The following is a 144,179-nucleotide window of genomic DNA, read 5'->3' on the forward strand; positions in this document are numbered from 1 at the left end:
GCATTACAAAACCTCAAAATATTTCATCCTATTCCATTCTGCCCTCTCCTCCAGCTTCCAGCCACATTATTATCCTAAAGCACCCAGTGCAATCTCTCCACTTGTGGTTCCCAGCAACTGGAATTGTGAGACGTGCTGCAGAGGTATATTCTTTCCCCGCATAAATGGCTCGCAGCCCAAGCCATAGAGATGCCATGGAGAATCCTCAGTTCATTCCAGAATAGGCATTCTCCAATTATCCAAGCATCCAGATCCGGCTCTGTCCAATGTTTCTCCAGCTTCTCCCCTTTCCTTTCTGAAGGGCATGAGAGGGGTTGGAGAGGGGCATGCGGAGTGGTACACTTGTTTATCTTGGGCCCAGCTGATGCCCGACGCTCATACGCGCAGACAAAAAATGTACGAGTCTAAATCCCCAAGAAGCTGAAACTGTGAGAAAGAAAATCTGGCTGACCTCCTCGGAGAACAAGCAGCAAAGTCCCGCTGAGAAACAGCAGTGGCAAAACAAAGCCCATTGCCACAGAGTTTTTTATTGTTCTGGAGGATGACAAGTCCCTGAAAAATGTTAACGGCCAGGCAGGAATAACCCTGCTCCACCCGCCTGCTTCCATCTGTGCTAAGCACATAACAAATGAGGAATTGAAACCTCTACTGATAATAGTGTCAATGAGGGATCAGGATTATACATGATACTTCCTAAATTTGTTATGCCTCATTAGCGTCATGGCTTATTGCAGAGTTCCCAGGCATTCCCGAATGGCCCGCTCTGATGGATAATGGAAATAAAGAAAGGGACGGCACCGATGACACTGTACTCCCGCCGCATTTATCAAGGGCGTCGTTAGCGGTGTTAGGTGTGCGCCGTGCTTTCCACCGCGGCCACACATCGTTCAGAATGAATAGCTGCACACTTTTCCAGATGTGGAAGGAGGGCTGGCGTTGGGATGAATAATGCGCGTCCTCCGGTCTGCCTGCAGCAGCAAAAGTGATGGTGCAAGGACAGAGAGGGCTCCGGAACTCTGGTTCTTATAGGACTGCCATACAGTTGTACCTCTTGTTACGTCAGTCTCCGGTTGCATTTTTTCAGGATACGAACGCAGCAAACCCGAAAGTGTATACCTCCGAAGCGCTCTGTGTGTCTCGCACGTGTGCAGAAGTGCTCTATCACATCGCGTGTGCGCGCAGAAGCGGTGCTCTAGTTGCGGAATGGATTGAGTCCGTAACTAGACGTACCACTGTATTTCAAAAAGTTTGGCACTGGCAAATTTTTAGGAAACCACCCAAAAAATAGTGATTTTTAAGCTTTTTAGAGCGTTGCCGTACATCCGGGTTTCCCCTGACATTTTGCCGATTCAGCAAAATCCCGTCCCTGACGCCATTTTTACACCCTGAAAACAGGACATGTCAGGAATTCCCCTGACTTATGGAAAGCCTAGGTTCTTGGCGAATGTATTTTAAACTTCATTGCTTGGAAATGGTGGCAGGGCGAAGTCTAAAAGCTGAGAGCACCTGCAACCATAGCTGCCAAGGGATATTCCATTATGCTGAATAGGCTTCCTCGCGAGAAAAGGGAAAACTTGGCAGCTATGCCTGCAACTCCTGGGTCCACTTTTGTTCGGCTGCATATCCCTCTGGGGCCCAGGCCTGGTTCAAAATGGTGTAATTTAAACTCAAAGGAGTCCTCCTTGCTGCCTCCTTCCTTCAAGATGTGAGGGTTGCTCCCATGAAAGCCAGGCTGGATCTAGACACATCAAAGAAGCGATTCAGTTAAACACATTGTAAACTCATACAGGGAAATCCGGTAGGGGAAGATGGGACTCTGCATCGCCATCTGGTGTCACAGTGTTATGCCGCATATACAACACATATAAAATGCTTTTTCTTTACCAATCTAGCTGAGTCCACCCTCCTGAACATGGCTAAAAATGCTTGCCGCATCATCCAGGGGTGCAAGGAGCCATGGTGACTGTAGCACCTATGGGTGCTTTTCCTGTTGTTTCCCCTTGTTTGGGGAAGTGGGCAGAAGGCTCCCAGGAGGCACTGAAGCAAAGCCTGCTGCTCCCGGGTTCTGATGTACAGCGATCATCTGGTTGAGAGTTCAGATTATTTCTTTGGAAGATCAACAAAAATCAGTCTTGCATCTGCCCATCTAGCCCGGCATTTTATTCCCCAGCTTCAACTCTCTGGGCTTGCAGGCATACATCTCTCTCATTTGCTCCTATGATCCTTACAAAGGCAAGAGCAGCAGGAGAGCCCACTGAGTCCAGGATTGTGTTTCCAGCCAGATGCCTACAGGAAGTGCTAAAGCAGGACATGAGAGCAATTGTGTTCTCCCACAGCTGTTCGGCAGCTACTGGTATTTAGGAGTATGAGCACAGAAAGACAGGAAGCTGCCTCCGACTGAGTCAGACCATTGGTCCATCTAGATGATAATTGTCTACACTGACTGGTAGCAACACTCCAGGGTTCAGACAGTGAGTCCTTCCTGGAGACATTGCAGAGAGAACCGGGGACCTTCTGCATTAAAGACTGATGCCCTGCCACTGACCTACAGCCCTTCTGACCCTGAAGGTAGCATTTCAACATCATGGAAGCCATATCCATTGCAGTGATCTTCTGCAAGCAAAGCAGATGTTCTACCACTGAGCTGTGGGGCTTCTGAAAGCCCTACTCACATGTCACATGGGGAGGGCAGCAGAGAGTCACAGAGACAGGCAACATCTGCTTATTTCAAAGGACACAATGGGGTGGGGTGGGGTGCTCCTTTCACATCTTGTAAAGGGGGCCCTGACCATTAGGTCCAGTCATGACCGACTCTGGGGTTGCAGTGCTCATCTCGCGTTATTGGCCGGCGTACAGCTTCCAGGTCATGTGGCCAGCATGGCTAAGCTGCTTCTGGCGAACCAGAGCAGCACATAGAAATGCTGTTTACCTTCCTGATATAGCGGTACCTATTTATCTACTTGCACTTTGACGTGCTTTTCAAACTGCTAGGTTGGCAGGAGCTGGGACCGAGCAATGGGAGCTCACCACCATCACAGGGATTTGAACCGCCGAGCTTCTGATCGGCAAGCCCTAGTGGACGCTAGTAAATCCCAACACGTTAGCCAGTGTGGTGTAGTGGTTAAGGCTTGTAATCTGGGGAACTGGGTTCACATCTCCGCTCCTCCACATGCAGCTGCTGGGCGACCTTGGGCTAGTCACACTTCTTTGAAGTCTTTCAGCCCCACTCACCTCACAGAGTGTTTGTTGTGGGGGAGGAAGGGAAAGGAGAATGTTAGCCGCTTTGAGACTCCTTCGAGTAGTGATAAAGCAGAGTATCAAATCCAAACTCCTCCTCCTCCTCCTCCTCCTCCTCTTCTTCTTCTTCTTCTTCTTCTTCTTCTTCTTCTTCTTCTTCTTCTTCTTCTTCTTCTTCTTCTTCTTCTTCTTCTTCTTCTTCCTTGCAGGATGCGTCTATCCCAGCTGCTCTATCCACAATACATTGCGGATTTTTTTTTACACCAGTGCCGTGCCACTCTGTATGCCATCACTGTGACTTATTTACTTAGGCCTGGGGTGTTGGTTTTGTTCCTTGGCCATGTGGGCTATGAACACATTGAATGGGTGGGGGCAGGGGAGAAGGGAGGGAGAGGTGCTCGCTCAGTGTGTTTGTGTCATTTCCTTCCTAGGTTTCTATGGCGGACCCAGTAAATTTATGAACAAAAATATGAAAGGAAAATTGAAATGCTAGCTAATATGTTTTGTTTTGTGAAGTTATGTGGCTGACTAACTTTTGGGTCATGGTTTTTATTACTAACACCCTGGGGTGATAAATTACCCACTTCTTCCCCTACCTCCACCCCCCAGCATGACTTAATCTGCCATTCATCGCTTTATTTCACTATTTGGTTTGGCCAAATAATGGCTAGTCATTGTGTGTTCAGCTTAGCACAGTAATTAGGCATTTCAGCACACTCTTGTGGTAGAGAAAGTGTACACACACACACACACACACACACACACACACACACACACACAATATGATTCCCACCTAACTCCATCCAAATTACCATTGTCTAAAACAGGCATCCCCAAACTTTGGCCCTCCAGATGTTTTGGACTACAATTCCCATCTTCCCCGACCACTGGTCCTGTTAGCCAGGGATCATGGGAAGCTTGTTTTCTGCTGATGCACAGGGGAGGACCCAAACCAATGGGTTCAAATCACAAGAAAGGAGATTACAACAAAACATCAGGAGGAACTTTCTGACAGTAAGAGCCGTTTGACAGTGGAATGGACTACCTCAAAAGGTTGGGTGGCCATCCACCAGGGATCCCTCCAACTCCACTGGGAATTTGGGTCAAAGCTGGCAAGCCACCATTAAGGAAAACCCCAGGATTCTGTCTTTGTTCACTAAGTACGTATTGACCTGTTCCTAGATCAGGACTTCTGACAAGAAAGAGCAGTAACTGAATGGTAGAGCAATTGCCTTGCATGATCCCAGGTTCAATCCCCAGCATCTCCAGGTAGGGCTGGGAGAAATTCTTGCCTGAAACCCAGAACAGCCACTGCCAGTCAATGTAGACAATACTTACATAGCTAGATGGACCAATGATCTGACTCAGTCGTGCATTTCTTTAATCCTCTTGGCCAGGGATGGGGGAAGTCCTCTGGCTTTTACTCTGCAGCCCTCACAGCTGATCCCACTGGAGCCCCTGCAACCACCACTGGGAATTTGGGTCAAAGCTGGCAAGCCACCAAGAATGGCTTGGTGGGTCAAATCAGGCACGGGCCAGCCGCTCCTGCCTCTACCCTTATGGCAAAGGTAATTAAAAGTCATGTGTAAGGTGCCAGCAGGGATCAAACCAAGGAATTCAGCAGTGGAGCCTGGTATCTTGCTCTCTGAGCCACCAGAACAGCTTACAAGCAGAAAATCTGCTCTCATAGCTGCCAAGTCTCCCGTTTTCCCCGGGAAACCCCCGTTTTTCCAGCTGTCCCCAGCCGGAAAAAACGGATTTTTTTGTTTTTTCCCGGTTTATCCTGGCGCGGTGGCCATTTTGGAACTGGGCGGAGCATGCTCAGAAGCGACTTTTGATGCTGCTCTGCCCAGTTCCAAAATGGCCCCCGCGCTACTTCCGGTATGCTACTTTCGGTCCGGTCCCTTATTTTTCAGAGAGGAACTTGGCAGGTATGTCTGCTCTACGGCGCCCTTTTCCGAACGTGAAAAGAACAGAAACTGCAGCCAGTCAGTCCAGAACATGGTTTCTCAAAATAGGGTCTCCAGCTGTTGCTGAACTACAATTCCCAATATCCCTAGCAACCAGGACCAGTGGTCTGACATGATCCAGTTGTCTCCAGATGCTGCGATCATCTGCAAGGGATTTTCACATGGCAGGGTTAATGTTGCCCACCTTCATGTAATGTTTACAGACATCTTTGTAATGCAGAGTTGGCCTGCTAATAGGCCTGAAGCCAGCTCCCTTGGGGATCCTGCCATCTTCCATTCTGTGGACTCGTGCATACTGTGGGTCATTTAGCCATGTGCAGAACGCACAGTAGGGTTTCTTTGCCACAGAACTTTGTCCCATTACTGATATATCTTCTCCACCTCCACACAGATAATGTGAAGAGCCAGGCTGGTTTTCTCCTGTACATTTGCACCAGATGCTCTCATTGCTTTGCAGCCAATCAGAACTGACTGCATGATGACATCACTGAGTTGAGGACCAAGGAAGGCAAAGCAGTTGCAAAAACTGTCCCGAAAGGGGCAACTGAAAATGCTTGCACACACACACACACAAAAAAAACCACTGAAAATAGTTTGACATAATCTCTTCCTGTCTACTGCAAACTACAAGGGTGCTTGTGGGGAAATAATACAAATATTGCATACATAGCTGGCAATAAATAAATAAATAAATAGAAAGGAAATCTCCATAAGGGAAGCATATCTATGAGCCCTTTGGGTGCCTAGTTTATACCACTTGGAAAGGATCACACAGCAAGGATGCATGAACCAGCAGCATTAATTTCTTTTATTCTGGGAGACAAAGAGGCAGATTTTCAGGGCGTTGCATAAGGCGGAGTTGGTCATACTGCTCCTATTAACTTTAATGAATGACTTGGGTGTAACTTCCCATGCATCACCCAGAAACTGTTTCCCTTAAGTGGTTTGTTCCTGTGTGCTTTTTCAATATTCCAAACATGTTTCTGTGGTCTTTTCTTTTAAAGGAATATGCACCAGGAGATTTAATCATCTGAAGGAAAGCAGAACAAATGCGATTCAAAAGTGGCCTTCGCAGAAAGCTGTGCCAAATTTCATGATGTTCTATTTCTTCCCGGGGGGGGGACGACACCATTGTTTGTTTCTGCAAGGGTTCAAATCACTGGCAAAGCCAGCCTTATTTGGAGCAGCTTCGTACTATTGCCCCGCAATGTATTTTCTTTCTGTTGCTGCCATCAGCTATGAGTTCCTCAGAAAAGTTCGCATGGGACCACACATGCGATAAATTAACCAGGCACCCAAAATAAATAACGGTGTCCAAAGTGCAGGCCTGTGACGCCTAGATATTGTTGTTTGGTGGTAAGAGCTGTTTCTGGTGGTAAGAAACCATGGAACAAACTGCCTCAGCAGGTGGGGTAGACTCTCCTTCACTGGTTTTTAAGCAGAGGTTGGATGGCCGTCTGTCTGGAATTCTTCAGCTGAGATTCCTGCATTGCAGGGGGGTTGGACTGGATAACCTTTGGGGGTGCCTTCCAACTCTACAGTTTTTTGTTTTTTTTACTTCAACTCCCATCACTCTGTTTTCTGCAGTAAATGTTGGCAGTGATGTATCTTCTCTCTCTCTCTCTCTCTCTTTCTCTCTCTCTTTCTCTCTCTCTCTCTCTCTCTCTCTCTCCTTTTACCTACAGAAAAGCATCAGTGGCCGTCTGTCAGCCTCAGCACCATCCAGCAAGCAAAGATGTCCTGGGTAGTATTAAAGTTACTCCCTAGACTAGAACCCGAGGGAATAACTATAGCTCAGTGGATATCTGAATGCGGAAGACCTGGGCTAAGATTTGTGTGTGTGTAGTCCCCCACCAGCAGTGGGAAGAAAATAACCATCTATGCAAAGGAAAATATGTTTTTTTTGCGCATAGATGGCATGTTCTTTATGACACTTGCACCAGCTGCAGATATCAGTCCAATGTCTGTGTCTGAGAACCGCAATGAAGAAAAAGCACACATGGCCCATCTCTGTGCTTTAAAAGGCTACGTTATGTCATCGGGTCTTGGGATTTTTTGCTGATCGTCATTCCCACCAAAATCGTCTCAGGGAAAAAAGGGGAACATTTCACAAGCCATGCCATGTCAAGCTCCCTCAGGAACGGTGCCAGCCTGTCTTGGCACGGCTCATCTGAAAAGACTGGAATTTGCAGAAAGAAACATTTATTAAAACAACACCATCAACTTGGCCTTATGAAAACTGGAGAAGCTAGTCCTACAGAACAGGCCATAGCTCAGTGGGACAGAACCAGCTTTGCATGCAGAAGGTCCCAGGTTCAACACTCAGCTGGGAGTGAAACCCTCTGCCAGTCAGTGCAGACAGTACTCAGCTAGATGGACTGGTGGGTCTGACTCGGTATAAGGCAGCTTCCTGTGTTCCTTCAGCATTTCCCAGCTTGGTGTCCTTCAGATGTTTAGGACTACAACTCCCATCATACTTGATGATTGGCCATCCTGGCAGTGGGTAATGGGATTTGTAGTCCAACATCATCAGGAGGGCACCAGGTTAGAGATGGCAGGTACTGGGTCTTTGGTTTTAAAAGATACTCATTTTCTCACCATGGGAAATACTGTGCCACAAACTGTAACCAAGATACGAGACTTTGCTTAACTGGCTTCGATAATAACCAAATTTAGCGCCAGAGATATTCTGGGTTGTATTGTCTGCTTGACGTTACCCATTAATATGCTCTTTCATTAACATAAGCAATCATCAAGCAATTTAAAGAGGAGAAAACAGTGGCTCAGCAATAATGAAACTAATGACTAATGCCGTCAAATTAATATTTATAATATGCCATAACATTAACGGAAGAATTATCCCACTTTATGTTTCTATCAGTTCTTGGGCTGCTTAGGAAATGAGTAGTAATAGTTTGCATAATGCCAATGCCAAGTCTTATTATTTTCAAAATTATTTTGATCCCTAAGTAAAAGGCTGTTTTTGGAAAACGTTATGAGTAACAACCCCCTGCAAATTATTGGGTAGTCATTTGCTTGGAAGAGTATGGAGAATGCTTTCCATTTGGGACAAAGCATCTGACGCATGAAAGGGTCTAAGACCATCTGTCAGGAATGCTTTGATGGTGTTTCCTGCTTGGCAGGGGGTTGGACTGGATGGCCCTTGTGGTCTCTTCCAACTCTATGATTCTATGATTCTATGACAAGGTGGGGGGTGGGAGCAACTGGTGGGATTCTGGATGACTCAAAGTAGATATAGGGATGTCCTACCATGTTGCTGTTGTTGTTTAGTCGTTTAGTCATGTCCGACTCTTCGTGACCCCATGGACCATAGCACTCCAGGCACTCCTGTCTTCCACTGCCTCCCGCAGTTTGATCAAACTCATGTCCGTAGCTTCGAGAACACTGTCCAACCATCTCGTCCTCTGTCGTCCCCTTCTCCTGGTGCCCTCAATCTTTCCCAACATCAGGGTCTTTTCCAGGGAGTCTTCTCTTCTCACGAGGTGGCCAAAGTATTGGAGCCTCAGCTTCACGATCTGTCCTTCCAGTGAGCACGCAGGGCTGATTTCCTTCGGAATGGATAGGTTTGATCTTCTAGCAGTCCATGGGACTCTCAAGAGTCTCCTCCAGCACCATAATTCAAAAGCATCAATTCTTCGGCGATCAACCTTCTTTACGGTCCAGCTCTCACTTCCATACATCACTACTGGGAAAACCATAGCTTTAACTATACAGACCTTTGTCCGCAAGTGGGAGATTCTGGGATCAAATCATGAAGCGAAATGGCTTCTGCAACCTGGAAAATAGGGACACTTGGGGGGTCTGCAGGTTTATGCTGTCAGTGAGAACTAGACCTTGGAATACAAAGGCTCATAATAAGATAGGGATTCTCAGCTGTTAAAGACACACATCTCGACAAAGGAAGAAGATAGATTCTACGCAGGACCAGCCCAAGACATTCTGGCACCTGAGGGGAGACCACCCAAGAATCAGAGTTTCTTAAGGGATCTATCATCTATCTACCGTATCATCTATCTATCTATCATCTATGCAGATCACCTCCACTCTTTCCTCTTTGGAGCAGATAATTGGGCTCCCATGGAGGGAAGGAGGAGGAGGGGGGGACTTGTCAGTTGGCTCACTCTCCCCAGGGCTCCTAGCCTGTAGCAGCTTCCCCAAGTCATGGCCAGCACCACCAAAGTTGCCTGGGCAAGTAAATGGGGTCCTGACAGCTGCCCTGCATTGTGGGAGCTGTTGTTCTTAGCTCCATAGGCTACTGTTACTTCTCCTTCTGGCTCCTGCCCAAGGAGACTACAATTCCCAGAAGCCATTGTGAAGGGCTTATCAGGACTTCTGGGGGTTCTCTGACTGGTTGCAAACAAGGGGCCAGTCTTTTGTACTGAATGCTTTACTTGGGATGGGATGGAGTGAGGTGACTTGCAACCTGATCGAAATCTGGGCCTTTCCCAGTCCTCCAGAGCCTGCCGCCCTGAAGCAATGGCCTCAACCTGCTTCATTTGGCGGAGGGATCAGCTCAGATTCTACCACTGCTGCTTGATATCCCTGCTCTTGTCATCTGCACCTCCATAAAAACCAGCACAGGATGCGAACAATTGGCCGAAGGCACAATTTTGGAAAACCTTATTTGTCCTCAACTGACTGAGATGAGCGCGAGTCTCAGACCACAGCAGCCGCAGTCTTTCTTGCGAAGTTTCAAGTCATTTCAACACAGTTTGTGAAGATGTCATGTGCTGCCCTTGTTGGCCACACTTTTCACGTTGCAACATAGGGTGCACCTCTGACTTTGCTTGTTTCAGTGGAAGCAACATGTTCTAACTGCATGAAATAGAATCCAAAAATTTGTTTGAGTGCAAATACCCAAAGCTTAATACAGAGTTCTCCAAATATAGTTTCAACGTGGTTCAAAGGGACTGAAGTCTGGTCTCATGAGTAAACAAAGGAAAAAATACCAGAGGGGATGTTTAAATAGTTCTATTTTGTTCCCTTCTTTTTGCGCCCAGCTTAGCGAGATTCTCTGTTTAATTTGTTAAAGCTTAAAGAGGACTCAAACAGCTTGTTGTTCTTTAAAGCGGCATTTTGCTCCCATTAGATTTATTTATCCTTTTTATACAAGCAAACTCTAATTTCCAAGTAGTTGTAAAAGATCGGCCTTCTGGAGAGAGTAAGGTTGCCAACATTAATACCTGCACTGAAGGGATGAGTAAGTCATAGAATCATAGAATCATAGAGTTGGAAGAGACCACAAGGGCCATCCAGTCCAACGCCCTGCCAAGCAGGAAACACCATCAAAGCATTCCTGACAGATGGCTGTCAAGCCTCTGCTTAAAGACCTCCAAAGAAGGAGACTCCACCACACTCCTTGGCAGCAAATTCCACTGCCGAACAGCTCTTACTGTCAGGAAGTTCTTCCTAATGTTTAGGTGGAATTTTCTTTCTTGTAGTTTGAATCCGTTGCTCCGTATCCGCTTCTCTGGAGCAGCAGAAAACAACCTTTCTCCCTCCTCTATATGACATCCTTTTATATATTTGAACATGGTTATCATATCACCCCTTAACCTTCTCTTCTCCAGGCTAAACATACCCAGCTCCCTAAGCCGTTCCTCATAAGGCATCGTTTCCAGGCCTTTGACCATTTTGGTTGCCCTCTTCTGGACACGTTCCAGCTTATCAGTATCCTTCTTGAACTGTGGTCTGTCGATTTCAGTTTCTTGAATCTTACAGTTCAGTTCTCCACATTACCATATCAGCTTGCCATTTTCTTTTGTTTTAAAACCCTCACGAAACGTCATGAACTTCTCCCAACACGCACTTTTCTGTATGCTATTTCTCTTAACGTTCACATTTGTGCAAATGTAATATTTGTGCAAATTGTGATGTTTCCAAAATATCACACATTTTGCACATTATTTTCACCAGTGGGTTTATTTTTAAAGACTTTACCCCAGTACATAAAGGTAAAGGTAAAGGGACCCCTGACCATTAGGTCCAGTCGTGACCGACTCTGGGGTTGCGCGCTCATCTCGCATTATTGGCCGAGGGAGCCGGCGTATAGCTTCCAGGTCATGTGGCCAGTGTGATGGATCCCCCACCTCACTGCTTTAACCTCAGAGGCTCTCCCTGTGCTTCTCCACAAACAGGAGAAAAAAACCTCCAGAGTCCAAATTGGACTTGTCTCCAGAGTACCTCAGGCTCTGCGTTCGAAACCTATGGCCACCAGTGGGGTCTCCCTCCCTGGGTTCCCTACAGCTACAGTATGCCTCTCCCTTAGGCAACTATGTGGCTCCTTCGGCTTCCCTAACCAGCCCTTTGTATGACAGGAGAAACAGCAAACAGTTTCCTCTTCCCCAGGAAAGCTTTGTTCTCCCCTCTTTGTCACACCTCTGAAGGTACTGAGACACTGCCGAGTCAGTGAACGTTTAAGCACATTTAACTTTATTATTTAACTTATAAACATGAGTTTCTTTGGTTCTTAAAAGCACATATCTTCTTTTTATTTAACACAGTTTTCTTCATACAGCTCCTGCATCCCTCTTTAACACTCTACTCTCTACCAACTCCCTAACTCCCAACTGCCAATTGCCTAACCACCTCTCCCTCGCTCCCACAACTCTCTCTCCCAAATTAACTGCCTCCCATTCCTTTTAAACTCCTGGCAGTCCCGCCCCTCAGGAATGGAATGCGTCATTTATCCAGGAGGTTGGGGTTTAACTCTCTGCACCCTGGAGTTCTTTTGCCCACCAGGCCAATCCGTCACAGCCAGCATGACAAAGCTGCTTCTGGCAAACCAGAGCAGCACATGGAAACGCCGTTTACCTTCCCGCTGTAGCGGTTCCTATTTATCTACTTGCATTTTGACGTGCTTTTGAACTGCTAGGTTGGCAGGAGCTGGGACCAAGCAACGGGAGCTCACCCCGTCACAGGGATTCGAACCGCCGACCTTCTGATCAGCAAGCCCTAGGCTCAGTGGTTTAACCACAGTGCCACCTGGGTCCCTTAACCCAGTACATAGCATGGCTTAAATCAGAGCTGAGGACCCTGAGTCCCTCCATGTGTTGTTGGATTGCAACTCCCATCTTCCCAGACCATTAGCTATTCTGGCTGGAACTGCTGAGACCTGAAATTCAACATCTGCAGTGCCACAGGTTCTTTACCTCTATATTCAACCCTTGCTTCCCTAGCGATGGTATTTCCCACCCCTTTGCTCTCCCAGTGAAGTATTTCAGGAGTCACCCTAGTAATCTGATGATGCCTTATTTGAAGGCCAGTCCTACAGTTCTGAAATATGTTGCCTGCCTTTGAAGAGAGTTATTGTGTGAGATAGTCTCTCTCTCTCTCTCTCTCTCTCTCTGTGTGTGTGTGTGTGTGTGTGTGTGTGTGTGTGTGAGAGAGAGAGAGAGAGAGAGAGAGAGAGAGAGAGAGAGAGAGAGAGAGAGAGAGACTATCAAGCTAATGGCACAATACTACAGTATAAAGACACTCCAAGTTTCCCTATTTCCTAGAGACAGTCCTGGATTTACAGAAGTCATCCCGGTTTCTGGTTTGATTCCGGAATGTCCTGCTTTCCCTTAGGACGTCCCTATTTGCAATGGAGAAATGTTGGAGGGTATGGAATTATGTGACCCCTGAGCCAAGGAGATAATGTTTAATGTTCTATTACAGTGGTACCTCTGGTTAAGAACTCAATTCGTTCTGGAGGTCCGTTCTTAACCTAAAACTGTTCTTAACTCGAGGTACCACTTTAGCTAATGGGGCCTCCCGCTGCCGCTGCCCTGCTGCCATACAATTTCTGTTCTCATCCTGAGGTAAAGTTCTTAACCCGAGGTACTACTTCTGGGTTAGCGGAGTCTGTAACCTGAAGTGTTTATAACCCAAAGTGTTTGTAACCCGAGGTACCAGTGTGTGTGTGTGTGTGTGTGTGTGTGTGTGTGATGGAAGCCTCCCTGAGTGGCTGTGGCAACCCAGTCAGATGGGCAGGGTAGTAGTAGTAGTAGTAGTAGTAGTAGAATAGGACACCCCTATTTTCATCAGAGAAATGTTGGAGGGTATGTCATTGGCACCTGGCATTCTTGTGCTAGGCCAGGATAGCTAACACGAGGGGCTCCAGGTGTCATTGACCACACCACCTATCATCCCTGACTATTGACCATGCTGGCTGGGACTCATGGGACTTGCAGTCCAACAACATCTGAGGGGCACCTCGTTGCCTACCCCTGATGCAGACTGATTGAGAGGTCTATTAGCATTAACTTGTCTTGTGGCACTTCGCAGAGGGGTTCAAAAAAACTTGCCAGAGCGAGGCATCGCACAAGCACTGCCAGCCAGCTCTCTGGGTTACAGTCCCGTTTCGACCTGGACCAATTATATTTCACATGTTCAACACCCACAATATTAAACGAAAACACTGGTTTTGTTTGGGAGGCTTTCTATCAAATGTCACAGGCTTCGAAGTATTTATCTTCACCACTGTGATTTCCCGCTGCAGAAACATCTGTTTCTTTTCTCTTCAGTCAATGTGAAACCTGAAAGGGGCCTTAGTTCAAACGTGATTATATTGTACGGCATTGATGTATGCTTAACAACAAGACAAATTTAACTCATAGGAATATTTGATCCTCGGCCCCATTTATGTCGAACCCATTTTAAGATATCCAAGGGGAAGCGAGGAGTGTGAATTGATGAAAGTTGTTGACTGATCTATTGAGAGGCTCAGGCCTTCATCCCTCAGGAGGCCTCGAGCTTTGTTAAACTGACACTCACCAGGTCCTTGTTCGTCCCAAACAGTGTGATGGTGTTTCTCTTCTGTTAAGGAGATTGTCTCTGACAATCTCATAAAATCATTCTTTTGTCCTCACTTTGTAGGAGGTCCTTTTAAAGTATTTAACATCCACCTAGGAGGCATTCTTTTAGAAAGAGAGAGGGAGGGAGGGGGAGAGAGAGGAATAAGAGAACGGGATTTTTTTTTCCCACCTCATGAAAAAATAACTTTTTAATTTGAGATCTGAAATATTTGAATAGAGAAAGGCCTGCAGAGATGTGAGCCTTTCTCCATTGTTTGTACATAATACCTATTTTTTCAACCCGCTGTGTGGCTAACTCTCTTCTCTCAAGCTGGAATGAAGGTACTTTGGGAATAAGGTGCCCTCAGACAACACGGAGGGCCATTTCCTGGGGGGCGGCAAGAAATGAACTTGGCCGTGCCTAAAGATGAATTATTCTATTAGCAGCAAGCTTCAAATACATGTCTCTGATGATGATTCCCCAAGGGAGGCTTCCATTAAGAGCCACACAAAGGAGTTCCCTTCTCTCTGTTCTCGATGTTCTTCCATGTCACCACAAGACAGGGGAGAAGAAGGTGTTTGCAGGAAAGAGGCTAACAGAATTTCAGAAGGAAGGAAGAAGCCCTTTGGTTGAAAACTTGTAGTTCGAGTTCCGTGGACTTGTACCTGGTCGGAAGGCCTTTTCCTTGTCACATGACCACACAAACAGACTGGATCTGATTCAAAGGGGTGGACTGCAACAGTATCAGCTAGCTTGCTTGTTCATTCGTTGGGTTGTATCCCACTAAATTATGCTCAGAGCATACCCACTGAAATCAACGTACTTAAGCTAATCATGGTCAGCAACTTCAATAGGTCTACTCTGAGTAGGACTAGCATTGGACACAACCCATTTATTACGGCTCAGGGTGAATCCTGGGTCCCAATTTGATTTGGGTTTATTCAAGTCGACCTGGAATTTGGCTGGAGTGGGTTGAGACAGCACCTCATGTCAATTCCAACCGGAGAGTTCTGGGGCTCCCATAAGACATACCCTCCAAGTGTCCCGGGACAGCCCCGGAATTATGAAAGCCATCCTGGCTTCTGATTTGATCCCGGAATGTCTCATATTTCCCCTGCTAGTAGTACTGCTGCTGCTGCTGCTGCCAAGCTTGGGGAGGAGGAAGAGCTGGCTCTTGTCCCAAGCAATGATGGTGGTGGCAGTGGCAGGTGCAAGACAGCATCCTGTTGCCTCTCCATGGCTGCAACTGCCAGCCTCCTCCTCCTTTGGGCAGCCCATTGCAGCTGTTGGAGAGTGGGTGAAGAGGAGGGGAGGCAGGCTGCTGCCACCGAGTGTGACACACCAACAGGAGTCTTGATTTTTTATATATATAATAAAAAATGCTTTGTGCATCTGCATCTAATCTTGCCCCTTTGTAAAAAATTATTTATTGGTGTGCGTTTTTCTTTTTGCAAATCTACCCAAGAATAAACTACAATCAGGATTAAGGGGTTTTCTCAGGGCGGCGGAGGGCGTGAGTGCTGTGTCCATTTGGTGCTATGGTGGCGGCACTCATCTTTCTTCTGATACGAAATGCTCGGTGCTGGCAGGGGGGACAAAAACGGTGGGGGGATCGAAGAGGGTCAGTTGTGGGGGAATGAGAAATGTCCCTATTTTCATCTGAGGGAAGTTGGAGGGTATGTCATAAGGGGGTGGTTTCTGAGTGGCAAGGAGAAGGGGAAAAGGAGATGCAGGCAGTCTGTGGCTTGTTGAAAAAGGAAGGTGTTCAGTAGGTGCTGAGAAGACAACAGAGAAAGTGCCTATCTAATAATGAATAGGAGGGATTCCAAAGAGGAGGAGCCATTACATTAAAGCAGGGGATCCCAACCTGCGGCCCATGAGCCGGAAGAGGCCCATGGAGCCCGTTTAACTGGCCAACAAGCCGCCCCCAAACTGAGCTGCCCGTTCAGCAAGTCCCTGCGTGCTGCGTTAAACCAGCGCAGTGCGGTGTGGGGACTCTCTTCCGCGGCTCCGGAAATTGCTTCTGCGAGTGCCCAAATGCCGGAAATCGCTTCTGCGCATACCCAGGCACCAAAGCGATACCCAGGCACTGTGCAGAAGCGATTTCCTGTGCCACGGACATACGCAGACACAATTTCCAGAGTCGTGCTGTGCCGGCCCGACCCATAGAGGCTCTCTCTTGCAGAGTGCAGTGGTCGATTGGGTATATAAAGGGTGATATAACATTTTAGGTTCATAAATATGTAAACATGGCTGCATCCAAGCAAATACTTTCAGTTTCACTTTTTCTGCCACCCATTCATGTATTTTCTAGTAATTCATATCCTTCAACAGATATGATTTAGTAGCACATACAAATATGTCACACCCACACACTTAAAACGAAACAAAATTGAGCCATTTGATTTTGAAACATGAGCATGTTTCATGACTGAGTTTGCTACCGTTAAAATGTGGGGAGGGGATTACACCAGCTCAAGAGCATCTCTAGATGTGCAGGTATAATGGGAACAAAGTCAAGGAGAAGACCCTGATGGTTATGGAGGAGGAACTGAAAAAGAACAAGCAAGATGTGCAGCATGCCTTTCCCATCCGTACAATGCTTCTGCATGAAAGCTAGTGTAGTTGCTTTGAAGCTGGCATTCTTACTCAGAAATGTCCAGATCCCAGGCCAATATTTATCTGGTTCTGTGCCCTAATTTGCACACACAGCCACTGATCTTGACTTACCATACTGGGATCCACCATGTCAAAAGGAAGCTCCATATTCGCCGGTGGGAAGCTGAAACCAGCTTGTGCAACGAAAAGAATCTGTTGTAATGTTGTGTTTCTTTACTGTCTGCCGACCCTATATTTTGAATTCTGGGGGGAAAGAGAGAGAGTGTGTGTCAAGGACCACAATTCTGGCACATAAGGCCACAATTCCATCTGGTGTTGCCCATGTTGAGATTTTCTGTTGCCTGGAGGAAGTAAGGGCAGCTTTTGCCAGATTGCCACATTTGGCATCTCTCCCAGATTTATCTTCTGCTGCCACGATCAGCACCTGTAGTTCACTGGTTAATGGAACTGGCTTAAAACCTCACAACCATCTGATGAATCATTGGTGAATTATTGTTATTTTTTTTTTAATTAATTGCCTCTCAAAGTTCAGTAACTATTGTCTGCATCACAGTTGGCGTCAAAACCAACTGTCATTCTTGATGGTAGTCTCGATCAAAAGAACAACGATGAACGCATATGGAGACTAAACTCCTTCGATTAGAGAATGGCATGCTTCCACATCAGTGGCTAGGAACTTTGGTTGGGCACGGTGGGGAAGCTGGCACTTAACTAAACAAGGAAGGCATGCACATCATCGGTTGGTGCTTTGTGCCAACACTTATACCCAGTCGTTCTTGCTTTGTCTCCATGGGCTGTGATATCAACAGGCAGATTCTACAGAACTAAACCAGCACAATCCCAAGTTTCTTCAGGTTAAGAGAGCTGCAGGCAGGACTGTGATTTGTCGGCCATTTCAGATCTATCATTTTAGGGCAGGCATAGGCAAACTCGGTCCCATCATCCCTAGGTAACAGGACCAGTGTTCAAGGATGATGGGAATTGTAGTTCCAAAACATCTGGAGGGCCGAGTTTGCCTATGCCTGATTTAGGGGTGCATAGACTGGATGGATGTGAAATGGTAGCAATGACCTTCGTGATTTCTCTTCTCTACCATCGTTGTATCTCATTGTGTCGCCCCAGAGATAAATAAATATGAGAATGCATTATCTGACAGGGGTGGCCAACTCCCAAGATACTGCGATCTACCTCATAGAGTTAAAAACTGGCAGTGTTCTACCCCCTTTTTTGAGTTCAGGTCAAAGTTGTTGAGCTTTTTTTTTTTTTTAGGAAGGAAAGCCCTGTTTTTTGGGGGGGTGCAGGCCAACACTGTTGAACTTTTTTTAGGGGAGCCAAAGTTGTTGAGCTTGTTTGGGGGGAGCCAGTGATCTACCAGTGATCTACCACAGACATCAAGTGATCTACTAGTCGATCACGATCTACCTGTTGGATGTGCCTGAATTATCATAATGGTAAGTACGGAGGTTGACTGGGGAAATGCACCAGATTTTGATACCGCGTGGGAAATATTGTATCAGTGGTTCCCAAAGTGAGTGCTAGGGACCCAGGGGGTGGGGTGGGGGCACTAAGAGGCAAGGGGGTGGCAGCAGGGGGGCACTGGAAGTGCAAACGACTACCAGGCTTTGGAAAGTTGGTATCACTGGGTCAAGGCCCTCAATTTTGTTTTTGCCTGTTCAGTGGGATCAATAGCCTATGACTTGAGGCCCTGGCCCTGACAGGGAGCCTTGACCCCATGCTTAAGTCACACATATCTCTAAGTTTTCCTGTGGTGCAGTTTTACTGAAGTCCATAGGGCAGCTCTTTGGTAGACAGGATGTGAATTGGAGTGTGATAAACTCTGTTGTAAAGGATTTGGAATTCAAGAACGTGGAAGGTGGAACTCAGATTTTTTTATTTTTTAAATAATAATAATAATAATATACCGCTTGAACCATATTCACTTTTATGCCTTTTCAACATGGTCATCTGCTTAACTGGGTTTTTAAAATGTTATGATTACAAAAGAAAGAAAGAAAAGGGAATCAGGCATTTGCACGTGATTCTTCACCCTCTGAAATGCAACAGTCGATTTGGTTTCGCTTGCTTCCTTTAGCGTTGCTGGTCCTTCCCTTCCAGAGAGGAGGAGAGATCCTGATTGGCTTGCGTCCGTGCAAGTCCAACACTGGCAGCTCCTTCCTTGTGCTTCATAACAGTTCTTTTCCTCTTGGCTGCAAACTCTCATAACTAGCCCCATGCCAAACGTTCAAAGATTGGATTATGGCCTGTCGTACTTGATTATTTTTGTCAGCATGCTGACCCAGGGTGCCCTTTTCTTGTGTTGTTCCTTCTGTTTCCATTTTTCATGTCGTCCAGCTTTTCATCTTGTCAATCAGCCTTTGACTTCCTGATTAAAGTGTCTGTCACAGGAGCAGCCCGCTCTCCAGTCACTTGTTTAATTTGTTCCTCATGGCATCCAATTGAGTTATTCATCAGGCCCAGCTGTTCCCAAGTGCTTCCAGCGTCACTTCCCCCCCTCCCCTACCCCCTACCCCACCCCCCACCCCCAATGTGTTTGGGTTTAACCTCTGCATCTATATACAACAGTGCAAACTCCTCCATTCATTCCTGTGGCTGCCCTGCCTGAAAGTTGCTCTGTCTGGCTACCAGCACACACCACAGTTCATGAATCAAGGAAGAAGAAGCATTTCAGCTTGGCATTATGGGAACAAGTGCAACTCGACAAGTTAACTTTTAAGCATTGGTAACAAGCAATGGGATCCTAAGACTTGATCTCAGTTTGGGGTGGCTTCTGGCTCCACCATAATGATAGATTATGCTCTGAACATGCGCGGTGTTCTGTTTAGAGTGGGAGACCAGGATTCAAATCCCTACTCAGCCAAGAAGAGTGCTTGGGTGACCTTGGGCCAGTCACAGGCTCTCAACCTAACCTTCCAAACACAGTTGTTACGAGTATGAAATAGGGCTGTGGAGAAATGTCTTTGCCGCCTCGGGCTCCTTGAAGAAAAGGTGGGATATAAATGTAACAATCGGAATGAATATATGTGATGTTCAGAAAAAGCGAAGAGAAAGATGCTTTGCCCAGAATTGGAATAAAAACAAAACAAATGTTCTAGAATCATCACTGAGATCTCTGTTGGTGGTCTGCCATGCTTCAGATACCTGACTCATAGTCCACCAAGATCTTTCCATTCAGTATTCAATATTCACAATATGCTTAGTGAAGGCCTTTCTATCCCAGCAGGCATTTTAATTAAGTTGTATTGTGCCTATTTTATGTTCCACTTGTTGTTGTTTTTCTTAATTTTCCGAAACACCTTATTATTGGACTGATGAATTGTTTTGTTGATTGCTTTGTAAACCGCTGTTCCTCTTCTATGGAGCAATACTGGACGTAACGTAAATAAATGAAATGAGCCGTAAACCAAATGAACAAAGAGGTAAAGGGGATAAGTATGCATAAATGTCATGTAATATATATATATAACCAATTTAACGCCAAACCTACCCAATTCACAATTTCCAAAACAGTTTGCAACAGTTCCTCCAAGTAATTTATACAAAAATGCATACACTGGGGTAAACCGTTCCGTAAACTTGCATACAAACGTCCATGGGTTAGGAGAAATTCACTCTAAACTATGGCTGAATTTCCACAAGGACTTTTCTTATTTAAAAAAATTTCAAATAGATGTGGTAATGTGGAAAAACCGATTGAAAAATGAGATACTGAGAGAAACTAAAGTTGACAGATTTCCCCACCCCGACCCTGACTGGCCCCCCAAATATTACAGCTGCCCCTTAGCATTCCCATTATGGTAGCCTGGGTCACATCAAAGAACCACTGGGGGCTTGCACACCTGTGAAAAATGCTCACTCCATCACTAAACGCTTGAGATTTTGGATGAATTGGACCACATAGGAGAGCCGCTGGGTGTTCAACAAGGCATGCCTTAAGCCATTCCATCTCTCACATATCTTTTTGTGCCTTCGGGAGAAAGATTTTGATATCAATAGTATTGCTGCGGAGAGAAAAGAAGCGGGTGAGGAAACCCTAGGGTGAAGTCAGGTGTTCAAAGGGCAAGAAAGAAGATGAGCTTGGGGGAACAGTAAGATATGCAACACATACGCCCAGCAATTCAGCCAAAAGGAAAATACACGCCTTCTAAGAAGCGCGTTCTTGGTGTGGTGCGAACCTGACTCTGCTTATTCTCCACTAATAACTCCTGCAATTAAACAATGTGGGGAGCTAATTAGCTAGCGCTCCAACTGATGCTGAAGGGGGTAGCTGCAGACTGGTACTTAACCCCTACAACACCCCTGGGCACACAGCTCATTGAAGATCAGAGAAGCTGCCAAAGTAAACTCCTTGGATGTTGTTTGGTTTCTTTTCCCGTATCACACGAGGAGGTTCCAAAATGAAATAATACTACTACTTTGTATGTTGTTTACTAAAAAAAAACACAGAAAAGCTCGAACAGTATAATTGGTTAGCAGGTTACACTGCTGAAGCATTTTTCTGGCTGATATCCTTCTTGCTGCGTCGGGACAGCCTAGAGCTGTAGCCTCTCACCGGTGGCTAATTAACGAAACATAAGGTTTAGGGTTCATTCTTGCCCAGAAGGTATACTTCCAAAGTCACCCCACAACCTGAAATGCCTTGTGCATGCTCTCAGAACCGTAGGCATGGATTCTGATTACTCACAACGAAAGGTTTGTTTCACATGCTCCAGGCTTGAATGCTGACATGCTAAGCAGATTCCAGGGCTGAGTCCTAGCAAAGCTTACAGCAGATGGAATCCTTCTTCACTCTTCCCCTTGATATGTGAGCAGTGTGGTGGGGCAGTGGGGGGTTTACCTGACCTGCAGTGAGGCTGCCAGAGGGCAAGGCAGTCAGCACCTGTAACTCCTCCATTAGATCACTGGTTGCTGGTGTTTTCCAGGCCCGGTCGAAAGTGCTGGTTCTCACCGCTAAAGCCCCAAATAACTATTTATTGGACCACCTGTAGCCATGCTGTCCATGTTAAGGATAATGGTTTAACTTCCTGAAATGTGAATGTTTGCTTATGTTAAATTACTGTGCATTTGGGGGTTTTCCTTTGGCAGTAGCTCTCTCATGTGATTGGCTGACTGTGAGTCACATGAGAGAGGCATTCCATTTGGTTGTGACTGTTATGCCAGTAACTGTCATTTTTAACTGTTCTCTCTCTCTCTCTCTCTCTCTCTCTCTCTCTCTCTCTCTCTGTGTGTGTGTGTGTGTGTGTGTGTGTGTATTCTCAGGATACTGCTGTAGACAGTACGTGTCAGTGTGATCTGTCTGAAGTGAAACAGACAGAAGAAGAAGAGTTTGGATTTGATATCCTGCTTTATCACTACCTGAAGGAGTCTCAAAGCGACTAACATTCTCCTTTCCCTTCCTCCCCCACAAGAAACACTCTGTGAGGTGAGTGGGGCTGAGAGACTTCAGAGAAGTGTGACTAGCCCAAGGTCACCCAGCAGCTGCATGTGGAGGAGCAGTGAAGCGAACCCGGTTCACCAGATTATGAGTCTACCGCTCTTAACCACTACACCATCCCTAATGTTAATAGGCAGAAATCTGTGCAGGAGCAGAGACAATACTGCTGTGGTGAAAGTAAAAATCTTTCAGATGAAACTGTGAAGCCTGAGTGAGATCTACAATTCAAGTGGGAACGTACCCATGTTCGAATCACAAGATTAAAAATATATTCTTCTTGGTTGTATGATTATGAAACTAAAGTTCTTTTGAATATAAAGAGTCTGGACATTGCATAGTCTTTACAAAGAAGTTATCAATCACCTGGGAAAGTTTTTTAGCTTCCTAGCTTGTTTTTTTTCTTTTAAAAAATGTTTAGGGGTACTCTCATTTTCCTACTCATATTGAAATACTGCCCCTCAATAAGGCCAAACTTAGATTCATAAAATGTTTAGGGGTATGCGAATTGAGGATCCGCTCTGGAAGTTCTTCTGATTTGCCCACCCCAAAGTGGTCCTGGTGCCCACTGGGACTGGTGTGACAGAAGGCAATTTGGCATAAAGTAGGTGGAGCCAGAGCAAAAGATAGGCGGAGCCAAAGCCAATAGCAGGTGAAGGCAACTAATTCTACCTTTGTCTCTGTCCTCCTCCCTGCTGAGTTCTACAAGGAGGAGGGAGTTGACCACCAGGGTCACCCCCTAGGTCAGAAGTCAGGCAACTAGGGGTTTCCTGAAACTTACTGCAGTTGGTGGGACAGTTAAGCCACCTCCCACCCCCCTAGATTCATAAGATGGATGGTGTCAAATTTCTACACCCCAGGTTTTTCAGAAGACTTTTCTTTTTCATTTAGCTTTCCACGCACAATGCTTACTAGCTGAGTGATGGTCCGATTGAATTATATCCTTTCCTACTCCGTGGAGTGCTGCTAAACTGTAATTTTAAGTTTTAAAATATTGTATTATTGTTCTTTTGATCTTTGTTGTTTTTAATCGTGAGCTGCTTTTGATGGGCCCACATAGCCTCCAACTGCCCCGAAAATGCCAGGGCCGTCACAAAAACCCTTAAGTCATCACGGTTTCTCACTATGTCATGCAGAGCCCCAAATTCTGCAAGCAGGGAAGGGGGAGAGCATTGGGGGCAGGCCCAGCCCCTCACAGTGGCACCCACAGAGAGTTTAAAGCAATTTGTTTCAACAGGGCACAAAGTTTAAAATATCTAAAAGCCTAATAAAAGAACTTAATTTCTAGGCTCCCATTGTCCTTACAATTCCTGGTTCCTTCAGGTCAGGCTTCCTCAAACTCAGCCCTCCCTCCAGATGTTTTTGGCCTACAACTCCCATGATCCCTAGCTAGCAGGACCAGTATTCAGGGATGATGGGAATTGTAGTCTCAAAACATCCGGACGGCCAAGTCTGAGGAAGTCCTGCTTTAGGTCCTTTTGTTGGTTGGTGCCCATTGGGACTGATAGGGCAGAAAACATGGAGGCCAGCAGTAGATGGAGCCAGAGCCAGTGACAGGCAAGGCCACTAATTCTAGTTTTGCCCTCCTCCTCTTCCTTCCTGCTGATGAAAGCTACAGAGACAGCACTGGGACTGAGGGAGGTGATAGCCAGTGCCGCCACCGGCAGACTTTGGTCTTTAACATTTTGGTGGCACCCTGTGTGGGGCCAAAATTTGCCCCCACCCCGCCTTTCACCTTCCGTTCTGCTCAATTCACTACATTATAGTTGTGAAGCACTGCAGCTCTCTGTAGTGTTGGCACCCAGTTGCCCTCCTTAAAATCCACATCTGATACCACTCCTTCAGCTGGATGCAAGCAAGAAGGCAGGCAGTTGAGGGCCAATGGAAGCTGGTGCGAAAGTAACAAATTGCCCCTAACAGAAAAGCTCAATTGTTTAGTTCCGCTTTTTTCTCCTCTCCTAGAGTAGAAGTGAGATCTGCACACTGGAAACAAAGGAGAAATGCTGGACTTTACCAAAGCGATTTATCTCTAGACAATATGATCCAGTACTCCACACACACACACACACACACACCTTTTATCAATGCACACAATGTTCTTGAAGGTTGACAGGCCCCAGAAGAGCTCACTAGGGCATTTCATTGGCTGCCGAGCCTTTGATTTCAAAAAAGTTCTAAGTCCCCCAGACCTTTTCCACCCAAGGTTCACAGATTAAGTCCTGGCTTACCTGCATCCAAGCAACACATTTCTCAAGTTGCAATATTTCTGGGGAAAGAGCACCTCCTGCAGGTCCAATTCCCTTGGCACCAGGTATTAGAAGAAAAAAAACTCCTTGCTCTCCTCTTGGCCCCTACACAACCAGCCATTATCATAATTGCAAATTTGCTTTATTTTTTCAAGGAGGAGTTTCTCTTATCCTCTGAATGAATGCTTGTATGTTCTGTTTGCTCACTGGAAACCACTCGCCTGTGCTTCTCTTCTCCAATGGCCCCTTAACAAAGCCACGATGGTTATCGCCAAACTGGATGGTCTTTAACATACTCCAGTTCCCATTTAAAATTCATCTAGAGAAGTGAGAAATGCCTGTCCATTTTGTGTGTGTGTGTGTGTGTGTGTGTGTGTGTGTGTGTGTGTGTGTGTGTGTATAGAGTCCATAGAGCTCAGGCTTATATAAATGATGTTTTTTTTGGCTGGGTGTCAAAGGCTTAACAGAACTCATACTATAGTCTTCTCACAGGAGAAAACCAAATAGTTCTACTTTTTTTTCCAGAGGTATTTGGAAACAGGTGTGCTGAACAATTACAGAGCGCTTTTGGCTCCTGGAGGCACCTTTCCAAGAAACCGTGGAGGTTTTTTTAAAAAAAAGAAAGGGATTGCAATATGTCAAAATTATGCAGGATGAAGCAGGGAAACAGCTTTGGTAGCATGGTACCTCAAGGCAGCCATTATTCTCTTAATCTCCTTTATTCCCCTCAAATACCTAAGAACATGGAAACATAGGAAGCCACCTTATACTGAGTCAGACCATTAGGCTCTCCAGCCCAGTGTTGTCTACACTGACTGGTAGCAGCTCTCCGGGACCCCAGGCAAGAGCCTCTTCCAGATCTACCTGGAGATTCCAGGGATGGAGCCTGTGGACCTTCTGCATGCAAAACTGATGCTCTGTCACCGAGCTATGGTTCAACAACAACTTCATTGGACTGGTCATGTTGTTCGGATGCCTGATTATCGTCCTCCAAAGCAACTACTCTACTCCCAACTCAAGAATGGAAAGCGAAATACCAGTGGACAACAAAAGAGGTTTAAAGACGCTCTCAAGGCAAATCTTTAAAAATGTAGTATAAGCACCGGTAACTGGGAAACACTGGCCTGCAAGCACTCCAACGGGAGAATTTTGTCACAAACTCAGGGCAAAAGGAGAACCAAGCTAAGAGGAAGGCATGTTTTACAAACCCTCACTGTGATCAATTCCCACCCGGAAACCAATGTCCCCACTGTGGAAGGACGTGTGGGTCCAGAATTGGCCTCCACAGTCACTTACGGACTCACTGTTAATACCGTGTTCATGGAAGACGAAGATGAAGACGAAGACGAAGAAGAAGAAGAAGATCCTCTGTTTAAATAGAAACATAAGAAGCTTGTTGTTGTTTAGTCGTTTAGTTGTGTCCGACTCTTCGTGACCCCATGGACCATAGCACGCCAGGCACTCCTGTCTTCATAAGAAGCTAGCTGCCTTATAACAGAGTCTTGGTACATCTACCTCACCCTCCTTGCATGCTCTCCAGGGTCTCATGCAGGGTGTTTTCCCTAACCCTTCCAGAAGATGCTGGGATTGAACAGATTACTGGAATACTGCACTGCAAGTGTTTTGAGCCTTTAATGGTGAAATCCAAAAAGCAGGAGGAATAGAGTACCGTAGGTGAACAAACCTGTCTTTCCCAAGACTTTGCTCCAACAGAGAACAACAGAGAGCAGAGTAGCATTTCCCTCACCCATTCTGGGTTTTGTCTTTTCTTTTTTCTTTTTACTATTTCCCTCTCATTGCTTCCAACTGAGGACAATACTCCAGGGTTGACTTAGCTTTCCCTCCAGTTTGGGAAAACTGTCTTCAGCCAGCCAGGTGTGAACAGAATGAAGCATTTTGCACGCAGAAAAAAGTATGGGCATGATCCAGTCCAAGTTGTTGTCATTGTTAGTATCAGTAACAGTAATCTATATGCTGCTTCATGCCAAAATAAGCTTCTGGACAGTATAAAAACCATATATAAACATTAAAATATAAGCACCTGTAATTGAAATGCACAATAGAACAACGCCATTGAGACAACACTGCAGTTCAAACAGGAGTTCACATTCACACCATACATTTAAAGCACAAGGCTCCCCACAAAGAATCCCAGGTACTGTAGTTTGCTCAACTAGTGTAAGGGGTAAACAACAGTTCCTGGCATTATTTGAGGAAAGCCATGTGCTTTAAATGTACAGTGGTACCTTGGTTCTCAAACTTAATCCGTTTTGGAAGTCCGTTCCAAAACCAAAGCATTCCAAAACCAAGGCGTGCTTTCCCATAGAAAGTACAGTGGTACCTCGGGTTAAGAACTTAATTCGTTCCGGAGGTCCGTTCTTAACCTGAAACTGTTCTTAACCTGAAGCACCACTTTAGCTAATGAGGCCTCCTGCTGCCGCCGCGCCGCCATAGCACGATTTCTATTCTCATCCTGAAGCAAAGTTCTTAACCTGAGGTACTATTTCTGGGTTAGCAGAGTTTGTAACCTGAAGCGTTTGTAATCTGAAGCGTTTGTAACCCGAGGTACCACTGTAACGCGAAACGGATTAATCCATTCCAGACTTTTAAATACAACCCCTAAAACAGCAATTTAACATGAATTTTACTATCTATCGAGACCATTGATCCATAAAATAAAAGCAATAATCAATGTACTGTGCTATAAAATAAATAAGACAGTATTGCAGAGGATAAAAAAATATATAATATTTTCTTTTCTTACCTGTACTGGTGATAGTTATTGTTTGGATTGTTGGGGGCTTTTATCCATTTCCGCAGTCACACAATCCATCAATCAATAGCTGAACTGGGTTCCATACAGTCTCTCTCTCTCTCTCTCTCTCTCTCTCTCTCTCACACACACACACACACACACACACACACATTAACCAAAAAAGCCTCAAAAACAAAAACACAAAATAAATAGCAAAAACAAAAGCGCCAAACTTAATCCGTTCCGGAATTCTGTTTGACTTCCAAAACGTTCAAAAACCAAGGCACAGGTTCTGATTGGTGCAGGCGCCCCGGAAACAATACCGTAGCTGTAGCTGACAGTCACATTGAATATTCTGCTTCCAAAAAACATTTGAAAACCAGAACACTTCTGGGTTTTCGGTGTTTGGGAACCAAGGCGTTTGAGTACCAAGGCGTTTGAGAACCAAGGTACCACTGTATGTTAAATGTGCTTTAAATACATGATGTGGATGTGACCTAGGTCAAGAAAGCAATAAAATGCCTACATAAACAGGTGCATTGATTATGTGCCACTGACTCCATTGGGGTGTAAATATGCTTAACTTTGGCCTGATACCCTGAGTTTGCACTACAGTGTGCGCAGTAGACTAAAACAGACCAGTCTATTTCCAGTTTTATCTCAGTTTTGCATGCATTCATTCACAAGTCCATTTCAATCTGAACTTTAAATAAAATCTGCACGGACATTTGTAATTAAATATGCGTTTAAATATTTGAACATATTTTTCTAAAAATAAACCCCAACAACCTGCCTTTATGAATGTATTTTTTTCTCTCAACGTGCAAATTTCTAAATGCATTGTCCCAAAATACACATTTTTACATGGGTTTTTCCATGATTTCTGTACTGCAAAATTTGGAAACATGAAAAAAATCTGTGTTCTGATCAACATGTTAGTCTGGGTGCTGGAGACTAGGCTGGTTCATATCAGAACCCCCAGAAATCAAATTCCTCAAGCATGGAGGTGGTTGTACCTGACTATCATGGGCAGTGTGATCTGTGGCAGAGGAATATATTTCTAACACCCATGACTTTGCTGATGAAGTACTGTAATGACGAAACAGTGAATTATCTGGAAATACTGTTCATCTTGACAACTTATTATACATCATTGGAACATTATACCACTTACCTTCCTATTTGATTTTTGACAATTGACTTTTTGAGTTGTGATTAGCAGAGACTTTCATAGACTATTGAATCCTGCTTATGCATTGAAGAGTATCTTCTATGAGTTGTAATATTGTATACTAATATTTGCTGCCCTATTGACATTATAAAGAGTTCTTTTAGAATTGACATTGCATTCCCATGTATGGTCGCATGTTGCTCTATATTTGATTCTCGTTTGAATTGCAACACAGGGGTTTGTTTTTTGTATTTTCTTGAAGAGGAATTTTGGGCTGCTACAATAATAATAATAATAATTTATTATTTATACCCCGCCCATCTGGCCAGGTTCCTCCAGCCACTCTGGGCGGCTTCCAACAAAATATTAAAATACAGAAATCCATCAAACATTAAAAGCTTCCCTAAACAGGGCTGTCTTGAGATGCCTTCTAAAGGTCTGGTAATTGTTGTTCTCTTTGACCTCTGGTGGGAGGGCATTCCACAGGGTGGGTGCCACTACCAAGAAGGCCCTCTGCCTGGTTCCCTTTAACTTGTTTGTGTGAATGGGTCTTCAGACCCACCCTACCCATCTCTGCCTTACCTGGCTGATCGTGCGAGGCAAAACACTGGTTAATTTGCAGCTCCTTCCTGCGTCTTCTCGGGAGTGCCGTTACTGCTGCTTAACCATCTGTATATCTACAAATGTAATTAATGGTGATTGAATTATTCTTTTTCTTTTGTTAAAGCCCCACTGCAGCATTTGACTCTCTGACCTTTCCTCCGACTTCACTGACCTCCCACGGCAGCAGATCCCTGAGACAATTTGCTCTCTTTTGCCGAGCTGCCAAAAGAATTTTTTAATGCTGCAAGATGAAAATGCATTACCCCTTCTTTGAAGACAGGCGAGAGACCTCGAGGCCTCCTTTTCCTTTTTGCAAATCATATGGTGCAACACATCCATATAACCTTCTGCGGAAGTGCCATGTCTTCTTCAAGGTCACTTCTTCTGGAAGTCTTGCTTCCTCCTGCATTGTTTCTCTCTCTCCAGGTACATGTTTGTACATTGGATGCAGACAATATATCGACATCAGCAGCTGGAATGATGTGCAACTTCCCAGCCTGTGTAGCCAGCTGTGGCTTGCACCCAGAGCAGGAATTGGAAACCTGCAGTCCTCCAGATATTGTTGAACGTCAGCTCCCATAATCCCCCAACCATTGGCTACACCAGCTGGCGCTGATGGAAGTTGAAGGCCAACAACATCTGAACATCTGAAGCATCACAGCTTTTCCATTCCTGATCTAGAAAGAGGTCACTGCTGCTAAGCAGCAATAAATTTATTCCTGTACAGGGTGTTACTGTAAGGGGCTGGCAGAGAATTGACTGGGGCAGCACCGTGCTGGTGTGCATTTCCTCTCTGCTTAGCCATATCCAGTGGTACTGCTGTCTTCAGTGTCCTTCTCCTAGGCGGGGTACACCTGGCTAACCAGCAGCTAGAAATCTGCACACAATGTCAAGCCAGATTCCGCCTTGCAATGTCCACCAAGACAGGTGCAGGGCCTGAAATCAGTTGTGACCACTTCCCATATGCCAGTACATTGCTGTGGCCGTCCACTTGGATATTGGAGATGTTTACCAATCTAGCCTACTCCTGGTGATCACAGTGTCAAGTATTTGGTGGTGGGTGTGCTTGTGCAACTTTCAGGGATCCTCTTTTGCTCCTACTGACCAGGGGCTCCCATATTATTCTCCATAAGTACCAATCCAGGGAATTTTGGGAGGGAATTTTGGGAGGGAATTTTGGGAGGGAATTTTGGGAGGGAGGTGCCAGTCCCCGCCCTTATGGCAACATCCAGGAATGACAAGACATCAGATACATTTGGGGGGGGGGGAATGGCAGCACTGCCTTCAAGAGGTCACCCATCAGAAAGCCCTCCGCTGAAATGTTTGCTAATTTTCTCACTTCTCAGGCATCCATTTTCACCACCATCATAACACATCCATGGACACCCAATGAAGCTGAGTGTTCAAGGATTCAAGAGAGACGGGGGACGGGGATAATATTTCTTCATGCAGCGCATAGCTGAACTATGGAATTTGCTTCCACAAGAGGCAGTGATGGCTCCCAATGTGGATGGCTTTAAAAGAGGATTCGACAAATTCATTAGGGTAAAGTGATCAATGATCACTAGCCATGATGGCTATGGTCTACCTCCATGGCTGGAATTGAGGACCGGGACATTCGCAGGGAAACCAAAATACTTGTTTGCAAAGAAAGCTATTGTACTACCAAATTTACTGTATGCTTGTGAAACATGGACCACTTACAAACACCAAATCCAACTCCTTGAAAGATTCCATCAATGGTATCTCAAACAAAATTTATAATTATACATCACTTGGAAAGTCAGGCGAACTAATGCCAGAATACTGTAAGAAGCAACGATCACCAGTGTTGAAGCAACAAGTCTTCAACATCAACTTCGTTGGACTGGTCATGTTGTGCGGGTGCCTGATTATCATCTTCCAAAGCAACTGCTCTATTCCGAACTTAAAAATGGAAAGCATAATGCTGGTGGTCAACAATAGAGGTTTAAAGACTCTCTCAAGGCAAATTTTTAAAAATGTACTATAAACACCAACGATTTGGAAACACTTGCCTGCAGGCGCTTTGAAGACACTCGAACTCAGGATGCAAGGGAGAAATGTGCTAAGAGGAAGGCACGCTTGGCAAATCCATACCGTGATCAACTTCTGCTCTGAAACCAATGTCCCCACTGTGGAAGGACGTGTGCATCCAGAATTGGCCTCCACAGTCACTTACAGACTCATTGTTAAAACCGTGTTTATGGAAGACAATCTTACTCGGCTATGAGGGATTGCCAAAGAAGAAGGAATCTCTGCCTCCATGGTTGGCGTCAGCAGTGCTTCTTCTGAATTGCAGTTGCTGGAAACCACGGGAGGGGAGAGTTGTTCTTGTGCTCAAGTCCAGCTTGCAGGTTTCCCATAGGCATCTGGTTGGCCACTGTTGAGACAAGGATGCTGGGATAAATAGACCCAGTGGCGGAGCTTTATGCTCCAGCCCCGGGGGCTGGAGAGCAGGTGGGGGCGGGGCTGGCGCGCGTCCCGTAGGCATGGTGCACCACCCTCAGGGGTGTGGTGCACGTCCTGGGGGCGTGGCATGCCGCCTGCAGGGGCGTGACACCCAGCACAGGTGGAGGGGCAGCCACGATGGCACCCCACTGCACTCCTCTTCCTCCGCCAGTGAATGGACTACAGTACTGCCTGATCTAGCAGGACTTTTCTTACATTCCTAACTTTGAGTCAACATTTCAAACATTTCAACATCTAGTCTTTCCATTTGTCCCTACCACTGGAAATGATAAATACTGCCACCCCACTTTGTATGTTTCTTCCTCTTTTGGAGTGAACCCAGTTAACAGTACAATTTAATCACATTCAGAACAGTCTCTTCATGTTTTGAAAAGCTCACCCTCAATTATTCGCTCTTCATATATATATATATATATATATATATATATATATATATATATATATATATGCACATCCCCCCCCCCCATGTCAGAAGGGAAAGGAAGTCTTTCTTTATTGCTTGTTAGGCCCCCTAAGCTTAATTGCATTCGTAATTAACAAGTGTTGGAATCGGCAAATATATTTCAATCAGCAGAAATTAAGAGATCTGACACAACTGAAGTCTCTTCAGTAGACTGAAGAAAAGGGTTTAAAAGAATAAAGATGGCCACAATAGTGACCAAAAGCTATAAGAAGAAATATTACTTTCAAAAAGAATAAAATGGCAATATTGGGGGGGGGGTATTTCCCTTAGCTTAGCCCTACTGTGACAAATTTGCTGAACGAACGACTTGGAAAAGACTTAAGAGAAATGCAAATATAATAGGGCTGCCATACGTCTGGATATCCCTGGACATTACCAGGATTTCAAAGGCGGAATTGACGTATGGGGGAATTTCCAACAGGTGGCGCTTTGTCCTGGATCTTAGGCAAGCCAATCAAAAACTCACTTTCTTTGGCATTTTTTGAGGGGCGGGGTGGAGCTCAAGAACTTTCAAGCCCTGGCTTGAAATATGGCAACCCTAAAATATAACCAATAATAATTTATTAATACCTTAGCTCTTCTCAATATGATTTCATTAGCCATATTGCATTATGTCTAAATCTGTTCTGTTGGTGGTCTTGCTCACGATTCCATAACTTGCATTGTCTGTTTCTGTCCTATGTATTTTTTATTCTTCTTCTTTTTTAATTGAAAATGCTTTGGGGCTTTTGGTTTTTGCTGCTGTTCACATGCTTATTGCAAACTGCCCAGAGAAGTTTATATTATGCGGCAGCACAGAACGGCGGAAAATAGATACAACATTTCTCCAATGAAAATAGGGGCATCCAGTGTTATTTTTCTAGAAAAAGAGGTACCGGAACTCACAATGAATACCTCCCTCGTGCTCTTTGAATGGCAATGGTACCCACCTAAGAGGTGCTGGAATTGAGTTCCAGTGAGTTCCGGCTGAAAGAAAAGCCCTGGGGACGACCTACTCCAGGCACCCCCAAACTCAGCCCTCCAGATGTTTTGGGACTACAACTCCCATCATCCCTAGCCAACAGGACCAGCGGTCAGGGATGATGGGAATTGTAGTCCCAAAACATCTGGAGGGCCGAGTTTGGGGGTGCCTGTCCTACTCCATACCCTCCAACAGTTCTCTGACGAAAATAGGGACGTCCTAAGGCAAAGCGGGACATTCTGGGATCAAATCAGAAACCAGGACCGCTTCCGCAAATCCAGGACCGCCCTTGGAAGACAGGGACACTTGAAAGGTCTGGCTTTGTGATATGGAGAGCTAATTCCACAGTAAGAAGCAAGGAGTGCCACCAAATAACCCCAAGGAAAAGGTACAAAAACCACAAAACACTGGGGAAAACACTGAAGAGGGAAAGGGTAAATAGGCCCAGAGCATGAAACAGGCTACAAAGTTAGCAAACTTCAAAGAGCTTCCAGAACAACAAAGGTGTGTGTGTGTGTGTGTGTGTGTGTGTGTGTGTGTGTGTGTGTGTGTAAAACGGAACAGACAACTGAGCAGATATTACTGAAACAGGAACAGTATTGTTAAACAACACTATTAGCATTTCACAGATCAAAAGAACTGCATCTCAGAAGACACGATGTGAGTCAGTTTAGCCTCAAACTTCTTCTCCTTCTCCTTCACAGCATCGCTTCTCCGGAGCTTTGCCATAGTGACGGTAAGTGGAAACTTTAACGCGCACGCCAAGTTGCTAAAGCAAATTAACCCTGAGTAAACTACAAGGCCTGCGCTAAATATCCAGCAATTACACTGGGGGAGATTAAAGAAAGGCAGATATACAAAGGCTCCATAAAGCCAACAAAGGACAGCAGCTAAGGAGGAAAGGATGGTTTGTGCCTCTCTGTGCACGCACAAAGCGGAATATTTATCATCTCAGCTTTTCTTAAGACCATAACGTAGCCCCTCAAAGAAAGATAAGGCTTCATTTGCATGTGTTTATTAGCATGCCAAGAGGCTCACTGTTAGTGGTCCAGTTTTTTGGAAGGAAGGAAGGAAGGAAGGAAGGAAGGAAGGAAGGAAGGAAGGAAGGAAGGAAGGAATGTAGCTTAGTGGTAGAACATCTGCTTTGCATGCAGAAGGTCCTGGTTCTATCCCCTGTATGTTGCAGTAGGGCTGGGAGAAACTTGAGTCCCTGCCTGGGAAAACAGCAGGAGATCGATATACTAAAAATTAACAAAGTTCACCATGATAACTTAACTAAAGTCCACTGATCTCAATGGGTCTACCATGAGTATGACTTGGTTGGGTAGCACCCTTTAGTTACAAAACCCAAAAGGGCCACACCAAAGAAAAGGAAAGAGCACTGTGCCAGTTCTGCTATGATATACAGTCATACCTTGGTTTAAGTACGCTTTGGTTTGAGTATTTTCAGTTTAAGTACTCCGCGGACCTGTCTGGAACGGATTAATCCACTTTCCATTACTTTCAATGGGAAAGTTCGCTTCAGGTTAAGTACGCTTCAGGTTAAGTACAGACTTCCGGAACCAATTGTGTACTTAAACCAAGGTACCACTGTATATCATCTTTAATCTTTATTTTTTTTAATAAATTAAAAAAAAACCACCCATCTGGCTGTTTCCCAGTAGGGCTGGGTGGGGGAAGCATGAAATTACCAGAAAGCAACTATAAAGACACCGTAAATCAAACAGCATGGAGTTTAGAACTTCAAAAACGCAGAAATTTTCATCTATTATTAATTACGATAAAAAATTCTATCTCAGAATATTTTACACCACAGCTGTTGCTGGGAGAGAGAGAGAGAGAGAGAATTCTAACTGAACTGAGAAACTACAGTATCAGAACCAAATCTAAGACCAGCCAATTGGCACAAATTTAATCAAGTATTTTTATTTTTTATTTTGCTTTTTCTCAGTCTGTGTTTAACTATATGAAAGTAACTGTACCATTCTTAAAGCAGTTTAGCTAAGCATGCAGGGGTTCCAAAAAAACAAACAAACCTACAAACCATTGAACTTCGCAGTTACATAATGAGTGTGCATTTCGCAGCTTTCCATTTTTCATAGTTTCCTTTCTAATGGTATATGATATTACCCAGGAGTTTTGTTGTGCTTGAGATCTGGAAAGGGAATAGTACAAATCAAAATACAGTCATACCTCGAGTTGCGATTGCCGCAGGTTGCACGTTTTTGGGTTACGGACGCACCGAACCCGGAAGTACCGGAATGGGTTACTTCCAGGTTTTGGCGCTCGCGCATGCGCAAAACCACTAAATCACACTTTGTGCGTGTGCAGAAGCACAGAATCGGCGAATTGTGTCATGCACGTGCGCAGACGCGGCGCTAGAGGTTGCGAACTTGCCTCCCACACGGATTATGTTCGCAACCCGAGGTTCTACTGTAGCACAAATACTCCAGAAACATTAGAACTTAAGAAGAGCCTAGTGGATCAGACTAGTAGTCCCTCTAGTCTAGCATCCTGTTCTCAGATGCCTGAGGAACAGATCATGAGCCCTAGAGCAGGGGTGTCAAACTCAAATTCATCGGGGGCCGCATCAGCAGTTTGGTCACCCTCAAAGGGCCGGTTGTATCTGTAGGACTATGTGTCCACTCTTTATTCTCATAAATTATTGTCACTGCATTCAATTATTACTGTTTTTTGTAATAATGTAAGTAATAACTAGCTCTGAAAGCAGAAACATAGTCAGAATAATGGCAAGTAGATATTCAAATGTACAATTATTGTACAATTTATTGAAAAATGATTTTTGGTAACTGCACTGGGTGGTGGAGGCTCGCTAGGGTTTCATGCAGGACCTTTGCAGAGCTACTAGTACCTGGAGATGCTGGGGTCCTTCTGCATGCAGGACAGATGTTCTGCCAGTGTGCCACCACCCTTCACCAAAGGGACTGGCTGAGGTTGACTCTCTGGAGCTGCTCTCCTGGTTCCAGGGTTTAAGGGCCAGAAGTATAAAGCAGCATCCTATGTTTCTGAGGAGAGGGAGAGGGAGAGGGAGAGGGAGAGGGAGAGGGAGAGGGAGAGGGAGGGGAGGAAGGAAGGAAGGAAGGAAGGAAGGAAGGAAGGAAGGAAGGAAGGAAGGAAGGAAGAAAGAAAGGAAGAAAGAAAAGAGGGAGTGGGAGGGAGAGAGGAAGGAAGGAAGGAAAGAGGGGAGAGAAAGAAGAGTAGGAAATAAAGAAGGGAATAAAGAAGGAAAGAAAAAGAAAGAGGGAGAGAAGACGGAAAGGGAGAAAGAAGGAAGGAAGTAGAGGGAAAGAAAGAATAAGAATGAGGGAGAGGAAGAAAGATGGGAAGGACGGACGAACGGAAGGAAGGAAGGAAGGAAGGAAGGAAGGAAGGAAGGAAGGAAGGAAGAAAAGAGGGAGCAGGAGGGAGAGAGGAAGGAAAGAGGTGAGAGAAAGAAGAGTAGGAAAGAAGGAATAAAGAAGGAAAGAAAAAGAAAGAGGGAGAGAAGACAGAGATAAAGAAGGAAGGAAGGAGAGGGAAAGAAAGAATAAGAACAAGAGAGAGGAAGAAAGAAAGGGAAGGGGGGGGCGCCGCCTTGATTCAGCGCCAGAAAAGAGCGCGAAGGGACCCAGGGGCAAAAAGCATTTCCCCGGCCCCAGCTGTTTGTCGGCGCTTTGTTGGCGCGGCGCTTCAGCAGCAAGGTCCCACTGCTGGGTCCCGCTGGCTGGGGCACTCGGCGGGCCACATGACGAGGTCTGGCGGGCCAGATTTGGCCCCCGGGCCTTGTGTTTGACACCCGTGCCCTAGAGCCTTCTCCCCTCCCCTGGTTTCCAGCAACTGGTGTTCAGAAGCATTGTTGCCTCCAACTGTGGAGGTAGAAGATAGCTAGTAGCCATTGATAGCCCTCTCCTTTGTGAATTCGTCTAATCCTCTTTTAAAGCCATCCAAGTTGGTGGCCACCACCGCCTCCTGGAGGAGTGAGTTCCATAGTATGGCTACGCGCCACGTGAAGAAGCATTTTCTTTCACCTGTCCTTAATCTTCCAACATTCAGCTTCCTTGGATGTCTGTTACGAAAGAGGGAGAAAGCGTTTCTCTGTCCACTTCCTCCGTGTCATGTGTAATTTTATAAACTTCAATCATGTCGCCTTTTACTCGCCTTTCCTCTAAACTAAAAAGTTCGAAACGCCAGAACTTTTCTTCATAGCCGAATTGCTGCATCCACTTGATTCTCCCCTTTCCCGAACCTTTCCAACTCTACAATATCCTTTTTGAGGTGAGGCAACCAGAACTGTACTCCAAATGCGGTTGTGCCATAGATTTGTGTAACGGCATTATGATATTGACTGTTTTATTTTCAATTCCTTTCCTAATGATCCCTAGAATGGAATCTGCCGTTTTTTCATGGCAACCTCATTACGTTCTTCTCCAGAAAACACATACAGACCAGATCCAGGCGCTTTTGGAAGAAACTGATAATAAAGTAAATAAATAATAATAATATGCCACCATCCTTTTTTTACATATTTACCACAGACATGCCAAAATGGCTTCTAAGAGGCTACATGTCAACCCAAGGAAGTTTTAACTAAGTTTGTTGTGAGGATTTCAGTATGAGGGATGTGAAAAATGAGCACCAATAACTGAATGCTCACAAACAGGATCAAAGCCATGTTTGATGTTGTTATTCTTCTTTTAATACTGTGTTTCAAGGTTGCCACTTGCGATTCCCTCCCCACCCCAATCTGCAGTTTCTCCCAACCCAGGTAATTTTGGACTCCCAGTAAAAATATAGGATGTTAGTCAACGCTAGTTCTGCTCAGAATAGACCCGTTGAAGTTAATAAACATGACCAACTTAGATTTATTGATTTTAATGGTTCTACGCAACCCTTATTGTCTCAGTCCAGATGTCTCAACAAATAAGGAATCAATCAAATTGTTGCATTAAATAAATCAGATGGCAATATGAGTTTGAAGTAGGTAGAAAAACCAGTGTTTCTTAACTGTTACTACAACGCTAAATGTTTTAGCATTTTGAAAATGCACATAACACACACAGATTTATTATCTCTGCGAAATATTACATAAGAAGGAGGATTAAACTTTAAAAGATGCTGCACCCTCCACTACTTCAGATGTGTTTCAACTTCTGAGGAAACACAACATGCATAATTTAGTTCTTAAACCAGAGCATCTATTGTGAAGCAGGACTTGCATCAAGCCAAGCTGTTTTATTTATTGATACTGAGGGCACAAGCCACACACACACACATACATACACACACAGAGACAGACAGACAGACAGACAGACAGACAGACAGACAGACAGACAGACAGACAGACAGACAGACAGACCCATGCAATGGAATCAAGGTAAGGGATTGATGCAAGACTGAGTGGTTCCATCTTCCATCCTTAGCAGGGCATGCGCCATGGGACAGCAAAGAAGAGTGACTTGTGGTCTGAGACCCTAGGTAAAGGGAAAAGAAGGGAGATCTAGATGGTCCGAAACTGGAACGACTTATGGAACTTGTTGAAGTACCTGGGAGACCCTGAGTCCAGGGGAAGGGGGGCTGAATTAGTTTTAAGTGTTTAAATGTTAGTATATTTATTTAAATTTATGGAAAATTCTTGGTAATAAATTTTAGGCTAAGGGGAGAAATAGAAGATAGAAGGATGGGAAATTAAATTTTGATCTGGATAAATTGATTAATTATTGGTGAAGAATAGATGGTGGTTTTAGAATAGAATATCTGAGTGATAGTGATAAAATGTGTTAGAATGATTTAAGATATAAAATGGAAATTGCTTAATTGGAATTTTAAAATGGACCCAGTGAGGGGGGAATTGAGGAAGTCAACAATGTTAAGTAAAAAATGCAATAATTGATTTTTTAAAAAAATGTTTTATTTTTGTTTTGTTTTGTTTTTGTTTTTGTGATTTTGCAATATTGGAAAATGAATAAAAATTATTGGGGGGGGGAGGGAAGGGAAGCACAGGAACACAGGGAGCAGTTGTACACGATTGTCAGGCCATTGGTTCCATCTGGCTCAGTATTCACTGACTGGCAGTGGCTGTCCAGGATTTCAGGCAGGAGTCTGCTACCGAGCTACAGCCCTTCTCAAGATTTTGTCCTACTGCTGCCCTGCTCCTCCCATAAAGCAACACCATCGGAAAGGAAACAGCACCACAGCTTTTCATGCACTAGGTAGTTCGCCTTTAATGATCATGTCTGGGATGGGGAGAGGGATCACTTCCGCAGAGCCATTCTTCTTTCTCACTGAAGAAACGAGAAATGCTTTAAGGTGCCGAGACGCGGGGATTGTGCTGGAAACTCCATGGCAATTTAAGTTATAGTTGTCAATAGCACACAGTTGACTATATTCACAGGAGGTGGAAGTGATGATATTGTAATAATACTCTCTGGCACCTGTATTGGATTTTCCTTAAGCTAGCAATTACTATTGAGTTTTATCCAACTGCTTCGTTGAATGACACCGAGTTGCTTTCACTAGGTGCCTTGCAGTATTCGTATAAAGCATTTAGCACATGTGCAAAAATGCAGACAGGTAGAATGGCAGTCACAAGATGCCATCTTATGGCCTGATTTCATGAGCCAGCTCACTGAAATTGATCTTAGAGATCGTGAACGTTATTTATGGAGCATGTATATATACAGTTCACAGAAGGGTGGGGACCCTTTTTGAGCCCCAGGGTCACATTCCGAGGGCCACATGCAAAAGCGGGTGGAATGTGACTTTTCCCTTTGTTCAGTAGCCTAGTTTCAAATCCCTCCCCTCCATCCTCCCTCCAAACAGGCAAGAGACATCAGGCTCTGGGGTGGGGGATCCTAAGGTTATATTTAAAAAACAAGGTAGATCCTGCAAGCCTGAATTCTACCCATCCTTGCCTTACATATGACAGCCACCAACATCCTAAAGTAGAAGCACCCATCTCTATACAGTATTATGTATAGTTTGCTGTTTTCGAGAACTGGCGTATTTCCAGCAGTGCATTGTGCGGATGGGGTTATGTACTATGCTTACTCTGTTCCTCTTGCTGCCTTTAGGAGAAAAATTCGGGGGTCACTCTGCTCTGGCTACTACTATTTCATTAATTAATATGCTGCATAATGCCCACGAGGCTCACAAGCAGTTTACAAAATGTAAAAAGCCAATTGCACAACGCAGGGCTTATCCAGTGCAATTTTTCTAGAAAAAGAGGTGCCGAAACTCACTATGAACACCACCCTCATTCTCTTAGAATGGCAGTGGCACCCACCAGAGAGGTGCCAGAACTGAGTTACTGTGAGTTCCCCCTGGAAAAAAGGCCCTGGGCTTATCCACTCTTACTGTACATTTTGCCTCGCTCTTTCAAAGCAGAGGTCTGCATTTAAAAGTTTCATCTCTATGCCTTTTTGCTTGCTTGCTTGCTTGCTTGCTTGCTTGCTTGCTTGTCCTGAGCTTTCCCTGTGAAAAGCTGCTCTTTAAAGCTGAATCGGAGCAAATGTCAACTCAAGTTTTCCGTGGATTGGCATTTGCCCTGACTGAGCTTTAAAGGGTGGGTTTTAAGCATGGATCATGCCTGGAAAGAGCAAAGGAAAGCTACGTGTGGACAAGCTCATAAACACTGAATATTTAAAAATACACCATAGTTTAAATACACAATGAAGCCACCCCATTAAAATATTAAAATATGAACATTTGCGATTTAAATATAAAGGTAAAAAAAGGTAAAGGACCCCTGGACGGTTAAGTCCACTCAAAGGTGACTATGGGGTTGTGGTGCTCATCTCGCTTTCAGACCGAGGGAACCGGCGTTTGTTTACAGACAGCTTTCAGGGTCATGTGGCCAGCATGACTAAACCGCTTCTGGTGCAACAGAACACTGTGACGGAAGCCAGAACGCACAGAAATGGCATTTACCTTCCCGCCACAGTGGTACCTATTTATCTACTTGCACTGGTGTGCTTCGAACTGCTAGGTTGGCAGAAGCTGGGACAGAGCAACGGGAGCTCACCCATTTAAATATACAACACAACAATCCCATCAAAAGAGCGCAGCAGTTAAAACAGGAGACTCTGGTCAAAAGATCAAGGAAATCACCGTGTGAACAAGTATGTCTTCAAAAGCTGGTAGAAGGCCAGCGCAAATGGAGTCTCTTGTATTTCAGAAGGGAGTATATCCCACAACACTGGTGTTCCCAGTGAAAAATCCCACCTCCACATCACCACAAGGCAATAATAAGTCATGATAAGACCAGCCAGATTCTATTTGCTCTACAAGGCAAGACATACTCGATATCCCTGCAACATGCTTCCAAAGTATGGCATCCCATATGCACAAGGATTTATCATTGTACAACAGGAACACACACCACTCGCCAAATATCCCCTAAATCTGTTATTGGGGTTTGCTCAACCCTTCAGAGCAGATTTTGATAGACATGGGGCGTGTTCAGTAGGAGGGCATAAGTCCCATTACACAAGCAGAAATCCTTGCGCTGACGGAACCCATTTGCTGGATACTGCCCATTCCTAATATATCATTGCTTGTGATCTCTCAGGCTACTTCCAGTTTAGTTGGCTCATAATCCCAGGCTGTAGGATGGTATCCTGCGACCATCATTGCAGCTGCATTTTTGTACAGATGCTAAACATTTTTTCATGAGGGCTGCAAATCAACCATTGAAAACCAATCAGTGTCACTTGGTGGTTCCTAGTCTCAGCCTGCGTCTCTCTACTGTTACTACTTAAGGATAACTGTAGTTAGACTGCCAATTTTCACCTCCAGAGTACAATTAATAACTTCATTGGCTGGATGTCCAATGATCAATTTGCACCTTTAAAGATGTGCGAGTTTTGTCACCTACATTGTTCAGCTTCTGGGCATTTCAGTAAAATCCGTGTACATATTTGGCTGTACTCAAATGTGCCATATGAATGGTGTCTTGCCAATGTGGGAATTTTTCTTTTCTTTTCATCCTCCACCCATATGTAACTTCTTCGTTTGAAAAATTGCCCTTTTCTATAAAGTATTTCTGGCAGAAGTAGTGGAAAATTAGAGCTTATAACCATGAGGTAAATTAAAACAACTGTGCCTTTTTTGTTTTCTCTGTTAGTAATGTTAAGAGAGAGAGAAATTACAAATCAGTCATGATTGTATATTACACCAATGTCTCCCACAGGGCCAGCCCTACTGTTACACATTTCATGAAAGGGCAGCAAATTGTGAGTTATTTTAATAAATTTATTATTGCGTTTTCACTCCCAGGGAAATAAGGTTATGGGAAATAAGTTTGTTACAACCCCCTCTGCATAGGATTCTCCATGAAGAACAACTTCTTCCTGAAGTTGCCATGATTTGGATTGTACCCTTAGTTAGTCATTGCATCTGCTATTCTTCATTGTCTGCCTACATAACTTTTTTGCTGCTATCAAAAGTAAGTAGTTCAATAATATTAAGGAGTCAAAGTTCGTCCTGAATCTTGTCATGTAGAGCATCTTCCCAATAGTTTGTTGATCTGTTGATTCTCCCATCAAAGATGATGACTATCTGCATAGTCAGAAGATACCCAAGTTTGTTAAACAATCCTAAGTATGATTATCACATGCACATCCAAAAGACAACACTTTACCAACTATGGAGCAGCAAACAAGACTGAAACGGGTGTAGAATTGCACCCTTCCAGACTTAAGAGCCATGCAAAATTGATACACAGATGCAATGAAATCAGCCAAACTAGGAACTTGCCTCGCCCTTCCTGGCTGGCAGAACACACCCACGCCCCATGAACAAAACAAGGGAAAATTAATTTTACATCTGAACACAGCCTATGAGATTACAATAGCCTAATATTTTTAGCAGCAAGGCATCTAGCAACTGCTGATTCCAATCGCCCAGAGGGAAAGAAGGGATGTTGTTTTTTTAAAAATGTTCTAAGAGCTGGCAGGCTGAAGTCATCAAAAGCCCCACAAATGTCATCCACCCTTTCCCTAAAGAGAGACAAATGTACAGTGGCTTCATCATACCCTCCATGTCTTCTTGGAGTTATACTGATACCCAGTGCCTCTTTCCCCAGTCACATCTTTTCCGTCAGATGATGTAGAGAAGCAGGAAGATAATGGCCAAAGACTTATGCCTTTGCAATGTCAGAATAATTGGCTATAACTCTAGACACACCCAATGGACAAAGCTCCTGGAAGCTGATCTGCCAGTTAAATCTGTCAGTCTGGTATAATGACAGTTCTGACATTGAAACATCTGGTGCCATTGCTAATTTTCTCCACTAATTCCTTACGTTTGCCTTTGGAGGCCTTTCCACACATGCCATGGTAGCAAGCCCAGGTTTGGCACTTGCTACTTGTTTGATAGGGAGTGGCATCCATTCCTGGTTCACTGGTGAGTTGAATCTCTATGATACATATATTTCCAAAAACACATCAGGCAGGGGATTTCCAGCACCACTTGCCAACTGATGTAAATGCAGAAAGGAATGTGTAAGGAAGAAACACCAGGTGAAAGCAGGACGGTGTTGTTGTTTTTATTCAAAGGATGCAATTCCAATGCTGATCGCTCTTTGTCGGCTTCCAGTCTCTTCCAGCCTCTTCCCAAACACAAATCAAAGTGAAGGGTGATCTCCTTTATAACCTTGAATCAGACTAACCTGTGGCCTTCCAGATGTTGTTGAATCCCAGCACCCAGCCAACAGGGCCAATAGTCAGGGTGTTGGGAGTTGAGGTCCAACCCAGTCTTGCAGGACTTAAGGTTAGTTGCCCCCACCTACATTAAATGATTTTGAAGCACGGTATTTGAAGAAAAGCATTATCCCTCATGTGCGTGCCCACTCACTACACTCATCAGCACATACTTTTGCCACATAAAGTTGATTTGGCTATTCTAGTTTCCATTCCAGTGGCACTGTGTATGAGAGAGAGAGAGCACTGTACATCAACTGCTTTTAAAATTGTTGTCGTATTTTGAACAACAGAAATGCAGTAAATTAATAAGCCCCTCCTCCCCAACTGGCATGAATCACATCGCTCCACCCACCCCCTTCTCTCTATTTTGGGGTTCGCTTGCAATTCATCACCAATACTTCCTGCGGGCTGGAATGCCATAGTCCAGTGATGGGCAACCTTTTGAGCTTGGTGTGTCAAAATTCGTCAAAAAAAACGAGAATAACTCGGTTGGCGTGTCACTTCGAGAAAAAAACCATAATTTTGCATTATTTATAGTTTAAATAACAAAAATGTATAATTGTTTCCTCTTTAAAAAAAGAAAAGGGGGAGGGAAAAATATTAAACTTTTTTTAAAAAAAATTAAATATATATATATTAAAAAAAGGAAAAAAAATAAGGCAACCCAGAGGTCTTTCCCAGTGGGACTCTGGGCTCAGGCCTTCCTCCAACGGGTCTGCCGCTGGGGAGGTGGGCTCGGGTTTGGCCTGTGCCTCCTCATGGCCCTCTTCAGCCCACCTCTCCCCTCACTCGGCTATGCTTGCACGGCGGAAGTCCACAAGGTCCCCAGAGATGCGTTGCCTGCAGCATTCTGCCGCCTGTTGGAAGTGAGGTCTCAGCATGTGGCCGCGTGTCACCGAAAATGGCTATGCGTGTCAGTGCTGACACGCATGTCATAGGTTCGCCATCACTGCCATAGTCCCATTGTTAATCCCATAGTTAAGGGACAATTGGAGTCTTTGGGCCTTTTCTCTTACTTCTATTCTTTCCCATAATAACATCCCACTCTTCTATGACAATCACAGAACAGAAGGAAATTATTATGGAACAGACTAAAAAGTACAAAAAAGGCCCAAAGACCGAACTGCCTATTAATCTGCTCAAAATATTTCCCTTTGGGAGAAATGTCGGCAGCTGCAAAGGAAGATCTAAATGCGCTTTATGTAGAGCCCCGCGCCAGCATCCCTTTCAAACACCAGCAAACGCAGCAATCCAGCACCGAGGCCTGTATGCGATCAGTTGACTACATTAGCTTGTTAGACTTCTGCGGTGCCCTTCATGGCGAATGATCACAAGGAACTTCACTGAAACTAAACTCCGGCGTTTACCATATGACAACAGAAAAAGAGAGTCGGAGAATAAAACAAATTAGTTTTTCAAGGCTAAGGCTTAAGAAATGCCCAGGGCTCTATTAACGACAGAAGGCTTTGCAGCTCTTTGCATGCGTGAGCAAATTTGTCGGAGTGCAGAGAGAAGCCTCTGTGTGTTTTCCCCCTCTTTCTTCCTTACAAGTTTGTATGCTGCATATAGATTTCAGCGGGGAGAAAAATAAATAAATTAGCAATTCACGCTGCATCACAGAGATTGTGCCTTCCAACTTCAAGCCTTTGGTGTTGGTGTTGCAAGTGACCTACATAGGAGAATTTCAGCACGGGTTGGGGCTGAGGGATAGATGTGATTAACACAGGTGACTGACTGACTGCAGGAAACAGAGAGACTGAAGTGGGGGGGAGCCAATATCACAATATATTTTTTTACAAACAGGACTTGGGTATCATTAAAATTTAAATATGGCTTTTCAGGCTTGATTTATTTAAGGAAACTGTTCCTTCCTGGCTTTGCTGAGGCAGTGTTTCTCAAACACGGTCCTAGGGTCAGTTTGCACACTGTTACCACTGGGTTATTACTAGAGCCTTGAAAAGAGTAGAGGCCATTTTGTGTGATTAGTCCTCACCTATCTCTACGTAGTCCTCACCTCTTTCCCCCTCACAAAAACAAAGGGTGGTCCTTTTGTTTGGGTTGGCAAAGATACTGGCAGTAAGAGCGAGCGAGCTGGAGAGTCCAGGAAGAAATTCTGTTTCGAGCCAGACTCAAACTGGAAGAGGATTGAGCCCTGTTGTGGACAAGTGTCCCATTGAGCCAGAGTGTGTGTAGCCAATGAACACACCGGGGTGGAAAGTCAAACAATTTATACAGCCATGGCAGAAGGCACAGATTAGGTTAACACGCAAAGAAACTGTGGAACGCAAGACACATATTTATACAGTCCCCATACATCGTTACATGTGAAGAACACGTGATCATAGATATGCTATGCTAAAGTCAAGCAGGTAATACCTAGTTGCTAATTAACACTGAGCATAGACATGGACCTCACAGGAAACACCTTGTACAGTGGTGGAGGAAGTGGGGGCAGGGGGGCGGATCGCCCCGGGTGCCATATTTGAGGGGTGACAAGAAGGCACCCCATGGGGGGCTCGCCGCGCCACCAACCTTCTAGTCAGTCTTCAGGGTTTAAGGGGCTTAGTTCCTCAAAAAGCAAGTTTTAGCAGGTTCGGTGGTAACTCTCTGTCACTACCTACTCCCTCCTGGACAATGCCTTTTCAACAATGCCAGGAACTCTACAACCGTAAAGTCTCTCTACAACCACCAAACTCTACAACCACCAGGAAACTTCTAACCTTCCAACCACAAGGCCTGTCAAAAGTGGACCAGTTGACTTTTCTTCTAAAAGCACCTTGCAGACAGCTAAATGGGTCATGCATCACATAAACTAACTGGGGGAGAAGCCATCATTATGGACACACATAGGGCAAGAAGGTCTCTCTAGCCCCTTCAGCCCAGCTCAAAATGGAGTGCAGTTTTTGAATGGGGTAGAGTGGTACCTCTGGTTAAGAACTTAGTTCGTTCCGGAGGTCTGTTCTTAACCCGAAACTGTTCTTAACCTGAGGTACCACTTTAGCTAATGCGGCCTTCTGCTGCCGCCGTGCCACTGCCACACGATTTCTGTTCTCATCCTGAAGCAAAGTTCTTAACCCAAGGTACTATTTCTGGGCTAGCGGAGTCTGTAACCTGAAGTGTCTGTTACCCGAGGAACCACTGTACCAGATTTTTTTCAATGAATCCGGGAACACTTTTCAACTTCAATGGATTTTGTATGGGGGCTGATTTGTAAATCCGGGGAAACAGGGACGTCTGGTAACCTTAGGGTAGAGTTAACATTTCAACGACACAGGAGAGTATTCAACTAAGTTTTCCTTGGAGCAAACTCACTGAAATTAATGAACGTCACTAAGTTAGGTCTATCATATCAATAGGTCTACTCTGACTAAAACCTAGCTAACTACAAACTGCACCCATACAAAAAGCAGAATTCAAGCTTTCGGTAAGACGGTTGTTCCATCAACACGAAATTTTCTGCTTGCCAGATGCTTGCCAGATGGAACAATCTCCCCTATCCTCTCTCCCTAACCAGAGCAGATTTGGGCAGGACATGCGGGGGGCACAGGAGGAAGAGGGAGGGAAGCCCCACTGCATTAACAGGACTAATTCCTCTGGTTCAACTAGCACAACTTAGTGAATCCAGAGCAGAATAGACCACCAGAGCACCAGGAGCTCTGGAGGCTGTTGATGGGGACACCATTTTAATACTGTACTTCACACAGTCCCATTAAGTCAAGGGCTTCCTCTAACTTCTCAATCAACAAAGTGAAACCTCTCTTGATTCAGTATCCTAAATGGTGTGTGTGTGTGTGTGTGTGTGTGTGTGAGAGAGAGAGAGAGAGAGAGAGAGAGAGAGAGAGAGAGAGAGAGAGAGAGAGAGAGAGAGAGAGAGAATTTCTGGCACCAACCTGCCAAAGGAACAACAATGTTCACTTCCTAATTATTTAACATGAGAAATGTGAAAAATCCCCTCACATCGTAGCTATACACTTGACAATTGTTTTCTCACTTCGGCAGCCAAAGAGGCAGGCGCAAGTGATGTAATCCCTTTAACAGGGTGTCTACGGTTTTCTGTTCAGCAGAAGGAACGTACAGTACTTTTTTACTAGTGCTGAAGCCACAAAAACAAAGCCAGGGAGGTTGTTAAAATAATGAACAGTTGAAGAACAAATTTAATTCCCTCGCAAATGCACTGCCTGCCAAAGTCATAGACATAACTACAGACGTCTTGTGGCTATTACCAGCTGGGCAGAGGAAAGGAACATGGCTTCTCTCCCCCACAGTGAAACTCGGTTAGCGTTACACCCATTACAAAATCTAGCAGTGAACTCAAGCATATAAATAGATCAGGGAACTTCAGCCCTTTTTCTTGCTCCCCGTACGCATGCATATGTGTCCTGTTAACTCAGCATCCCACTACGATTATGACTTCATGAGAAAAATCTGTTTTCTGCTTAAGGATGGAATAGATAGGCAGACACACTGCACAGGAGGTTTCCTTATATAGGGTAGTCTGCATTCACTGAGAGGCTGTGTTGCGCAATGGTTAGAGCATCAGAGTAGGAATATGAAGACCTGGATTCAAAGTCCCGCTTAGCTCAGACCTCCTCACATGTTGAGCTTCTCAATGACACTGGAGGTTGAACAATAGACTTGACAGCCCATTTCCACCCAAGGTAAGGCGAAGTATCCTCGCCTAGCCTGACAGGTCAGCTTACTCTATGGTATTAACCGTTTCATGTGTTCACTGGACTTAAGCATGCTAGTTATACAGTGGTACCTCTACTTACGAATAACTCTACTTACGAATGTTTCTACTTACGAATGGAGCTCCGTCCGCCATCTTGGATGCGGTTTAGATAGGATTTTTTCTACTTACGAATTTTTAGATAGGGTTGCTTCTACTTACGATTTTTTTCTCCCAATGCATTCCTATGGGATTCGACTTACAAATTTTTTCGACTTACAAATGTGTGTTCGGAACACATTAAATTCGTAAGTAGAGGTACCACTGTATAAGGCTGGCTATCCCAGACATTCAACCCCTGAACACAAAGATGGATCATTCAGCTCATTGTGGTTCTATTTTCTATAGAGAGCAGAAAATTTAATTCTTTTTCCTAATATGCACACATGTGTGTCCTGTTAAGTAAGCAGCCTGCTCTGATTATGCCTCCACAGGAAAATCCAGTTCTCTTATTGAGAATGGGGTGGATAACCATATTCCTACTCAGTTTCTGAACGGCAACCAGTGCGAAGCCTGCACTGTCACTTGCAAAGAAAGGTTGACAGGATGTCACAGCTGTAGGCAACTGCAGAAGGGGGAGGAGGCGGGAACGCCTTTTAAAGGCGCAGTGTTGCTCTACTCCCATTGGTCAGGCTGCAGAAGGCCCGGAAGCACTCCTATCCTGACCCTTCCTTGTCCTTCCTTCCAAAGAACAGAACAGAGGTGGAAGAGCAGTGCTCTTCAAATTAATGCCCTTTTCCCGCTCTGCAAGAACGAACAGCAGCAACAAGAACAAAGGAGCAAAAATGTTTCATCTGTGTTTAATTGCTCCTTGGTTTTAGTTCTAATGAGTTGGGGGGGGGGGGTTAAAACAATGAAATGAGCATGTGCCATTAATGGAACTCTGGGTCCTGATTTCAGCTGCCTGCTGACTTGGTTATTGAATTAAGACTGCCGTAAGAATAATAGAAGGGCTCGTCCTTGTCCCGATCATCTACATGTTTATTTAATTATCTGTCCAACTGACTCTCGAATAAATTGGAAACAGATGCCAGTTTTGCCCCCCCTTCATTCAGTAGCTTCATTAGCCGCCCCCTGCTGCCACAAGCATGCAAATCCACAACGTAATTCATATAACGCAAAGGAAAACAAAACTAACAGAAAAGCCCATTCCCACCCCCAAAGGACAAGCCAGCAATGCGTTGTAATGTAGTGAAAGTTCCTCTCCCCATTTTTACCTGTAAGAAGATGGCAGAGAAGTGGAAAATGAAGAAAGGACTTTTTAATTTGTGCTCTCCTTGTGATATAAGGTCTCTTGCAAAAGTCAGGATTTACTGGCAAAAACAGCCAGGACTCCAGTTGGTGAGGTAAGTTTCTGTCTGTCTGCTATTTTTCCAATGTTTTGCTTATATCATTAGTACTAGTAGTATTACCACATTTAAGTTGAATGTTTTGGCACATGTGCTTCCCCACCGCTCCCCACAACAGCCCTGTGAGGTAGGTTAGGCTGAGAGACAGTGACAGGCCCAACTTCAGCTCAGTGTGCTCAGTGATTAAGCAAAAGCGTTGCAGACAACGTAGCCAACACAACGTAAGCAACGACAAGAAGCAGCAGCGGAGCAAGCTGATTGGGTGCCTGGGGTGGCGTGCGGGACCAGCCGCACACAGGGGCAGGACCAGCTGGGGCAGGATGCTCCATGGGGCCTCAGAGGAGTCTGCCTGCCTCCTCAAACTCAGCCACCCTACAGTTGAGGGGAAGGTGGCGGGCAGATCGCTTGGGCAGTAGGCAGTCTGCACGCCCAAGCTACTGTGTCTCGTTTTGCTGCAGGCCCCAAGATGAGTGCCGCCCGGCATTTTGTCACCCCCCTCAGTGGTGACAGCTGGGGAGACCCACCACTACCGCACCCCCTTCCTCTGCCCCTGACAAGAAGAGCTAAGTACCAAAACAACCAGCGCAAACAATTAATGCAAAATGGAGATGAAATAAAGCCTTATCTAATATGCCATGGAGCAAACCCCATCCTAACTCCCACCAGACCATCTACTTCAGGCATCCCCAAACTGCGGCCCTCCAGATGTTTTGGCCTACAACTCCCATGATCCCTAGCTAACAGGACCAGTGGTCAGGGATGATGGGAATTGCAGTCCAAAACATCTGGAGGGCCGAAGTTTGGGGATGCCTGGGCTACTTGATAAGCTAAAGCAAGTCGGAAAAGCTGGAACAAGTTTATTCCAAGTCTGAGAAATGTGTGGGCTACAGAGCTGGACCGAGACCTTTTGGTGCCTTGGGGAAAACATGCCACCAAGTGCCCCCACCCCAGATACAGGCCACCACTCCAGGACAGTGGGAGATGACCAGTGGCCATGCAGCCACTCTCTCCCCACCTTTCTGCTAAGGGTCTTAGCAAAAAAGGGGGCATTCAATGAGGCATTGCTGCTGCTCTCCCTGTCTTCAGCTTCCAGCTGCATCTTCGGTTTACCCAAAGCTAAGCCACAATTTGCCACCAAGGAGGCCAGATTGGGATCTCCCACCTACTGTGGTGCATGCCACCCAAGATAGGTTGCCTCAGATCACTCCATTGATGTGCCAGCCATACTAGGGCAGCAAGCTAGGTTAGGGGTTGCATTGCACACCACACCTTTGTAACCACTTTCCACCCCTCAGAATTTGCCACCTGAGGTAGCTGCCTCAATATGCCTCATGATAGTGCTGGGCCTGCCAAATATTTTCCTCCTCCTCCTTTAATCTCCTCACCCCAAAATACTATGGATTGTATTCAACATAGCACTAAAGCTAACATTGTGTCAGTGCAAGGGTTTTTTCCTGGCGCAGCAGGACTTCCCCCTCTGCTCCCCTCCATGCACCCCTTAACCCTCTGGAGGAGATCTAGGGACAGGGCAAAGTACACACAGTGGGAGGAGAGAGTAGAAAGTCCCACTGTGCTAGAGCCTCTTCTTGTGCTTGTGCAATAATTTAATAGAATGCTGCCCAGAGATAGAAAGGGCAGGAGATGGAATCATTATCAACCTCCTCATTTTATTTGCATGCTGCCTTTCCATAGTTAAAACAAGGTGGCGTACAACATGAAATGATTTGCATAGTTACAAACATAACAAAAGTAGTCATTTGCAATAAATAAAACACATCAAAACACGCCCAAACTGAACAATTTCCACATAAATCATAAATCGTAGTAAGATCTAACTAGAAAGGTACAAAAATTGAATGTCAATAACAGCAACAAACTCCACTAAACAATGCCCCTGCCCAATAGTCTGTTCAACAGCCTCAGCTTTTGTAGCTGGAGTCAGTCCTAGGCCAGGTGGGAAATGGCCTGCAAGGCAAGAAACAGGTCTTCCAAGACTCACAGCCAAGAAATCCAGCACTAACAGAAGGGGAAGGAAAGGGATTCCTGGAGAAAACTGTGGGTATAGACTGCTGGGAGCTGTGGTTTGTTAAGGGTTCTGGCAACTGGATCTCTGCGAGATGTAAACTGCAGCTCCCAGAAATCTTTAGGGGGAAGTAAGAGTGCTTTTAGGGGACGCGGGTGGCGCTGTGGGTGAAACCTCAGAGCCTAGGGCTTGCCGATGAGAAGGTCGGCGGTTCGAATCCCTGCGATGGGGTGAGCTCCTGTTGCTCGGTCCCAGTGCAAGTAGATAAATAGGTACCGCTACAGTGGGAAGGTAAACAGCGTTTCCGTGTGCTGCTCTGGTTTGCCAGAAGTGGCTTCTTCATGCTGGCCACATGACCTGGAAGCTGTACGCCGGCTCCCTCGGCCAATAATGCGAGATGAGCACCACAACCCCAGAGTCGGTCACGACTGGACCTAATGGTCAGGGGTCCCTTTACCCTTTACCTTTAAGAGTGTTTTTAAATGTTCAATGAACATGCTTTAAATGTATGGTGCAGATGTGACCAACATGGTGCCCTCCAGAGATTGCTGAACTCCATCCCTTGCCATTGGCCATGACGGCTTGGGCCAATGAGTTGTAGCCAGTAACATCTGGATTTCACCATGTTCACTACTGCTGGACTAGACAAGAATGTGCTAGATCTGACCTGGTGTGATGCAGCTTCCAGTGCCTTTTCCATCAGCAAACTTTCAGTGGCGAACTCTGTGGGGCAGAGAGCTGCTCTTTGTTTGTGTGGGTGTTATGCTGTACATCAGCTTTTGCCAACCTGGTAACTTCCAGATGTTTGGGACTCCAACTCCCATCAGCCCCAGACAGCGTGTGCCAATGGGAGTTGCGGTCCAAAACATCTGACGGAAACCAGGTTGGTGAAGGCAGCTGTACATTGATAGCCCTATATAAACAAGTGTATCCCACCACGAGAGGCTCCCTTAGGGACACTAATTCAGAAAAAGTGAAAATTGCCTGCGATAAATGCACTCAGATGAGAGGCTACAGATCGAAAGAGGGATTTCCTCAAACATTTGCTAGTGGGTGGTTTTTTTTGTTTGTTTGTGTTTTTTGCAGTTTTCAAATACAATTGGGGTGAGATTTTGCACGGGTTTTTGAATAAGTGCATTCCATTGTTTAATGCAGTAATTAAAGTGATGATACAAGTTAAATTGTCAGCATTGTGCAGCGCTGTTCTGGTATTCAATGTTTGCTGAAAAACCCATCACAAAGAAAGACCCAGCTCATAAGTGTGCCAGGCTAGATGTTTAAAAATGATTATCATAAGGAAGCATTTGCTTTATTCTCTTTCTATCAATAGAATAGATTTGCCATTATTTATACATAATGCGAGTCTATATTTAGGTATGAATGCAAAAGGCAATAGGCAGTAGGTTCAATTTCATAATGGCCTTTTTTCGCATTTAATCGACCTTCCTGTTTGAAAACATGTAATTTGTGCGGGAGATTCCATAATGTCACAAGCCAAGGCTGCAATCCACAAAGAGAAATTATCATTTGGGGTCCCAGCAATCTCCCACTCAGATAACAATATCTCTGCAAAATGGTAGTGCGGGGAATAAAAGTCGCAGGGAACAATCACAGTACTTAGCATTTATTAACTGACAAAAGGGTGCAATCCAGGCCCATTAAAACCAATGGGAGTTTTGTCACTGGCTTCAATGGGAGGTAGATTGCATCTCAAAACCCCATGTTGTAAAGGTGATACAAATCGTGGAGATTATCCAGATTATTTCCCTCTCTCCACCCCTCAACTGAAATCCACAAAAGCAAAGAAATACCAGCTACACTGACAGATAGCATTAGGGAGAAGATCACCATGTGCTTTATCAAAATCACTGTAGTTTACATATTGCACAGTGGATAGAGCGCTAAGTAGTCATGTACAGAGCTCCAGGTAGAAACTTCACTAATGCTTTTCGGTCCCCAGGCACCAGATTTGCATAGAAACTACATCTACCTGTTCAAATTTGGTCTAGTTCGATTGGGACTGCCCTCCCTTCCATGGTGCCAATTGCTCATTTCATTTTGAAAGCTGCTGGTGTTGTTTCACTTGCGGTTTGCATTTTTTTTAAAGGACTCAGAAACAGTGTGGCATCGTCGCAAATGTGTGTACCATTACGCTAATGAACATTATCTGGCATAGAAAAAACTGCAATATTACAGGAACACCAAGTTGGGCTTTCACCCGTCTCTTTCACTTGCTGTTGCACCACAACATGGATTTTGTAGTCTTATAGCTGTATAAATCATTTGCCATTCTTACATGTGCAATTATTGCACATTAATGTGCAAGAATTATATACCAAGGTCTACAAGTTTAAAATGTTTTGAGTGTTCAAAAGGTTGGGCATTCACAAATTTGGTTTCACTCACTGTTGCACTTCGTGATTGATTTTGTACAAATATTTGCAATTCTTTCACACACACGATAATTCGTGATGATACTTGACTCATCAGATGATGAGTATGACAGATCTGGACCCCCCCCCCCGAATTTCTTCATTCAGAAGCAGTAGATTCACACCATTAACCCCGAATACTGCTTCTTTCTTAGATATAACAACATAACTGTTTTACACAGCGTCATAATTGTCAAAGCTCACCACTTCTGCACTTAGTAAAATGTGACCTCTCATTCAAACGCACACATACCTGGTTGCATTTGTCTGAACCTTTACACTAAAGCAATAACTATGTAATTACATATTTCTTCATCTTTTTATCAAAGGTCTTCCTCAAGGACTTGCCAATGGCATTCTAAAAACAACCAATAAAAGCATTTCTTAAACAGAAAAGTGTGTGCATTGTTTCGTGTAGCTGATCTATCTTTGACTCCGCTATACATCTAATCGGCAAAGCATATATACAAATAGCCAGCCAGCCAATGTTCAAATCCGCCTGTTACGAGTGCTTTTGTTTTCTTTATATAAAGAGTCAACATCCCTGTCTCACCGGGGGGGGGGGGGGACCTATAGCAACCTGACTTTTGAAAGCCCGGAGCTGATCATAAAATCCCATTATTTAAGTGGTACGCACCAGCTAGAAACTCGTGCAGTAACTTACCCTGTTTGCAATCCCCCCCCCCCAATTTTGTTAGACTCTGTGGAGCCATGAATCTATCTTGTCTTTAAAAACCTGAAAAGGGGATCGAACAGGCTGTCACGGGGGCAGGTGGGGGCAGGGGAGAGTCTTGAGAAAAAGAAAAAAAGAATATAATGCTAAATTTATGTGCCACAGGAGTAACATATCAGGGCCTCTGGCTGATTAGAGCCAGATGTTGGTAACAATGTTGGCGTTATGGTCCAAGCGCAGGTGAGGGAATAGCCCCCTCCCCAGGACCTTCCGCAATCAGACTGCTGGTTTCTCCTGGCGCTTGGTTCAGACGTCCCTGTTCGCGCCACAATAGCATTGTTGTTCTCCAGCATTAGATCGTGTGTCATGTAAATTAAGTTGAATATATCGTTTAACTTGACAAGGTGATTAAGGCCAAGGATACATATGTTTGGCATTATAACCCAGCCAAGGTTAAACAATAATCATATTAATAGTAGGGGCAGGAAAGGAGGGGGGGGGAAACGGCCCTGATACTTCTTACGATACGAATATGTTCTTGGTTGGTTGCATTGTTATTGTTATTATTAATGGCTTATCGGGAGATTATCGCATTCTTATTTCCATCCAAACAAGACACGGTATTAATCCGGCCTGGGACTAGAACCATAATGAAAGTCAGACCCGGACGAAATGCTTGTACATTCTCAACCGGGCGGCTTTATACATGGAGAACTTGACAACCCAAGTGGTTTACTCCCTTTCGCCCCCGTTTGCGGCTCCCCGGTTTTACATCCGTCTTCCTTACCTTTTCCTCGTTAGTGTAAATGATCGGTGCATTTGCATCCCCTTTCCAATGGAGGAGGAAAGGCAGTCCGCTCCGAGGCAATGAATCTGCCTCATCAGTGCCAAGCAGAGCCTTTCCACCTCCTCTGGGCTTTGGGATATTTAGAACATTGCATTGGCTCACTAAAACATATTAAGGGCCCCATTAACTAAAGGACCTCTTCTTTCTCTCTCCCTCCCCCCCCACCCTCCATCTCTATATGCACACTTCTCATTAGTGTCAGTGAAGGGTTATGATTGGCTATGAACACAACCAGGCTATATCTCTATCTATCTATGCTATATGATCACTTTCGGGGGGGGGGGAGTTTCGTCTGGGTTAGAACTATAGGGATGCATTTAAGTTTCAACGGAGCCTTGCAGAATAAAGCATGAAACAGCTGAAGAAGTTAATGAGGCAGTTGCACACAGAGGTGTGAGTGAAACTTTGCTTATTTCAAAATGGATAGGGAGGCAATTTTCCGTTTAGTTTGGGAAAGTGTCATGTGCTAGGGGGACACTAGTTGTGGGGGATGTTTTTTGTTTGGCCCTCCAGATGCAGAACTGCAACTCTCATCGCCCCCTGGCCATTGGCCGCGCTTGCTGGAGCTGACAGGAGTTTGGAGGTCAGCAACATCTGGGGGGCCAAAAAGGCTCCCCACACCTGTTTGACACAACAGCTAAAAGTTACCTAGCCTTCGTCAGTGCTAATTACCTGCCCCCACAAATGCTCATTCCCAAGGCACAGTACAAGCTGGTCCAGTGGTTCTCAAACTTTTTTAACCACTGAATTCGAGCAAACGGCAATTGGGTTTTCTGCAGATTGCTCCAATGCAGCAGTAAAATCCTGGGCAAAGTGCCAGGACAAAAATAAACCACTCAGGGCTTATCCTGCTTTTGCCCTATTCTTTCTAGGGACAGGTCAGTGCTCTAAAGGGGTCTAAGCACCCTTTTTTCTTTTTGCTCCAGAGCTTTCCCTGCAAAAACTCACCCTTTAAACCTGAATTGGAGCAGATGGATATTGAGGTTTGCCATTTGCTCCGATTCAGGTTTTAAAAGCGGGTTTTTGCAGGGAACGCTCTGGAGCAAAGAAGAAGAAGGTGGCAGTGCACTTGAACGCAGAGCTTTAAAATACAGACCGTGCCTGGAAAGAGGGGAGGAAAGTTAAGTATGGATGATCCCGTACATCAAGAATGTCAACTAGGTGTTTTGGGGACACTTGGTATTTTCCAGCCTTCATCTGCCTTGCAAAGTTCTCATGAGGATAAAGGTAAAGGATCCCTAACAGTTAAGTCCAGTTGCAAACGACTCTGGGGTTGCGGCACTCACCTCGCTCTATAGGCCAAGGAAGCCGACATTTGTCTGCAGACAGTTTTTCCGGGTCATGTGGCCAGCATGACTAAGCCGCTTCTGGCGAAACCTTCCCGCCAGAGTGGTACCTATTTCTCTACTTGCACTTTGACCTGCTTTCGAACTGCTAGGTGGGCAGGAGCTGGGACCGAGCAACGGGAGCTCACCCCGTCGCGGGGATTCGAACCGCCGACCTTCCGATCGGCAAGCCCTAGGCTTTGTGGTTTAGACCACAGTGCCAGGATACAACATGTTTATTTTAAAATGCTTATATCTTGCTCTTCCATTTTAAAAAAATAAAGAAGGAAATGTGGATAGAGGCTCACGAAAATATTAAAATACAGATGAAAATGAATAATAAAATGCCATAAAAACAATCAACTGGCCAGAACCACCCAAAAGCAGAATGAAGTCACGCCCAACAACAGTTGCAATCAAAATAGGAAAACATAAAAGCCGGTTGATAACAAAGCAGTCAGAAAATGCCTGAAACGTCCTTTGAAACAGAAGGGTGTTGACATGACGCCGGAAGGCCAGGAGTTGCTCAGGGAGGGGGGGGAGATGGATCCCCACTAGGAGAAGGAACTCCAAAACCTGGGTGCAATCAATGGGGGAAGGCTCAGCGGCAGAGCATGATTTGCACGCAGGTCCCAGATTGAATCCCCAGCATCGCCAGGTAGGGCTGGGAAGGTCCCTGCCCTGCAACCCTGGCAGTTGGTGTAGACAACACTGAGCAACATGAACCAATGGTCTGAGCTTGCAGAGGCAGCGTCCGGTGCTTTTCTAAATTCTGGAACTGAGAATGCTTAGAGTAGCCTGCAGTGGGTTTTCGCGCAGAAGAACTGTGCATTCCATTCAGTTCTGATAACCAAGAGAAATTATTAGGCTCTGACTCTGCACAAGCCAGGTTCCCCCCCCCTCAAAAAAAAGGTATGTTCCTACATACGTTCCTGAAAAGCTCTGTATTGCTGGCCCGCTTAACTTCTGAGGGCAGATGGACACAGAGCAGGCCCACCCTGAGCTCCAAGGGGGGGAAAGGGCAAGATACAGAGGCAAGACATAATTCAAACATAGGTGTGGCACACTTCCCCACTCCATGCAGCACTGTGGTGGGAGAGCGGGCCATTACTGGGCCTCCCCCCTTGATTTCGGAATCCAATTAGGTTCAGAACGGAGGAAACCTGAAGAAATGGCACTGATAATTATGAACAGGCTGGAGCGTTTGATGTATCGCAGCTGTCTCCAATGCAATAAACTATTGACAATTTCATTTCCCCCAAAGCCAGTTCAGCATACCAAGAGACTACAGAGGGGAAAAGGAAGGACTGCCCAATTTATGCTCTGCTGTAGCAAAAGCCCATTGAGGTAGATGGAGGGCTTTCAAGGATAGCATCCTTTTAAAAATTATTATTATTAAATTTGTTAGTCGCTTCATCTTGCCCGAGGCAACCCAGAGCAACGGTACAACCATCCTTGAGAGCCGAACAGAGCCAATTCGCAGGTTGCTTTAAGGAGACACCTGAAAAATGTAAAATGCATAGACACACTTTGAGAGTTTCTTTTTACAATCAAGCGGTGTGTAGGTATTATGAAATAAATAAGTAAAATGAGCATATTTGCATGGCCAAGAAGTTCCCTGCTGAACAGATGCCACAGATGGCCAGTCAAGGCTTGACACTGTGTAATGAGAGTGAAGTTGCCCCAAGTATTTGGAATTCGATTTATGGAATCGGAGAAAAAGACCAAAGGCTCTGTATGCAGAAGGTCCCGGTTTCAATCCCAGCAGCTCCAGGTAGAACTGAGAAAGACTCCCGTCCAAGACCCTGGAGAGACCTTGCTCTCCCATCTTCCTAAACCAGCCATTTCCAACTTGGTGTCCTCCAGATGTTGTTGCATCCCATCACTCCTGACCATTGGTCCTGCTGGTCCTGTTGCCTTTGGCTGGTGGAAACAGGCATCCAACAACATCTGCGGGCCTCCAGGTTGGAGAAGCCTGTCCTAAAGCGTTCAAATCCACTTGATGTGGGGCAGGATCCTGGGCGTAGCCAGGATTTACGTGGGGGGGGGGCAGGACACCCACCCGTCACCATCCTCTGTCTAGCAGATTCAGAATGAAATGTCTCAACAACCATTGTTTTTAATTTCTTTATTTTGACCCCAAGCGCTCAGAAAAATCTGTCCAAATCTTTCTACAATTTATACTTTTAGCTAAGAAGAGACATCACCTTGCCTACAAAGGGCCATATAGTTAAAGCTATGCTTTTCCCAGTAGTGATGTATGGAAGTGAGAGCTAGACCATAAAGAAGGCTGATCGCCGAATAATTGATGCTTTTGAATTATGGTGCTGGAGGAGACTCTTGAGAGTCCCATGGACTGCAAGAAGATCAAACCTATCCATTCTGAAGGAAATCAGCCCTGAGTGCTCACTGGAAGGACAGGTCCTGAAGCTGAGGCTCCAATACTTTGGCCACCTCATGAGAAGAGAAGAATCCTTGGAAAAGACCCTGATGTTGGGAAAGATTGAGGGCACTAGGAGAAGGGGACGACAGAGGACAAGATGGTTGGACAGTGTTCTCGAAGCTACGAACATGAGTCTGACCAAACTGCGGGAGGCAGTGCAAGACAGGAGTGCCTGGCGTGCTCTGGTCCATGGGGTCACGAAGAGTCGGACACGACTAAACGACTACACAACAACAACAACAAAGCTAAGTATTTTTATGTATTTACGTGATGGGGGGCAGGGCAGCTGCCTCTTGCTCCCCCTAGCTATGCCCATGGGCAGGATATAACTTTAATACAATATAAGTGTGTTTGTGTGTGATATTTTATTGTGCTGAGTTTGTCCCATGTAGGCAGGAGTGGGGTTGGGGGGCGTTTTCAAGGCAGCCCTATAGAAAGCAAAGGGCGTGAAAGGAGAAGGATATCAGCGTTTGCTTTCTGCAAAGTAAGACATCCCGTAAAGCTGGCCGAAAAGAGCAAAGGTCCTTTGTCTTGTTGCAACAAGCACCCCTTACCTGACAGGTGGGACCTAATGAAAAGCATAAGCCTGCCTTTTGCACTGAGGGCCTTTCTTTCAAGTGTAGACAAAATACCTCTCAGAGCACACACAAGAATTCAGACGCAAGCCACCATCTAATGCAGCGAGAACTTACCCGCACCGGTTTGGCTTTAATGAGTCCTATCAAAGGAATCAGGAAGGCCCACCTCAAACAGACCCCTCCACATATAATCACAAAGCATACTGCCTTGGCTGTTTACATTTAAGGGCCATTCGCTAGGCAAGCCCGAGCGGTGAACAATAGGATTATTATGCTGAAAACTTGAGCAAATCTACCCCACCTTTCATCAATACCTTTTTTTATGAACCAAGGATTCCGTGGGGATGAATAGCATTATTCTACAAAGCGTTGCTGGGGGACAAAAAAAGAGGGGCCATTGTTAGCCGCACAATGGCTTTACTGATAACCGAATAGACGAGGTTGGATTGGGGGGGGGGGAGCGTAGAGGCATATTTCATTATTGCCAGCAAAGAAAAAAGCAAAGAGGTCTGCAAACAGGCAGAGAGGAAGGAATATGCTTTTAGCGAGCCTCTCATCTAGTTAAAAAATAACTAGCCTGCATGGAGGTAGCTAAACACAGGCAATGACTGATGTACGATTTCCTCACACTTCCCCCCCCCCAAACCCGCAGAGTTATCGTGTGCTGACAATTTAAAAAAACAACACGCGCAACCTTTGTTTTCTTTCAAGTTAACAGCTCTGTGATTGCATAATAGCATTTGATTCATTGATACTTTCTTTAAAAGGGATATCAGAGAAACATTTTGATTGGCATCAGCACGTTTTGGTGGTGGTGTTTTTCCCCCTGTGAGCTGCAGTTTTATTGCAGCCTCGTCAAGTTGTTGTTGTTGTTGTTGTTGTTGTTAAGATTTATAAAACGCCCTTCATCGTAAGATCTCATGGTGATTCACAGAATAAGAAGCAGGAGAAAATCAGGTAAATAATTAAAACAAAACAGTAAAACAATAAACCCCTTCCCAGAGACACATTTAAAAGGCTGTAGGATATTAACCAACCCAAGGCCTGGTTGAAGAGGAACATTTTCCTTCCTTTGGCTGGGTTTCTACATTTCCCATTCTTCTGACAGGCAGAAATTCAGCAGTTGGGGAGGATATGAGTCACTGAAATTAATGTGCATTGCTAACTTAGATCCATAAATTTCACTGGGTCTACTATGACCAGCATTGGAAACAACCCATTGTACTGGATTGCTTTGAAGTACCCGACTTGTCCCATATTTTGCCTGACCTATCCCTTATTTTGCCAGACTAAAGGTGACGATTCTACCCATTTAAGGCACATGATTTTCCTATGATATGGAAATTGCTAAGGATGATTTATAGTGAAACACAGTAAGGGGGGGGGGGCGAGGAAGTCATCAGAATGTGAAGAAATAAGAATTATAAGTATGATTTTTTTGTATTTCTCTTTTTTTGTTTTTGTTCCTTTTTATTGTTGTATTTTTTGTATTTTGTTGTTTGTTATTGTATTATTTGGAATTGTTTCTATGTGTATGTTGTGTGCTTATATTTAAAACGAATTTAAAAAATTGGGGGAAAAATAAAGCACATGATTTTCCTGAGAACTGCAGCTTTTTAAAGCATGCTAGGCATTAGGGAAAACTACAGCTCCCAAGTTTCTTTGGGGGAAGCCATTTGCTTTTAATGTGGGTATGCCTTAAATGTTTAGTGTGGATCTGCCCATGGTTAAGTTGGGCTTAAAAGTGTTAGTTTTGCCTTGAGAACGTCTGAAATGAAGAAAATGGACCTGCTGTTTGTTGGGGCAGATGTTTCCCTCGGCTTTGTTTTCTTTATGAACCCCCTTTATGAAAGCTTGCAATGCTCCATCACCCAGCCATTAAAGTCTGCTCCCCCGTCTAAACTATTCGGTGCATTAGGAGGTTTTTGGTTTACAGTAGTTTCGCAATACATTTCCAGTGAAATCTCTTCGGCCGTCCTTGTACTGCAAGAGTGTAAAACAATTTAATTGGCTGCGGCATCTTTTAAGGGTTCGCTGTAACTTATAAAAATGTGCCGGGCTCTCCTGGTCCAAGGTGATTATTTTGTGTGCACGGACCCTGTATTTCCTCGGTCAATACTGTACTCAACTGTACTTGAAAAAAGCCACATTCTGCCTTTCAGGTTTTGTTTCCACACTCTCCCCTTTCCACACGTTCCAAGTGCAGCTGCATACGATTGGCTCCCCATGTGAAAAAGAGAGAGCAGAAGATTCATGGCGTGTCTTATGATCAACTATTTATTTTTCAGAGATGCAGGTAGAGTGGGTAGGAAGCAAGCAAGCAATGTGTTCAGGCAGCACTAGCCTCAGACTAACCTTAGTCCAGAACCATTATTTCCTGAATTTCCAATACTTAGGCTGTGCGTGTTGTTGATGATATGGTCAAAACACCATCATCCGTGCACGAGAGACAGGTTTCAGCAGACTGGGGGAACCCAAGGTTTGTAGTGATACAAACATTTTGGGGGGAGGCAGGATCTAAAGTGAAAACCCCCAAAAGCACAATATCAGGAGCTGGAGTCAGGCGTAGGTCAACAACGAATCAATAAAGCACATGTCAGTGAAGTTAACTCTTGATTCAAAGAAACAAAACAACTCAATCCTAGTTGAGTTCCAATAAGGTAAAGGTAAAGGGACCCCTGACCATTAGGTCCAGTCGTGACCGACTCTGGGGTTGCGCGCTCATCTCGCATTATTGGCCGAGGGAGCCGGCGTACAGCTTCCAGGTCATGTGGCCAGCATGACAAAGCCACTTCTGGCGAACCAGAGCAGCACACGGAAACACCGTTTACGTTCCCGCTGTAGCGGTTCCTATTTATCTACTTGCATTTTGACGTGCTTTCGAACTGCTAGGTTGGCAGGAGCTGGGACCGAGGAACGGGAGCTCACCCTGTCGCAGGGATTCGAACTGCTGACCTTCTGATCAGCAAGCCCTAGGCTTTGTGGTTTAACCCACAGTGCCACCTGGGTCCCTAGTTGAGTTCCAATAGGTCTTGCCAATAGGTCTTGCCCCAATAATGCAGTTGTGAGAAGGTCCTTCCTGCCATTCTCCCGGTCCCCTCTGCTGCTCCATCCTTCCCAAGCATCCTAAGGCTCTATCATCTCATCTCTCATCGCTCTGCCCTCTTCATTTCTCTGCATTTCTATGAGACCGGGGGTGGGGGGTACAAGAGCTGCTCACAGCAAGAGGGGAAGGACTCCCTGGATGCTTCAAGCCTGCCTCATCTCTGCCTCTTGGGCTTTAGAAAATCAGATTGGTCTGCCATGATTTGTTTTTGAGAAACCCGTGCTGGGTCTTAGTAATCACAGCACCCATTTCTAAATGCTCACAGACCGACTGTTGAGTTATCTGTTCTAGGACCTTCCCTGGTACTAATGTCAAGTTCACTGGGTGGTAGTTACCTGGATATTCCCTTCCCCCCTTTTTGAAGATGGGGGCAACATTTGTTGGCCTCCAGTCTGTAGGGACTTTCCCTGTTCTCCAAGAATTCTCAAAGTTCATAGACAAAGTCTCTGAAATTACATCCGCAAGCTCCTTTAGTACCCTTAGATGCAGCTCATCAGGCCCTGGAGGTTCAAATTCGTTTAAAGTAGCTAGGTGTTCCCATACTACCTATTTTCCTACCTTGGGCTGCCGTTTCCTCCTTACACCATTTATTCTATTATCATTTATTTATTCTGGCCCACTTCATACATGCAAACTGGAGTGTGATTGTCACTGAAAAACCAACCACAACAAGACAACACAGTCGTACTAGTCAAGGCATGGCCAAACTCGGCCCTCCAGCTGTTTTGGGACTACAATTCCCATCATCCCTGACCACTGGTCTTGTTAGCTAGGGATTATGGGCGTTGTAGTCCCAAACAGCTGGAGGGCCAAGTTTGGCCATGCATGTCAGCACAAAGCCTCTTTTTTTTACCTGGGTATCCTTTTTAAATACCCACACTGCATTTTGCATGCAAAAAATAGGTCTTAGGCCCATGAGAAATGTGCAGTAATTGGATAAATTGTGTTTCAAGCTTCATGCACACAACCCCCCAAGAGGAAAAAAAAACATGAGGAGCGAGCAGGTCCAGGTCCAGGTCAGGCAGCTTCTGGGACCACGTCGTTGATGCCTGCACTGAGCCCTCCAGCTCCAGGCAGCAAGCTGCTACTTTAATTACCCACAGTAGTGTTGCTCTAACAGCTGCTTCCTCCCTGGAGCTGATCAGAGGGCCACCACCAAGTAAGCCTGCCAGAAGCTCTACTGATACAGAGGACACTTTGCAGAAGAATTACTTGACTTTTTATAATAATAATAATAATAATAATAATAATAATAATAATAATAAAGCATTTATACCCTGCCCATCTGGCTGGGTTTCCCCAGCCACTCTGGGCAGCTCCAAACAGAATATTAAAACAGAGTAAAACATCAAACATTTAAAACTTCCCTAAACAGGGCTGCCTTCAGATGTCTTCTAAAACTCAGGCAGATGTTTATTTCCTTGACATCTGATGAGAGGGCATTGCACAGGGCGGGCGCCACCACCGGTAAGGCCCTCTGCTTGGTTCCCGGTAACCTCACTTCTCGCAGGGAGGGAACCACCAGAAGGCCCTCGGAGCTGGACCTCTGTGTCCAGGCTGAACAATGGGGGTGTGTGGAGATGCTCCTTCAGGTATACTGGGCCGAGACTGTTTAGGGGTTTAAATGTCCACACCCACACTTTGAATTGTGCTCAGAAACGTACTGGGAGCCAATGTACGGTAGGTCTTTCAGGACTGGTGTTATATGGTCTCGGCAGCCATTCCCAGTCTAGCTGGCGCTTTCTGGATTAGTTGAAGTTTCCAGGTCACCTTCAAAGGTAGCCCCACATAGAGCGCATTCCTGTAGTCCAAGTGGGAGATAACTAGAGCATGCACCATTCCGGTGAGACAGTCTGCGGGCAGGTAGGGTGTCAGCCAGATGGAGCTGGACGGAACTCTGAGGCACCCCACAAGTGAGACCCCGGGAGTCTGAACACTTATCCCCCAACACCACTTTCTGAACATGGCCCAGGAGGAAGAAGCAGAACCACTTTGTAACAGTGCTCCCAGCTCCCAGCCCCTCTAGCCCATTTGGTAGGCCTTAGGGAAGCCAGAATTCACAAATCTCTGAGTACTGTTGTTGTTTAATTGTTTAGTCGTGTCCGATTCTTCGTGACCCCATGGACCATAGCACGCCAGGCACTCCTGTCTTCCACTGCCTCCCGCAGTTTGGTCAAACTAATGTTGGTAGCTTCAAGAACACTGCCCACCCATCTCGTCCTCTGTCGTCCCCTTTTCCTACTGCCCTCAATCTTTCCCAACATCAGGGGCTTTTCCAGGGAGTCTTCTCTTCTCATCAGGTGGCCAAAGTATTGCAGCCTCAGCTTCACGATCAGGGCTGATTTCCTTCAGAATGGACTCTGAGTACTAGGGCTGGGCAATATCTGGTTTTCAACATTGTGATATATCACCAGCCGAACATCACATGATGTCTGAAATAAGGATGGGGCTAGGTAGTGGCATTGGCCAGCTTTGCGGTTTTTCCTCGATTGTGATTTTTGCCAGTGCCTGCTTTTGTGTTTTTATGCCCCCTGCAAGAGATAGAAGACTGCTGAGACAGCAGAGTTAACAGAGGCTGCAGGAATCAAGAGGACCACTGCCTGGCTTCATGGTTTTCCCCACATTGTGTTTTTTTGCAAAGCACACACACATCATGATTCATGACATATTGGCAGGTCAAAAATTATGAAACCAATATCACAACTGTGATATTCATGATTATGAAACTAATATCAAACCAGTTTGGGGTGATATATCACCCAGCCCTTACATGCATCCTGATTCACAATGTATCGCTGGATCAAAAGTTATGAAACCAGTATCATGATTTGGACTTCAAACCAGTTTTGGATGATGTATTGATATATTGCTAGGCCCTACTGAGTACATATGCCTCAGCTTGGCCTGCAAACCAATTTGTTTCTGGTGGAGTTGGGGAGATGGTTTGCCACATCTTTAAATAGTGAATATGGCTCCATAAACCTCCCGTCTGAACAGTCATGGTCTGATAACCTTACAGGGCTCCTACTACATATGGGGTCACATCCATAGCTGCCAAGTCTCCCGTATTCCCCGGGAAACCCCCGTTTTTCCAGCCGTTCCCAGCTGGGAAAATGGATTTTTTTGTTTTTCCCCGGTTTACTTACCGGCCGGGGGAGGCTCCTTCTGCGCATGTCTGGAGTCTCCGGACATGCGCAGAAGCGATTTCTGGCACGGTGGCCATTTTGGAACTGGGTGGAGCATGCTCAGAAGCAACTTCCGGTGCTGCTCTACCCAGTTCCAAAATGGCGGCAGCGCTACTTCCGGTCTGCCGATCCCTTATTTTTCCGGCAGGAACTTGGCAGGTATGGCTCACATCGTCAGGACACATGGACACATAAAACTGTTTCATGAACACCGCAGCACCAACAGGAGAAGTAAAAGCCCTCTAATTAGCTACCGAGGTAACTTGCCCGGGTAACATTTTCATCTCCGATTCAACACCATTAAGCAAAATCACTTGTTGTTTCCTTGCTAATGTAGCTGAAGAACCATTCTCCCATGGATAAACCTCACCAAACAGAAAGAAACACAGGTAGTATGCAGTGTGATTTGTTGGATCAAAGGCCAGAGTCAAATCAATATGAACACTTCCTGAAATTAGGAAAAAAGCATTGTAGTGAATGGATATGACATTATCACCAAGGTTACCTCGAAAAAAACGCAGACAAGACCCCTGTAAACAGTGCATTATTTGTGAAGGGAAAGCTTGTTATGTTCTTGAGCGATTTGGACGGACAAAAAGCCCTGCAACAGCTTACAAATAGGCAATGTGTGGGTCTGGTAGTATTATATATTTAGTTGAATATTTCTTATATATGCTTCAATCCGTTTATGGATTCCTACTTTTCTAATTCATTTGCAGTGCTCTCAGATGCTCACAGGGGTTACTGCAGCCTGTGGCCCATGTGCTTGATGCAAACAGAAGTTCATGACATGCCCCCAAGGAGGGATTGTTCTGAAATGTGCCAGGCCTGAAGTAAATCTTCTTTAAAGCACCTGGACTTACTTTCTCTCTCCCCGCACCTTGCAACCATCAAAATAACACAAGTAATAGTGAACAACAATTCAAAGGCAAGCAATATAAATGGACTCTGCTAATAAAATAAAATAAATGCTCAGCAGATGAAAAGGATTTATTATTATTATTATTATTATTATTATTATTATTATTATTATTATTTCAATTTATTACCCATCCTTCACAATCAGGTCCTAGGGCGGGTTGCAATCAGTTAAGATTTGATATTAAAAACAGGTTATAACAAATTACAATCACAGGAATAGGGTGAGTCCGGAAAATATCTCTCTCACATGTCAAAGGCCAGGGTAAAAGGGGGCATCGTCAGCGTACGACAGAAATGATGCACTTCTGTGGGCAGAAGATTCTACAAACCTAAACAGGGTCCAATTTACAAAACCACAGCAGCCTGGCTTGGCAAAGAAGGGAGTCCATAGCTCAGTAGCAGATCATCTGATTTGAATGGCAGAAGGTGCAGGTTCAGGACCTTAAACATCTCAGGACCGCCTTTCTTCATACGAACCTACCTGGACCCTGAGATCATCCTCTGAGGCCCTTCTTCGTGTGCCTCCTCCATGAGAGGTCTGGATGGTGGCTACATGAGAACGGGGCCTTTTCTGCAGTGGCTCCCCGTTTGTGGAATGCTCTCCCCAAGGAGGGTCACCTGTCGCCTCCATTACATATCTTTAGGCTCCAGGCAAAAACATTCCTCTTCAACCAGGCCTATGGCTGATTGAAATCCTATGCCCTTTTAAATGTGTTTTTAAAAGACTGTGATATTATCAAATCATGAATCAAATGATTAAATAATTAAGATCAATGTACTGTCAAGAATTTACCTGTTACTAATCTCAACTGTTAACTATTTAAAATAAAATGCCACATTAATAAAAGTCTCATATGTACAATATTTGTAAATACACTGTAATGAAGTAGGACGGCAGATTTCGGGGATTATACATATTCAACGTCTCATTTATAACTAATAGCACTTTGCATAGTTTTAAAATTTCCTAACTTGAAAGCTACTGAGATAATGTGCGTGAAATGCAATGCACACTCCAAATTTGTGGTTAATAATATGATATTTTCAAAGTGTAAATATTTTAAGAGCATGTGAACAATGAAAAGGTATGATTTGAAAACAAAAGAAAGTATTTCAGTTAAATGGTATAATATCTCTCCTGGGTGTCTCTTTCTCTTTTATTTCTTCAAGTCAAAACCTGTAAAAACAGCATCCCCAAACTTTAACTGCAAAAGTCGCTAATCTCAACAAACCAATCTTATTTCTTTTTCTTCCCCCCACTCTTCCCTTTTAAATGTGCTTTCTCTTTCTTTCTTTTTCGGGTTTTTTTGGATGAAAGATTTTGCTTGGAGAACACACACATTTGCCCTCCCCCGTCTCCCAACTAACTTCTTTGCCATTTCAACAACCTTGCCAAAAGTATCCAAAAATATGGAAAATATCAAAATTTCGATTTTCCTCCCTTGCAACGTTTGACGTTTTGTTTCAGCGCCGTTGACGCGGAAGTGATGGCCGTGTCAAAACAAAGTCTCAAAATTGTCATAAAAATGGCATTGCTCTTTTCCAACCAGCTCTGCTGCCAAGCCGACATTTTTAGTCTCTGAACTAAACTTTGTTCCCTCAACACATAACCACTGAGCTCAGGGAAAAGAAAAGAAAGAACTAGAAAACAGCATGAACAAATCCTGTTTGGAAACTCTGATGTAATTGCTGTTGCAACTAGATATTAATTCATAGCGTGGTTTTGTAGGGTTTGTCTAAACATTACTATGCATTTTTTGACACTTACTGTGAGAAAAATGGGGCAAAACTATTCCGGTGTAGCATAGTGGCTAAAAATAAGAACTGGGGCGTCTCTGTTTCTAATCTCTCTTTATTGCTGAACTTACTTGGGAAGCATTTGCCAAGCCATTATACTTCTTGGCCTCAGTTTCACCTACCTACACCTGCAAAATGGGCATAATGATATTAACCTAACAGAGGGCTGTTTAGAGAATTGTTGAAGTAAGGTACATCAAGTGTTTTTAGCATTCTCTAAATGGCGAGTATTCTTTTCGTTCACAAACGGAGAATCTTTGGGGCAAGATTTGGGCAAGGTCATGGAATCGTAGACTCATAGAATTGTAAAGTTGGAAGGGACCCCCAAGGGCCACCCAATCCAACCCACTCTTATTCCTCTGACCTCTCCTCAGTGTCCCACCACCAATCCCCAGCCTCTGAGCCTAATAATAATAATAATAATAATAATAATAATAATAATAATAATAAATATATTATTTATACCCCACCCATCTGGCTGGGTTTCCCCAGTTACTCTGGCCAGCTTCCAGCAAAATATTAATCATCAAATATTAAAAGCTTCCCTAAACAGGACTGCCTTCAGATGTCTTCTAAAAGTCAGATAGTTGTTTATTTCATTGACATCTGATGAGAGGGCGTTCCACAGGGTGGGCGCCACTAGCAAGAAGTCCCTCTGCCTGGTTCCCTGTAACTTCACTTCTCGCAGTGAGGGAACCACCAGAAGGCCCTTGGAGCTGGACCTCCGTGTCCGGGCTGAATAATGGGAATGAAGATGTTCCTTCAGGTAGACAGGGCCAAGGCCATTTAGCGCTTTAAAGGTCAGCACCAACACTTTGAATTGTGCTCAGAAACACACTGGGAGCCAATGTAGGTCTTTCAGGACCAGTGTTATATGGTCTCGGCAGCCACTCCCAGTCACCAGTCTAGTTGCCGCATTTTGGATTAGTTGTAGTTTCCGGGTCACCTTCAAAGGTAGCCCCACATAGAGCGCATTGCGGTAGTCCAAGCGGGCAATAACCAGAGCATGCACCACTCTGGCGAGACAGTCTGTGGGCAGGTAGGGTCTCAGCCTGCGTACCAGATGGAAACACTGGCCTGCGAGCGCTCCGGTTAGAGAACAGCCTTTACCAAAGGTGTTGTGGACTTTGAAGAAACTCGATCTCAGGATGCAAGGGAGAAACATGCTAAAAGGAAGGCACGCTTGGCAAATCCACACCGTGATCAACTCCCACCTGGAAACCAATATCCCCACTGTGGAAGGACATGTGGATCCAGAATTGGCCTCCACAGTCACTTACGGACCCATTGTTAAAACCCATTGTTAAAACCCATTGTTAAAAACTTTATGAAAGACAATCTTACTCGGCTAAGAGTGATCGCCAAAGAAGAGTGATCACATGAATTGACTTGTGCCTCCATGGACAGCTGTGAGTCCAAAATGACTCCTAGGCTGCGCACCTGGTCCTTCAAGGGCACTTACCCCATTCAGGACCAGGGAGTCCTCCACACTCGTCTGCCCCCTGTCCCCCCCAAAACTCTGGGGTTTCCCCAGCTGGTGCCTCCCACCACTCCTTGTCATCGAGCCAGTCGGGGAAGGGATCTCTCTGTTGCTGCACCTCCCTGAGTGCACCCTGAGTACACTCAGGAGTAGCTGAGAGGCGTAGTACTGAAGAACATGCCTTTCCCTAAACTTGTAAGAGCACTGTTGACAACAAAGAGTTTATTCCTTCCTCTGGACATTCTTTGCATAGCAGCTCCGTGACGGAAGTCCCAAACCAATGGGAGCCTCAGCCAGTGCTGTCCTGTTACGGTGGCCCTGCAGGTGCCTCACCTGCAAGGTGGAGTAGTGCAATCAATTCTACCTCCCTTTTCTCTCGACTGTGAAGGCCAGGCCTGGGACAAGAAGAACCTGTAGCCCTCTGGACATTTGCAGAACTACAACTCCCAGCATCCCTGGACCACAGGCCATGCTGCCTGGGGCCGATGGGAGTTGGAGTCCAACAAGCCCTGGAGCTCCACAGCTTCCCCATCCCTGCCTTAGACAACTGCTGAAGGCTACCTGGTGGCGAGGCAACCTCTATACAATAGTGCAGTTTCTTTTCCTCTTGCAAGAACATTGTTCTCTGCAAAACGCAGCAACGTCTCTCCTGAGAACAACCATTCAAGTGTGTGCGTGAGGCAGCCAACATGCTAAGAGGGGGCAAAGATCACGTTTGCTTTCTTCTCTCACCTTCTAAGCCTTTATTTCCTGCAGATACCCTGATACTTAGTCTGCTGTTTAAGATCTCGGAGTTAAACATATACGGAAATTACAATAAGGGCTATGTAGCAGTAAGGTGTCAGTTGCATGTAAAGATGAAGTGTTGCAGTCATAATTAAATTTCAAATCTAATTATAATTCAAGGAGCCCTTTTAATTACATAGCAATGCTTTGCTTTTGTAGGACGGCAGTTGCTACAGCATCTTTTTTTTTATTTCTAATTCTCTTTTAATTAAAAAAATGTAAATAAATCAAAACCACATACTTAAAACTATTTCTTTCACAAATGGGGGGATGAGAACTTTTCCCCACCTCTAAATGGGTAGAACAGATTGAATTTGAATCCCTGTCTTGCAATTAAAGCGATGCCATAGTTAATATAACGGGGTAACAGAGTCTGGTGTTCTTAGTTTGCAGCCACCAATTTGCCTCTTCTTTTTCTTTTCTTTTTTAAGGTGTTATTCATTTATTTATTTGAAATCACATACATTTGGTCAGACCTGAAGTGTGAAGTAAAACCATTTTAATGTGCCCTACCATTTCCATGGTTCATTTTTGTCTCTCTTCCTTCGATTTCCTCCTTAAAACATTCTCCATGAAGCTTTTGTCCTAACCCCAACTTGTCCCCACACCCTACTGTAAACTAGCCTTCTAAATGATGTTAATACAGGTTGATAATGTGGTGACCGCCATATATTGTTGGACTACAATTCCCATCATCCATTCCAATAGACTACAGTTCCCATAACCCACACAATTTCCATCTACTGACACTGGAAAGACACCATTACTGGACACTTTTAGATGCCTGCTGAAAACTTTTCTGCCTATCCAGACACATGATTTGTTTACATCTGGTATTTTTTTAAAAAAATTGGGCGGGTTGTTGTTGTTTGGATGTTTTTCATAGTTTTACATATTTTAATGTTTTATTTCCAATTGAGAATCCATTCTGGGGGGGGGGGGTTGAGTATGAAAAATAAAATTTGGGAAAGGGCATCCTGATCAAGTTTGCAGATGACACCAAATTGGGAGGGGTGGCTAATACCCCAGAGGACAGGATCACACTTCAAAATGACCTTAACAGATTAGACAACTGGGCCAAAGCAAACAAGATGAATTTTAACAGGGAGAAATGTAAAGTACTACACTTGGGCAAAAAAATTTAAAGGCACAAATACAGGATGGGTGACACCTGGCTTGAGAGCAGTACATGTGAAAAGGATCTAGGAGTCTTGGTAGACCACAAACTTGACATGAGTCAACAGTGTGATATAGCAGCTAAAAAAAGCCAATGCAATTCTGGGCTGCATCAATAGGAGTATAGCATCTAGATCTAGGGAAGTAATAGTACCACTGTATTCCGCTCTGGTCAGACCTCACCTGGAGTACTGTGTCCAGTTCTGGGCACCACAGTTCAAGAAGGATACTGACAAGCTAGAACATGTCCAGAGGAGGGCAACCAAAATGGTCAAAGGCCTGGAAACGATGCCTTATGAGGAACAGCTTAGGGAGCTGGGTATGTTTAGCCTGGAGAGGAGAAGGTTAAGGGGTGATAGGATAGCCACGTTCAAATATATAAAAGGATGCCATATAGAGGAGGGAGAAAGGTTGTTTTCTGCTGCTCCAGAGAAGCGGACACGGAGCAATGGATTCAAACTACAAGAAAGAAGATTCCACCTAAACATTAGGAAGAACTTCCTGACAGTAAGAGCTGTTCGACAGTGGAATTTGATGCCAAGAAAAAAAAAGAATTTGCTGCCAAGGAGTGTGGTGGAGTCTCCTTCTTTGGAGGTCTTTAAGCGGAGGCTTGACAGCCATCTGTCAGGAATGCTTTGATGGTGTTTCCTGCTTGGCAGGGGGTTGGACTGGATGGCTCTTGTGGTCTCTTCCAACTCTATGATTCTATGATTCTATGATTTTATGAAAGGGAGTGTCTTGAAAGCAGGTGTGGCTGGCTGGCTGGCTGGCTCACTGAACAGCAGCACTGATTGATTGATTGATTGATTGATTGATTGATTGAGTTTACTTACATGCTGCTTTTCCACAATGAACTGTGCCCAACGCAGCTCGCATTCAAAACATCAAAACGCAAAGCACTGAAAATGCAAATGCACAATATACAGTGCATGCAAGTAAAAGAGAAAAACCTACAATTTAGCAAACACAGAATAAGCACCTTTTTAGGTGTGTAGAATTCTCTGCCCACAGAGGTGCACCTGGCACCTTCATTTCTGTCGAATGCTGAAGACACCCCTGTGAACCCTGGCCTTTGACACGTGAGCCACCCACTCTGGCTGGGGATCACGGGAGTTGCAGTCAGATACATCTGGAGGGCGCTAGGTTGGCGAAGGCTGCCTTACCCAAACGCAGGCTTAGCTCTGGCGATGCTCGGGAAAAAGAGGAAACACTTCAGAACAAAGGCTGCCCATCCATCCTGTATCAGGGGTGGCACTGGGACAATGCTGGGCACTCTATAAAAGGCCACTTTTCACGTCGCCCACCAATGTGAAGAAGGCCGAGTCATTCCACCCTACCCTCCATTTCACTATGAACGGCTGTTTGTTTCCTAACATGGCTGCCTCCTTGTTAAGAGAGCCTTTGGGAGGGTGAATTGTTCCGATTCGAACCGAGTTCTCCCCTTCACCGCCACTACCCATCTCCCCTTCCCTGCCGCCTACTTCGCAGGACATTCCTTGGACCAGATAGCCCGTTGCCATAGCGCACTTTTCTTAACTTGGCTCTGGTTCACTCTCGTGACCCTCCGCTCCCCGCAAGAAAGCCGGCCATTCTTCTTTGGGAGCCCTCTCCTTCCTCCTCTCGGAGCACAATGGCGCAGCGTTCAAATGGAGAGCTCAGGAGTTCCCTTGTGTGCCGTCTGTACCCTTGCCAGCCGTTGCTCCCCCTGGAGCAGAACAAACCAGACTCTCTCTCGCAGCCTGTGAATACTTTCCATTCTAGGACTGGGTGCCAGATTCCCCCCTACTCCTTGCTCCAAGTTTTCTGACAAGATACTTTTATAGCATGGCATACAGCAGATTTGCATATTGCATCCTGTGCCAGGTTCTCTCACAGCCTGATTCATTTTTTTCTGCACCGCTTCCACGTCCCTAACACTAGACATGTGGGAATATATATATATATATATATATATATATATATATATATATATATTATACACACACACACACACACACACGACAGCCAACCAGATTGCCAATACACAGTGGGAAATAGAATAACCTCAGTCTCGATATCTGCAGCGACTCCATCACAGGCTGCAGATTACTAAGGAAATCAATATCTTACATGATATAAACTTGCGGGGCTCCTTAAAAGTCTTTTTACCCCAGAGGAGGACCATAGCACAGTGGTAAAGCATTATAGGAAGCCCCAGGTCCAATTCCTGCCATCTCCAGTTCATAGCTGCCAAGTTTTCCCTTTTCTCGCGAGGAAGCCTATTCAGCATAAGGGAATTTCCCTTAAAAAAAGGGAGAACTTGGCAGCTATGCTCCAGTTTGAAAAAAGTACCATGCAGCAGGTGATAGAAAACACCCTGCCTTTTCCCCTGATAGACCCAGGAGAGTCATTGCCAGTCAGTATACAGAATACGATAGGCAGACAAAGCGTCTGAGCTGAAACAGGCATCTTTCTGCGTTTCCAAAACATACGCAAGCTCACGCACGCGCCCAACAATCTACAATAATTTGGTTCGGAATGAGTACCGCTTCCCCGTCCTGTGCTTAACCTGTTAATAAACATGAATTCAACAAGGGGGGCAGGGGGGATAATCTACCCCCTGTATAATTCCCCCCCCCATGAGTCCAGTAGAATGACTGAATAGAGTTAACGGGGTAACGAACCCCTGCCAAATGGTTTGGAGCAAGGCACTTCAGCGTTTTGCATGCTGCAAGAAACACTGGCCGGAATGGCAGCTCGAAGCAACTCTCGCCCTTAACCACCATCCGCCCAACATGAGTGGGTAATTCAGTGAAACATTTTAACGCACTCTTACTTCCAAACACACCTCTGTGCTGATCCAGCCTCAGTTTCCCAAGGGAGCTAAGGCCAAAAGGAGGACATTCTGAGGTGGATCTACGGAGGCTCTGCGTCCTCTCATTCCTCCACCCACAAAAGTTTGCCTCTGGCTAAGCCCACTAGTATGAATCCCAAGCCGGAATTAAGATTGCCGGAAGAAATATCAACAACCTCAGATATGCAGATGACACAACCTTGATGGCAGAAAGCGAGGAGGAATTAAAGAACCTTTTAATGAGGGTGAAAGAGGAGAGCGCAAAATATGGTCTGAAGCTCAACATCAAAAAAACCAAGATCATGGCCACTGGTCCCATCACCTCCTGGCAAATAGAAGGGGAAGAAATGGAGGCAGTGAGAGATTTTACTTTCTTGGGCTCCTTGATCACTGCAGATGGTGACAGCAGTCACGAAATTAAAAGACGCCTGCTTCTTGGGAGAAAAGCAATGACAAACCTAGACAGCATCTTAAAAAGCAGAGACATCACTTTGCCGACAAAGGTCCGTATAGTTAAAGCTATGGTTTTCCCAGTAGTGATGTATGGAAGTGAGAGCTGGACCATAAAGAAGGCTGATCGTCGAAGAATTGATGCTTTTGAATTATGGTGCTGGAGGAGACTCTTGAGAGTCCCATGGACTGCTAGAAGATCAAACCTATCCATTCTTAAGGAAATCAGCCCTGAGTGCTCCCTGGAAGGACAGATCGTGAAGCTGAGGCTCCAATATTTTGGCCACCTCATGAGAAGAGAAGAATCCTTGGAAAAGACCCTGATGTTGGGAAAGATTGAGGGCACTAGGAGAAGGGGACGACAGAGGACGAGATGGTTGGACAGTGTTCTCGAAGCTACGAACATGAGTTTGACCAAACTGCGGGAGGCAGTGCAAGACAGGAGTGCCTGGCGTGCTATGGTCCATGGGGTCACGAAGAGTCGGACACGACTAAACGACTAAACAACAACAACAAGCCCACTAGTGGCATGTGACTCCCCAGAAATTTGCCCAGAAGAGAAATTCAGACATCAGGCTGAAAAAGGGTTCCTCACCCATGTTGCTGTGAAGAGGACAAATTCAGCCCCCCCTTTTTTTTTTGCAGTGGGATAAACAAGTTCACCGCTCTGTGCTTACATGTGGACTGGAACACAGTGATAAATTGGGAGTGCACATTCCTCTGATTTTCATGTTGCAATTCTGTCCCCCAGATGTGCCAAAATTTCATGGGGAGATGCACCGAAAAGCATACAAAAAAGCTTGCTTGGGGGGGGGGGATGTGTACAAATTAAATGCAAACCTTTGATATTTTTTTTTAAGAAATGGAATGCAACAGACCTAGGACTAAGCACATGTGAAACTGAAATGAAACAGAAATAGCCTGATCCAACCATCTCTAGATGAATCACCCCCTCATCAAATTGCAGTATGTATAGCTGGGACTGTTCTCACTGTCGGGGAGTCATGGATAGCTGCAGAAAATGGCACTTTGACTGCATCAACAAGCAGAAGAAATCTTCCCTTTCCTTCCATCTTGCAACTGACTGAAGCCTCACAGCAACAAGAAGAACAGCCACTTTTGCAGACCATTTCCCCACCCATTTTCAACCCCCTCTCCTCGAGCTGTTCTTTGTCCTACTTTGGGGGGAAATGAAGGCTTGGTGAGGGGGGGGTTGTTTCTAGTGAGAAAACATCACAGGGAGGGATAGGTTAACACCCTCTGCTTTTTGTGACAAAAGTGACTAGTGTTTAGAACTTCCTTGCTTTTCTTTTTTAAAAACAAGAAGCAGCAAAAACAGACATGTGTAACTGAAACCCTAAGCATACAGTAGAATCCCATCAAGCTCAATGGGCTGTGAATGGGTTGGGCAGTGTCTTTTTAAATCATCTCTTTCCCTTCACCTGAATATTTACATATGCTGCTGGAGACTTCTGTTAAGCAGGATGACATATTTATGCCAGCAATTATCAGTTTACGGTGCAATGAGCAATTGGATGCCTGCACTCCAGAGCTGACTGAAGCAGACTAACTGGTTTCATAAACTGGCACTCCATTTATACCTTACGTTGCTTGCAATGGGAAGTGGCGCTGCAAAGCTAAACCAAGTGGTTGGTGCATTAGCCAGTACCACCAATTTGCCACCTAAAGTGCTACCTTTTCTGTCTACAACTAAGCACATAGTAAATACAATCTCCCAGACAGGGGTGGGGAAATTTTTTTTTATTCAGTTCGCAATGTAAAGTCAAACCTACACGATTCACATTTTCCGAAACAATTCGCAAGCGAAAATACATCCGCCCTCCGAAATTCACGCTGTTTTGAATTTTGCAATACGTTTCTCCAGCCAAACAATGTCTACCAAAATGTGTATGCTAGGCTAAAATGCATATATTTGCATAATAATATATAATATATAACAACAACAACAACAACAACAACAACAACAACAACAACAACAACAACATACAAAGATGCATTGTATTAAGGGAAATTGCCATGCAAAAAAAGTGTATTAAGTAAAACTTCATACAAAAATGTGTACATTGGAAGAAATTTGTGCTGCAATGCTGATGGGTTTTCATGAGAACTTTAGAAACAAAACTGGCAAGCTGATGTGGAAATGTGGAGAACTGACCTTAAGATTAGAAAATCCAGGTGCCAAGATTGACAAATTTGCCCATCTTTAATAAAGAGGCACCGCTTCTCCTAAATTTCACCTGCATGCGAGTACTCCCTTGGCTGTGCGGCCCAAACTCTCTCGCACAGAATTTGTGTGGGTAAAACTATCACAGTTACTCTGCCCATAAATAAAAAAATTCCTTCAGTAGCACCTTAAAGACCAACTAAGTTTATATTTTGGTATGAGCTTTCGTGTGCATGCACACTTCTTCAGACGAAAGCTCATACCAAAATATAAACTTAGTTGGTCTTTAAGGTGCTACTGAAGGAATTTTTTTATTTTGCTTCGACTCAGACCAACACGGCTACCTATCTGCCCATAAAGATTGCAAACTAATGCGGAAATATGGAAAATGTGAATTGGACTGGGAAAATGAGAAACCAAGAGAATCTGAAATTAGCAGAGTCACTCATTTCTACTCCCAGATGTGTTTGGCCTTTCCTTAGTCAAGTGCAGGGGTGAATCTACTATGAAATGAATGAAGCCTAAACTTCAGGGTCCCTCGTCTCAGAGGGACCCCAGAGGTAACTTGAGTCCACATAGCTTTTTTTAAAAAAAATGGGTCTCATACAGTAGACCCCATTTGAGTTGCATGACTCAAATTGATTGGATTTTTTGTGTTTTGTATATTTCAACAAGTTTGAGAGTCAGTGGCACAGATGTTGTAAAGGTGGAGCATTGCATTAAGTTAGCTGCTATGGCTAATGTAATTTCTTTCCCCTTTCTAACAGAGACCAAGACCCTAGAGCAGGCATGGCCAAACTTGGCCCTCCAGCTGTTTTGGGACTACAATTCCCATCATCCCTGACCACTGGTCCTGTTAGCTAGGGATGATGGGAGTTGTAGTCCCAAAACAGCTGGAGGGCCAAGTTTGGCCATGCCTGCCCTAGAGGAATAGCCATGAGATCACGAAAGCACTTAAGCAGTACCCAAAAACAAAAACTTGCGGAAAATTTGTGGTGTGCCGTCGTGGAACAACCCCATTGAAGAAGATAGCGGAGGTTACCCAGACATCGTTGCTGGCTGCGAAGAGGCCCGCATAACAGTTCAAGCTTCAGGGCCCCCAAAATGTGGGTCCACCACTGTTCAAGGGTTGTCCTCCCCACCCCACCCCATCCCACTCCTTACAATGCCCAATAATGTGAAGGAGGAGTTGACAAGTGCTTGTTCCTCAAATTACACATTACAAAGAAAGGTAAAGGTAAAGGGACCCCTGACCATTAGGTCCAGTCACGGATGACTCTGGGGTTGTGGTGCTCATCTCGCTTTACTGGCCGTGGGAGCCGGCATACAGCTTCTGGGTCATGTGGCCAGCATGACTAAGCCACTTCCGGCGAACCAGAGCAGCACACGGAAACGCCGTTTACCTTCCCACCGGAGCAGTACCTATTTATCTACTTGCACTTTGACATGCTTTTGAACTGCTAGGTTGGCAGGAACAGGGACCGAGCAACGGGAGATCACTCCGTCGCAGGGATTTGAACCAACGACCTTCTGATTGGCAAGCCCTAGGCTCAGTGGTTTAGACCACAGCGCCACCCACTTTATAAAGAAAGGTAGAGAAATGCAATTTGGGATCTTTGCAACTTGTACCCCTTCTAGTTCTTACAGTTCCTTACAGACAAGGAAACTCCTTATATCTGCATTTGCCAACCTGGTGCTATCCAGATGTTTTGGACTGTCACTCTGATCAGCCGCATCCAGTGTGGTGATTGGATTTTCAGTCCAGGTTAGGGAAGGCTGCCTTATATCCTTGGCCAGTGATTTACCCTCGTCCAAGCAGAAAATGAAAGGCGGTTAAAAGCTTTAACACCTGAACTCTCTTAACGTTGCAGGAGCCTGTGTGAGTATGGAAACAATTGTTAGCATAGGCAGAGCACCAAAAAAAAGTGGGGCGGGGGGAGAGAATAAGAAGAACCCAGGGCAAACCATTTAAAATATATCCCAACTATCAAAGCCATTGATGTCTTGATAGAACCTTACAAATCTCATAATCGGCAATAAGTAGCAGCTAAGACCTTGGCTTCCCCCACGTGTCTGCAAGTGGAAAAGGACCAAGAGGATAATTTATCCAAGCCCAGGGTAATGAAGTGTTAACCAAAACCAGATGAAGTTATTATTACAACCACAGGCCACAAAACACAAATGGGAGGAGAAAGAAATCTCTCGGGGGTGGGGAGGGGAAAGTCTCATTGTTTCATCCATCTTTTCCTTCCTGGATCACCTAAAGGCATTCACCAAAAAAAGGAGAAAAAGAAGAAAATGAGGCAATGCAATTGGCATAAAGTGATTCATTAGCTCTAATGAACAATGCCGATCATATTGTCTCTAAAATATGGTCGAAGGACGTTGATGTATATGTGCCTTAACTCATTCTTCCCAACTTTTATTAGGTACATATGTCTAAGGCAGACACAAATGAAACATTCCACAACTAGGCTCCCAGCCAAAAACTAATTTATTCTTTAATGTGGTAGTGATTACTTGGTGGTTCCTTGAGTAGAGATGACAGGTCCGCGCTAATGGAGTCATACTGTAAGTTAATATAAATCATGACAGAGCAATTAATTACAGAAACCGCTGCAAATCCCTTTGTTAGTTTTCCCCATCACCAGAAGGATTTAATAACGTTCATTTTGCTAAGTTCCAGTGACATTTACAAGTCTTAAACCATTTTTAATCAAATCAATATCACAGCGCTGCTGAATTTAGTTGTGCTACGCTAGCAAGTCCTGGAATGCGTTGATACGAGTGTGCGCCTTGCCTTCTGTTTTGAATGAATCATACCGAATCCACACACTTCCTCTTCATTTGTTTATGCTGGATAATTGGGGTCAAAAAAATGATGGAGATCAGAATGGCAAGAGGGGCAGATATCACTGCCCCTGTGTAGGAACAATTTAGCATACAATGCTCTACACGCACAACATCATGACAGCTCTTTACTTTCAATCTATAGGGCAGGATTCACTACAGATATTTTGGACTACAGGTGTCAGAACAACCATTGATCTCAACTGATCTTGGAGCAGGGTACTACATATCACAGATAGCAACAATTCAGCAAATGCCTAACTTCCCAAAAACTAGGTTGCTATTGTCTGGCTGGTAGTGTTTCTCTTGGGTATCAACTAGGGCAGTGTTTCCCAACCAGTGTGCCTCCAGATGTTTTGGGACTACAACTCCCATCATTCCTGACCACTGGTCTTGCTAGCTAGGGATGATGGGAGTTGTAGTCCCAAAACATCTGGAGGCACACTGGTTGGTAAACACTGAACTAGGGGCCCATATCGTGACCTGAATCTTTTGATTTGGGGTGGTGGAGATTGAACTCTAGACCTTCTGCATAGAAACAATGTGCTCTGCTCCTAGCTATCACCCCCCCCCTTTAAAAAACCAGCAATCAACCATACTTTGGAGCTCCATGTGACCAGCAATCTAAATAAATTTCACCAGCACCCAAGGTGAAATTACACATTATAAGAAAGAGGGGTCTGTCGCCCAAAATGGCAGCTCTCTGTCACATTCCTTGCTATGAAAGAGCCCATGCAAATTATTCTGTAACCTGACATCATCAAGTTGTTCAGATTTTGAATTCTGCTCCAATTCTATCCCAGTTGTTTGGAGATTGAGTGCCCAGTGTCAACTCTAATAAGAAGAAAAGTTGCATGTATATCCATATGTGGATTAAATAGTATTTATTTTTGCAAAGGAGATTAAAAAGGTTAATATTGCAAGAGCCCCACTTAACAAAATTGCTCCTTTCTCTTGTAGAGGATATAGTGGCCAAATGATTGAGGCTCCTACCTCTATTCCTGGGGGATGACGAGTCCTGGCTCTACAACACCAAACAACAGCATTTAATCAACCTGGCTCATTAGACTGCAAAAATCAAAAGTGTTTGGATGCAACATGTCCTACAGCACTTTCTTGCAAGACAGTCCGTGGAATTGGCATGGCTCAACTACACTATCCATTGTGTGAGAAACATTTTAATTCAACTTCGGACTTTTCTCTGGTTGAAGGAGGCAGAGGGTCTTTTGAAGCCAAGTTGGATAGGAAGAGGACAAAGCCTCTTATCTCTCAGGATGAAATGCCTTTGATATGCGGACTTGTTTCTATCAACACATGGATTTCTGAGCTCTTTGATGACATGGTTTCATGTCCCTGGGATATCTCATTTCACAGGGCTAAACAATAAAGAAAATGTAAAACAACACAACACAAAAGGACGAGCAGCTCTTGCAATGGTTGTTTTGCGTCTCTCCAAACAACAGAAACAACAACTTGAAGGGCCTTGGCATTGTATTTTATTTAGAACTCTTCCTCTCCACCACCCCACTCCTCCATACTGACAATATCCATATTTGCAACAATAACTTTCAGATCTCCACAATCCCCAAGGGACCCACCACCGGTCATGGAATAAAACTACCAAGCGCATGAGCAATGAATCATGAAAGAGACATGCAAGTAAGTCTTCAAAGGCATTGCTAGCTCTGAGGTCCAAGGGCTTTGGAGACCTTGTGTCATGCTCCTCCTGCTTCATCTTGCTGGTTTATTCATTCATTTGTGCGCAACTCAACAACAACAACAACAATGTTGAATCTAGTCCTTGCATACATGGGGTGAAAGAGCTGGTAAATATATTTTGGACAAAAAGGACTTCTGCCTTTGTGAGAGCACAAGGCTGAGGCTGGTTACTCACAAGGAATTCCACCAACTATCTATCTATCCAACCTTAACTCACAACAGGCTTGAGGTGGTGTGCAAAATTTAAAATGTCATGCATTAATAAAAAAAGCAGAATGTAATAAAATAAGCAGAAAACAGGAAGGAAATGAATAGATCAAATATTGGAAGGGAGCGCCAGCAAAGGTCTGGGTGCAAAGGTAAGACTTAGGGAGACACTGAAAGATGAAGGGAAGATCAGGGAAGATGCCTGCCTCAATTTAACAGGAAGGTGTTTCCCCATGTGGGGCGGCACACAACAGAAATGTCTCGCTTTCTGGACCCAGCTAATTATAGGACTCAAGTGCATTGTGCTTCTGAGATCATAGCCATCACGATGAGCCAACACCCATAATAATAATAATAATAATAATAATAATAATAATAATAATAATAGAAATAATAATAGAAATAATAATAATAATTTATTTATACCCCGCCCATCTGGCTGGGCTTCCCCAGCCACTCTGGGCGACTTCCAACAGAAAAATATAATACAGTAATCTATTAAACATTAAAAGCCTCCCTAAACAGGGCTGCCTTCAGATGTCTTCTAAAAATCTGGTAGTTATTTTTCTCTTTGACATTAGATGGGAGGGCGTTCCACAGGGCGGGCACCACTACCGAGAAGGCCCTTAACCTGGCTTTGCAATCTTTGAAGGCCACCCAGGATGGTTGCCATCACTACAGCACGTGGGAGCGAATTCTGCAGTTCAACTATGTTTTTTGGGTTGTGTCCAGTTAGGTTTTACTCAGAGAAGACACATGAAAAGGCCATGTCCATTATTTTTCAGTGGGTCTACTCTGACAAATGCTGGATACACCCTTGTATGGAGAAGTGGTTACCTCTATCATGCCTTCCCGCCTTTAGACACCTTTTCTCTAAACTTAACAGCCCCAAATGTTTCACTGTATCTGAAGAAGTGTGCAAGCACACGAAAGCTCATACCAAAATAAAAACTTAGTTGGTCTTTAAGGTGCTACTGAAGGAATTTTTTTTATTTTAGCCCCAAATGTTGCAAGCTTATCTCATAGGGGAGTTGCTCCGTTCCCTTGATAATTTTGGTTGCCCTTTTCCAGCCCTGCAAACCCTTTTTGAGGCGTGGCAACCAGATGGACTAAGGGGTCTTCAAGTTCAGAGCACAGTCAGCAAGTCATATATTCAAACATCACACCAGGAAGGGGAGGGAAAGCACTTCGTTCAAAACGCAGCTAGGCTGGAGGCTCCAACCGATTTGGGATCCTGCTTGCATTATCATTCTCAAAATAATAAGGCTCTAATTAGGCTGTTTGAATGTTTACATACATAAGATTCACTACAGGGGAGGCGGGAAGCACAACACAATGGTCTTTGCTTTGCACAGGATTTTTTATTTCGTTTTTTTTAATTTCTTTTCACTAAGAGCAAATGGGTCTTTACTGGCAGGGATTCGCAAAATGACCACAGTTAAAAGTGGATTTGCTGCTGGTGCATTGCCCAGAAGGAGTATTAAATGTGGGGTTGTGGGGGACAGGCAGATGAGGACTAGAGTTTCATGTATGTATGTATGTGTATGTGTATATTGTTATAATAATTTTGAGGTCACGCATATATAATAAATGTTCATAAATGTACCAAGCAAACAGTACAGGAAGACAGGCCTGAAAACCATTTTGACTCTCCCAAACTGACCAGAATTAAAGTCAAAATAAAAATAAAAAATCCTTCCAGTAGCACCTTAGAGACCAACTAAGTTTGTCATAGGTATGAGCTTTCGTGTGCATACACTTCAGTGTATCTGAAGAAGTGTGCATGCACACGAAAGCTCATACCTATGACAAACTTAGTTGGTCTCTAAGGTGCTACTGGAAGGATTTTTTATTTTTATTTTGACTGCGTCAGACCAACACGGCTACCTACCTGTAACCAGAATTAAAGTGATATCCATCATGTTGTAGGAATTTCCCCCACCCCACTGAATCACACACACACACACATTTCCACATGACTCGCAACATGGGAGCCATAATCCTGTAAGCCGGAGGCTCTGCCAACTGGACATTTCCCCATCAATGGTGCCAGACTGCTAGCCATCTCATTCACAATGGAAGACTCCTCCGAAACAAAAGACAGTGATCAGCTCTTACGAAAATGTTAATTTCTCTTTGTGTTTAGGAATTCACAGCGGGGAGGGGTGAGAGGAGGACTAGGAGAGGTGTCAAAAGTGCTCAGATTTCTACTTTGAACCCTCCTTTTTTGTGAGGTATTGATTACATAGCTGTGATGTAGGAATGATGTATTGGGGGTGTTTCTTGGTGATGGGAAAACTGATAAAAGTGGAGGTTCTCTTTTGTTCTGGGTTCCTTCCTTGTTCTCCTGCGTGAGGGGAAGGACCCTGTTGCAACAGCAAAAATAAAGGCTTTGCTTCTCAAAATTCTCCGGTTGGCCTCTGTTATATTCTCTGACCGATGGAGAACCCAATAAGGGCTCTTGTGTACCCCATAAGGGAATAAAGGCAGATTTTTGCTTTAAAAGTATCAACAAGTAGGTGTTTGTGTTTGTGTGTGTGTGTGTGTTTGCTTGTGTACACACACACACACACACACACACACACACACACACACACTCAAACTGGAAAGAAAAGCAAGCCAGGGCAGCGTGCATAAGTCCTGGGCTGCCCAGACGACAAGACCCGCCCCCCTCTCAGCCTCGCTGCTGTGGTCCAAAGAAAGCAGAGCTATCCGTTTGGCACCAGCTCGGCTACAGGAGTCACCGGAAGGAGGCATGTAAGGTGCCATGCAACTGTCTTAGGGACTCCACTCCAGATTTGTGTGGAGGGTTTACCCTTTAGCCTTTTCTTCTCCTAAATATATACCACAAGGCAACGGAGGTTTAGTATTACAGTTTTCGTTCTCTTAGATGGGCTCCCTTCCCAGGGAGATGAGCCCCACCTGCCCCTCACTTCCCTCCACAGCACACGCAGAAACTATGGACTATTAGACCCACTTCTAGTCCCGTCTGCTCAATCTGCCAGAGCCTGTCTTCACATGCAGGAGAAGTTCCTAATTCACAGAGGGTTCGAGACCCATCGTCTACCCTCACCTGGTTTAGCCGGCCAGTCGAAGCCGTTCCCGAGGTGGTCGCTGTCGCATGCTGTTGTGCCACTTAAAAAGGCATAGGTCCAGTTTGAAATTATTTAATTGACTGCCCCTCCTATCGTTTTCAGCACTGTGGTGGGCGACATATTTTCATTTCTGTAGAAAGGCAGAACGGACCACTGACCTGAATGCAGCCAAACTCCCTTCACACCTAAATGGGGAGTTCTACAGCTCAGTCCTATGCATGTCTACTCAGCAGCAAACCCTTCCAAGTTCAGTGGGACTTACTCCCAGGTAAATGGGAATAGGATTGCAACCTGAGAACAGTTTTGTGCAATCAGTCCAGCTGGCAGGACACTCCACCCTGCGCCATCTCCCAGGGGGTGGGAAGTTAATATACATCAGTCAAACCCTGTTTCAACACCTTACTGGTAAGTTTTCCCCCTACTTAATAATATGTTTCGTGTCTGAATGAGTTGATTTAAAACAAGCCTTTATATCTTAACCTAGAATGTCTTTACATTCCCCCCTGTCCTCTCTCTCCCCCCCCTCTTTCTTTTTTCTTAATTCAAATTACACTGGGCATTAGAAGGCACCAGAGAATTCAAGGATCCCAGAGGAGGGTTTGATTAAAATTGGATGTTTAAAAAAAAAATTATGATCAGAGCAATAATTTCCTCTGCTCTTCACGCACTCCCCACGTCCATGCATTCTAGCATTACAGGAGTCTCATTAATAGATAGGTTGGCCCAGTTTGTCATCTGTTTCATTATGCAAAATATATACGTTTCATTTACAGTTCCTGTGGCGGGGGAAAATCAGTTACCTTCAGCAGAATATAATGATTTCTTTGGGTTTCTTCTCAACCCCCTGAATGTCTCCAGCCCCTAAAATCTCAACTGGTGGTAGAATACCAGGAGAACCCTGATGTGTGCCAATTTTAACATAATGATCTTTATGTTCGCATTGAAATGCGAATCGTTAACAGTTCAGAAAGCTGACCACCGGGCAAACTGAACGGTTGACCTGTAAGGAAAAGAAAATAGCTTCAAAAGCTCTCTGAACATCATTAAAAGAGTTGTTTGACGTGGAAATTAAAGTCGGTACTCCTTAAATGGAGCCTTCATTCCACTCTCTCTCTGGCTCTATTGACGCCTGTGAATTAAGAACCAAAAAGTTTTGTCGTATGGTTCTCATCTTTTTGACTAAAACTAAAAACAGAGCTTTCCCAGTTCGGTAAATGGATTAGTGGAGCATGGGAGCCATTCCAGGGTTGCCATATGTCCTCTTTTTCCAGGACAGGTCCTCTTTTTCATGAGTAGAGTCGTCATAGTGATCCATAGTTAAAAGCAGAAGTCGGCAAATGTGTCCTCTTTTCTGCTCTTCAGAAATTGTGTTTAAGAAAAGTTGTGTTGGAAGTTATTCACACCATGTTCATTGCTTTTATTGCTCAGCTCGCAACTTTGTGTTTCTCTCCTGCTGGATCAGGACAGGCCCTACCATTAGGCAGCATGATGTAGCCACCTCAGGTGTCAGATTCTCTTAAAAATTCCCCTGCTCAACTCACTGGAGCCTCATGGTTCCATTTGCCTGAACAGGGGGATATCAAGAGGCTGCACACACAAACACACAAGCTGAGGAAAGGGAAGGACAGAATCCCAGCCAGTCACCCAGCCGTGCCCTCTTTCCGGGCATTCTATTCCATTTCCCCTCCCTCCTGGTTTTCTGTTCCCTCCCTGCCTGAACAGCCAGTCAGAATTCTAAGGCCACAGACCCTGCTTGGTCCATATTGGACCCTGCTTCCAGGGATCCTTTGTACTTCTGTAAACCTGAAACAGCCTCTTATGTGCCGGTGGTGCAGTTTTGGTAACTTAAGGATCCATACCTGGGAAACCTGAGCTCATTATTAGTATATATACTTATTCTCCAGCTTCGATGCCACCTATAGGCAATAAACTCACTTCATTTTACTGTTTGATAGAACTTTTCTCACTGAACCAAGTTATCTGTTCCTGCACCATGAAACATTGTAGCCCACAGTAAAACCTCCGTTCCCATATGCCTTGGGAGCCAAATGTTCCGGCTCCCGAACAAATGAAAACTGGAAGCAATTGTTCCGATTTTCGAACGTTCTTTGGAAGCCGAACACCCGGTGCGGCTTCTGCAGGTTCTGATTGGCTGCAGGAAGCTGCTGCAGCCAATCAGAAGCCTTGCCTTGCCTTGCCTTGCCTTGGGAATCAAACAGATGCCCGGAACTGATTAAGTTCAGGAACCAAGGTTCCACTGTACCAGCCTAAACTATAATTACCGAGGTGTGTCATATACTGTACATGTTACTACAATTTCAGGTGAAATATCTCCCTCCATATACCACTGAGCTTATCACTGATAGGAGACCCCTTTTCATTTATTCATTTTTTTACTTAATGCATTTTACACAAAAGTCAAAAGTCATTTTATTACATTAAAATAGCCAGCCACTGAGACAAAGTGCAATTAAGTCCAGGAACATGATCACAACAACCAAAAATACCCTTGCCTGTTCTGATTATGAATTCTCTGTGTTGACAAACACAGGTGTTTACTGAACATTACCAAAATTATACCTCACATTTTTTTAAAAAGCAACATCCCCTTTTATTAAAACAAAACAAAACAGATGACTATAGATACACTAATGTGTAACTAATGCATATTAGCATACCTGCCTTTTCCCCCCTCCCAAAGCGCAATTACTCAGAAGTAAATTCAATTAAAATATTGTTTCCTTACCTTCAAGCCAGCTTGCTTTATTGCCTAGGTTTCCTCTTGTCTGTGCTGAAAACAAAATAATTAAACAAGTCATTCTAAAAGTTGGATCTAGGCGCTGTTGCAATCAGAAGAGTTGGGGCGGTTACAAGGTACTCATGACTGCAGATTCAAACTTCAAAAAATGAGCACAGACAATAGTGGAAAAAAGTAAAACCTTGGTTTAGTGCAGGTATCCCCAACCTTTGGCCCTCCAGATGTTTTGGACTACAATTCCCATCATTCCTGACCACTGGTCCTGTTAGCTAGGGATCATGGGAGTTGTAGGCCAAAACATCTGGAGGGCCGCAGGTTGGGGATGCCTGGTTTACTGGCTCATTTGAACTGGGACTATTGCTTAAGCTTTCCCCATTGCCAGTCACAAGGTTTGTTTTCTGCAGTCATTACAACATCCCTAGAAGGCAGCCCTTTATTATTACCTCCACATTGCAGATTGGAGGCATAGAAAAATTGACTCACCTGGTGACCACTTGACAAAATAGAGCTATCTGAAAAGGCAGCTTTTTGGATTGCAGTTTACTCTCTTTCTTACTGAGCTACACCGGAATATGCAAATTATTTTAATTGCATTCACAGCAGGAAAATTAGCTGCACCCATCAACTCATGATAGATTTCCAAAATTCTAACTCGACTAAAGAATCAGCAGGTAATTGTGGGAACAATGCATCATATGTGGTGGGTGTGCAAGGTGATTAAACCATTCTGGACTAAGATACATGAAGAGGTGAAAAGAATATTTAAGAGCACAATTCTGAAGAAGAAGAAGAAGAAGAAGAAGAAGAAGAAGAAGAAGAAGAAGAAGAAGAAGAAGAAGAAGAAGAAGAAGAAGAAGAAGAAGAAGAGTAGTTTGGATTTGATGTCCCGCTTTATCGCTACCCGAAGGAGTCTCAAATCGGCTAACATTCTCCTTTTCCTTCCTCCCCCCACAACAAACACTCTGTGAGGTGAGTGGGGCTGAGAGACCTCAAAGAAGTGTGACTAGCCCAAGGTCACCCAGCAGCTGCATGTGGAGGAGCGGAGACGCGAACCCAGTTCCCCAGATTACGAGTCTACTACTCTTAACCACTACACCACACTGGCTCACCACACTGAAGCATATCTGGTGGGCTTAATAACTACTGTAATGATATTCCCAAAGACAAAATGAACATATTCCTCTACGGGACAGCAGCGGCGAGACTACTAGTGGCAAAAAAAATTGGATAACAGGAAAAATACCAGAAATGTCAGAATGGAGAACCAAGATTTGTGAATTTATGCCAATGGCAAAAAGAACGGCTTCAATTAGAGGCAGCTCCAAGCAAAAGGTTAAGAGAGAGTGGGAGTGTGTAGAGACATATATGGAAAAATATGGAAATGGAAATAAATTTTAATATAAACATAAAAGGAAATACTCACAAGGATACAAGATAATAGTACAAAGGATAGAATCATTAAGTACAAACAATTGTTAACACAACAAGAAGCAATAATATAAATACCAATAAGATCGCACATGGGTGAGGGGAAGTTGGGAGGGAGGGAAGTAGAAGGTGGTATCTGAAGAATTATTAAGAACCTTTAAGAACGTGACATAAAAGCAAAATGATATATGTAATTGGAAACATGTTGATTGATTGTGGCTGTAAGCTTTTTATTTTCAAATAAAAATGAAGAAAAAGAAGAAAAAAGATCGGGGGAAAAGAATCAACAGGTAAATAAGGTCTTACTGTATTTAGAAAGATTTGAATACAAACTTTAAGAAAAGCACAGGTAAGTTTAGATGCGGCAGTGATTGTTCATGCTGGTTTTAAATGCAGTGTGCCATAAGTGCAGTGTGGGTCTGGTAAACTAAAAAGCTGTTGATTGCCGCATGAGCTCAATAGCAAAAATTAGGGCCCCACCAGCATTATAAAGCAGTATTATACCACTTTAACTCATACCTGCCAAGTCTCTCGCGGAGAAATCTGGGATCGGCAGCCGCGCAACACCAGAAGTTGTGTAGACGCAACTTCTGGTGTCGCTTTGCCCATCTATTTTTTTTAAAATACTTTTTATTAATTTTATACAGACAAAACAAACAAAACATACAATATAACACTGTCCCTTCGTTTTCCCTCCACCCTCCGGTCCACCTCTGCCACCGGTAGTACCCGTGTGCGTTGAGAATCAAAGGGGTCCATTGTCAGTTGGGTTTAGCCTCCCCCCTCCCTCCTCCCCCCCACATCCCCCCCCTGCCACTGAAGGGACAGGAGTGGAGGAGCTCTGAGAATTGGCTTCCCCCAGCTCTTTCATAAGCATATTTCAACAAATACAAACAACACAACAACAATAGGGAATAGTTATAAATTCCCAATTCTTATTATCTTAACATTTTAATTGTGACTTCCTCGATACTCTTCCTTCTGGTTTTCCTGACAATCTCTAATTGCTTATGGCGGGTTTCCTATCCAAATCAAAATCTTATTCTTATAATATTAACTTTAATCCTCCTCCTTTTCCATGCTGTCCTCCCACAGACCCCCTCCTGCCACAAGAGGAACCCGCAGGGCACAGCACTTCCAAGGTTCCATTATTGTGTCTGGGTTTCCTTCCACCCCCTCCTCCCCCCTCCGAGCACCCCCTGCCACTGGGTATCTCAGAGTAAGGAGAGGAGGATAGGCAGCTCTCTGCCCAGACACTTATCTGAACTCACAAACATTAGTATTTAACCTAAAAATTCTTTCCTCAGCCATTCTTCTAACACCCTCCAGAAAATACAGCAATTTTTTTCCTTTTTTTTTTTTACCCTCCATCCCTTCTCCCTAAGTCTTTTCCCCCAAATGGATCAGCATTTCCATTGACAAGCCAAGATTTCAAAAACCGTCTTTCAAAAACCAAAACAAAACCTTTTAACTAAAATTTTCACCCCACACCTATTCTTTCCCAGTTCCATCTCCAGGCCTTTGTCCCCCCCTGCCCCTGTCTTTCCCTTCCCTCATTAACACCACTCCACATTTTAACCCCTCCAGGATCTTCAATTCCATTAATCATCATGTCTCTTTGCTTCTCATTTTCTTGCTCTGCTTGTTTCTCTTCCTTTTGAAGTCCGTGCTTTGCTTCATCCCAGACATATTTTTTATAGCCCAAATCCCCTTCAAGATTCTCATCAAGTTGTTTCTCCTCACACACAGTCTCAAACTCCACAGCCTCCAAGTCCAAATTATACTCTAAGTCCTGAACTTGGGCTTCAGCCTCGACTGATGGTAAATTGGGATGTTGCCGTTCCTTGTAAATGTCCTCCCATGTTTGTAGATAGTTCAGCACCGCCTCCTGGAAGGCTCGAGAGTACTTTGTTTTCATTCTTCTCTTAACCACAGACAAACAGGAGATAGGGAGCAAAGGGTACTGGAAAATTCCTTCCTGTTAGACGATCGACTCCATTTTGGCTGTCCTTTTCCTTTGTCTTTAACTCAATCACAAATCCATTCTTGATTCCAAATTAAATAGTTCTGCCTCACTTTCAAACAATTTTTTACTGTTGACAGCAACGCGATAAAATCCACCCGATCTTTTGACAGTTTGACAGCTTTTGACAGCTGTCAAAGCACTCTTCCCCTCGGTAATGCTGTACCTCGAGGGGTGCCGGACTCGGGAGCTGGGAAGGTTCGGAAAAGTCTCTCTTTCTTTCGGGTCCACCGACCCTGAAACTTTTTTCTCTTTCGGCTTGAGTTTATTTAAGACGCCTCCCGGTTTTCCATTAGGAAGAGACCGACTTCCGTTTCTTTAAAGTCTCTCCTATTTTTCCAATTAATGATTTTATAGTCCAAATAAACGTTCCACTTACTTTATGGAAAACTTTAATTTTGTTCGGAAGAATCCGCCGCTTGCCGGGTCAGGACTCGGAGCTTCGCTTCTCGGAGGTAAGATATATCCCAAAATGGCTCCCGCGGTTCCACCCCGCCGGCTCTCGATCGCTCTATTGAGCTCTCGGGCAGCAGGGGATCCGCAAAACGGAGCAGCCGCTGGGCACGTGAGTCACCGGGACTCTCTACCCGGTGTTTTTACGGGGAGTCCGCTCGCTCTGCGGACTTCCCCCCCCTCCGCGAGGCCAGGGACTTCGGCACGCGAAGTCCCTGCGTCCTTCTCTCCGCCGCGACAGACCGGAAGTCCGTCGCTTTGCCCATCTATGGGCACCAAAAATGGCCAGCGCTGGCGCAGAAGTAACGTCTACACATGTCCGGAAATGCGTAGGCGCAACTTCCGGTTTCGGCGCCGACCCTTTTCAGTGCCCATAGATGGGCAAAGCAACACCAGAAAAATGGCTGCCGACAGGAACCAAAATAAGGGAGATTAACAAGAGAGAAGCTGAAATGGAAGACCTCCGGGAAACGGTAAGGAAAAACGGAGATTTCCCAGGAAATACGGGGTACTTGGCAGCTATGCTTTAAATAGTCATGGCTTCCCCCAAAGAAGCATGGGAACTGTAGTTTGCTAAGGGTGGTGAGAGTTGTTAGGAGATCCCATTACCTTCACAGAACTACAATTCCCAGAGTTCCCTTGGAAGAAGGATTGGCTGTTAAACCACTCAGAAAATTGCAGCTCTGCCCAGGAAATAGGTGTCTTCTAAAGACTCTCAGAGCTCTTAACAAACTACAATTCCCAGGATTCTTTGGGGAAGCCGTGCATGTTTAAAGTGGTATGATGCTGCTTTAAATGTATGGTGCAGATGGTACCTAATTTTATATCCTAAATAACAGATTGTTTCCCCCCAAGGAAACAACACAGGACCTACAACACAGAATCTACAACTCCAGCTTCCCTGACAGCTCTGCACAGTTTCTGCTTAAATGCTGTCAGGAGATTCTGCCACCTCCCAAGGCAGGCTAGTCCACTGTCAAACCGCCCTTGCCATTAGAAATATTGACAGCTGAACTCTGCTGCCTTAGAAGTTCCCCCTATTAGTTAGAACTCAGCTCTCTGGATCAACAGAAATCAAGGCTGCTCCCAGATTTGTACATGACAGATATTTGAAGACAGAAGTCAGGTTTGTGACTGCAGCTTGCCTGCTAACATTGCAGCATAGGAAACTGCTGTATAGACCACCAATCCATCCAACTCAATATTGTCAACACTGACCGGCAGTAGATCTCCAGGGTTGAACTTAACTTGAAAGCTGAAGCACATGGAATTATTTATCCATCTAGTAAAACCAGACTTTCTGTTCTGCTGGATTCCACACACACACACCCATGCATTTCCCAGCGGTATATAACACATATACTTGCACACACATATCCCATTTCTGACAGCTGAAGATTTCTTTATACTCTTACAAAGATAATAAAAGTCTCATTAATTATCCAGCGATGTACAGTTTCTCTTTTGGCTCCGGAACTAGCCAGAAGAAAAGACTGAGGCAAAACAGACGTGAGAACTTCCAGAAAATGAAGGCATTCTTGTGAAAGGGGTGGGGGGAGAGAGAGAAGGAGAAGAAGAAAGTACAGGTTTCGGAAGGAAACAAACACAGCTAATTATGTTGGGCATCTTAAGCCAGAAAAACATCTGAGGTGGAGAGCAAAGGAACAGAACGTAAGGGGGAAGGCGAACGCCATCTTGGAAATACCCTGCCAGCAACCGCCAAAGGGAATCGAGCTACAGCCAGCTTGGCTTAAGGCCCAGCACCATCTGTGAAATATTTTACGCAGTGTGAAATGGGGAGCCAAAGTTAAAAAACACTTTTCTTCAGTTTCTCCATGACAGAGGTGAGATGGGAGAAAGCAGCTCTTCTGCAGAGAGGGTGTAGTCTGGTAGCTGAAAGTGTGAGCTGAGGAAAGCCCGGTTCATGAGGTACCTCGGCCATTAACTCACCAGGTGGCCTCAGGCTAGCAACTGTGCTCAACCCAAGCTCTCCATTCACAAGAAGGAGAAGATAACATCAGTGTGTCTCCATGGCTAGAATAAAGTTTAGTGAGATAAATGTGAAGCCCTTGGAGCTGAAATTCCCTGCATACACACCTTTGTCCAGGTCAATTTGGAGAATGCGAAATTGAAGGGCATTGTGGAGAATACAAACCGGAAGCCACCATAGTTGTTGCTGCTGACATTTGAAGAAGACCTGAGGGGGAAGGGGTGTGGAGAAAGAAAAAGATGTCTCCCCAATAAATGGTTGGATAATTTTTCCTCCCATTGCCAGCACATCCAGCTCCATGGTCCCCAACACTCTGCTGAAACAACATCCTTTACAGCTCAGCCAGAAGCACTTGCCATGAGCTGTCCAGGGTCCTGCTTAGAGAGAGTCTGGCCTGGCCAGCTTGGGAGAGGTCATCTTTATTGTGTCCACTTCTCCAAGAACTCCCAATAGAAAAGGAAGGAAATACGCAGCCCTAAAATCTCTAGCAAAGCCTCATTACAAGTTTCATGAAGACTAAAACTCGCAGGTAACCCATGAAATTTGGACTATAAATTCAAGATGGTTTCATCTGAGAATTGTTTTTGCATCCAGTGGGGAAAAGAGTGTCTCCTGATAGCTATGCATGATGTGAATTATTTGACCCGAGAAATATTTCAGCACCTGCTCAAAACAGCTCGTTTTATTAGCATGCTGCACTGAAGCTTAATACAAAAATGCCTTTGGCTGGGAAAAGTTGCTATGAAAGTTTGACTGTCCACCTTGCAATTTGCATTTAGGAAATTTCAAATGCAATTTGCAGGGGATGGGAAGAGTTCCGTGTTAGATACAATACTGATCCTCCTTTAAGCCAAGAATTTAAATTATATTGCTTTTAACTTGGTGAGAGGAGCACAGAGGTTGGACAGAGAACTGTGCAACCAGCCTGCCAACATTGCAGTTAATTCAGCACTACCTCCCCAGTGGATAATATGGTTAATAATTCCCTTAGACTTGGGTGGGTAGGCGGGGACTACTTCTTGGTATTAATCTGTTGCCATCAGAACACCAAAGGCCCAGCCCTAAGTCTAAATGCCAAATCCTATTGGCATCATCCCACTAGGCAGGATCAGCCTTGTGACTCATCCTGGAAAGAGGAAGAATCAGGAGCCCAGGAAAAAAATGGCGCCAAACAACAACAGCCAAGGAGAACCATGATGCCAAATATAACTGAAAGGAGTGGATATTTGCAGAGTCAAAGTCGTTTCCAGAAGAAATATTCCTTCCTACCCAAATTGCTAGTTTCAATCCATAAAGCTACGTGCAGCTGTGTTCTTGCTTCCGTGCGGATTTTATTATTTTATTTTGCATTGTAGTTTAGTATTGTCTCGTATTATAAGTAGGGTTGCTTTTAAAAAAAAAGTATAAATGGATTTGTTATAACAAAATAAAAAAATTCCTTCCAGCAGCACCTTAGAGACCAACTAAGTTTGTCATTGGTATGAGGTTTCGTGTGCATGCACACTTCTTCACTTCTTTATTTTATTTTGTTTCGACTACGTCAGACCAACACGGCTACCTACCTGTAACTGGATTTGTTATATACATTCAGTTATTTAAAGTACGTATCTATATCACCACAACTGCATCTCAAAGCAGCTTACAAAATAAAAGCATAAACAACATATGAAGTGTGTCTTATATTATAGGATTGTAAGACTGTCACCACGACAGAAATATAATGCTGAGACACTACAGTGTGGTGCAGTGGTCAGAGTGGCAGACCGGGACGTGGGAGGCCTGGGTTCAGATTCCCCACTAGGTGACCTTGGACCAGTCATTGGCCTTTCACCCAACACCGAAACCAATTGTCCTGGGCCAAAATCAAGTTGTGTGTTGTACTAATTCATTTCCACTACTGACATTTCATTATACTTAAATTTCCCTGCTCGGAGCCTTATCTCAAGATTCAAATCTCATGCCATTTTTTTATCCCACTCCAATCATTCCTCCCCTCCCTCCAGAATGAGGATTTTCGGCCCCTCATAAAAGCAGTCTGGCTGACATTTTCTCTCTTTCTCATTTACTGCAGCTGCCATGTCTGTTCTTCTATTCCAAGGTGTTTCTGTGGCAGAATTGGGAAAACAACAACAACAACAACAACAACACTGAGTATTAAAAGGACCAGCATTTAAAATGTTATGCTGTTTCTTTAGTCTTTCATTCTTCCATGCAGTCTACTTTCTGCAACCCAAGAGGCTGGATCTGCCCTTGCCAGCATAATCAAGAGTCTGGTTTATAATGTCACCATAGATTCACTATGGGTAATGTAAGTTGAGCAGTTAATGTGCATAACAGCTAGCCACTGTGCAACATTCACCATTTATCATAGATAATGTGCACATTACCTATCAATGAAAAGGGAATTGTGCACATTTCCTAGTCTCTCCCTCTCTCTCTCCAACAAGCCTTGGGAGTTTTTAAACAGAGCTTGGATGGCCATCTGTCATGGATGCCTTAGCTGAGATCCCAGCACTGCAGGGGGTTGGACTAGATGTCCCTCGGGGTCCCTTCCAACCCTACAATTCTATGATTCTATGGCAAGTCTCTTCCCCAGCCCCCTGGAAGTACCAACTTTCTGGTGCTGCCATTATTGCACTTCCATTGCCAGCCCTCTTCTCCACCAGCAGAAGCACCTGCGCATCAACCTGACCACTACCACCCAGTGAACAGCCCTGGATTGTATCCTTCCATTCTGAAATGCCCAAATCCGCAATTTGCTTGAGCCCTGACTCTGCAGCTTCATCCAGGACAGCAGAATGTGTTTGTAAGGCATTTCCCCTTCAAATGCTTCTGACTATGTTTTGAGCCTTTCCTCCTTCACTAGATTCTGGAAACTCCAGTTCCTATGCAGCCGTAAGTGGTGCCGAGGGGGCTGCTCAAGGAGCTCTACGCAGCCCAGTAAGCAGCCCAGCTGTCACCATCCTTGAAGAGGATGGCAATGCTAATAACCTCCCACCTGTGCTCAAAGGCGCCTGAAGACTGGCGCTTGCAGTCTGCGTGGTGCGCCCACATGACAAAACAAGCATTCTGGTGCCACTTGAGAGCACAACTCCCCGCTCTAAGTGACTTTTGCGCTTTCAAGCACACGTTGAAAGTGACTCTCTTGAATAAAAGACCTTCCCACGAGGCCACTAATAAAATATATGTGCAGTATTTTGTGGCTAAAAGGAGGCATGCCTCACTACCTTTTTTCACTGTAACAAACAGGAGGGGAGCATAGCAGTCTTCTCATCTCCTGGCTAAACATACTCAACTCCTTCAACCGTTCCTCATAAGGCTTGGTTTCCAGATCCTTTAGGGTGTTGTTTTTTTTTTTAATTATAAGTTTTTGTTTATATTTTTCAGGGGGAAAAATGTCTTATGTCTTTGTAAACATATACAAAAAGGGTGGCAAGAAAATGGGGAAATGCCAGCAAACTGTAATGAAGTCTTCAACATTTCAGAACGTTTGGGTGGACTTTGCAGTTGTTGGGAAGCTGGGGTGGGTTAATAATTTGTTCAGGCCATGCAGCTTCTGAACCCTAAAGGTAAAGGTAAAGGACCCCTGACAGTTAAGTCCAGTCGCGGACGAGTCTAGGGTTGTGGCGCTCATCTCGCTTTACTGGCAGTGGGAGCTGGCGTTTGTCTGCAGACAGTTTTTTCAGGTCATGTGGCCTGCATGACTAAGCCGCTTCTGGCAAAACCAGAGCAGTGCACAGAAATGCATTTACCCTCCCGCCGGAGCGGTACCTATTTATCTACTTGCACTTTGATGTGCTTTCAAACTGCTAGGTTGACAGGAGCTAGCACCGGGCAACAGGAGCTCACCACGTCACCGGGATTTGAACTGCCGGCCTTCCAATCTGAACCCTACACCCCATCAAATGCACTTTTCAAAATCTCTGCTTGAGCCCGCCCTCAGAATTCTCATAATGATTTGCATCACTGAGTATTAATTCAGTTTAATATACTCTCTCTCTCTCTCTCTCTCTCTCTCTCACACACACACACACACACACACACAGAGAGAGAGAGAGAGAGAGAGAGAGAGAGAGAGAGAGAGAGAGAGAGAGAGAGAGAGAGAGAGAGAGAAAATGAGAATATACAGTACCACCTCCAAACACTCTCAATCCCCGATTGAGGAAGGTGTATTAAAAGACCCAAAGCAAATAAGGTCGAAAATCTATTTTCTTTTGCATCTGCAAGAACAACAATGAAGTGATAATGACCATAAGGAGGCCAGTTTTCCTTTATTCCAACTTTGGTCCATTAGATGCAGCTTTGGCCTTAGGAACTGCTAAGGGCTGCACGTCTTTTTAAGTGAGCTAAAACCTTGAGAAGCAACGTCCCTGAGGACATTCTTTCCATTAGATGACAACTGGCATAAAATATAAAGAGCATTGTGGAGGCAATGTAAACTCCCCCATCACTTTGGCTGTAACAACTTTTTGCAGTGCATAAATACTTCCGAGGACTTGCTTCTCCCTGCATGAAACTCAACAAACACAAATCACGATGTATAAACAAAAACGGTCAAGAGCCCAGCAAAAAATGCCAATTAGCTCTGGCAGTTAGCTAGATGCAATCCTTGTGTTTGTGTTTCACACCCAGACAAATCGCTCTCAGAGGCCAGTCTTTGGGACTATTCGTAAAAGTATGCCACATTTTTAAAGAGCGAAGACAGAAAAGTTGTTTTCTTCTCCCTTTCCCATGATACTTGAACCCGGGATCATATACAGAAGCTGAATGTTGGGAGATTTAGGGCAAGCAAATAAAGTTTTTATTCACATCATTATATAGTTTGCGACGTATGCTGAAGACCCACCTCTTTAGGCTGGATGTTGTTGTAGCTGTGAGCTCAGCATTTAGACTCAGTTCTAAGACTGCAGACTGAATTAGTCTCTCTGCTATATACTGCAATGGTCAGGTTACACACCTAGAAGTCTGAGAAAAAGAAGCAATGACTGAGCCCGATTTTTAACAGCACAAAGTCTGGCTGTTACCCACAACCATATTGTGCAACTTCAAGGGAAACGCACAGGTTCCATACCAGGCAGAGAAAGAAAAGACTGCAAAATATGGCAGTCTTTTGCATTTGCATACCCCTAAGTTAATTTTGGGGGTCGTTCTATGTAAAAGAGCCAAACAATCTATAATATAGTACAGATTCTATACCATTAAGGAAAAAGAAGTCAAGCTATGAGGGTGTTTCAGAAAATTACAGCAATCTTCAGCATACAGCATAGGCAGCTATTTTTGCCGTTGCTTTCCAAAAGATCCTTGTTTCCTCATTTATTAAAGATATGTTTTATATTTGGTATTTGGGGCAGCTTACAAAATTGAAAACATCCAAATAAAATAAACGACATCACATCCCTTACGCAGGGATGTTAGTTCTGAACATTTCGTGGTTCTTGAGTTATTCTTGAGTTAGTGCTATTCGTGTTGTTCTGCTTGCTTTGTGCACTCACACAGTTGTTGTTCTCTCCCTCTCTCTTAATCATCGGACCTTGGAGTTGTCCTTGTCGCCGGTCTTCGCAAAAGGGAGGCGGGATATGCACAATTGTACACGTTTTCCTTTATTTCAAAAAAAATGCACTTTAAGACAATCAAAAGGATGTAAGGAAAACACGGTATGCGAGAAGCGCCCGGGGCACCTCTAGATAAAAGCCTCAGATACAAGCGCACAACATTCACGTTGCGAAGCTTGAGTTTGTATGCCGCGTGAATAGTCTTGCAGGGGCTTCTGGGATATATATAAAAAAAGAACAACAATGCACCACGCCAAGGCCATCACACCTAAAGAGAAAGAATAATATGGGGGGTGGGAAGAGCAAAAGAACATCCATAGAGCCTTGTTGGGTGAAACAAAAGGCTAGTACAGGCATAGGCAACCTTGGCTCTCCAGATGTTTTGGAACTACAACTCCCATGATCCCTGATCACTGCCCCTGTTAGCTAAGGATCATTGGAGTTGTAGTTCCAAAACATCTGGAGAGCCAAGGTTGCCTATGCCTGGGCTAGTATATTCTGGAATTCTGTTTCCTACAGGGACATCAGGCTGATGTTCCTACAAGAACATCAGCCCTCTCAAACCAATGCTGGTTGGTAGTCCAAGACATCTGGAGGGCAACCAGACTGGGAAGGCTATGCAACATATCTGTTCCGATAGAGGATTTGCAGAAAGCAATAGCTACTTGCTGGCTTCTTTTGGATATGGGCTCTGCTAATTGCTTGCTGATGTTTGGATAGTGCATCTGCTGCCTGGCTTCTGTAAGCATAAACCTTGCATGGTTTCCTTGGCCAGTATTTGCTGCCTCCTCCCCATCACGCCTTAACCGGGAAGATGAGCTGGATGTGATCTGTAAATATTAAGGTAATGCACTTTGGGGATCTGAGGTGCATTCTTTGGGAATTCTGGCTCACAGTGAGTTAGGAGGAAGGAGCGCAGTTGGAAATGGGTGGTTCCTTGGGAGGGCAGGAACTTGAAAATTAAACATGCAATTGGCCCAAATGGCAATGAAGGGCTGCAGGTCCTAATGGAATGTGGATTACCGCCTGGCAAGAATCTCGAATGGATCGGAACATCTGGTGTCTGAGGTGATGCTGTTTATCTAAACCACCGATAGCATCTGCACAGTCAGGCTGTGCCAAATTCCATATGAAAAGCCGCAAAGTAAATTAACAAACAGAAAGTATCTTACAGCACATGAGTGTGGCGGTGGGGAGGGGATCTCCTCTCTAGCATCTTAATTTCCTACACACTTAAAATCCCAGTCTGGCCCCTCACCTTCTGAAATGCAAATCCAAAGATTTTATTTAGATGGTTTATATGCCATCCTTTGCAAAGGGTGGTTTTTAAGAATAATAAAAACAAGTAAATGAGAATACATAAAGTTAATTAAAAACAACAACAACAAATCACTAAATGACAGTTGCCACTAGCAACAGCAGAAATAAGCTATTTCTTCCTCCAAATGCCCTCTGAAAAAGATGTGCCTTGACCAACTGCCTGAAGCTATAAAGTTGAGGCCAGATCTGGACTATGAGTAGCAAAATGATTATTTATAAGATTTCTTACCCGCCCTTCACCATAAGGTCCCAGCGCAGGTTGCAACAACAGAATATACAACTATAGAAAACAAATAAAACTATTACAAAACACACAACACCATTCCAAATGGGAAATCACAGTATGAATTCAACGAAGGAGGCAAGTCCTACAAAATGAAATACAGTAGTACCTCAACGGTCACAGGCCAAGGTAACAAGGTGAGCGCTGTAGGAGGAAGATACTAGGGGCACTTCTGTAAGGAGGGAACAGCACAATTTAGGGGTTGCCACAGAGAAAGCCCTTTCCTGATCCACCATTCCGCACACTTTTCCTAGAGACCCTCACCTACCACCACAACATCTTTTCTGGCCCCCGGCAAAGCATTTCTTGTTCTCCTCGTCCTCCCAAACCTATTTCTGTAATTTTAATTTTAATTTCTGTAATTTTAATTTTACAGCCAGGCCCTACGTTACAACCGTATCTGTTCCAACTCTACAGACAGAGAATCTCACCTAAGAGATCTACAGCAAACCTTTTTAGAACTAAAATATCCACCTGATGAAGTTAAACAACAGATCAACAGAGCCAGACTGATACCTAGGGAGAACCTGCTGCAAGACAGACCCAAAAAAGAAAATAACAGAACACCACTAGTCATCACATACAGCTCCCAAGTTAAAACAGTACAACGCATCATCAGAGATCTACAGCCTCTCCTGGACAATGACAGCTCCCTTTCTCAAGCTCTGGGAGGAAGACCTTTCATTGCCTACAGACAGCCACCCAATCTTAAACAACTCCTCACCCACAATAATACAACCACCAGACTTAACATGGACACTGGTACCAGAGCCTGCAATAAACCCAGATGCCAACTTTGCTGCCACATACACCCGGACAACATCATTACTGGCCCCAACAACATCCAACATACCATCTCAGGACTATTTAATTGCTCATCTTCTAACATTGTGTATGCCATCAAATGCCAACGGTGCCCTTCAGCTCTCTATATTGGACAAACAGGCCAAACCCTACGCCAAAGGATAAATGGACATACATCTGACATCAGGAACCATAAGACTGAAAAACCAGTAGGAGAACACTTCAATCTCCCAGGACATTCTATACAAGATCTCAAAGCAGCTGTTTTATTACAGGGAAATTTCAGGAACAGACTGGAAAGAGAAGTTGCTGAATTGGAAATCATTACCAAGCTTAAAACCATGGAAGCACCTGGGATGAATAGAGACATCGGATTCTTATCTCATTATGCATGATCAAGCTTTCTTTAGCACCTCAGCCCAGGACTAATTGCAGCCATCAGCAGCCATTAACAGCCATCTACAGGTTTACCACTCCCATCAGCCCATCACCCATTCCCACCCACCCCCACCACCCTCTGTATATATATGGGGTCTGACACTTCTGTTTCTAGTGTATCTGAAGAAGTGTGCATGCACACGAAAGCTCATACCAAAATATAAACTTAGTTGGTCTTTAAGGTGCTACTGAAGGAATTTTTTTTATTTTGCTTCGACTCAGACCAACACGGCTACCTACCTGTATCTGTAATTTTAAGTTAGGATCATAGAATTGTAGAGTTTGGAGGCACTCCAGGGTCATCTAGTCCAACCCCTGGCAGTGCAGGAGTCACAGCTAAATTGTCCCTGGCAGATGGCCATTGTTCTAAACAGTTTTTAATGTTGTGCTTTAATGGATGTAATTTGCCCTGGGACGTGGGGGTGAAAGGCAGGTATTAAGTTGTAAACAGCAACATGCGTAGACAGATAGCTATAGATAATTATCCTCCTCTACTTGACCTATTTATCAACCTGTTATTTATCCTGATTTGCTTAAGCAAAGTTTACGTGGAACTTAGATTCTATCCAGTCATTTCTGAGCATTCATACTGATTTGTTTCCTGGGTGTATGATAAGAATCCACCCTGATTTGCTTGAGTGGGGCTTTTGTGTCTTCCTGTCAATCATTCATTCATTCCACACTTCTCAGCAAATTTCCCTGTTACTTTCCTAACAGCAAATATTCTGCCAAAAAAAAACTTTTTTAAAGTGTGTTTGCTGTACTAGGATAACAGAACACTTTAATCCGCTTTAATTATGCAACCCTAAATTTCCTGGCATATGCCTGAATCCCTCCTGCAAAATATTTAACAGTCTGGAGCGGCCCCGACACACCTGCCAAAATATATGTTTTTTGAGAAAATGAAAACGCCATCAAGAGCAGGAGAGGGTGTGGGAGACCCTAGGAGCACCTTTTTGCTGTTGTTTTAACAAACGGGAAAAGACCATTGTCTAAGAACTAATCTCTTTATTTCAGGAAGCATGGTGATCTAACGAACTTAAATGAAACGACTCACAAACATTTATCCTGTATTAACAAAGGCATAAAACAGAAGATTATAGAAAAAAATGAGCCCTAACCTGCTGTTAAGCTTTATCCGTCACCTCAGAACCCTACCACATTCCTGTTTAATTTGCATAATGACTGGTTCAGGATTCCAGTCCTGAATTTGAAGGTTAGTTACGTTTTATGCAATTAATGGAAGAGAATTAACACCATGTCACTACAAAGCACCGTCTGAGAGAGGGAGAGAAAGGAGAGTTTAATGAGGCCTTGTAAAGTAAAGTGACCAGGTGTATGCATAACCACATTTCTCAGGAGAAAGCGTTAGCTATTTTGCAGCTGGAGCAGTGAGCTTGGAAGGAGGCCTTTGGCCTGTGTTCAGTCCGCTCCGACTGCAAACGAGCCCTGTGGTCCGAGGGATGATTTACACGTTAAAGCTGCCATGTTCAAGCCACATTACAGCAGTCCATGTGGCCACTCTTACTCAACAGTAAACAAAGCACATACAGAGAGCCCTGTTGGATCACACCTCATTCACACCATACATTTAATGCACTATGATGCTGTGACGAAAAAGTTGGTTTTGTCCTAAATCGACCACTAGTCAATAATAGCTCTATGTAGGGTTGCCAGACTCAATAGAGGACAGGACTTCTGTGCCTTTAATTGCCCTGCTCTCTTTTGAGTCTGGAAACCTTAAAGAGAAACCAGCAGACCCTTTGTTTAATTTCCAAGCAAAGGGTCTGCTGGTTTCTCTTTAAGGTTTCCAGACTCAAAAGAGAGCAGGGCAATTAAAGGCACAGAAGTCCTGTCCTCTATTGAGTCTGGCAACCCTTGCTGCATGCCAGTATTATTATTACTGCGGGAGGAACAGTGAAACTTGTCCATTGCTGATATTCTCACTGGGGAAATCCTTCTACTCTTCCAAGGAAAGCCAGAATTTTCCAAGGCACAGTCTTGCCAATTACCATCAGGGATTGCTGTTGCACCCTAAGGCCTAATACATTTGTCAAGGCATAAGGCTTAATGGACAAGTAACCCACTTCACCAGACGCAACCGAAAATTGCCAGTCGAGGGTGTCATTGCTAGCTTTTAAGTTAGCACAGACTGATTTACTGAGCAGAAAGGAGCATTCCGTCCCAGTTCAAAGGGCAACACAAAACGGTCAAGCCAAGGTGTTTCTTCACCTACACTACATCTCTCGTTCTCCGGGACTAAATTTTCAGAAATTGTTGATTTACTGGTGTCCTGTATGGTGAAGACTAGAGCAAGCTCCTTCAACTTTTGCTTCATCTTTTTTCTGTGGATAAAAAGGAAGAAAGGATAGAGGAAAACGGGTGGAGGAAAATAGGTCTTTGAATTTCAAGAGCATAATAAGTTGAAGAAGAAGACAAGTTTTAGGCATCCCTGGAGATGAAGCAGACGTAACGGGGCAGAAAATACGGCGAGAAAGTTCCGGATGAACAGAAGGAAATATTCCGTATTTGTGAAATCTGTCAAACCATGGAATAACGTCTCCTGGGAAGTCCCCTTCCCAGAATGATGTCAAAGAAGACGCCGGAATATACAATAGGGTACAGTTAGGAAACTGCCATTACCTCATAGGTGTTTCCAGGCTCGGCCTTCAATGACTGCGTTGGCATTAATTGGGGCGAGTTTGTTCCATCAAACGTAACTTTCTCCTTGATGGTTCCACAGACATGGCTGTGGCATTTAGCTCGTCCTTTGCACATTTTAGAGAAAACACTAACCACCCCCTTCCTATGGGAAGGAATTGGGTCTTCTGACGTCCAAACAAGGCTGACATCAGATCACTGTAGGCCTGAGGCTTACAAACCCCACATGTTTAGGCTCTATCCCCTCAAGAGTCTGCAGTGTAGGGCCACAGGCAGACTATACATTTATAACACCATGACACCACTTTAAACGCTCATGGTTTTCCCCAAATTATCCTGGGAGCTGTAGTTTGTAAAGGGTGCTGAGAGCTGTCGGTCCCCCTCACAGAGCTACGGTTTCCAGAGTAGTTTAACAGTGAATCTCTCTTCACAGGGAACTCTGTGAATTGTGGCTCTGTGCGGGAAATCAATGTCTCATAACAACCCGTCCCTTAGCCCCTTTCACAAAGTTTCTTTGACTCTTGAGAGGACAGAGTAGGCCTTAGAGTTTGAGGGTGCCATTTTAGAATGATCTCTCCAACATGTTTGAGGGTGCCATTTTAAAATGCCCTGCAGAATGTTTGTTTGTTTGTTTGTTTTTAATTTTTAAAAAACCTCCCTGCAAAGTTTATAAACAACTAGCTGCACAAGGTTTGCCAACCTTTGGGGGCCAGTGGGAACACGTGGGATTTTGAGAGACACGTTACAAAACAGATGCAGAGGCATAGATAGCACGACACAAAATGGATGTCATGGAGGCTCGGCGTAACAGCTGCCACATCGGAAGGAGCAATTCCTACCTTTCTCTTAGGACTGACTGACCCACATTCAGCTGGTGTTCCAATTGAGTGATGGGCGTAGCCAGGATTTATGCCAGGGGGTGTAGAACACCCACCTGCCCTCTTCCTCTGTTTGCCTCTGTCTAGCAGATTCAGAATGGAATGTCTCAACAACAGTTGTTTAACATCACTTTCTTTTAAATTACTTTCTTTTGACCTCCCAAAGTATTTCAGTTCCAAATATTCTGGTTATTTCTACTTTCAGTCAAGTATTTTTATTTATTTACCTGAAACTCCACACAAGTCCACACCCAAGGTTTCAAGGGCTGCCACCATGGCCCTCTTATTCATTGCGGCACAGTCTTGCTCCCTGACCGCACCCCAAAGCTTACCCCCATGAGACTACTGGCTGGGTTGTGCTTTGACCCAGCAAGTTCTTCTACTTCCATGTTTACCTTCCCTTGACTTTGGTGTGGCTTTGGAACTTAAGAGTGGCATTCAGCACACTCCGTCCACCAGCATGATGACTTTTGGCTCCACAAGAGAACTTCTTTCCCCTGTGCGCCTCCTAAATGTGCACTGGAGGATCCCGCAAAAAATATGCCTTCACATGGATGTGGTTAAGCTATGGAAGTTGCTTCCAGCGATGGCCACCGAATCAGATGGATTTAAAAGATGGTGAGACAAATTCATGGAGGATAAGGCTATCTGTGGCTGCTAGCCATGATGGCTATGGGGTATCTCCACAGCTGGAGGCTATACGCTTCTGGATACCAGTTGCTGGGAACCAAGAAGGGAGAGTGCTTTGGTTCTCGGGTTCTGCTTCCATCTGGCAGCAGGTTGGCAGATGTCCATCTGGCAGCAAGAGAAGGTTAAGGGGTGATGGGATAGCCATGTTCAAATATATAAAAGGATGTCATACAGAAGAGGGTGAAAGGTTGTTTTCTGCTGCTCCAGAGAAGCGGACACGGAGCAATGGAGTCAAGCAACAAGAAAGAAGATCCCACCTAAACATTAGGAAGAACTTCCTGACAGTAAGAGCTGTTCGACAGTGGAATTTTCTGCCAAGGAGTGTGGTGGAGTCTCCTTCTTTGGAGGTCTTTAAGCGGAGGCTTGACAGCCATCTGTCAGGAATGCTTTGATGATGTTTCCTGCTTGGCAGGGGGTTGGACTGGATGGCCTCTTCAAACTCTATGATTCTATGATTCTAGATGGGCTATTGACCTGATCTAGTAGGCTCCTCTTACATTCTTTGGTGGGGAGGATGTGTGGCAGGTGTGCGGAGGGGAGAGGCAAACCCTCCAGCTGTCCCTATTTTCCAGGGACAGTCCTGGATTTGATCCCAGAACGTCCCGCTTTTTCTTAGGATGTCCCTGTTTTCATTGGAGGAACATTGAAGGGTATGGAGCAGGCTTCCTCAAACTCGGCCCTGAAGATGTTTTGGCCTACAACTCCCATGATCCCTAGCTAACAGGACCAGTGGTCAGAGATGGTGGGAATTGTAGTTTGATGAAGCCTGGTATGGAGTCATCCTACCTACGAGCCAAGGAGATGAGTAACTCTACAACAGGGGTCCCCAGACTACGGCCTGGGGGCCGGATGTGGCCCAATTGGCCTGCCAATCCGGCCCGCGAGGACCCCCGCCGCCGCCCGCTCTTACAGCGCGCGGCGCGCGGCGTGGCAGCGCTCTTCTGGGTCGGGAAAAAAACGCCGAAAATCCTTTGTGCGCATGCGTATGGGCCTCTCCTGACCCAGAAGAGGTCATTTCTGGTGCACTTCCAGGTCGGGGGAGGCCCATACGCATGAGCACAATGGATTTTCGGTGCTTTTTCCACCCTGGAAGCGCGCCGCCGCGCCAGTAAGCGCCCGCGCACATGTGCATGGGCGCGCACTCCCCCGCCCGCCGGCCCGCACAGGCGCGCGCTCCCCCGCCCTCCGGCCCGCCGCGCAATCGGCGCGGTGGGAACCGGCCCAAACGCTGGTAACTCTGGGGACCCCTGCTCTACAACCTTTAGAAGACATCTGAAGGCAGCCCTATTATGCTTTTATATATGTCAGAAGCTGCCCGGAATGGCTAGGGCAACCCGGTCAGATGGATGGGGTATAAATAATAAAAATTATTATTATGGAATAGGCTTGCTGATCAGAAGATTGGCGGTTCGAATCCCTGCGACGGGGTGAGCTCCCGTTTCTTGGTCCCAGCTCCTGCCAACCTAGCAGTTCGAAAGCATGTCAAAGTGCAAGTAGATAAATAGGTACTGCTACAGTGGGAAGGTAAACAGTGTTTCCATGTGCTGCTCTGGTTCGCCAGAAGCGGCTTTGTCATGCTGGCCACATGACCCGGAAGCTGTACGCCGTCTCCCTCAGCCAATAACGGGAGATGAGCGCCGCAACCCTAGAGTCAGTCATGACTGGACCTAATGGTCAGGGGTCCCTTTACCTTTTTATTTCATCAGAGAAATATTGGAGGGTATGGAGAGGGGAGCATTTGGAAATCTTTGCACTCATGGAAGGAGTGCATTGGACACAGGTTCCAGCCTCAAAATAGGAGGATTGGCAGAGCCTTCAGTTCTCTCTTATAATCTGAACACATCTTGGGAAGCACTTCCTTTACAGGAGAACTGGAACTATGAGCAGAAGCACTGACCTTTTGCTCTCAGGGTAGGGAAAGAGGCATCCTACCACTGTACCCCCTGGACATCCCTCGCAATAAATGAGTCGGACAGCAGCTCTCCCTGCCTGTCTCCCCTCCGCCGCCTGCAACTTTTGCCAACTGATTCACAGAGCGGAATATGCATAAACCCTTGAAAAGAGATGCTCATTAGCATTCTCTGCCGGAGGCAATGTGCCACAATTTCGTGAGGCGGCGGGTCAGGAGGAGAAAAAAAAAGGAGTGTTGGAGGAGGAGAGGCAAAATAATGGAAATCTTCATAGAACAAGTCAATTCTCTCAGACAAGTGATCGCTTTGTCTAGGGCAGATGAACAGGCCCTTCTCTGCTCGGGAGGACTATTAAAATAGGAAGAAAACAAAGAGAGATTCTATGTAGTATTTTTATCAGCAGCCAAGAAGTAAATGACGGTGACAGAGACAATTGGGAAATTCAGCTGGGCCACAGGATGCTGGGAATACCAAGGCAAAGTGGGCCTGGCCCATCAGCAGCTCTCCTGATCAAAACCTCTTCACTTGGAGTTCATAGAATAGAATCATACAATCGGGAGGGGACACTTGAGGACATCTAGTTCAATCTCAGCTTCATCCTGGATCTGTGATCCAGCAGCTACAGCTGATGGATGACCATCCAGCCTCTTTGCGGATGATACAACAGTCATTGGGCTCATCCGGGAGGAGGATGAATCTGCATATAGGCAGGAAGTAGATCATATTGTCTCGTGGTGCAGCAGCAATAATTGGTGCTAAATGCCCAAAAGACAGTGGAAATGATAATTGATTTTAGAAGGCATCCTCTCATCTCGTTGCCAATCTCCATTCTTGGTAACATGGTTGTAGTGGTAGAGTCCATTAAGTTCTTGGGCTCTATGATCTCTCAAAAATTGGTGAGATAACATCAATATTATTATTTTAAAAGGTACACCAGAGATTGTATTTCTGGTGCAACAACTAAGGAAATTTAATCTGCACCAAGAATCGCTGGTCCAATTTTATAGAGGTACTATTGAAACTGTTCTCTGTAATTCCATTACTGTCTGGTACGGTGCAGCCTCTAAGCTGGATAAGAAGAGGTTCCAACGAGCAGTAAGAACTACAAACTAATTGGTGTTAGTTTGCCTCCAATAGAGACACTTTATGCTGCTTGAGTCAGGAAGAGAGCAGAGAGAATTGCTGTAGACCCTTCGCATCCTGGTCATCACCTGTTTGATTTACTCCCATCCGGACGTCGGTACAGGACTCCATATACAAAAATGTCTAGGCACAGGAATAGCTTTTTTCCTTGTGCCATCAAATTGTTGAATCTGTAGTTGTGGGCGGAAGGGAAGCCAGTTGGTGGTATGGGGTCTTTTCGCTGTGCTGTTAAACAGAAAGTGCTGCAGTTCAGTGTCTCAACCACATGGAGCAGCTGTCTCCAGATCCCAGTGCCCCCTGACAGGAAGTTAAGCAGAAAGCGAAAAAGAGAGCAGACAGGAAACAGGAAGTTACAGTCCACCTAAAAGATACAGGCACATGTATCATATGTCACACAGTTAATCTTCACTTAGGCTAGAGCTTGCCAAACCTACCATGTTAGTGACACACTTTTTGGACATGCATCACCTTGCAACACAATAATTCAGTTTTACTAGCAAATTGGAGGTTAAACTAACCCCTTTCCAACCCTGGGAAGAGTATGGGGAGCGTTCACGTGACACAGCTACACACTGCAGCCAACACACTAACGTGTCACAACACACCATTTAGATTCCTGAACCCACATCCAATCCATTATTTGCCAGACTACCCTTCACTCACTTTCAAACAATTGGCATTTTAATAACTTTGCCATTGAGTGGGGCCTGCTAACATTATTTCAGATCTTCATTATTCTCCTTAAAGCTGTTATCTTTTTCTTCCTCTCCTTTTTTTAAGTACATCAACTGTGTTGGTGTATATAATTTTGTCTGAGATAAAACGGTGCCTCCCTCTCATCCTGAATTCCCAGAAACCAGAGAGAAAGGGTTGGGAAGGAGATAGAAAAGAGGGTTGTTGCGATAGTTATTCAATTTTTCTTTTCGTCTAAGTGATATATCACTTTTCCTATTAGGCTTTAATTTGCTTAAGCATTGGAGGCATCAGTGAGTAAGTTCTGCTTTAATTAGACAGGTACTAAACAGCCTGGTAGTAATTTGAATACTGACAAGCCGGGGTGCTCACTGGTCCGTGAACAAAAACGATTTTATAACATGAAGTCTACTTGAAGGGGAAGACGGGGGAAGCAGGGGGGGGGCTGAGGGAATCCTCTACACATTTCACATGCAAGAGAGGGAAGGGCAAGGGGTGTTCCAGGCCCCACATTACACAACTAAGGGCCTGTCCTGAGATCCTTTTTGAAATGTAGGTTGGTTCCCACAAGGCAAGACACAGTGATAACAGCAAGAACCTTTATTGAACTACAGAACTGGACAATGGGGGCAAAGCAACTGCTTATATATATTTCTGGAGGCCTGGGCCACTCCCATTCCCAACGTGGTTGGCTGTCTAAACTTCCGAGCTGCGAATCATGACTCAGAGTTTAAGGACCAATGGCAGAGGCCCAAATCCTGAAATGTTCTGTGATTGGTTATCATGTATCAAATCAGAACACAAGAGCTCAGACTCCTTAGTCCAGACTCAAGCTCAGGCAACACATACCACTGAATACATAACACTTTTTATTGCACGTTCACAATGATTTGTGCTCATGATGCTATCGGGGCAGTCACACACAATGCCACTTTCAATGCTGCTTGTGCCCTTAATAGGGTTGCCATATTTTGAAGAGCAAAAAAGGAGGACACATTTGCCAACTACTACTTTTAACAATGGATCTCTAGGGCGACTCTTGTTATGAAAAAGAGGGCGTATCCTAGAAAAGGAGGGCATATGGCAACCCTACCTTGAAAATTTGGGGGGCAATCATCCTGCTTCACCTCCAATCACCACCTGTCCTGTAACTTGCTGCTGAAATCCCACAATTTTTTCCCCTACCACATATTATCTGCTCAGATCAAGTGGGATTTGGTTGCCTCACTTTTTTGCTATATAGCCCCTCCAGACAGCAACAATATGGCAGCTTCAGGAGAGCATCTCAGAACAAACCAAAGTGGAATAAATAAATAAAAATTGCCCAGTAGCACCTTAGAGACCCATTGAGTCAATCACCCATCTCCTACTGACCTTCTGAGAAATAGCCCACCCTCCCACTATATATAAGGGTCTGGTAACTTCTGCTTCAGTGTATCTGAAGAAGTGTGCAGCAACACGAAAGCTTATACCCTAAATGGCCTCGGTCCAGTATACCTGAAGGAGCGTCTCCACCTCCATCATTCTGCCCGGACACTGAGGTCCAATGCTGAGGGCCTTCTGGCAGTTCCCTCGGTGCGAGATGCCAAGTTGCAGGGAACTAGGCAGAGGGCCTTCTCGGTGGTGGCACCCGCCCTGTGGAACGCCCTCCCAACAGATGTCAAAGAGGAAAACAACTACCAGACTTTTAGAAGACACCTGAAGGCAGCCCTATTCAGGGAGGCTTTTAATGTTTAATAGATTATTGTGTTTTATTTTTCTGTTGGAAGCCACCCAGAGTGGCTGGGGAAACCCAGCCAGATGGGCGGGGTATAAATAATAAATTATTATAATAATATTATTATTATACCCAGAACAAACTTAGCTGGTCTCTAAGGTGCTACTGGACAATTTTTTAAAAAAAAATTATTTATTTCGACTGCATCAGACCAACACGGCTACCTACCAGTACCTGAATCTCAAGTGGAATAAATCCACTATTAAGTCAACACCATTAGAATCATAGAATTTTAGAGATGGAAGGGACCATGAGAATCATCTAGTCCATCCCCTGCAATGTTGCAGAATACACCCTCAATAAAACACAGGCCTAGTGGGCCCCTAACTGAGAGTTCCCACCAAGAGCAACTTTAAGTAGAGACAGGTCCTCAGCTGCATCCCTATGGGTGCATGAGTATAAGTATAAGTCCATTTGGTATAATAAGCATTTGGTATAAGTCCAAATGGTCTCCCCAAAACCATAAACACCCCCCCCCCACACACACACACAAACACACTGAAAAAAGAAGCCCAAGACATGACTCTTCCCGAATGCCTCCGTTTTGGAATATTTTGGCTCCCGAACGCCAAAAAAATGGAAGTCACTGTTCCAGTTTTTGAACTATTTTCGGAAGCTGAATGGCTTCCAAGCCGTGTTTTTCATCCCCCCCCCCCATTGACTTTACAGCCAGCCCATTGATCCTTGGTTTTTGAACTTTTCGGAAGCCGAACATCCTCCGGAATGGATTAAGTTTGAAAACCGAGGTTCCACTGTATGTATTTTTGCCAGTGACATAATCCCCCCATGGGGGTGTAGGAAGCTGTCTTATAATGAGTCAGACCATTGCTCCATCTAGCTTAGTATTGTCTACAGTCTACAGTGACTGGCCACAGTTCCCAGGGATTTTGGACAAGGGACCTTCTCCGTCCTTCTGAATACAAAGAAAGTGCTCTTCCCCCCTCTGCTGCCTGAAGCTTTGCCACTTGATTTCCACTGAAAATGCACACTGGAGTGTATTCCGAACAATGTACCTGCACGATACCCATAATTTCAAACACTTGCTTGGCACAGTCACCTATTCTGATGTGCTCTAGAAAGGCATTGTATTGCACTTGGGTTGGGCAATTCTCCCTTCACTGGTGGCCAAGCTACAGTTCCTCCCATCTGCTCTCTAGTCATGGCTTTTCTGGAATCCCTTTGCAAGGAGGAATGGTGGACGGAAGAGTCTGCCTTTCAAAGTACATTCTGCCTTTTACCTCCTAAATCAGCTGGCGGGCTCAACTGCCATAGTTTTCGAGTTTACTTTACATTTTTTTGTGGTTTTGTGCTCATGCCCACCAGCCCAGTTCCTTCAGAGGAGGAGAGGAGAAGCTGAGACAAAACAGAAGGCTGAGATAAGAATCATCATAACAAGATTGCAAAATCATCTCCCCCGCCCTTGATTGAGAGATCCGCCTTGATGGTGAGCCAATGGCCTTATATAAGGGTTGAACCAAGAATGCATCTGTTTGATCTGGAAATCCCTCCACGTTCCACTGCAATTAAGCCCACTCAACCAGCCCTGATGTGGCCTGCTTTCTTGTTTCTCTTGTGATGCTTTTTCCGTCCTCCAAACGTCTTTGGAGAGTAGCATGTGAGCTGCATTTGTGGTGATAGGTCTCTCCACGCTTTAATTGTGAAGAATCAGAGACAACAGCCCAGTGTTGTCATCCATCCAGCGAGTTATTGGCTGCCCCAAATACAGAGTTTTCAGAAGCGCAAACAAACAACTCCTTTTGTTGAGCCATTCTTCTCTCCTAGTGACAGATGCATCACAAGACACTGAAAATTCATTTTTCAAAAAACCAACAAGCCAGGAACAATTAAAAGAAACCTCACCAAGACCAACATCCAGTCATAGGATTTATAGCTTTGCCCAAACTGTCATGGGTTGCATATCCTGAAGTACAATGGGATGGAAGTCTAAAGGTACGTAATGTCTTTCTGGGATATTCCATGGGGAACAAGCAACTTGGGCACCATGGCATACCCTCCAACATTTCTCCGATGAAAATAGGGATGTCCTATACCATAATAATAATTTTATTATTTATACTCCACTCATCTGACTGCAGTACGCGGGTGGCGCTGTGGGTTAAACCACTGAGCCTAGGGCTTGCCGATCAGAAGGTCGGCGGTTCAAATCCCCGCGACGGGGTGAGCTCCCGTTGCTCGGTCCCAGCTCCTGCCAACCTAGCAGTTCGAAAGCACGTCAAAGTGCAAGTAGATAAATAGGTACCGCTACTGCAGGAAGGTAAACGGCGTTTCCGTGTGCTGCTCTGGTTCTCCAGAAGCAGCTTTGTCATGCTGGCCACATGACCTGGAAGCTATACACTGGCTCCCTCGGCCAATAATGCGAGATGAGCGCCGAAACCCCAGAGTCGGTCACAACTGGACCTAATGGTCAGGGGTCCCTTTACCTTTACATCTGACTGGGTTGCCCCAATCACTCTGGCCAGCTTCCAACATATATAAAAACATAATAAAACATGAAGCATTAAATAACTTCCCTGTTCAGGGCTGTCTTCAGGTATGTTCTAAAGGTTGTCTTCTAAAGGTTAACTCCTTGACTCAGGGCTCACATAACTCCATACCCTCCAACATTTCTCCAATGAAAATAGGGATGCCCTAAGGAAAAGCAGGACATTTCAGGATCAAATCAGAAACCAGGACAGCTTCTGTAAATCCAGGACTGTCCCTGGGAATTAGGGACACTTGGAGGGTCTGCTATGGCTATGCTTTTTCAGGCTTTCAAACTTTGCAGACCATTTTCCTTGCTGACTGCTTGTGAGTCCCAGCATGTTGCAAAGGACTCTGGGACATGTACATGGTTTATGTCACGCTGGCCTGTGGCCCCCAGAAAGTTCCCCAGAAGTGAATGTGGCCCTTGAATCAAACAAGTTTCCCTTCTTCTGCTGTAAAGCACTAGCCCAGCCTATGAAGCCGTCTCCCATTTGAACCAACACTCTCCTGAAGCTATGCATTTCTTAGGAATGTCAGTGGTGTCTGGGCATATGATACTATCAGCATGCCTCTCTGAGTGTGAAGGGCGCACCTTTACAGATTTACTCATTTGGGGCTGTTTCAGACTTTATTTAAAACTGGCTTTCCGTGATACTTTTTCTGCCATATGTCAGCACTTAGAACAGTTTATAAATTCATTACGCTTCTGTCTATTTCAGAAACTCGGGCTGCATTACTTTCCATGCTTATCTGGGACTGGGAATAAGTCATATCAAATTAAACATAGCAGAGCAAATGCATTTAGGTCACATCCACACCTTATATTTAAAGCACTACGGTGCCGTTTTAAACAGCCGTGGCTTATCCCAAAGCATCCTGGGAGCTGTAGTTTGTTAAGGGTGCTAAGAGCTGATAGGAGATTCAAATTTCCCCTCACAGAACTGCAATTCGCAGAGTTTCCTTGCAAAAGCGACTGACTGTTAAATCGCTCTGGTAAATGTGAGGGGAATATGGGCCCCATCAGAAGCAGGGTCCTAGCCCCCAATTCTGATACATGTGCTTCTGTTTGAGAGATGCGACTCCACTTCAGCACAGCGTTGGCAACTGACGCCTATTTTGTGCTTGTAAAATTTATTTATATCAATAATATTTTTAGATTTGAAAATTAAGAAATAAAATAAAATAAAAAGGGAGCTGGCCTTTAACTGCTAAGCCATCTTCTAACCTATGTCAAACGACACTTTCAAGTTGGAGAAAAGTAATACGAGATGATTGGATATTGATTTATTTCCACTCCTGAAACTTTTTCCTCCCACCCGCATCACTGTGAGTGGTTCTGTGGCTTCCCAGGCATTATGAGCCAACTGTGTCATCTTCCCCCTGGTGCTGGCATCCAAGTTTCTCACTCTCTGCATCGGCAGTCCGTTTTCCATTCATTCCCCTGCGGGAACAAATGTGATTGCAATTGGTTCCCACCAGGGAAGGAATAGAAGGATTGTTTTTTAAAAAATGCCACTGCTTTGAATCCCCAAGAGAAGGGAATTTGAACAATACTGTAACTGAAGACACCTTTTCTCTCTTTGAAGCCATGGCTGATGCCTGCACTTTCTGCTTTTAGGAATGTAGGAAGCTGAGTTATACTGATACAGGTAGATGCTTAGTTTTACTGTATCAGACCACTGGTCCCTCTAGCTTAGTATTGTTTACACTGACTGGAAGCTACTCCCCAGGGTTCCAGGCAGGGGGTATCCCTTCCCCGACCTGGAGATGCCGGGGGATTGAACCAGGCACCTTTTGCATGCTAATAAGGTGCTCTACCAATGAGCCGCTTCTATCTCTGTGCCACTCATAGCTGCCAAGTTATCCCTTTTTTAAAGGGATTTTCCCTTATGCTGAATAGGCTTCCTCGCGAGAAAAGGGAAAACTTGGCAGCTATGGTGCCGCTTTTCCAGAAAAGAACAATATTAACACATATTTCAAGAACTGTTCATAGAAAAAGAACGATTGGGTTAAAAGCTGTGTCCCTTCTGCTGCACAGGTTCAAGATTTAGTTCAATCAATTAAGATTAAAACTACATATATGTTGTGGACTGGCTGGATGCAGAGGAGTGGTGAGGGGAACCAACTGGGGAACCCCCAAGGGAAGAAGACTCAGAGCCATGGGATTGATGGTGGGGTGACGATGAGGGGGTCAGAGGGAATAGAGGGAGCAGACTGGGAGGAGGAGGTGTCGGAAGTGGAAGAGGCAACAGGGTTTCGTGAGCAGGAGGAGGCTGTGACAGACAGCAGTCCAGAATCAGAGGCAGAAGCGGGGGGGGGGGTCAAGAGGCAGAGTGGAGGCATGTTGTTGGAAGAATCCAGGGAGTCTCTCCCTCCTGCTGCAACCAGCTCCTCTCTCCCTGGTCTCCCAGAACGTGAAGGGAAACGAAGAGGGGGGAGCAAAGAGAGGCAAGGCAAAGAAGCCTCAGTTTGCTGGGGAAGGAGCCAGGAGAGGAGCCTTAGAGAGCGTTGGGAAGGCAGGGACCTTCAGTCCCTGCAACCGCCTCATTGGGGCAAGAGCTACTGGGAAGAGTTGCTGTGACCACTAGACCTGTTTTGGTTTCTTTGAATAAAGAGTTAACCCCCTGGTCTCCCAGAACACGTAGAGAAATGAAGAGGGCAGAGCAAAGAGAGACAAGACGAAGGAGCCTTGGGCTGCTGGGGAAGGAACTGCCCAGACTTGTGTTACAGGGAGGGTCACTTCAGTGCTGCTAGCATAGCAGTTTGATCTCACCCCCGGAGGCACACTCCACTGTCGCTTGAGACAGACGGATGCCAACATCTATGTGGACAGGCAGGAGGATTGAACCTGGGACCTTCTGCATGCAAAGCAGGTGCTATGCTACTTACCTACACTAGGAAAATGCCTTATACAGAGTCAGACCATTGACCCCTCTAGCACAGTATTGGTTCTGCAGTATCTACAGGCAGCGGCTCTTCAGGATTTTGGACAGCGGTTCTCTCCCTGCCCTACCTGGAGATGCTGGGGATTGAACCTGGGACATTGGGTGTTTGAAGCAGGTCCTCTGCCACTGAGCTAAACTATCTATCTGTGCTTCTCAGAACACATCCCCTGTATGGAGCTCAGGGAAAGCTGGTTTCTTTAGAGACTGACAACCTATCCCAATGTTGAGAATCAGTTCAGTGCAGCACTCGAGACCAAACGTAACATTTCCCTTGTCAGAATGAAATGCCATAAATTTTTAAGCCTAATGCTTAATGTACCTACATATTGAACATAAGGGCGTTTATTGTCCACTTAATGGCCCTTAAATCTTCCAGAAATATTACTTGCACTTTTAAGGTTCTCAAAGGTCCTCTAAATAGGGCAGAGAGTTGAAGGTACAAGTTGTTCCCCATTTTGTTCAGAAAACATCTTGCACCCCACAGGCTAACGTGGGGTGGGGGATGTTGTGTATTAAAGTAATAGCACAGCCAAGTATGTAGTGTAATATAATATATAGAGTTTATTGTATTGTATTGCAGAGTTTATTTGAATGCATAAGTTCCAGCGGGAACGTATATCATTTGCTGGTTCAGAGTGCAGGATTTGGATCCGCTGCTGGATTGGTTTACGCTGGAGGGAATCCTTGCCATTGGTTCCCGCCAAAATGTATCTTTTCCCTGCTAGTTCTCTGTTACTATATAAGTCCCAGTTTTCCCCATTCCCTGTGTTCTGGCTCTTACTTGTTCTTTGAAGTAAAGAGATGTTGTACCAGATCATCGCCTCCTGTTCTTATTTGCACTGAGCTGAAATCACTGAAGACCCACTACACAACAGGGGAATCCTAGAACATCCCTACATAGAGCACGTTATAGTAGTCTAATCTGAACATTAGGATAGCACAGGAAGTTTTCCAGCCTCGCTCATACCGTAATACTAGAACTTTGTGAGCATTCAATGAAGCTGAATGTTGGAAAATTCGGGACAAATGAAAGGAGTACTTATTCACACAGTGCAGACTTAAATGATTTTTGAAAGAAGATTAGACAAATTTCGGGCAGATAAGGCTATCAGTGGCTAGTAGCCACAATGCCTATGTTCTACCTCAATTATTACTGGTACAGACAATACGTGTCTGAATGACACTTGCTGGGAATCACAGGTGTGGGGAGAGCTCTGCTGTCCTCAAGTTCTGCTGGTGGGCTTCCAGTGGGCCTCTGGTTGGCCTCTGTGAGAACAGGATGCTGGATAGCTCAGTCAGTAGAGCAGGAGACTCTCAATCTGGGGGTTGTGGGTTCAAGCCCCATGTTGGGCAAGAGATTCCTGCATCACAGGAGGTTGGGCTAAAGGACCCTCGTGGTCCCTTCCAACTGTACCATTCTATGATTCTATGACTGGGTCACCTGGTCCAAAGGGGCTCTTCTTAAGTTCTTCTGTTGATGGATGAATTTGGACTTCATTCCCCAGGGGAAATTCTGCACATCCCAATATCCTGCTTGATTCTGTGGGTAAAGCTAGACTCACCTGCTGAGCTGCCAGGTGTCTAAAAGCAAGCTTTCGCCAGGGTTGGAGACCCTGTGGCTTCCAGGGTCAAGGATTATGGGAGTTGGGATCCAGCAACACCAGGAGAGGCACACATTTCCAATGCTGGATTGTGCCTTCAAACAGCCTAGGGACTGAGCTTCTCCAGCGTCCTCTAGCACAGCTTTCTGCAACCTGGTGCCCTCCAGATATTTTGGACAGTGCCTCCTATCATCCTCAGTCAGCATGGTCAATGGTCAGGAACCATTGCAGGAACTATGCAGAAATGAGAAACTGAGGAAGATAGACCAAAATAGACAGATCCTTCTATCCCTGGTCTCCAGTGAAGGAGCTCCTGTGCTAGTCTGTACTAGTGTTTCAACAGCTCTTGCCGCTAAGACATTTCTCCTAATATTTAGCTGAAATCTGCTTCTCTGCTATTCCCACCCGTTGCTTCTACTCCTGTTCTCTGAAACAAGAGAAAATGAACTGGCTCCTCATCTTCTGTATGCCAGTTCTTCAGATAGTTGAACAGCCCTTGGGCCTCTCCTTAAATTTCCTCCGCATCAGGCAACCCAGTTCTTCTAACTATTCTTCTCAAATGACTTTACACCTCTACACTTAAAGGGTCGAGCGGCCTAACAGTCACTCGCATCTACAAACTGCATTGCAAGGCACGTACGCCTCAGACTTTTCCCGTAGCCTGAAATAAATAAATAACAACAACCACAATTAAAATAATTAGTGCATGTGAATTATAGACTGCATTCAGAAATGTTGGTAAATACAATCATTATGACTCAGCCCATGAAGCTGACATTTGCTGTCGGATTTAGAGAAACGTCTGGTTTCTTTGTTTGCGCCTCTGCTGTTGATGGTGGCTTTCCTCGCACACCTGTTGTTAACTTTCACTTTACAAGGTGCACTTGGGGGTGGGGGAGAAATCCCTTCTTAGGCTATTCTGGTTGTTCCGAAGACTGGCATTTAATTGCGTCGGTAGCCTGGGCCTGTTGCGGATGCCGTGGCCAAGATCAAAGCCCATGTCTTACGAGGGGGAGGGGGAGGAGGAAGAGCTGTTGACGGAGCCAGAGGACCTCACGGTGGAACTCTCCCAGCCATGGGTTGCCAAGGTGACCGTCAGAGCAGTTTCCAAATTGTGTGGCAAGGCGACCCCCACCCCACCCTTCAGTCCTCGCCAATACCAAGAATAAGAGGTATGGCAACAAATGCTTGGGTTAATCAGGGCACAACTTCATTGACTACAGATGTAAGCAGTGTGGCATAGGTTCTGGCCCACCTGCTGGAAGAATTTGTGATTTGGGGTCAACCAGAAATAAGGGAGTCCCTGACCTGTGTTGTTGTTTAGTCGTTTAGTCGTGTCCGACTCTTCGTGACCCCATGGACCATAGCACGCCAGGCACTCCTGTCTTCCACTGCCTCCCGCAGTTTGGTCAAACTCATGTTCGTAGCTTCGAGAACACTGTCCAACCATCTCGTCCTCTGTCGTCCCCTTCTCCTAGTGCCCTCAATCTTTCCCAACATCAGGGTCTTTTCCAAGGATTCTTCTCTTCTCATGAGGTGGCCAAAGTATTGGAGCCTCAGCTTCACGATCTGTCCTGTTCCCTGACCTGTGTCAAGGAGTAAATTCCCCACTGGATTGCACCTGGGGAGTGCTATGGCCCCTCGCCCCCCCCCTCATGGGCATCCAGAAAGAACCACCTCCCCTGGATAGCTTTACCAGGACACCCCATTTCAAAGCAGGGGCTACAGCCTCCCCTCCGTCCAGGACTACACCTATCGAATGCCTAATCCACCCAAGTTGTGGTGATTGCTATGAGGATGGTGAAAACCAGAGGGCTGGAGCCAATTTGTGTGTTTGTTTTTTAAAAGAATATTGAGGTATGCAATGAAAAGAGAAAAATCCCATGCCTCTTGCTCAGAAGTGAGTCAGAGTGCAATCCTAACTACGGTACGTCTATTCAGAAGAAAGTCCTATTGGATTCAAGTAAGCACTCGTTGATATGCATAGCTGTCAAGTTTTCCCTTTTCTCGCGAGGAAGCCTATTCAGCATAAGGGAACTTCCCTTTTAAAAAGGGAGAACTTGACAGCTATGCTGATATGTCTTCATCGAAAACCAGTGGCTCTTTTTTCAGATCTGCTGGTTTCAATAAAGAGATTTAAACGCACATGGCTCGATTGCACCTGTTGTTAACTGAATTGCAAGCTGTCTTACATTTCCTTCGTTATCTTAAGAATGAGCTCGCATCAGGAAGTTGGTCAACAGGAACCTAGGAAGCTGCCGTATAGCAGTGGCGGACTTGGGTAATATGGCACCCTGGGCGAGGCCAAAAATTGACACCCTCGTGCTGCCTTCCTGAAGTCGAGTAAGAGGTGTGGAACTTTGGAAAGAAGGCATGAGGCTCTAGCAGGCTCCTAGAGCCTTCCAGCTCCCTCCCCAAATCTGGGGCTTTGTGGAAGGAGGTGGGAGCACTCTAGGACCCTGCCAGAGTGCTTTGTTTACCGGACTTTGTTTACTGGGCAAATCGGAAAGAAAAAATGGCGCCGGCAGGAGAAAATAACGGAGAAAAACGGGAGACGAAGTGATACGGGGGACTACCGGGAAAAGGTAAGTAAAAACGGGGGTTTCCTGGGGAAAACGGGGTACTTGGCAGCTATGACTTTGAGAAGGTGCCCCCCCCCAGCTCATCTTCCCACTCAGGCAGCCCTGAACCCATCCCTGCTTATAGTCAGACTAGCTCAATCTTGTCTGCACTGACTGGCAGCGATTTGCCAAGGTTTCAGGCAAGATGCAATCCCAGCCCTACCAGGAAGTGATGGAGATTGTGCATGGGAACTTTTGCATGCAAATGGGATGCTCTGACACCGAACTATGGCCTCTAAAATATGCAATGGATCATATCCTATTCAATGGTGTCTGTTTATTTCAGTGGGCCGACTCCGAGTATGGCTTAGGTGGCTGCTACACCCAAAAATGAAATCTATTAATTAACTGAACAAAAACAATGGATAGTAAAATCACGAGAAATTCCATTGAAGAATCTGCTTTTTATTTAAAAATAAAAAATATATCTTTTTTTTCTCCTTTGTCTGCTTCTGGGATTCATCATTTTCGCAGGGGTGGGCTTGCACCTTGATTCTTAGATAAACTTACTTACAGTTTAAAGAATGCCATGATCAGCCAATAAAAACAATTAAGCAAAGCATAGTTTACAACTGTTGACCAGAGTAGACGTACCGGGCAGAATTCAGTGCTCATATGTAACCCAGAGAGAGAGAGAAAAAAAACATTAACAGCCTGAGGGATATATTAGTCCACTTAACATCCGGAAATCTCAGTGCAATGTACAAGAGAATAAAAGGCATACAACACACCAACAAGCAGAATAAAACAGAGTAAGATACAGTTCAAATTTCACTGTGGACAGTAATATGCAGGAAAAGGCATGACCTGTGTGACACCTGGTCTCAAAGACCCCAGGTAAATGGGGTCAGGACTGCAGCCTAGTGTCTGTTTAGGATTGCACCCAGAGTCACGTTTATTTAAAGAGGACAGTTGAGTGTGTGTTTCTCTCTCTCTCTCTCTCTCTCTCTCTCTCTCTCTCTCTCTCTCTCTCTCTCTCTCCATCAAAGCCCACTGAATCTCCAAAGTTAAGCCCTATTCGAGATCTGTTGGTTTGAATAAGGAGAATCGAATGCATATGGGCTGCATTGTGCTCACTAATAATAAAAAAATCTTTATTTCCACTCAGTTATTTTCTACCAAAAACATCAAGATCATAGATAGATCTGTATGAACTGTAAGTAGGTAGGTAGAAGCTAGGCAATGGCTGTAATCAGGATTGTAGGATTTTATTCATTATTTGTTTATTAAATTAATATACCACCCTTCATCCAAAGACCACAGGGTGGTTTACAACAGCAAAGTATTTTACCGCATGGTGCTTTAAGAACATAAGAATTGCCCAGCTGATAGATAAGGAATAGGAATCAGAAGTTTTTTTATTTTCCTTCCTTCCTTTCTTCCTTCCTTCCCCTCCCCCCCATTACTTATTCTCTTTTTCTTCTTCTTTTCCTTTTTCTCTATCTTTCTCCTCTTTTCTCAATTCCCTTTCCCCCCCTTTCTTTTGTTTGTTGCAGTTTGTGCTTTTATCTAGATCAATGTTTCAATTTTGATTTTTTTTAAAAAAAAGTTATTTGGCAATAATTTCTGTACACCTTTTTATAAATTCCAATAAAATCCATTAAAAAAAAAAAGCAAAGGGGGAAAAAAGAACAGCCTGGCTGGATGAGGCCAAAGACCCACCTAGCCCAGCATCCTGTTCTCACAGCGGCCAAACAGATGCCTCTGAGTAGCCTGTAAGCAGGACCTAAGTACAAGAACACTCTCCCCTCCTTCAATTCCCAACAACTTGTATTCAGGGGCACACTGCCTTGGACAGTGGAGACAGAACATAGCTGTGATGGCTGGAAGCCTTTGATAGCTTTATACTCCATAAATTTACTTTGTTGTTGTTGTTTAGTCGTTTAGTCGTGTCCGACTCTTCGTGACCCCATGGACCAGAGCACGCCAGGCACTCCTGTCTTCCACTGCCTCCCACAGTTTGGTCAAACTCATGTTCGTAGCTTCGAGAACACTGTCCAACCATCTTGTCCTCTGTCATCCCCTTCTCCTAGTGCCCTCAATCTTTCCCAACATCAGGGTCTTTTCCAAGGATTCTTCTCTTCTCATGAGGTGGCCAAAGTATTGGAGCCTCAGCTTCACGATCTGTCCTTCCAATGAACACTCAGGGCTGATTTCCTTCAGAATGGATAGGTTTGATCTCCTTGCAGTCCATGGGACTCTCAAGAGTCTCCTCCAGCACCATAATTCAAAAGCATCCATTCTTCGGCGATCAGCCTTCTTTATGGTCCAGCTCTCACTTCCATACATCACTACTGGGAAAACCATAGCTTTAACTACCGGTATACGGACCTTTGTTGGCAAGGTAATGTCTCTGCTTTTTAAGATGCCGTCTAGATTTGTCATTGCTTTTCTCCCAAGAAGCAGGCGTCTTTTAATTTCGTGACTGCTGTCACCATCTGCAGTGATCAAGGAGCCCAAGAAAGTAAAATCTCTCACTGAATTTACTTGAATTTACTTAAACCTCTCTTGAAGCCAACCCAGTTGCTGGCCACATATCCATTTAGACAGATGTGGCTATATCTAAAGGTAAAGGGACCCCTGACCGTTAGGTACAGTCGCGGACGACTCTGGGGTTGCAGCGCTCATCTCGCTTTACTGGCCGCAGACAGTTTTTCTGGGTCATGTGGCCAGCATGACTTAGCCGCTTCTGGCAAACCGGGGCAGCGCACGGAAACGGCGTTTACCTTCCTGCTGGAGCGGTACCTATTTATCTACTTGCACTTTGACATGCTTTCGAACTGCTAGGTTGGCAGGAGCTGGGACCGAACAACGGGAGCTCACCCTGTCTAGCTCTAGGCTCTGTGGTTTAGACCGCAGCGCCACCCACGCCCCAAGTGTATCTACAATAATCAAAATTCTGCATTGAGAAAGCCTGGGTTCTATTTCACATTTCCGCACACTTCAGTAATGCAGGACACTGATCCCCCCCCCCTCTTAAGGCCTCCCTTTTTTTACTTCTATCTGTTTTTATTTGTTTTCACAATGCTGTTTTACTTTTTTATGGTACTGGGTTTTTTGGGGGGGTATCTTTTTTTCTACGCCGCTTAAGAGATTTTTAAATATCAAGCAGCTTGGAAACACTTTCCAAATAGATAAAACTTCCTGCAGCACTTGAACAAATGTCTTGGGGGGGGGGGAATCCCTGAAATGTCAACTTCCAATGGCTAGCTGTTTCACTCCAGGCGCTGAATACAAGGTTATGTGGCCTAAAATCCAGAAACAGAACAATCGTAGGGGGGGGGGCTTTTCCTACAACATTTTAAATCATCTGTCAGCCAAAATAATAATAATAGATCTCTCACCAACAGTATAAAATTAGTACAGCTGGTTAGCTCCATCAATTCCTTATGAGTTGGGTTGCACTTTTTGTGTTTACTTTAAAAAAAAATCACAGAAAGATACAAAACAAAACCTACAATTCATGCACTCAATAATTGCTTGAATTGCTGCTGTGCAGTCCGTCATAAATGGTTTATGGATAACCATCAATCTGTTCTGCTCATCCCTCTTAAGAAGTTTGATGGACTTCTCAGAGCAAAGGATGCGTCTCTATTTAACAGCTCTTGGCAGGAAAATTTGTTGCGTGACACAACTTTACAAAGAACATTAAAATCAATGACAATTTATACACCAGAGGCTGGGAATTATGCTTTGGATTCTCATAATTCATCAGAATAAAGCTGTCAGAGACCTTTTATTATAAATTAATAACATGCTGTCGGAAAGTGCCACACTTGCTGGAGCCCTTAGCAAGTGAAGCAGTGACATCTAATGGCCATCCTCAGCTACTGCAGCATCTGTCCAAATAATACCTAGGGTTGGAATACTCAAAAGACAAGTTTCTTCGATCTTTCAATCAGGTTTATGTCTATTCATTAGCATTTCAGGGCAGAAGGAGCCCTGCAAATGTTGGATTTCAACTTCCTGCCTGCAGGGCTTTCCAGAACATCTGGACGGGAATCATGCTGAGTATTACTTTTTTTAGGACCCCAGTTTTTAAAGCCCAAACTCTTCTGAAATATATTTGTGGCAGCCAGGAGAATTTTGGGGAAATATCTCTACAATGTGTCATATTCTTCAAAACTGTTTGCAACTGCAGCTGTAAACTAAATTCTCTTGCTTCGGTTTTGTGGTGGAACCTAGCAAATTATGGCTGGCCCCCTTTTCTCCTGCTTTGAGGGTAATTTTCAGGGGACGCTTTGGCCGAATCCTAAAACAGAGGAAAGACGATGATGCAAAATGCTCCATGCCATTTGGGGAGGGGGAGGGACTTCCAATGACGGGAAGGGGATCTTTTTATTATATATATTACATCTTTGTTTTTATCTATATTCTCCATAACTTTTAAAAGTGCCTCTGGGATGGAAGAATGGTGGCAATGGGTGCTTTGTTACTACTGCTGCTGCCCCTGTCCCCCTCCAGCACCATTTCAGGGTTCAAAAGGCTCGCCCTCATTTGCCTTCTGCGAGAAAACTATTATTCTCACACACCCTGGGGGAAAAACCCCAGTGTGCAAATATTTCCCTTATTTCAACTTCGCTTGGCAGTGTCAATATCCAGACAGAGGGCCTTCTCGGTAGTGGCACCTGTCCTGTGGAACGTCCTCCCACCAGATGTCAAGGAAATAAACATCTGACTTTTAGAAGACATCTGAAGGCAGCCCTGTTTAGGGAAGTTTTTTAATGTTTGAAGTTTTATTCTGTTTTTACTGTTCTTTTGATAGCCGCCCAGAGTGGCTGGGAAAACCCAGCCAGATGGGCAGGGTAGAAATAATAAAATAATAATAATAATAATAATATTCCTTCAACTAACAATACTCCTTCCATACCCAGCTTTGACTACTACTTCTCTTTGTTTGTTTGTTTATTTGTCACCTGTGTGGCCATTTCAGGAACAAACACACACATACACACGCACAATGCAAGTAGGAATCACTCCGTTGACAGAAATGACTTCAGAACACTGAACAGCCAATAAATTTAGCCAGCTGCTCATCCCACGAAGAGCAAGGGAGAACATCTGAGCACAGTTGTTAAATGAGTAAGTGAGCCAATTTGCAAGGAGTGCTAAAATCTCAAAGCAGGAGTTGCCTGCTGGGCCTACCCACAATATTCGCAACGGCCGCCAGCACCTATGCTGTCACCCAACCAACATGTGCACAATGTTGGCATAGCTTAGCTGGGATCCTAAGTTCCCTGTCCTGCCCCAAGCCAGTATAAGTGAACCATAAGATGGAAATACGGCTCACTGGTTATGGTCAGGGCCGGCTCTAGGTAGACCCCCGGTGGCGCAGGGCACCACGGCACCAGCCCGCCAGGAGGGCGCCGCGAGCTGCGCCCGCCCGCTGGCCGGCCGGTCCGCCGGTTCGACGCGCAGCTGCACCCACAGCAACCACGCTGTGCCTGCCCGCCCGCCGTGCAGCAGCGCCCGCCCACCGCGCTGGGAAACGGGGCGGGGGGCGCCGGAAGGATCCGACAATCCACGGCGCCAGGGGCACTTGGTGGAGGCACTGTGCTAGGTTCCCAGTGCACCGTGGGCAGAGGTGAAAGAGAAAAGGGGCTAGATGGCGGGGAGGTCAGGATGCTGCAAACACACTGCCAGAGTCCATCCACCGCTCCTGCCAATGCATTTCTACTGCACCAACCTCCCTGCTGCCTCACCCAACGTTGACCCACCTGCCAGGAAGCTTGCATGGCAGCCCTGCCTCACCTGCTGAGCTGCTTCTGATAGGATTGTGCTAACAACAGCTTTCAAGCTGTTCTTAGTAGGCTATATCCAATGAAGTTATAGTCAGAGCAGACCCCTTGAAATCAGTAGTCCTTTAGCTAGTCAAGTGCATCATTTTCAACGGATCTGCTCTGAGTAGGGCTAACGCGGGAAATAACCCCATGTTTCTTGTTTTGTTATTCATTGTGGGTCTTAAAAGAATCTATGCCACTTTGAACATGGGGGGGGGGTTAAAAATGTATAAAAGTGTTGTGTGGTTTATCTTCTTCCCCTGGCTTCTGGCTGACCTGTTAAGAAATAGCCCTTTTTAACAAGCCACCATCGCAGAAAAATATTGCTCGGGTAGTTCAGACTCTAGCTTGTCTTTGACATGTGTTCTTTCAAGAAGTTAATACTCTACCATTTCTATAAATGAAAAAAAAATTAGGGCACTCCAAATTGGTCTTTTGAAGTCTGTTTAAATGAGACATTGGATATTAAAAAGGCTTTTGGATGCTGTGATGGTTCCTTGTGTTGAGCGTTTAGTCAAATGTCTATCACACCCTGCAGAGCTGATACTCTTGGCTTCAGATGGTAATAAAGTAGAGAATCTTTTAATACTTCCTTTGCCTTCCACACTTAGTTTGGTCTTTCTTGTCCCTGTATGATGATAATATACATAAAAGTTGCAAGAAAAGAATTGTATCAAGTTTCCCCACCACCAGCATCTAGCACTCTTGTGGGCTCACAGAGGTCCTGGCGATAAAAAGGAATACATGAAAAGATAACGTATTAAAAATGTACTGTATAATGTCAGCGGATATAGAGCTGATAATGTCAAATGCAGGAGGTGAACCGATGTAGTTATAAATGCTGTTCACACAGGGCTGTTTCAGCCTTTCGTATGGAAGGGGCAGAAATTCAATCTGTTTTGCACCGAAAGGCTAACTTACCAATTCACACTTTCTGAAACAATACACGAACCCAAACACAGCCCCCCTGCAAAATTCTGACTTCTCCGAATTTTGCAGCGTGGTTCTGCAGCTGAGTAGTGTGCACGAGAATGGATATATTCAAGGAAAATATTAGGAAACATTGCTTTGCAAAAAATGTGTCTATTAGGAGAAATTCACAATATAAAATGCTGGTGAATATTCATGAGGGCTTAAGAAATAAACAAATGAAATCACAAATGTGGGAATGCGGAGAACGGGAGGTTAGGAAAATGGGAAACCGATAGAAACTGAAATGGACATATTCGCCCATCGCTTCCTGTGGGAAGTATATATCTCCAGGTCTTCTCAAATGCAGCCGTCTGAATTTCGGCTTTCTGAGTTTTATGCAAGTCACATCCTTGTATGAATATTCTTGGCCCTAATAGTACATTAAAACCCCAAGTACAGTCAGATACTGAAAAGATTAAAATTGGTCTGGTTGGTTCTAATCTGTGAGAGCGAGGAAAGCCATTCACAAAAGTGCCAGACTTGGATCGTCAGGCTCCATACATTTCTGAGAAGGGCATGTCAAAGCAGATCAGGGCAGCGGGGTTTAGCAGATTAAGTGGAAAGCACTCCCCCCCCCTCTAATTTAGCTATTGTAAGTTACTGCTCCAATATGGCATGTTTTACAGAAATAGTGTATCGCATAGTGAGAAACATTAGCTTTGTTGCTAAATAGCAGCTTTGAAAAATCAGAACTCCTTGGAAGTACTTCCGTGGGCCAAATCTGCAAGCGATGCAGGACAGGCTTCACCAACCTGGTGCCCACCAGATGTTTGCGACTGCATTCCCCACCAGCTGATCGTGGTTGCCGTCCAAAACATGGAGGGCACCAAGTTGGCGAAGGCTGTTGCGACGGTATGTTGCAAGTTAACACTTGCTCACAGGGACAGTGTGGTGTAATAGTTAGAGCAGGGATGGGCTGACTGGGCATGTCAGATCTACTTTGTGTTATGTGTGTTTTTTAACTAGAACCCCAATATCTTTGCAAAGCAGAGGCAGGCACCAAGAGACATACAGTGAAAATTAAAGAAGAGGGTGCCTCTGAGCACATTCTGAGGCTGCAGAATTGTTTTCCATGCCAGAATTCACCAGAGCAACTTCCACAAAAAAAGGCCAGTAGGATGCAGCTTCCTACTTCAATTAAGTCATGATCTGTCTTTACATTAGACCAGCTTTTGCCACCCTGGGGCCCTCCAAATGGACGGACGGATTATCATTTCCATCAGCTCCAACCAGTACAGCAGGCTTCCTCAACCTCGGCCCTCCAGATGTTTTGAGACTACATTTCCCACCATCCCTGGCCACTGGTCCTGTTAGCTAGGGATCATGGGAGTTGTAGGCCAGAAACATCTGGAGGGCCGAGGTTGAGGAAGCCTGCAGTACAGCTTGCCAAAGCTGCATCAAACTATCCCAGCCCATAGCTGCCAAGTCTCCCGTATTCCCCGGGAAACCCCCGTTTTTCCAGCTGTCCCCAGCCGAAAAACGGATTTTTTTGTTTTTTCCCAGTTTATTCTGGCGCAGCGGCCATTTTGGAACTGGGCGGAGCATGCTCAGAAGCGACTTTTGATGCTGCTTTGCCCAGTTCCAAAATGGCCACAGCGCAACTTCTGGTGCGACGGCCATTTTGGAACAGGGCAGAGCATCATCAAAAGTAGCTTCTGAGCATGCTCCGCCCAGTTCCAAAATGGCGGCAGCGCTACTTCCGGTCTGCTACTTCCGGTCCAGTCCCTTATTTCTCAGGCCGGAACTTGGCAGCTATGAGCCAGCCCTGCCTTTCTTCAACACAGCAGCCTACTTCAGGCTTGGGGAAATCATTGTGTTGTCACTATTATTAAATCTTTGGGAGTCAGAAATCCTTGCAGATCTACTGCAAATCACCCAGCAGTGTACTAGCAGATCCCAATCTACCTTCCATGCAAACTGGGGTTAAAGTTTCAGAGAAGGATCGGGGAGATGAGATCCCTGTTCAATTCCCACTCAGTCCCTGAGCTTGGGCGAATCTCTCTCTGCCTAGCCTGTTCTGAAAGATGTGTTCACTATCCCTGCTAAGTGGGACTGCAACTGCTTCAAGTCTCCTCTCTTCTTAACTACAGCCACCCCCCTCCTGCAGACTCTCTCTCTGGCTCTTTTGATAGGAGGAATTTCCCTCAAGCCTGCAGGCTCAATCTAGAAGGAAGGTCTCTGTCTTAGCCAGTGTGCCCCCCCCCTTCGAAATATAGGTGCCGGAACTCACCATGAAGTTGGTAAGTCAGCGGGCAACTCAGGGCATACCAGTGCCCCCTGGTTCTGGTGCGGGTCAAATAAATGCACCCCCAACTCCCTCTTAGATTCAGGCAGATGGCTAGGGCAGCTTGGAAGGGTCCTCATGCAGATGTGCATGTGTGCAACAGTAGAGGCCAGGCTGGAAACCTTAAAGCCCGCTGCCACTACACAGAAGACAGATTGGCGAAAAGGGAATATGAATTGGCCCCACCCAGTAGCTTGACCAATCACGGCTAGGAGCTAGGTGGAGTCATAGATCTAAAACAGAGTATAGACTCGCACACGCTACCCAGCTTCCGTTTTGACTTGGAATGTTCGTTTTGGGTTTCTCAGACTTACATAAAGGCAAGGCGGGGGGGGAGTGCCAGCCTGCAATGGTGCCCACCTGAGAGGCACCGGAACTGCGCTCCATCTGAAAAAAAGCACTGGTCTCAGCTGAGCAAGTTTCTGCCTACGTTGCTCTTCCTTCTCCATTTGGTAAGGCATCCCCTCCTGCATTGGGGCATCCTTCTAGGAACAAAGGACACTGCTTTCAATAGACACCGTCCATTGGTATTGCTCAATCTCATCTACACTGACTGGCAAGAGCTCTCCAGGTTATCAGGCAAGAGATGCCTAGGGATGACGGAGATCAGACCAGGGACCTTCTGCTTGCAGAGCAGATCCGGCATCACCAAGCTATGGCCCTCCCCTCGTGACACACAAATGGGGCAGATCCTTTGGACTCTGCAAAATATCCAGTCAACTCCAGGATCCAAATTCAAAGACAGGTTAAAGTTTAAAATAAGGAAGTGGATAAGCAAAGCAGTTCTAAGTAACCAACACAGATTTGCATAGGATCAATAGTCTTACTTGCCCATGTAGCCATGCACCCTCCTGTTAGAACACCCTGCAGCGTGGGTGTATTAGACTGCAATAATCACATGCGGTTTCCTGAGTTCAAAAGCTTTATTCATGCAGGAACTATTTGCAGGGTGAGTGGAGATGAGAGAGAGAAAATAACATATTGTCTCAAGTTGGGAGAAAACAATAAACATAGTGACTCCACTCAAGCATAGAAGCTACAAATAGGTGCTGGCTAGACAAACAGTGCCCTCATGTGGTTTAAAGTAACACATGTGTTAACTACAAACTAAAGAGACCAAAATGTATTTGCTTTTCTCCATCATAACAGCATAGAGCTTCTTCTAGAGGCCTCCTCCTTCTAGCTACCAACTGCCATTGCTGAGACCATCAGAGGAAGAGGAAGCAACAGCCTTTCCACTGTTCAGGGATCCAGCTCTATGACCTGCTGAGTTACCAGCTACCCAACTTTGTAAATAAGAACCAGTGACACTTTTCTTCTTCTTCCCTTCCCTTTTCCTTTTGTGCTGCTCTGAGGGCAGGCTCTGTTTTATCTCTGCAGGAGCCTGAGGTGACAGTAGGGGGGCAATGAATGGGGAACTCAGTTGTATTCCAGCCATGCAAAAATCAGAGGTATACACACATGCTTCTCTCCATCCAGACAAGCAAGAGACATTACAGTTCAAAGACACATCCAAGCCAGGCCAAAGCACCCAGGGAGAGCCTGGGGCAGGGCTGGTTGGGGGTGTAGCAAGGGAAGATGGCATGCCTAAGGGAGAAGCGGACACGGAGCAATGGATTCAAACTACAAGAAAGAAGATTCCACCTAAACATTAGGAAGAACTTCCTGACAGTAAGAGCTGTTCGGCAGTGGAATTTGCTACCAAGGAGTGTGGTGGAATCTCCTTCTTTGGAAGTCTTTAAGCAGAGGCTTGACAGGCATATGTCAAGAATGCTTTGATGATGTTTCCTGCTCGGCAGGGGGTTGGACTGGATGGCCCTTGTGGTCTCTTCCAACTCTATGATTCTATGAATCCCAAGGGATGGACAGAGAGGGGTGGAAGGCTGCAAGAAGCCCCTAGGGCTATGTACATACTTCTGAAAATCCCAACCAGCACAAGGTAGAGCATGAGACTCTTACTCTCAGGGTAATGGGTTCGATCCCCGCATGGGACAAGAGTATCCTGCATTGCAGGGGGTTGGCTTAGATGACCCTCATGGTCCCTTGCAACTCTACAATTCTATGATTAGGTCCAAGGACTGCTAGAATAACTACCCTATCCTAATGCTTACTAAAGCACATGAGGTTTTGATGGCAGAAATAAGCACACACAGGTAACTTTTAAGCCTCCCAAATGCGACAGCAAAAAGGGTGGATAAAAGTGGGTGTAACTAATTATCATCATTATTTATTAATTGTGTATTCCACCCTTCCTCTGAAGATCGCAGGGTCGTTCACAACATGAAAATACAAAACGAGAACACCAAATACATAATAAAACTAAAACAAACCAATAATCCATTACAATGATTCTGAATAACTGCCTTGCAAAATTGTATGCACTTTAAAATGGATCCAGTACTTTGCTAAATTATATGAACCTGGAATGCAACAGCCTGCCTCAAAACTTGTATTTTCCCTTCTCCCTCTCCCTCTCTCTCTTTTAAAGTATGCATCCAAAAGGTTTTCTTCCCACTTTGTAAAAAAGAATGAATAGCCTGGGGCCATGGTGCTACTGCTGTTGAAACATATGTGATGTGGAAGGCACATTGAATTTCCAGCCAAGGATTTCTCTCAAACAGTAGGGGAACAAATTTCAGAACAAAGAGAGCAAAGTTGATCTGCGTAGCCTGCGGTTGCCAGATCTTACACAGGATGAGTCTCCTTTGCCTTCTAGGGCCATTTTGCAGGTTATTCTTCCCAGCATGCAATATCAGCAAACCGCTCTATGCGCTGTGACCCAAAATAGACCTTTATGGTGCTTTTCAGACCTTACGGAATAGTAGCGTTGAGAGGAATTTCTTCCCACAAGTCTTCCTCAAAATCCTTCACAGTGGATTAAGTACCCATCGTCAGCATCTTAAAAGAGTGGGCTCTGTTGCCATAGCGACAAGAGGGTGGGCCTTTTCCTACCTCTCTTGGCTCGATGACACATCATCCTTGGAAGGGGAACAAGGGGCCAAGGTAAACGGAAACAGGAGCAGAAATTCGTCCCATGTCCGGAACAGAAATCAATCCAGGGAATGCGTTCGGTAGTGACTGCCATTGTTGCTTTCAGTCCACAAACGATACTTTATTATGTCCTGTCCCACCCCACCCCTGCATGGCATTTCATTTGCATTGACTTGAATGTGGTGGAATAATGCAATTTGCACAAGTACATTGGTTCTCAAACTTAATCCGTTCCGGAAGTCCGTTCCAAAACCAAAGCGTTCCAAAACCAAGGTGCACTTTCCCCATAGAAAGTAATGCAAAATGGATTAATCTGTTCCAGACTTTTAAAAACAACTCCAAAACGGCAATTTAACATGAATTTTACTATCTAACGAGACCATTGATCCACAAAATGAAAGCAATAATCAATGCACTGTACTATAAAATAAATAAAACAGTATTGTATATTATTAAAATTAAAAAAAATATTATCTGCACTGATGATAGCCATTGTTTGGATGGGGGGGGGGGTTATCCATTTCCGCAGTCACACAATCAAATCAAATCAATCAATCAGTAGCTGAACTGGGATCCAACCCACACAGTCACAAAAACAAATTAACTGAAAAAGCCTCAAAACAAAAAAAATGCAAAATAAATAGCAAAAACAAAAGCACCAAATATAAGCTTCAAATATCACCTCAGAACACTGCAATCGGAAACAGAAGGCTTGAATTACAATGAGGGGGTGCAAATTAGCAGCACAACAGGAAACACAGGGGGGCGCAAAACAGAGCACATTCAGCTTCCGAAAAAACGTTTGAAAACAAGAACACCTACTTCCAGTTTTACAGCATTTGGGTTCCAAGTTGTTCATGAACTAAGCTGTTTGAAAACCAAGGTACCACTGTAGTGTAGGTTTTGGCAGAAGACGAACTGCAGCAATACAGAAACATTGCTGCCTGCAATGAATACAGGGAGAGACAGGAAACTGTGGCTTCTTACAACCCTGCAATCCATAAAAAGGCTTTCAACCCCACCCGGGAGAACTAAGCCCCAGACTTGCCCCGTTATTCACACTTTGGAGGGATCATTTTTAAGTTTACACATCCTGCATTTTGGTCTGAAAGACGAAGAACGTGAGGTCAGAAACACATTAGGAACAAAGCAGTGCAGAAGCACATTGCAAAAATGCATATTCTCAGCTGCCAACAAAGTTACACAGCCAGCCCAGCAAAGTCATAATTCTAATTTCCAATTGGTCATAATCCAGAAACATATGCACAATTTTATTGTATAACTGGGGATTAATGAGACAGTCATTAAATGGGACGGGGAATCTCCTGATATATATTTTAATAGAAAATCATTAACTTTAAATTCCCCATGTTTTGCTCATTCAGAATGTTTTACAAGCACGGGGTTAACAACATCAGTGGAAAGCCCATCTGAACACACTGCCACATTGCACTAATAAAATCCTTATTAATAATGTGAATTATTACTATCATTGACTAGGGCTGCCATTCGTCTGGATTTTCCTGGACATTACTGGGATTTCAAAGGTGGAATTGATGTCCGGGGGGGGGGGATTTCTGAAAGGTGGGATCTCAGGCAAATCAATCGAAAAATCGCCCTTTTTTGGCATCTTTGTTTTTAAAAGTTCAACAATTTTGGGTTCTTCCTTTAAAAGCTCAACAGGGGTATCCTGGTTTTTACTTTTTGAAATATGGCAACCCTATTATTGACCAGCTTCCTACCGAAACAAGATAGGAAGAGAAGCACCTTTCAAGAGATGCCTAAGGGCTTGAGTGGGCCCTGGGTGACGTGTCCTCTAATGGGCTCCCTCCAAAAGCACTGAGGAGCAATGATGTGGACTTAGAATCATAGAAGTGTGGAGTTGGAAGGGATCCCAGGGATCATCTAGTCCAGCCCCCTGCAATGCAGGAATCTCAACTAAATCATCAATGGCAGGTGGGCATCCAACCTCTGCTTAAAAGCCTCCAAGGAAGGCGATATATCTAGAGGCACATTTTAATACAACTATAATGCATAATGCATCTTAATACAAATTAATATAAATAGAATGCATCTTGTCATCGAGTGGCAAACTATGATGAGCCCGCTCAGTCTGCTGTCCTATTGCAACCCACCTCTGCTTAAAAGCCTCCAAGGAAGGAGAGTCCACCACCTTCCAAAGGAGGCCATTCCACTTTTGAACAGCTCTTACTGTCAGAAAGTTCCTGACTTTTAGTCGGAATCTCTTTTCTTGTAACTTGAAGCCATTGGTTCGAGTCCTGCCCTCCAGAGCAAGAGAAAACAAGCTTGCTCCATCCTCCATGTGACAGCCCTTGAGATATTTGAAGATGGCTATCATAGCTCCTCTCAGTCTCCGCTTTTCCAGGCTAAACATACCCAGCTCCTTCAACCGTTCCTCATAAGGCTTGTTTCCTGACCAGCTGATTTACGGCACCACCTGCCCTTCTTTCTGAGAGCTCTTTAAGGAGGCAATCCGGTGGGACGAGTAGCATTGGATGCAGTGGATCGCCAGGCTCATTCGGTCCCCAACCGCAGCTCAGCCAAAAATATGGCAATGTAACTTGCTCATGTGGCTGAGCCAGGGCTGGTTGAAGTCCTCCAAAAGGAGACCAGAGAGGGGAGACTTAGGCTGGGCACTAAGCTTGCTCAGCTGGGTCATGTGACCTGGCAACCTGGCAGAGAATGCTTGTTTGCCAGGTTTAGGCAGTCCCGCTGCTAAATGGGTTTTGGATCTAGTGTAACTTTACACCGGTCTAACTTGTACCAGCTTGCTCTGTGCCAACTTCCTGTGCATAGGCTTGCTCCCATGTTGGTTACTTAAAATGATAACTCGCTTCCCACAGCCAACAGACAACCCAAAGCAATTCACAAAACAAAAGGTACAATATATAACCAAATATTCATTAAAACAATGCAATCCAACGGTAACTAGTTGTACAACTGGCAGTGACTGGAATGCCAAGGTCAAATTGTTCAAGTTCCCTCCCCTTATTTTGGCTCTTGCCATGAGGTGTCATGCTACTACATTTATAATACCAAAGTATCCCTTTTGGTATGCTTTTACACTTACACATGTTGCTATTCTACAATTGCTCTTTATTGTGAATATTTTTTCCTTGCAGTGATTGGCTTTGTGAGGTGTCGTTCTCATTGTCACAAGCCGCTTTGGGCATAATTTGCGGTGGAAAGGCGGTGATGATGCAGACTCCATCCCAAAAGCTGCTTGAAAGTGACACATCCATTATCCTCCGTCCATACAGCAATAGATGCCAGACTGCCGCCCAAACCATAAATGCAGTGCATTGATGTCCCTCGTCTGGTGTCCCTTCCACTTCCTCCACTTCCTCGTGTGGGATTGGCTACCTACCTGCCCAATCATTTGCAATTCGGGAAAGGTCAGTGGTGCAAGTTACTTCTTCCTGTTGAGATGCCAGCACAGCCAAAGGCTGCAAGGTTAAGTTATATGCCAGCATAGCAGGGGCTTCGACTCCTGAAGGGCTGCAGCAGTCCGAGACGAACCAGGAGCCGAATGCCAAGAATGCAAAGCATGTCAAGACTAAAGAACAGGCCAAGAGATGGGATCGAGGTGGCAGCCATGTCCAAGTTAGACATGGAAGCATGCCAGAGCTCAGGAATTCAGGTAGATAGCCATGTTGGTCTGATGCAGCTGAAATACCAGTAAATAAATAAAAATTAAAAATTGCCCAGTAGCACCTTAGAGATCAACTAAGTTTGTTCTGGGTATAAGCTTTCGTGTGCATGCACGCTTCTTCAGATACTATGAAACAGAAGTTACCAGACCCTTATATATAGAATATATATATAGAGAGAGAGAGAGACCCTTCAGCTCTCTATATTGGACAAACAGGCCAAACCCTACGCCAAAGGATAAATGGACATAAATCTGACATCAGGAATCACAAGACAGAGAAGCCAGTAGGAGATCACTTCAATCTCCCAGGACATTCAATACAAGATCTCAAAGCAGCTGTCTTATTACAAAAGAATTTCAGAAATAGACTTGAAAGAGAAGTTGCTGAATTACAACTTATTACTAAACTGAAAACTATGGAGAGACCTGGTCTGAATAGAAATATTGGATTCTTGTCTGCTTACATATGGTAAAGCTATTTTTGGTCATCTGCATACCATCCCTTGCTTTTTCCTGGTGACTTCTGTTTCAGTGTATCTGAAGAAGTGTGCATACACACAAAAGCTTATACAGTACCCAGAACAAACTTAGTTGGTCTCTAAGGTGCGACTGGACAATTTATTAATTTATTAATTTTGAGAGCTCAGGAAGACCTTGTGACTCAAAGAGGGCTCAGCTGGAACAGGAATCCTTCTTTTACTCCATCTGGCCAGCAGGGTAGGTGGAATCTCTCTCTCTCTCTCTCTCTCTCTCTCTCTCTCTCTCTCTCTCTCTGGTTTTTCAGATTAAAATGTTACAGTCACATATCCAACATACAACATAGAAACAAGATTCCAAAGAATATCCTGGACTTCCCTCCTCCCCCTTGTGGGTCCCCTTTTGTTAATCATTTCCTCCTACATTTTTTATAATAATCCAAATCTTTTACCTCTCCCTTGTGTTCAAAATTCAACATTAAACTACAAGTGTTATTACAATCCTACTAACGATTTTAACTGTTTACAATGGTTTTTAAGATAATTTATTTTTAAAAATTCCCAATTCCTTATTTAAAAAAATGGTCTTCCCGATTTCTGATTCTTCTGATCATTTTAGCCATTTCAGCATAATCCATCAACTTGATCTTGCCGTTCTTCTCTGCCAGGGACTTTTTCTTCTTTCCATCTCAGGGTAGGTGGAATCAGTCCAGGCCTTGAAGGTGCTTCACTGAGAAGCTGCCCCATGCAGTTCAGGTGCTTAGCTAAAGGAAGTGGCTAAGAGATTATGACTTTCCCATCTTCCCACCCAACAAGTCTGTGACTGATGCCTTTTGCTGAGTGTGATCTAACAAGCCCAGGTACTGTTGAACCCTGGTCCTGCTTATGGTACCTGGTTGGCCATTGTGGGAAGAGAATGCTGGACTAGATGGGCCTTTGGCCAGATCCTTCTAGCTGGGCTCCTCTCAGGTTCTTTAATCTCCGATAGATTGGCGGTAAGATCACTCTGGGTGGCATCCGATGCTAGTCCTATCCAGAGAAGACTCTTTGAAATTAATGGACGTGACTAATTTAGGTCTAATAACTGCAGTGTGTCTCCTCTGAATAGGACGAACACGTGGAGAATAGAAGACTAAGAGGTGATACGATAGCCGTCTTCAAATACCTGAAGGGCTGTCACATGGAAGATGGGAGCAAGCTTGTTTTCCTGCCACTCCAGAGAGTGCGACCTGAACCAATGGATTCAACTTAAAAGGAATGAGATTTCGACTAAGCTGAATTAAAAACTTTCTGACCATAAGAGTTGTTGAACTCGGCAAGACATTGCAATGGATTCCCTTGAAAGGCGGTGGACTCTCCTTCACTGAACACAGGTTGGTTGGCCAACTGTTAGAAATTCTTTAGCTGTGAGCCGTACATTGCACGGCGTTGAAGTAGATGGTGACCCTTGGGGGTCTCTCCCAGCTCTGCAGTTCTATGAGTGTATCTCATTGATTTCTTCTTGGCCCTTAGCGCAATCCACATGTAAAACAGATACACAGTTGCAATGGAAGGGAAATTATATATTTTTTATGGTTGTGAGGTTCTCAGCCGGTATGGAAATGCCAAGGATCTATGTGCCAAATCCTGTTGACGCAAATAATCTTTGCAAATACATGAATACAAAATGACTCCTTGAACTCCTTAGGAGGACACACATTGTAGGGAACTGAAAGTCACTCAAATCAAGCTCTAGTCTTTTGCCCCTATTTCCAATCTTCTTCTTCTTCTTTTCTTTTAATGAATAACTCTGTGGTGAATATTGTGTCTTTTCTTTGTTCTTTGTTTGGTCATTTTGTTGCGGGGATATATATATATATATAGAGAGAGAGAGAGAGAGAGAGAGAGAGAGAGAGAGAGAGAGAGAGAGAGAGAGAGAGAGAGAGAGAGTCAAAGGGGCAAGTAGCTTAATCTTCATGGTTGAAAGCGTATTGGACTCAGTTTTGAAGGGGAAAGAACAGGAAAATAATAACACTGAAGCAATAGAGTTTAATTACCGAAACTCAGCATGGGTTATAACTAGCTGTTTGCTCCCCCCTCCCTTTTAGAACATACTCACCGTTGAAAACATATGACCGTGAAGGAAAATTACAAAATGTTGCCAGTATTATTCAAATCAGATGCAGGACTTGGAAATAAAGGCAAAGGGGCTTACATTTTAAAATGTTGGTGGGGGGTGGAGAGAAGCAGGGATTAGCAGGACAATGAGAGTGACATTACTGGGGGTTAAACTGAAGCATCGGGGCTCAGCAGCATACAAAGGATAGTGCCTTGGATGAGTCTGTGCATGCCAACAGGAACTTTGTGTGCACACAACTTGGCAATTGCGGAAGTTTTCACAGGGATAGGGAGAGCAGCACAGAGGGACTGGAGTAGCCATCATTTGAGCAAAACGCCCTATACATTAGCAGAGAAGGCGTGTGTCACAGTGGCCGGAGCGGGCTACTTCAGAGTAACGACTCTACACAGCTCTTCATTTTATCTTTTATTGGTGCTGCGCGTCCTGGGGCTGTGCGCGTCCTGGGGCTGTGCCAGTCCAGGATGGCCTGCACCTTGTCCTTGTCCATCGCCAGCCCCTTGTCTGACAGCTTGTAGCCCAGGAAGTCCACTTCCCTGGTGGGAAACTTGCACTTCTCCAGCTTCACATACAGGTGGTTCTCCTTCAGGCGCTGCAACACCTCTCTGACATCCTTCACATGCTGCACTGGGTCATTGGAGTAAATAAGGATGTCATCTAGGAAGACCAAGCAGTTCTTGAAGAGGAGGGACCCCAGGACGTGGTGCATGAAGGCCTGGAAGCATGCTGAGCCCCCTTGCAAACCGAAGGGCATCACCAGATATTCAAAAGAGCCCAGCGGCGTGAACATCGTGGTCTTCCACTCACCGCCTTCCCTGATCCTGATCAAGTTGTACACCCCCCTCAGGTCGAGCTTGGTGAAGATCTTGCCCCTGCGTGCCGCTGTCAGCAAATCGTCCACTCTGGGCATTGGGAAAGCCACTGGTTCTGTCATGGAATTCAGGCGCCTAAAATCCACCACAAGACGGCGCTCTTGCGTGTCTTTCTTGTCCACCCAGAAGACCGGGCTGCCCCCTGCTGCCTTGCTTTCTCTGATGAACCCCCGCTTGAGGTTCTTGTCTATGAACGCCCGCAGATCCTCCAGTTCCTGATCTGACATGGCGTACAGCTTGGCTGGGGGTAGCGTGGCCCCTGGCACCAGGTTGATCTGACAGTCAAAGGACCTGTGCGGGGGTAGGTGGTCGGATTCCGCTTCGCTGAAGACCTCCTGCAGGTCCCAGTACGGTTTGGGTATCGCCTCACCCCCCTTGACGTGCATGGTGGCCACCGTGGCTATCGGAGGCCCCTCCCCTGGTTGGTGCTGCATGCAATGTTCCAGACAAAAGTCCGATCCAAACGTGATGCATCTCTGGTGCCAACTGATGGAGGGGTCGTGGCGCGCCAGCCAGCTCATGCCCAAAACGATGGGGGGGGTCTGAGATGGTGGTGACGTTGAATGCCAGTGTCTCTGAGTGCCGTCCCACCGTCATCCTCATGGGGGGGGGTGATGAGTGATGGCCCCTCCCAGCAACTCCCTGCCATCAATGGTGGCTACGTGCAGGGGAAAATCCAGCTGCAGAAGTTGGATCTGGTGCTCTTCTGCAAAGTTTCTCGAAAAGAAGTTGGCAGACGGCCCCGAGTCAATTAACGCTAAGACCGTCAGGGGGTATCCATTTGGGAGCGTTAGCGTCACTTCTAGAACCACCCCTGCTCTGGGGGGGGGGGTGGGCTGGCTCTGCTCTTTGCCGTGTGGGTGGGTGGGCTGGGGCTGTTGTCTGCTGATTGTGCCTGGCTGCTGCCCCTTGTCTCCTGCAGCCAGGCTGTCTCGTTTCCCTGCTGTGGTGCTGCGTCAGTGGGGGAGGGCACAACCGTTCCCGCCTTTCCTTGCCACTCCTTGCGATGTGGGCAGTCTCTGACGAGATGCTGGGGGGAGTTGCAGAGGAAGCAGTTCCCGCCCCTTCCCTCCTTGCGTCTTGGCGCCGCTGGGGTTTGAAAAGCCCCCCCCCGCGCGCGCTATCAATTTGCATGGGTTCCTGGTCTTGGCTGACCCCAGGCGTGGCTTGGAAGGGCTGTTGGGGGAGTGGCTTCTCCTGAGACCGTGGGAACCAAGCCCGCTTTGCGCGCGTTGCTTGCTTGTCGTTCCACCGGGATTCCTGTCTCACCCCCACCGCCAGAGCCGCTTTGCTCAGCTCATCCATACTATTGGGCTTTGGACCTCTCGAGAGCTCATCTTTCACATCCTCATGCAACCCCAAGTAGAACGCCGCTTGCATCGGAGGAGAATGCAATTCCCACCCCAGCCTGTGCACCAGCATGGTGAATTTAGACCAATATTCGCGAAATGTCATTTTTCCCTGGCGTAAATTATGCAGTTCCTCTTTGGTCTGGTCCATATGGCTATCAGACGCATACATTACTTTTAAACCTTCTAGAAACAGTTTAACATTCTTCATGCAAGGGTTTTTTGTCGCGATTAACGGTCTAAGCCACTCCCTCGCTGCTCCGGTAAGGTGTTCCACAATGAACGCCACTCTGTGCGCATCCTCAGGGAACTCATCATGGTGCAGTTCAAGGGCATACAATATCTCAGTCTCAAAGCCGTGATATTCTCTCGGGTCCCCATTGAACTTGCTTACTAGGGTCCCCGCTCTCCTTCCTGGCAGTACTTGGAGCTGGGGGCCCCCTCCCCCCTTGTTCTCTGCATCCAACTTATTCTGTAGATCCACTGCTAACGCCCTTAATTGCTGCTCTTTTTCCTGTAGCGCTCTCACCTGTTCCGCAAGGTGTTGCTTGTCCTCCTGGACCTTCTTCGTCTCTTCTTTAGCTGCCTTTAATTCTCCCTGCGCCTGCAACGCCAGTTGCTGCAGATCCTGCTGGGCTTTCTCCGCGATCTGCCGCCATTTCTCCGCTTCTGGCGCGCTCATCCCGGCAACTCCAAAGTAGCCCAAAAAATGATTCGGAGGTTGCTGTCACAGTGGCCGGAGCGGGCTACTTCAGAGTAACGACTCTACACAGCTCTGCATTTTATCTTTTATTTGTGCTGCATATTTACAGTGCTGAAGGCAATGCTATTTACAAGGACAGATGTTCTCAGCTTGAATCAGAACCTCCGAATGGCGTTTGGCGCGTTTTTCTCCAACACAACAACTTGGGGAGACCCATCCTCTTCCCTCTCCGCTTTCTGCGCAATTCCAGAGTTGGGGGGATGGGTCTGCCCCCCTTATTTGCCCCTTCCTGTCCCACCTGGGACCCTGGCTCCGCTACCTTGTCTGAGCCTCGGACACGACTTCCTGCTTCCCCACTGGAATCGGAACTCTCTCTGCTTTCCCCTGCGCTCGGGGATGGGCTTGAACTCAGGAGGGGAGGGACTTCGCGATATCCCCTGTCCCTCACAGTGTGGAATCGTGAAATTGTAGGATTGCGAACTCAAAATATGACCATTGATGCAAAGAGGTTGGGCGAACCCTGAAGTGGAGCCTCCTCTGTGGATAACCTTTGGATATCTTGGTTCCAAGTCTCTTGGGGATTTAAAGGTGAGCTTTGGTGATCATTCATAGCTGAGTAAGATTGTCTTCCATAAACACGGTTTTAACAATGAGTCCATGACTGTGGAGGCCAATTCTGGATCCACATGTCCTTCCACAGTGGGGGCATTGGTTTCCGGGTGGGAGTTGATCACGATGAAGGTTTGCCAAGCATGCCTTCCTCTTAGCACATTCCTCCCTTGCATCCTGAGTTTGAGTGTCTTCAAAGCCCATGACACCTTTGGTAAAGGCTGTTCTCCAATTGGAGCGCTCACAGGCA

This window comes from Zootoca vivipara, chromosome 9, assembly GCF_965207765.1.
Source record: "Zootoca vivipara chromosome 9, rZooViv2.hap1.1, whole genome shotgun sequence".
Taxonomy (NCBI): domain Eukaryota; kingdom Metazoa; phylum Chordata; class Lepidosauria; order Squamata; family Lacertidae; genus Zootoca; species Zootoca vivipara.